Consider the following 144,179-nt stretch of genomic DNA (forward strand, 5'->3'; position numbering starts at 1 on the left):
CTGTTCCTATATGGTAGTGTTATGAAAAGAATGATGTATCCCTTATTTTGTAATGTAATGGCTTCAATTAGTCATTCAAAGTGCACTGTGACTATCTGGTTGAGGATTTTCCCCCTAGAGTAAAATCCTATTTTAAGACCATTTTGCTGTTGCAAAATTGACTCTTTGAGCAACGGGGTCTGAAATGCAGTTCTAGGATGCTTGGAACTAGGCACTGGAGAAGTTGAAGACAAGAAGCAATGGAAAGTGCATCTAATGCTGCATAGGGTTATGAAATGGCAAAAACTGTTTATGTGGCTGGTCCACTGCTAGGGGAAGTAGAGTTTGCAAGGGCACCAAGTTCAGGCGGTTAGGAGTGTGAATGCCAGCCACCCCGTAGTTTCTAAGGCTTTGTTACTTGCTTCATAACTTCAGTGTTATAATTCCCTGTCTATCCCAAAGTGAACCTCAGGACAACAAAAGAAAATACATCGAAGAGAAATAGAATATAGTATGCCCTGAAGAATCGGCTGTAAGAACTTGTTTTTCTGCCTGAGGATATGCCAGGATAACTTTTCCCTGGAAAATAAACAGTGAGAAACCTTAAAATTAGCAATGTAGTAAAAGTATAACGTCTAACTGCCTCATAAATTGCAACTAATAATATAGCCAGATAACCCAGTTGTCTGTAAAAGGGCCTTCACCTAATGGCAATGCTTATTACATTACCTAATATTAGGTTTTAATTTTTTTTCAGGCCCAATTTGTTTCTCTGGCATGCCAACCTCACACCTTTCCTTCCTTGTGCATAAGTACCTTTGATCCCTTTATGGTTCCACCTTTACCTGCCATGCCCAATTTCAAAGAGAGAACAATCAGTAAGACACTGAAGGAGGAGATGGGCCATTCCTCCTGGTGTTTTGTCAGAGGAAGAGTAGAGAAGAAAACACTCGCTTGTGTTACATGTGTATATTCTTCGGCTCATATAAAATTTTGATGCAATACTTGGAGGGACTGGTATCAATGCATTATATGCTCAATTATGGGAATTGAAAAATAAAATCTATCTCTGGGAGCAGAGCTTAAATATAGATATTGCATCTCCTTTTCCCTTCGTATTGGTCTAAGAAAGCACCACCTTCTCCCTTCAGGTCTTCCCTCTGAAGAATTGTCTTGTTTGTAGCTTGCACTGCAGCAAGTAGAAATGTTGGAAAATAAGGCCTACACTCAGGAGAAATGAAAAGGCATTCACTCAGTACGGGGGCGCGGAAAAAGATCGTAGAACGTAGAGCATAAGCTTCATCTCTGAGGTAAAACAACACTTAACAATTGACGTTAAGGAGGAAAATGATGGGGTTCTTTTGTTTCGCAGAAGATCCACACAAAAGCCAATATGGTTGCAGGCTAAAAGGACCCCAAGAGGCTGCACAGGATTGCTATATTCACATGAGGCTTTTCCTTTTGGACTTTGATGAGTCATAATGTGTTCTCTGAACTTGCTTTTCTCTTTCTAGTTTGGCATCAAGAGATGGAAGTCGCTTTTTCATGTCTGTATGGCCACCGTCACTTGTTATGTAAGTCGGCTGTGGTTAATGTTCTGTTTTGAGTGGATATTGGGTTTGAAAATTGATATCTGGTTATAACATCCTCATAAAGAAAAATTCCATGCACAACGTTAGGAAGCTTGTAATCCCACCAGGCAAACTGGGAATGCTGGCTGAAATGTTGCCTGGCTTCAAACAGGAGCAAGTCAGACACTTAGGGAATGAATACGTCTACAGTAATGGAACCTAAACTTGGACAAAGTGAATTAGCCGACATTTACTTTAGTGACGAGTTTAGAATTAGCAAGTAAATTTACTACGGAGGTAAACGCTCCTCTCTCTCCTTTTTCCCAACCAACAGTCTCAAGAGATTTTGTTTCACCAGTCATTCCTCCAAAATACCACCCCAGTTCCTTGTGATGGTATCACCCTCTAGCTTAAGAGCCTTTGTCTGTTTCCAATCCATTCTATGATAAATTTCAGTGGTAGCATGTCATCCAAGGCTGAGAATGGACAGATTCCTGCCAGCCTCCTTGACTTCCTCAAACCCCTGGGCTCCAGAAACCTGGTCTACCTGCTGGTTCCTAAGGGGCCATACTGGATATACTTCCCTCTGACCAAAATGCAGGTTCCCAGGCACATCCTCCAAGACTCAGCTATGGCCCAACATCCTTCCAGGGGCCCTCCTTGCCCTCCCCATGCAAAGGAAGCTGCTTAGCCTACTCTGCTCCCATAGCAACCAGTGTGTACCTCCATTAGAGCACTTATCACTTGGATGCGATTATTTGTTTGGTATCCTGCACTAGATGGTTAGTGCCTGGAGGGCGCAGAGCAAGTTCAATTCATCTTTGAAACCTCAGCACTTAGCCGGATGTCTAGTACATTGTATGTTGTTTAAAAACAAAACAAAAAAACAAAAACAAATAAGAAACCCCACAACTTTAGAGATTGATATTAAAATTATCTGATAGGATTTAATGGGTCTTTCCAATTAGTATTCTCATGTTAATGAACAGGATTACTCAGTGTTCAGAATCCGGTGCTTTCCCAGGCTGGAAAGGTTAATATGCTTTTGTTGTGTTTGTTTTGTTTTGTTTTGGGGAGTAAGGTGGGAGGTGAGAAACTACAGCTCTTGCAGCGCCATAAAGAGAGCACTGAGAGGAGGTTTTGTTTGGTTTTTAAATTAGGCTAGGAGTAACGTGAGTGTACACTTGGCCACCGCGTGATAGAGTGGTAATCATTATAATAGCATCTTCTGTTATTTCTCCTTTAAATCCCATGCCAGTGTTTGTGCACACACCTTTACACATGCCACGTATCCACTTGACCGTATGAGTTATGTGACATTATCCCCATTTTACAGATGAAGAAACTGAGAGTCAGCAGTAAATAATTAGCCTAAGGCAGGGGTCTCCAAAGTGGAGTGAGCAAGAACATTAGGGAAGAACATTAGAGATCCTATTTCTTTTTCCTTTAATGATTAGAAAATGTAATGACCAAAGAGAGAAGAGCTTTACTAATGTTCTTTATATTCATTGACCTAGCACCTTTACATGGTGCGGAGTAAAGAGCTCACGTGCCCAGTACTGTATCTGAGGAGTACTCACTGAAGAGCCTCAGGCTGTGGGGTGACCGTGGCGCCCGCCCCTCTGGTTCTTTCACTGATTTCAAGGTGTTAACATTGCTTGAAGCTTACACCTTCCACATAGTGTCTTGCCTGGTTTTAACCAATTAACTCTCTTATTTGGAAAACAAGTGGCTTAAAAGATTCCTTCAAAGAAATCGAAGATTGAGATAAATCCAATAATGCACTCACAGGTGAAAATCAAGATCAAATCTGCCACTTTCAGTTCTAAGAGTTTTTTTGCCAGCCATACTGAGACGTGAAAACAATGACAGTCTAATTGGATCTGACAAGAAACAGGTCAAAAACATTCACAATTATTCAAGACTACTTGCAATTTGGATTTCTATGAACTATCATTAATGATGAATTCTGATCTGAGCATATATTTTGCTGTGAGATATTAGCTATTGATAGAGTATGATATCATCATGATTAGCAAGGTATTTTCTTCTCTCATCTTCATCTCATTCTTTTATAACTTCTATTTTGTGTATGTTTTATGATGCACTTGATATATTAATACTGAATACATGTATTACAAATAAATATACATAAGTCATACTCTATCCTTCTTCTGATTTTATTCTTTTCCTTTATAACTGCAAGGGGAATGTGATCAAACAACTTGGAGAGAGCTAAGTGATGAAGTCAGAATTTTTTAACCCAGCTTGGTAAAGCTCCAGATTCAGCGTGATCTATGTGGCTCGTGTAAAAACTGTTCAATCATTTGTCATCAATACAGGGTTCTTAACCCATTACGGGACAGGGGGAAGGTGGAATATAAATGATCTTTGGCGCATTTGACAATCCCTTGAAACTGTGTTTGAAATTCCGTGATCATGTTAAGATGCACTTTCTGCAAAGGGAGTCCATATATTCAATCAGATTCTCAAGGGGATCTTCATCACAGGGGGTAAGAAGTGCTATCTGCTATCGAGGTATCAGCAGCATTAATGACCTAGGATACTTTTCGGATAAGAAATTAATCTTTCCCTTAACTTTGCACACTTTATACGTCCAATCATGTCTATCCTTAGAAAAACCATTTAGAACTTAATATTTCTCTAGATAATTCAAATGTATTCTAACTGCCCAAAGGAAGTCTTCATTTGTCTCTGGAGATGGGCTTTCTGAGGATAATTTCATTCTGAAAGATTTTCTCAGTAATACTCCATTATATATTGTTGACCAGACAAGAAAGGATTTTACAAATGTTGTCGTCAACATATCTCTGAGGCTTCGACACATCTTTGAGCAGGTGCATTTTAGGGATCGGAACAAGAATTCAGAGCCTAAATTTTTTATTGTCATCAATTGTTCAAATATTTTAACTTTCCTTTGGCAGGCCATTGTACCGACTGCCCTGTTTCCCTGAATGATAATATGCTCTGTACCAGTGGGACGCTGTAGCTCATCTCCAAGCCCCTCAACCAAATGCCACAGTGGCAGAATGTACCGTATCCCTTTCCCACACTGTTTTATTAGATTTTATGGCAGCATTTTACTTTTAGATCACCTTTGGCTGTTACTGGACTTATCTTTTCCGTTGCCATTCCCTGCATTTTATGTGTGTGCGACCCTTTTCCAGCTTGACTTCCAACACATCACCCACCAGATTCTTGCTTCAAGTTCAGCATACAAGAGCGCAATCTGCTGTTGTTTTATTCCAGCCATTTTTTTCTGCGCTTGAAATCGTTCTATGTAAATTCAAGGGAAGAGTAGAAAATAAACCAGGAACATATGAAAACAGAAATAACCATGAAAATTACCTTAGATGACTCTTTAAAGAAATTGAGATAATAATCTGCTTTGGGGACCAAAAAAAAAAAAAATCAGTCTCTCCACAGGTGGAGATAAAATACATTCCACAACAATATGGCTTTATTTTAGTCTTCAATGGTGTTACCAGAAAGTGATGACTATATTAAAAAAAAAAAAAAAAAAAAAAAAACAAGAAGAATACAAAAGTTTGAGGAAAAGGGTTGCAAGCGTCTGCATTCTGCATGGGGCAAGGTTTAATGCCAGGCAGGAAGCTTCTATCTTTTATCTCCCCTTCAGATAAACTCAGCTGAACAGTCCCTGACTTCACTGAGGGCTGGGCATAAAGGAAAAGCTCACATCTGGTCTGGAATTGTGCATATTCAATTGCTTATCTCACCAGAGACATTCTGATATCTGTTGGAATTTTACTATTTTGAAGACTATTTGGGGCCTTTTGATCATGGACTTTTCTTAAATATGGAGGAAAGCAAGGGAATTGCTGATAAGGTCAAAGAACATCATAACATGCAACATTTTTTGTTTAATAGGACTTAGGACATGGGGGGGTTATGTCTGCATCTTAAAGAGATCGACACCTCACACTTTACCTTTATTTTATTGATCTACTTAAAAAATATATCTAACTATGGGAGCATTTGTCTTTATGTGACACCTCAGTCTTACGGTGTGATTTATTTACTGACGTTAATGACTGTAACCACCGTTACCTGATACTCTGCAGGTCCCACGGCCCATATCAACGTTTATTCCCTGAGAACTTATGACCAGAATGCTGAGCTATTATTTCTAGTGCTAGCATGATAAATAAATACTTACCAATTGAGAAAAATAATTAAATAATGCAAGCATAATGGAATGATCTAGGTAAGTGACTATTCTTTTAAACAGCCTACAAATGCTAGTCTCACTGGTCTTTTACCTGTCACAGGCTACGTATCAAGGTCTTCTTTCAAATGGTTAACGCTCTAATTTCTTATAGGAGTCCCTTTAAAAAAGACATGCCAGGGGCGCCTGGGTGGCTCAGTTGGTTAAGCGTCCGCCTTCAACTCAGGTTATGATCTGGGGTCCTGGGATGGAGCCCCGCATCAGGCTCCCTGCTCAGCGGGGAGTCTGCTTCTCCCTTTCCCTCTGCGCCTTCCCGCTGGTCTTGCGCTGCTCTCTCTCTCTCTCTCAAATAAATAAGAAATCTTTAAAAAAAAAAAGCCATACCAATCTCAGAGCCTCTGGTTCCATGCACAAAGGAAGCATAATATACTAGAACACATGGTTACATGGATTGCCCATGGCCACCCACCAAGATTAGAATCTTGGTCTCCTCACTCCCAGTCGGTACACCTTCTACTGTACCACACTGTTTTCCCTTTTTAAAAGAGAGGGGGAAAAACAGTCTCCAAGTTCATGCTCTTCAGCTCAGTAATAGCCATCAACGCCAAAGTGAAGGAACGGGCCCAGCGCTCTCCACCGCATGCTGTCAAATTTATTTTCATAGACTGTGGCTTTCAAACTGTTTTAACAACTACTCTCAGTACAAAATGTATTCTCCATCATGACCCGATATACACATACTTAGGTGTATAGTGAATTGTGCCAGCCAGGGTCCAACCAGGAAAACAGAGGAATTTAATTCAGGACATTGTTTACACAGGCGAGGGAAGAGCTGAGAAGTCAGATTGGGAACTGAGAGCACCAACAGTAAGAAGTCACACTCACCCCGGAGCTGAGGGAGCCAGGGGATGAGGCAGAACTCACAGAGCCCAGAGACCGCGGTCTCCTAGAGAGACGGGAAACCATGATGGTTCTCAGAGCCTCTGCGGAGGTAGAGCTGTTGCTGGAGATGCGGCGAGAGGCAGAAAGAGAAGAGGGGAAAAACACCCTGTCTTCCCCTTCCTTCCTGTCCCCCAGATGTCCTGTCTCTTTCCGGTGCCTCCCAGGGGCTGACTGCAGCAGATACGGGCGCCTGGGAGACGCAGCCCACAAGACTCAGCCCCACTGGCCTCAGAGAGCCCAGCAGAGGAGTGAAGAATGGATGTAGGGCCAACAGACACAGTAAGGACAACAAAGTCTCCTCCAACCGCACGCACCCCTACGAACAGCAATGCTCTCTGAAGTGAGTGGTTTCTATTCTATTTCTTTTTGTCACTGCAGCTCACACCCCACTATGACTCAGAATGCACAGTGAGTTGAAAAACACTCCTTGGACCCATAGGGGATACACATTTCAGGAACCTTTTGCCTTCACCTAAATATTCTTTCAGGTCAGGTTATTAAAACACGGGTCTCATGATCAAGACTTTATGGATTGTATCATATGAAACGTAGTAAAATAAAAATTTCCCCCAGGCTCCTATACTTGGACCATCTTTTTTTTTTTTTTTTTTCTGGTGTGTGGATACCAAGTAAATAATGACGGATGACAACGAGACAAGTCAGTTCCAGGTTTAATTTTTCTACATAATCAGCAAATAGCCAGAGATAATAGAGATTTATCAAGTCCTTTTATTGTCTTTTTCTGTAGAGACTTCAGAGTATAGTAATAATAGTTATATTTTTATAATAGAATCATTCTTTGTAAATCATTTTTACAAAGATACTGGTAGTACACAAACCAGGGTTAGTATGCATGAGCATCCCCCCACAACTGTAGTAAGATATTAAATGTAAAAATTAACTAGTGTTTAAAGCCAATTAATAACATATAAATACATCTAAAACTGCAGATGCAACAGTTTTAGATTTTTGGAAATCTAGTAAAATAGATATAATATCCTAATTTGAATTAATAACAAGAAAACTGTAGTTCATGATTATATTTTCATGTGAGTATCAGGTTGCATATTATGTTAACAGCAAAATCTATAAAATTTCCCCCCTTGGTAAGAATTTAGACTGTGAAATTTGCTAGTAATACTTCCAGGGCCTAAGGTTTTAATAGATTCATGATGGATTTGTTGGTCGCTAGTCATTACGAAGGGCATAGTATCTGGCCTCTGCTGATTTGTGTATTCAGGGTCTTTTTGAAAACTGAGCAAAACTATCTAGTAACTCTCTGCATCAAAGACGCTATCTGTTAACATAAACATTGAAAGAGAAGGTCACTTAGGCATTTAATAACCTAAACACCTTGTTTTGTAGGACTGAATCACCAATGCATATAACTCGAATTAAATTTGTAATCAGCATTCTGCTAAATGATCACAATTCCTCCTCTCTTCTAAACACTATCCACACTGCCCCCGCTCCAGGTTCTCACTTTATTGATGGATTCGTTACCAGGCTTTAAAAGCTTTGCTGTATATGACATGGGATACAGTGCTGATAATGAACTAGGAAAGCTACTTGGAGCAGCCAGATAACACCAAGTACATAAGCACCAAAATTTGTACATTTAGACAATTTACGTATTGAGAGAACATGGAAAGTAAGTGTGAGGAAATCCCGCCCAAGTCCTTTCGATATCAATTGTGAAAACCCCTAACCAATTGTGGCAAGGCTCAGCAACGCTAGCGGTGGTCTGGCCACCATCGAGGGGGAGTTTGCCATAACCTCCCTCCCATGAAAGCGCCCTTCTTCAAATGAGGTTCAACGACTCTGGAGAAGTAACATGACCTTGACCTGTGAGCCATTTTCCCTTCACTTACAAAATGGAAGGATTTGTGCCATCTTGTATTTTCCGCCTCGGTTTTCCATCTGTAGAATGGGGAGAAGATAATAACGGCACCCAACACAAAGCACCGTTAGGAGAATTATAAAATCCAGTAGAGGTGGTGTACACATCATGGCGCCAACACAGAGGAAAACGCTTAGTAAATGAAATGATTTTATAAACTAACTTCTGTTAGCCTCTTTGTCCCAACAGGTCTCAACACTCCTCCTCCTTCTTGGGTTAGTTATGTTCAGTCCCATCTATGGATTTCCTTTCTTCCTTCTCTTCTGTACCTTCTCCGGCCAAGTCCAGGTTTCAGGTCTTGCTCAGCGCTTCCTGCTGTGAGCTCCCTCCAACCCCTCAGCCGTACCCCTGGCTCACAAAACTCAGTGTCAAGGGTTGATCGCTCTCCAAATTTTGAGCCTCGTGTATCTCCAGCTGTCCCAAAGCCATGGTGTTTGGACGGTTTTCCTTTATCTTGTTCTGCCTAAAGCAGTTTGTCATTTTACCTAAAATATGTGTCCCCTTCGAGCACCTCTTCTTCTGTCCCTTTTTAAAATTATTTACATGCATTTTTCACATTGATAAACTATGACCCCATAACCAAAAATTTGATTCGAGAAAAAAAAAATCCCCCGTAATTCTTCAGCCCAATCCAGTCACCGTGACAATGCAGTTGTGGTTCTTCCTGTCTTTCCCATCGTGTAGGTGTCTGGGCTGTTGTAACCACAGTCTGCAATTCTAATTGTATCTTGCTTACAGTTCTAATTATTCCATGAGGATTTTTCCATGTTGGAGAAGCTTTCATAATAGATTATTGTTTTCCTGTTATCTCTGTTTCCAGCAACTCTCTCCTTCAGTTCATTCTACACACCTGGCTAAGTTTCATCTTATTCATAGCACGGCTTTACGCATCCTTGGTGTGCTCAGCACCCTGGGTGATTCCTTACTGTTCAAACAATGAAGCCCAGGCTCCTGAGTCAAGCTCAGAGGCCCTCTTCAAACAGCAGTCCATCCTTTCCAGCCCATCTCCTATTACAGAACTTCTCCTTAGGCCAAATCACATCACTTATTATTCCAAACACAGAAATGATCATTGTCCCGGTGCTTTCCTTCAAACGCATTCTGCCTGCATATGATGCCCACTTGCTGGTTGATGCTTCCTTTAGCTCAGGTGCTACTCCCTTGCCCAGAAAGGCTTCCCCACATACTGTGGTTCCTCTCGTCTCTCTCTGGGCCACTTGTTGGGCAAACTTCTAAGACCCTATCTTCTACCTCTCCGTGTCCTCAGAGCTCAGCACAAAGGGCATGCTCAATAAATATTTATTAATGATGATGATGATACCCACTGTCAGCACAGCTGTTCCACTTTCTACGATAATGAGGAAAGCAGTGTGGGAGCATCAGGGAGAAAATTCACTATAGTCCTCCTTAAATGCTGCCAAAAGTCCGAAAAGATTTACATATATCCTACTTTCATAGCAAAGACACAATCAAAATTGGAAGGAAGGAAGGAAGGAAAGAAGGAAGGAAGGAAGGTAGGAAGGAAGGAAGGAAGGAAGGAAGGAGGAAAGAGATAATCAAGGACTATTTTGCATTTTCACATCATCTATTTCATTTGTGATAGAGCAGAGATCAATGTGAAGCATTCTTAGATTGTAACATCTCTATTATAAAATGTCTTGAGACCCAGAAAGCTTTAACAGTGGATAGTAGAAGAATCCAAATTAGAGCCCTAGGCTTTCTAAATCCAGCCAATGCAAGTTAGTCACATCAGAAGCAGGATGGTATGATGGTGAAAAGCTCGGGCTCTTAAGTCGTGCTGCCTTGCATATAGTTTTAATGCTACCAATTTTAACTACTAGTTGCATGATCATGGAAAATCTACCTAGCTTCTCTGTGTCCCAGTTTCCCCATCTGTGAAAGAAGGACAACAGCAGTGGTATTCTAGAAAACGTTTAGCAAATGGCTCTCCCCCCAAAAAGCCCCGATTTGTAACATATGTCGATTTCCATGGTATAAATAAATACTCCCACAATGACTGATTTCAAGCTACCGACAGGCTCACAAAATTCCTGAAAATTTAGCAATGGACGCTTCCACAGTTCTGTCCTTACAGGGCTGATGCGAAGATTAAGTGAGTTAATATGTGTGAAGCATTTAGAATGGGCGCTGGCACATCATATGCTTCGTTGGATAAATATTAGCTGTTTTTATTATACCATTTTAGTTTCCCTCCCGCTATGGAAATGGAGGATAGAAATAGCACGTACTATTGAGAAAAGCAGTTGCCTTGAGTTTAGTTCATTTCAACCTCTTCCTAACCACATGTTTTATGTTCACTATTGCCAAGCAACCCCCGTTGACTTACTTGAATTTCCTTTCCCTTTCCTTAATTCATCTTTTTCGGAAGCATTCTAAGAATCAGAGGACTGGCTAAAAGCCATGTACCAGGAAAGAAAAGGGGTTATAAAAAGTAAGGATAATCCCAACTGAAAATTTTTTCCTGAATAATCATTTTAAGAAAAGCCTAAGGACTCCCTCAAACGGCTAGACACGAAAGTTTATTCAGATACAATTACTTACTGCCCATTTTGCGGAGGGGATATGAATTGTACTTCATCTAGCCTCTTTTCAAAATAATTTTATTCCTTGGTGTTCTTCCTGACACAAAATAAATAGGAATTTTTATTAAAAAGAATCCCAAAATATAGGACTCTGAACAGGACTTTCTGCTTTTTGGTTTCAGTGGGTGCTACCATGATGGCCCCTTTTAAAACACCTGCTTACAAATAGACTTTGCTGGCTGTTTCATCAGAACTAACACTCAGGCAATAAATATTTGCGACCTACAGAAAACAAGGTGGTTTTCTATCTTGAAACCAGAAGTTGATCAGCCAACAATTCTGCTCATCAGCCGGAACCCCAGGCCTTGGCATTTTTCTCTAGAATGTCTTCCTCTTTCTTGATCATCTGTCTTGTCACAAATTCTGAATTTTTCATTTGCTTGTTCCGTTCGCGAAATGGTTTCTAATGGTACTTTTGCGAACCGTAGTCCCTTGTTGGTTATTTTCTCCAGGGTTCCTTTCCTCCCGTTGCTATCAATTTGGGACTTCTTTTCTCTGTGCCATGCCTAACATCATCGCCAACTGTGAGGGAGTCTTTAGGAAGAGCCTCCTTTTGCTGTTGGAGGAACACTGGAGACAGTGAAACATCCAGGCCACTGGATGTCCCATGTGAGTGCCTGCTTGCATTCTGCCTCTTTGGAGAAAATGGCCTACCGTTTCTCCACCTCCCCCAAAGCCCCCAGCCACCTGCCTTCTACTATCTGTCTCCAGGATCGTGACTACTCAGATCAGTAGAATCAGACAATATTTTGTCTTTTTGCAAGTGGCTTATTTCCCTTGACATAATGTCCTTGAGCTTTATCCACGTTGTGGCATTTAACAGGATTTCCCTCCTTTTCAAAGCTGAGTAATATGCCCTGATATGCACCTACGACGTTTTGTTTGTCCATTCACCTGCCGAAGGGCACTTGAGTTGCTTCCGCTTTTCGGTTATTGCAAGTAATTCTGCTATGAACATGGACATGCAAAATCTGTTCCAGTCCCTGTTTTCCGTTCTTTGGGGCATATACTCAGAAGTGGAATTGCTTGGATCATACAGCAACTATTTTTAATTTTTTGAGGAACCACCATACTGTCTTCCCTAACAGGAGGCTTTCCTTTGTGTACCAGTTTACACTCTCTCCAACCATGCACAAGGATTCCAATTTCTCCACATCCTTGCCAACACTTGTTCTTTTCTGATTTTTTTGTTTTTAATTTTTTTAACTGTAGTCATCCTAATGGATAGGAAGTGGTATTGCTACAATGAGATACCACTTCAGACAGACTAGGATGGCTATAATACTGATTGCTTCAAAAAATGACAACTACAGCGGTGCCTTGGGTGGCTCATCTACCTTCAGCTCGGGTCATGATCTCAGGGTCCTGGGATCGAGCTCCGCATCAGGCTCCCTGCTCAGCGGGGAGTCTGCTTGTCCCTCTCCCTCTGCCTCTCAGCCCCACTCATGCTCTCTCTCCCACTCTGCTCTCTCAAGTAAATAAAGATCTTTTTAAAAAAATGACAACTACAGAAAATAACATGTATCAGTGAAGATGTTGAGAAATGACTGGAGCCTTCACACACTGCTGGTGAGAATGTAAAATGGTGCAGCTTCCGTGGAAGACTGTTTGGTGGTTGCTCAATCAGCTAACCATACAGTTACGTGACGCAATTCCATTCTCAGGCATAGAGCGGAAGAACTGAAAGCAGGTATTCAAACAAAAGCATGTATGGAAGCTCATAGCACTATTCACAAAAACCAAAAGGTGGAAGCAACCCAAATGTCTATCAGATGAATGACTACGCAAAATGTGATGTCTCTACACAATGGAGTATTATTCAGCCATTAAAATGAAGTACTGATACATATTATCACATGGAGAAACCCTGAGAGTATTATGTTAAGTGAAAGAAGCCAAACACAAAAGGCCACATATTTATATATTCCCTTGGTACAACATGTCCCAGTATGGAAAAATCTAAAGAGGCCAAGAGCAGATAAATGGTTGCCAGGAGCTGGGTGGGGAGGGTGGGGTGGGGAATGACTACTCAACAGGTAAGGGGCTTCCTTTCAGGGTGATGAAAATATTCTGAAACCAAATAGTGATGATTGTACGACATTGTGAATGTGATAAATGCCACTGAGTTAGACACTTTAAAATGGTTAAAATTCTATGTTATGTAAATTTTACCCCAATTTAAAAAAACTTACTGATGAATGTATCGTCACCGTCTACGCGTCAGGCATAGTGGATGCAGAGTGGATTAAGATATTGCTTCTCTCTCTGGACTCAAGGTCTTTAAGGGACTGGCAAGTAAAATAATACAGAATAAAGGTCTGTGCTCCAGCGTATTCATAGGCGGCTGGAGGCCAGTCCCAGTGGGATGCTAGTGGTAATGACAGTAGGGCTTTCCAAATGAGGTAAGAGTCTTGGAGGACTGATTGGTTGGTGGATTAGAATGCTCTTGAGTATCCCTTTTGTGCCTGATACTGTGCTAGGCTAGGAATGCAATGACGGACAAAATCAGATGTCATCCCTATCTCATGAAGCTGGCTTTTGGGGCAGAGTCAGACACTGATTACAACCACCTGCAGACTGAGGTAGGCGCTATGAAGAAAAGGAATACTCTTCCATGAGAATGCAGAATAAAGAAACTTAGCCTAGACTAGCGATCAAGGAAGGCTTCCTTCTGACAGGAATTCATGAGCTGAGTCAATCTGTGAAATGGGTAGGAAAGGTGAACAAGCTCAGAGGGACCAGCATGTGCAAAAGCTCTGGCAGGAGGAGACCCGACATGGAAAGGCATTTGCAGGTGTGAAAGAAGGTCATGGTCGTTGGAACAAGCTGCATAAGGAGCATGAGGCTGGAGACACAAGCAGGGCCTGGAAGGGCCCTTCTGTATTGGCCCTAGGAAAGATGCTGTTCTTTCCCTCCAACGTGATAGGAAAAGGATAAAGAGGGCTTGTGTGATGGTTACCGCCATCTTGGCAGTCAAGAATGGACTGGAAGGGGGCAAGAGTAGATGCAGAGGGGAGACCAGTTAGGAAGCTACTGCAGTTGTTCAGGGAATAGATGATGGTGCTTGCGAGGTGGAAGGAGAGATGGACAGACATGGAGCCGGACCAATAAAGCAGAGGCGGAGTTAGGAAGGGAAGGAGAAGGCTGGCCCAGGCCGACTGACGCCGGGCACCAAGGCGGGAGGCGTTCAAGCCTGAAGCTGAAGCTGGGGGAGGCTTACCAGTGTAGGTCACTATGGCAGCATCCATGAAAAGGTGTAGCTGCAGGAGCCACGGGAAGGTGTTGAGAAGTCTGCAGAGATCAGAATCACAGTGGCGCTCACTGGCGAGTCTGGACCTTGGCAGACATGGGAAACTGTGAAGCGTTAAAGGAGGGAAATAGGACCACCAGATGCCTGTTTTAGCACGATCGTTACAGAGGTGCTAGAGAACGGATCTAGGGGGAATGAAGTGAAGATACTCAAGTATAAACAGGGAAACCGATCAGGAGGTTGGTGCAACTGCTTAACGTGAGAACTAACGCGTGTCTGGACTACACAGCATCATGAGGTTGGGGGATGGGATGGCTATAAGAATGAACTGATAGCCACAGTAGTCATGATTTGTTGAGCCCATGGCACATATACAACTGGAACAACGTCACTCAGATGGCCTCACGGATCCTTGTCAGTTAACAGATGAAAAGTCCCATTGGAGCAGAGTCTCTGACAATATTTTGCTTTCAGAATTTGCCCCCATTCTGATGTGATACGGTCACTCAGCTGAACTACAAGTCCTTTAAGGAGAGGGATCACATCTTACTTGCCATGTCATGTCCCACCCCTACAGCCATACTTGCCTCAAAGAAGGGGCTTAATCAATACTTGAATGAGTACATGAATTAAAAAGGCTTATTTCTCAGTGTCCTTGCCCTATTACTAACATTAAGGGGAAAAATACACACACCTTAAATGATTCTAGAACTCTGAAGCCCCCACCAGTGAGCTTACTAATGTATCAGCTACCTTTTAAGACAAAAGGTTGCCCTTATTCTGCTCATGGTGCGTAAAAATCTGTCATCTTTATCACCGAGGAGTATTGCTCTTGATTGGTGTTCCGTAGCATGGGGGAGTAGACTAGTATGTGATTTATTGGAGTCTGAAAAAAACTTTCTCAGGCTCAAGATACCTGTGAACAGGCTCTCACACCAGCATCCAAGTAATATGGATGCAAAAATTTCTTTGAACTTGTTCAAACTGTGTCAACTCCGTCTCAGGGATTCTGCAACAAATGGTCCTCCCAATGGACCTGGCTTGTCGGAAATGAATGCTATTTGTCAGCTCTCTCTATCTTCAAGCACATGAGCAGACCCCATTGGAAAATCTGGTTCTGAGACCCCTTACTCAGAAAACTTTAGTCTCAGAAAACTTTAGTTAAGACATAATTCCCAACAGGCAAGGCTTTGAACATATTGGGGAGAGGGAGAAAGCAATTAGACTAGTAATTCAGAGCTTAGAACTTCCATTGGCAGTATTTAAAGCTTAATAAAGGCTTTAACAAAGAACAATTAGACAAAGTCTCAGAGAGAAATCAGAGAAAAAGAAAAAAAACTTTATTTGATGTGTGAACACTAAATGGCCTCTAAATGTGTGTGTGTGTGTGCGCGCGTGCGCGCACGTGTGGGTATATTTCTATATATTTCTTAGCAGGTTTGGTTTTCTGATTATGACACAAAACTGTGGAAGCAGGGTCACACAATTTCATTTAGAATTAATTTGTGTAATTTAAGAGACAAATGCTAACCTCTTCGAATGGCAAAATCTAGTAAAGCTCTAGCATTATCATTTCCATCCATGACCCAAGTCTACTTTCTTTTTATTTTTTTAAAGATTTATTTATTTTAGAGAGAGAGAGAGAGAGAGAGAGTAGGGGGATGGGGAGAGGGAGAGAGAGAACCTCAAGCAGACTCCCCACTGAGCACAGAGCCTGATGCTGGGCTGGATCCCAGGACCCTAAGATCATGACCTGAGCGGAAATCAAGAGTTGGATGCTCACCTGACTGAGCCATCCAGGTCCCAACCCAAGGCTGTTTTCAAACTTGCTGTTCCTTCCTGATTTAGTAGATGGAAATGGGAGAAAAAGGTGTAGATAAATGGCAAGAGAGGAGTAAGAAGGAAAAACAAGGCTTGGGGAGTATTTGGGGTCGCATGGAGCATCATGGTGTTAGAATTCTCTGCTCTTCTGTGTCTTGCTCTGTGTCCTGAGGGTAGCTGAGTTCCTGAACTGGATTAGTAAGCTCCCTTGTCTTCGGTCTTCCAGCTGGTGCCAGGGAAAACTCTGAGCCATGGGCAGGAACTCTGGGGGTGGGGGATAGTGAGGTCAGGGTGCCTATTCCTCTGCTGAACTTCTGATCATCAGCAAACCTCCACTTAGGCCACAGTTCTTGTAGGTGGGGGGGGTGGGGGGTGGGGGTGGGCATCTTCCATGGCGACTTTCTTGGGTTCCGGGATCTGCTCCTTCCCCTCACCCTCTCAGGCCCATAGGTACTCAATTCTCCACTATTGCCAGTCTGGGGCCGCTTCACCATACTCTGCTGATTTCCCTGAACCCTGCCCATACTTTTGTAAATGTCCCTTCATTAACCTGCCAGCAAGTTCTATTTGAATGCACCATCAGCTTCTTGCTGGGAACCCTGATGGATACAATTGTCTTCTATGGCAAATAGAGCACTGAAGCTCTGACAAGAGGATCTTGGAAAATCCCAAGGAGATAGGGTAACAATTTTTACTGACTTTTTCCTTTGGCCTCAGTAATGAAAAAGTGAAGGGCTGTTTAGAATGTAATCTGTGGTTAATTACTGATGGGATAATGTTCCTTTCTGTAGTACTCACTCTCCTCTGGTAAGCCCAACTCCCCCATTAACTATAAACAAAATTATGAAACTACTTTATGAACTAAGTTTTAAGCATCTTAAGTTTGAAATGCCTGAGGGAGAGCCTAGTGGTAATGCTTTCTAAGTGTTCAAAGATGAAATTGTTGGCCACTGGAGACAGTGAATTCCACACTTCGGGAGGTGTTCAAGGAGAAGCTGGAAAAGCCAAGGACTGGTTCTTGAATTGCTGATTTCAAGGTCATTTCCAATGTACACTTTTAGGATTCTTCGCTTTATGCTTTAACGGTTGATTATTGTGTTTATTATGAAAATGTTGACTATCAAATTGGATATTTTGATGTAATGATACATGGACACTATGCACATAGATTTTTCGGCTCAAAAATCTTAAAGAAAATTCGTCTTCAGTATGGCGTGGCAAAACCGTGATCGCTGTTTCAATCTTAGCTCTTAGTGAAAAGCTGTGTGTTCTGTGGAAGCTACCTAACATCTCTGTACTCGGTTTTCACTTAACTTTCTCATCGACAGATGGTGGGAATTCAGTGAAGTAACGCCTAGGACAAATTTAGGTCCTCAGCCAATGTTAGTTCTCTTCTTTTGCTTCAGCATCTCCATTAAACTGTTCCTCCTGCTACATCAATTTATGGTGCGAAGGTAAATAAGAATGTATTTAAGAATTCTTTTTTTGAATTGAAAACCACAAAGTAATGTTCAACACAATCACTTCAGCATCTCACAACTTTGAGGGCACCGCGTGCCACACTTTGAAGAATACATCGTGTAGGGCGCCTGGGTGGCTCAGTTGGTTAAGCGACTGCCTTCGGCTCAGGTCATGATCCTGGAGTCCCTGGATTGAGTCCCGCATCGGGCTCCCTGCTTGGCAGGGAGTCTGCTTCGTCCTCTGACCCTATCCCCTCTCATGTGTTCTCTCTCTCTCATTCTCTCTCTCTCAAATAAATAAATAAAATCTTTTAAAAAAAAAAAAGAATACATCGTGTAAGAAAGTCCTCCCTGAAAGGGCTGATATTTTAAAATACTAGTAACAAATTCTATTCATACAGTGCTTTTCACCTTATAGCCCTTTTGCTCGGAGCCTCAAAACAACCCTTAAGCCAGGCATTATTATTTCCATTTATAAAGGGAGGAATCCAAAAAGGGCAGAAAACCTCACTCATCATCCTCAAGGAGGTCGTCTTTCCACAGACTCATTCAGACATTTTACTCAGTTGAGGAAACAAGATTTAAAAAACCAAAATAATTTTAAAAATTAATAAAGGAAACAAGACACAGCGGCTGAGATGAGCCACAAGAGTTAAAACCAAATCATCTCTAAGTACAATTAAGGATTTTCTAGAGCAAGAACACCTCCTTGAGCGACTGGGGCGATCAGAGAAACATGCAGCGCAGGGGTTTAGAACACAGGCTAAGGAAACTTGATGAATTCCTGGCTCTTTGGCAGGCAAGTTGTGTCACCTTGGACAAGCTGATAAGCATCTTGATAAGCGCCTGTTCTATGCCTCAGCTTCCTCATCTGCAAAATGGAGGTAATAACAGAACCTACCCATGGAGGTATGTGAGGTTTAAATGAGATAATCTAGTTGAAATGCCTGGCAGAACCCCTACTTTGGAGAAAGTGTTTAATGAATAGAGCTGTTAGGATTATAAGACAGAGCAACAGAGTTCCGGTGGAGAGCTAATTTGCCTAGAGCCAGAGAGCTGGTTAGTGACAAAGCAGAGATCGGAGCCTGGATCCTGTCCGGTGTCCTTTTGTTATAAATGAACCATAGCTTAATTAGGTTTTAAAACATGGGTGATAAGAACGTCAGCTAAAAGAGAGAATAAGAGCTAGCTATTCTGCTATCTGCAATATATCAATGTAGCTTTTCCAGTAAGCAGACACATCACAAGTATCTATGCAGAAAACATAAATAAATCAAGTTCCTTCAGAATGTTCTCGGCTTCCTCCTACGCATGGGACTGCCTTACAGTGGTACCCCTTCTAACATGACTCATTTGTGATTTGAGTGACCAAATCCCCTTAGACAGGTATAAGGAGTCACTGGCTTACAAAACGCTTGGTTCTCACTGTGCCTAATGCCATAGCAAGGCCCCTGCGTAGACAGTTCTGGCAGGACAGAAAAGGATGTGGAGATTAAAGAACTAAAGTAAAGCCTGCAATTATCTTTGAGACTAGCTTGTGCCTGGTTTTATATATACTCCTTAGCTATTTTGAGTCACCGGGGACTTATCACTCCCAGGCTCAATTCAGAAAGCATTCTTCTGGTCACGTGTTATAACCATGAGTGCAGAAGATCTACAACCAGTTACCATAACGTCCGTGGCTAATAAGGGCAGGCCCTATCGCAACGCATTAAAACTGAACGAACTTGGCCAATCAAGACTTAAATAAGAACGCAACTTGAAGCAAGATTGAGCTTACCACGACTCTTCAGCCTTTTCTCTGCTCAGATCACCTCTGCGAGATTACTTGCTGTTCTGTGCCTTTTAAAAGCATTTCACATCAACCCCAGTCAATTCCAGCGAGGACAAGTTGACCCAAAATCTTTAGTGGGTTCTGGAGGCACCATTTTCTCGACTTTTCTTGGAATAAAAGTAGAGCCTCCCTGGGTTTAGAAAGTGCCTTTCTGGTTAATGAGGACTGCACAGCTTTATTCCTAATTACAGTAGTCCCTTTTATGGTGTCATGCTTCTAGAAGAGATTGGAAAGTTTGTATCCTTAAATGCCAAGCCAGCAAAACAGTTGTAGCATATATTAAAATCTGAGTAGCTATAACTCTATTTAAATCCTTAAGACTAGTGGAGTGAATGCCACGCGGACTATCTACAGACTCGTGGAGTCACCCAGGAGGACATTTCAGTCCAGGGTCTCAGCTGGGACTGAGCTGACAAAGCTGGAGTTTTGAGAACACGGATATGAGAGAGTCTGCTAGATGCCTTTCTCAGTGAGAAATCTATTCATCCTTCTCCCTTTCTTAAAGAGTAAGGTGACATTTCTCTGCCTCTCTGTTGAACATGAGGAATTTAAAGCTAACCAGTTTAGAGGGCCTGGCTTCGATCGTATGTCTGGATTTTAGCCAATTTGTAGAAATTGGTGTAGAAATGGGTGTTCCCAGCAACAGCCGCTGTGCTGATTTTTGGGTCCATTTTGGGGAGGTTCTGCATATTTAACTCGTATCCTTCTAGTTGGTTCCTCTTTGTTTCGATTTCACCCCTGTGACTTCACCCTTAAAACCAGGAGGAGTTTGGTAGTCATTTTTCTCTTTTAGAAAGTATGGTGGGTCGTACATGTCACCTCATCAATGGTGACAGAAGACAGAAGGTAATGATAATTCCTTCTCCTGCCTTGGGTCACCTTCCATGCGGATTCAGGCAAGACTTCCTTTTAGGGAGAGGCCAGCATGGTAGGACAGAATCGGCCTTGCCGCTGTCCACAGGGTCACTTTGCCTCTCAGCTTCCACAACTATAGAAGAGGGTAACGGAGCCCCTCCCGCAGGTCTCTGAGAAGCACGAGGTAACGCAGACAGAGCCCGGAGCGTGGGGCACAAAGCAGTGCTTGCTCTGTCTTACAGGCTGTGCCCTTTTCCTCCAAGATGATCAGATGAAACACTTAAGAACCTGCTTCAGGAAAACAAGATTGCAGTAGAAACCTCAAGAATTAGGTTAACCAGGGAACACGATCTTCTTTGGTAAGGAAATGGGGGAAAATCGGAGAAATTTCTAAATCTGAGATTTCTATCCTGTCACTAACCTTAGACCTTTTAGACAAGAGGCAGCAAGACCAGCCTACATAAGGAATACATAATCAAGTACAAGATTAACATCTGCCGACTTACCACCAGGGGACAATATCAGGCTATAATTACTGTTCAGATGCTCCTTATAAAATACTGGGCTGGGCGATATCAGATCCAAAAAGGGGTACGCGACAGTTTCTTCCAAGAGCATCCAAAGAGGGGACAGAGTTGTGTGGAAAGAATACTGGTCTTTGACTCCAAGTCTTGTCTCGTTACCTATGAGCCCAACGAACATCTCCGAACTCGAGTTTTGTTTATTTCTTATCTGTCAGATAGGCAAGAGAATTTCTGATTTCCTCACAGGACTACTGAGAGGAGAGCTCCTCAAACTACCAAGGGCCTGAAGATCTTGTTCAATTGTGGTCTGATTCAGTAGGTTTGGGGCGGAGCCTGGGAGTCTGCATTCCTAGCAACTTCCAAGAGAGGCTGACACTGCTGGTCATGGACCACACTTTGAGAAGCCAAAATTTCAAGGACTGTATGAGATGCACAAGTCAAAGGACTTGCAAACTGCTGGGTACAAGTGAGTAACGTGAACAGCAACAGTATTCATATATTCCACTGACAAACGCTCTCTGATAAAAAATATTACTGACTTTCATGTCTTTCCATTCTACACTGTTCTTTTCAGTGCTTCTAACAATACCTATATGAAGAATTAATTTTTTTAGTGTGATTAGGATGGAGCCTGTGGGAATCCAACATGCTTGGCACAACACGGACACTGAGGAAAGAAAAGGCGAGATCAAGGGAAGGAATAAGGAAGGGAGAAAGTATAGAAATACGCTGTGTTTTAGGGGTAGTGGTGGCTGTCTCATTTTGAAGATAAGGAGATGTTCCAGAAAGAAGGGAGGCAGCCCGTTGGCATTTTGCCTCAAATATTTAAGGGCGGCAGTAAGTGAAGACAGATTAGTCAAAGGTACTTGTATTGACGATGGGGAAATTTAGGGATGCTACTGTGAATAAACATGGCTTGATAAATTTCCAGAAACTACTTGTGATGCCTCATCTATCTCTATGGCTGTATCTATCCACAGGCCCCTCAAAGAGAGAGAAAAACATGGAGACATTCTTTTTGTCAAAAAAAAAAAAAATGTTATTTTTAGAGCTGAGCTAAGACCATGGAAGAGCATTTACTGAGCACTCGCCGTGTGCAGAACAGGATTCCATGCGGTAGGCCCGTTTCCATGGAAAGTGCTCCAAACCACAGCACGGCCAAATGGGAGCCACCTGAGAGCAGAGCTGCTTTGCCTTCTCTTCATTTTAGGCAAGATGCCTCTACTTCTTAAGTTGTAAAAAGACGTCACAGGTAATTCAGAGTTACTTTCCACTAACGTTTGAACTAACAGAAAAAAAGGCAAGCATTTAGAAGTAAGGCTCCTTAAAAACTTTTTGCTCAAAGGACACCTCCCAATGCCACCCCATCTCAAATTGCACCCCCTTCTCACCCTGCCGGTTCCCTGCTCTCTCCTGCTCTGTTTCTTCACAGCACTTACCGCATCTCAGATTCTCAAGAGCTTCCAGACTTACTTTGTTATCATGTGTCTTCGTCATTAAGACACAATCTCACCGAGGGTGGGGACTTCTGTCTGCTTTGTCCGCTGCTGAATCCCCAGCAAGTTCAATGACATCAGCACGCAGCAAGTGCTCAGCAAGCATTGGTTAAGGGAAAAAAGAAATAGTGAGGATTTGTAGATAAATGCTCAGCAGTATTTTCTTGAAGAACTTTAGAGAAGAGGCTATATGCTTCTAAACTTGTGGACGGCATTTCTGGATTTCTGAAAGCCACACCTAATGTCTCATGATTTCATTTTCTCCCTTTCTGTTTCAAACTAAAGATGGTACCCAATATAACACATTGCCCAAGATTTAGTGAATGTTTATTAAACAGTGAATATGGACCGGACACCTGTTTCTCCTGCATCCTTCTAAAAGAAAAGCGCTCATAAAGCCATCCAGAGGGTTCCAGAATTACCTACCCAAAAGCTTCCCGGCCTAAAGAAATCACTTCTGAGTCCCTAAGGAAACTCTTTCTCCTTGTGTTGGTGGCTGGAGAGCTGGAGAAACAGAATTGGGGCAGATGTCTGATCTTTCTGCAGGTGGTCAATAAGAAAGCCTTCGATGGATCTCAGTCGGACTCCCACAAACCTCCAGGATCAAGTGGGGACCCACAGCATCTCTTGAGACAGGAGGGTGGTAGGAAATGCCAGTCCCTAACTTGAGGTTCCTTAGGGCTCTGGCAGTTTGAGTGCCCATCAAACCCCAGTTGAAAGAGTGCTCCCTTCCTATATAGAGCACTGATTTGGGGATGCCTTGGAGCTGGGGACCTTCAGTCTGGGAGCTACTAAGGTGACCGCACTTACTGTCTTAACCCTTTAAAGGAAACCCTGACAGTATCTAGCAGAGCAGGGGGCTGTGGTGACCTGACTTTAGAAGTGACTGAGTGAGAGCTGAGCCCCAGCCTGTGAATCCTATTTTCAGTCTTCATGCAGTTTTAAGATTTAGCCCAATTTCCAGACCATCCCCTACCCAGGCTTGAAAATGGCTTTATTTCACACTTTGCGGCAGGAGGTAAGTGGGTTTCTATGTGAAAGTGATGGTGCCAAAGACATTTACGAACATTAAAAAATGTCTGAACATGGCTTCAAGCCACTCAGCCTATTTCTCATCCCGCGCCGTGCCTTGTGAAGCGTATGCAAGTTCAGAGCTCTCTTTGAAATCAGTGGCAGTTATGAGCTTGGAGCAACTCTGTGGGGCACTGAGCAATATAATAAATGAGCCCCTTTGAAGACCAACCATTGTAGTTGGGCTCTTTTTGTACTATCCGACACAGATTTCTCAGGGACACTCTGTGGTGGTGGGAGTGGCCCACCAGCACACGCCCTCTGGTTCCCCACATCAGGCTGGAATGGGGGAGGGAGGCCAGAGGAGTCAGTCCTCTGATTTCCTTAAAGAAATGGCCCTCATCTTTTGCTATCCCTTTGATATCAACATGTGGGATAAGCCATCCCACACCCACATACCTTGATTTGAAACAAAACAAAAAAAACTGCCTTTCATCAGCATGTACTTACTGGTCTATGCAGCAAAAACCCAGCAGCAATAACAGTAAGAGAAACAAAACACAAATAAAAAGCTATTACCTGCCAGGAGGTAACCCAGATGTATTTGTGTATCAGGGGTTTTTGCAGATTATTTATTTAGTTGAAAGCAAAGAATACAATCTGGGATACCTTTCATGTTTCTCTGATGACATTACAGGCCAAGTTGATATTCGGATACTAAGACGACGTTTCTTGAATATTTTTAAAAGGGAATTAAAGCTTTTTGTTTTGACTTTTGACTAAATACTCTTAAATGGCTACTATATCTATTTCAAGTCATGAAGCTGGATAAGATACGTATGTTCAGGTTGCCTTTACAAAGGTCTAAAAGAAGCCTCAATTATTTGGTCCAGTTTTTCAAGTGCAAGTTTGTATGGCAACTTGAATGATACCTCTTGCGCTAGATGCAGATTAGCTAATTTTTGCCAAGTGCCTTCTTTACTTCTCGCAACCACACTGTGAGATCCCTGGTGTTAAGCCTACTCAGCCAACAGAAGACCCGAAGCCACAGGACTTCGGTGACAAAGGGCTACCAGTGGCAGAACCGGCAGCCAAACCCAGGCCCTCTGAGTACCAAATCCAGCCCTCATCCCACCATGAAACTGCAGCTTCTTCCCCAACGACAATAACCCATCCCTCTCCGCCATTAAATTAACATGCGGTTTATTCACCACGAGAAGTGTGTGAGTAAATATTGAGTTAGGACTAAGTCCCTGTAGGGGCCAATCAAGAAGGATCGTAAGAAAAGTAACAGGTGAAACAGACTTCAAGGAAACTTGCATTTCTAGATACAAGGGTGAGGTAAGGAAGTTCCCAGTCCTTTTCACCAACTTTGAAACTTTTCCTAAAGCAAGAGCAAAAATAGATGCGTCTTTATAGCTGTTGACTGGTGTAAGGCCTCTTTTAGTATACTTTTTTGTATTCTGCTTCATTCTAAAATGATGGTAGGTGGATAGCAGATAACAAATAAGCAAGGCACAGGAAAAGAACAGAAGGAAAAAAAAAAATATTAACTGGCGACCAGAAATGACTTAATACACGCAAATGCATGCCACAATGAGGATGGAGGCGATACATAAACACAAAACCAAAGAAGAGCAGTTGTAAGATAATATTTATAATAAGAACAATAATGGGAAATATGTATGGTGGCCTTATGATTTGCCACACAACAGGGCTAAACACTTGAACATTGACTGTGTCTTACTGCAGCCTTCCAAAGTAGGTAGGATGATTTTTGTTATTTTGCAGATGAGAAAACTGCATCCCAGAGAACTTAAGAGGCTCAAGTTCAACCAGCTACCAGGTGATGGATGCTGGATTGGAACCCAAGCATTGTGGTTTCAAGACCATGCACTCTACACCAGATGAACACATTGGGATTGCTAATGAAAAACCAATTGTTTCCTGGCACTTGGGTCTAAGGGAAAGGGCTCTGTGTGCCCTCATGAGTGGAACATGCATGGTTCAGAGGCTAGTGGCTTTCTCAACATCCTCCATGATGCTAACAATGCTGACAGGCCAATGGCTCTTTCCTGTGGAGTCTCTCGATGCAGGCCAAGGCCCTATGCCAAAATGCAATTCACTAAACGTGAGTAAAAGTAAAAGGAGCCAAAACAATATGGTTCAAGTATTTACCTTGGATGGTTTACCTTGATCTTGAGATATAATCTAAACTATCTGGAGAGATGGATGGACTTCATGTCCCTCAAGCAATCCTCCATGGAGCCTCCTTAGCCGTAAACATTCCTTGAGCACTGCTGTTCTGGACGAAAAAGAAAAATCACAACCATAGAGAATGGAGACCATAAATCTGGAGTGAAACTAATCTCAGTTGTGCCTTCACTGCTACTCGGCAGGCCTATTACATGTGCTTCCCCAATTTCCCTCAGCTGCTATTCCAAAACCTTTACCACTCTTCAAAGCTTTCAATCTTTTCTCTTTCGGATGACCTTGTTTCTAAGTTAGGGACCAGCAGCCATCAAAATGGCTTCTTTCATTTTCCCAACCATTCACCCACAAGCCCATCTGCATCTGCACCCATTCTTTCCCTGTCCTCATCTCTAGCAAAAGACGGTTTTCCTGTCAAAGGCAACTCCATCTGCTGGTGCAATGGACATTATTCCACCTTGCCTCCTTCAAAAATGTGCTTTATCAATAACATCCTTTTCTAGCTTTTGCATAGCAAAAGAAACAGTCCACAAAACCAAAAGACAACCGACAGAATGGGAGAAGATATTTGCAAATGACATATCAGATAAAGGGCTAATATCCAAAATCTATAAAGAACTTCTTAAACTCAACACCCAAAGAACAAATGATCCAATCAAGAAATGGGCAGAAGACATGAACAGACATTTTTCCAAAGAAGACATCCAAATGGCCAACAGACACATGAATAAGTGCTCAACATCGCTTGGCATCAGGGAAATACAAATCAAAACCTCAATGAGATATCACCTCACACCAGTCAGAATGGCTAAAATTAACAAGTCAGGAAATGACAGATGTTGGCGGGGATGTGGAGAAAGGGGAACCCTCCTACACTGTTGGTGGGAATGCAAGCTGGTGCAGCCACTCTGGAAAACAGTATGGAGGTTCCTCAAAAAGTTGAAAATAGAGCTACCCTATGACCCAGAAATTGCACTACTGGGTATTTACCCCAAAGATACAAATGTAGTGATCCAAAGGGGTACGTGCACCCCGATGTTTATAGCAGCAATGTCCACAATAGCCAAACTGTGGAAAGAGCCAAGATGTCCATCGACAGATGAATGGATAAAGAAGATGTGTGTATTCCATACACACAATGGAATATTATGCAGCCATCAAAAGGAATGAGATCTTGCCATTTGCAACGACGTGGATGGAACTGGAGGGTGTTATGCTGAGCGAAATAAGTCAATCAGAGAAAGACATGTATCATATGAGCTCACTGATATGAGGAATTCTTAATCTCAGGAAACAAACTGAGGGTTGCTGGAGTGGTGGGGGGTGGGAGGGATGGGGTGGCTGGGTGATAGACATTGGGGAGGGTATGTGCTATGGTGAGCGCTATGAATTGTGCAAGACTGTTGAATCACAGATCTGTACCTCTGAAACAAATAACACATTATATGTTAAAAAAAAAAAAAAGAAGAAGAAGAAGAAGATAGCAGGAGGGGAAGAATGAAGGGGGGGAAATCGGAGGGGGAGATGAACCATGAGAGATGATGGACTCTGAAAAACAAACTGAGGGTTCTAGAGGGGAGGGGGGTGGGAGGATGGGTTAGCCTGGTGAAGGGTATTAAAGAGGGCACGTTCTGCATGGAACACTGGGTGTTATACGCAAACAATGAATCATGGAACACTACATCAAAAACTAATGATGTAATGTATGGTGATTAACATAACAATAAAAAATTAAAAAAATAACATCCTTTTCTTACCTTTGATGTTCTGTTGGCTATTTCCCTCAGCAGACCAATACGTTCATCCCTCTCCTTTAAAAAAACAAACAGAAACGATTTAAATAACTAAATTTTTTTTAGCGCCTTCATGTTTCTTTGATAGCTCTTCCTTTACAAAGTGCAAGATTTACTCACTCTGACTCCACATCACCCACTGGCTCTTTGATCCATTCTAACCTTGCTCTAGGCATGTCACCACACTGAGACTGCCCTCCTTCACTTCCTGACCCAGCGGAAGAAGCATTTTTAATTCTCATCTTATATGACTTGTCCTGCTTACTCTTCTCCCCTTCTTGCAGTTCTGGCTTTGTCTTTCACGACATTTCTCTCTCTCTCCTGGTTTACGTCTGCACTGGTTACTCCTTTTCTGTGCCTTGACTGGGTTCTATTTCTCTCCCCTCTCCCTTAAATGTCAGTGTTTTCTTTCCCATCTTATTCATGTTTGGGGGATCTTGTTCCCAGTGAGGTTTTACATCTAAATCTCTATCCTGAGCCCCTATCTCCCACTGTTTTCTAAATACTTCCACCTGGGTATCCCACAGGCACTGCAAACTCAGTATGTCCAGAATTGAGCATGCTCATCTCTGATTCCCTGCCCATCCCTCTTTACTACACAAAACCGGCTCTCCCTCCTATACTCTTTTTATTAGTGAATGTTAGACCCTTCCCCCCCAGTTTCCCAAGCCAACATCCTTGGAGCCTTGGACTGCTTTCTCACATTCCAAGCAATGTACCCTATTTATTCTTCTCTCGTTTATCTCTCTTATCTAAGAGGGCTACCTTTTTACTTGATTAGGCCCATCAACTCCCTTAAGTACTGCCATATAATCCTTGACATTTCTTTCCAGGAATTTTCATTTCCAACCACTTTCATTGGAGGCCCAGAGTTCAAGTACAAAAATCTGATTACGTTACTGCCTTGCTTACAATTGATCATTAGCATCTCATGACTCATAGCTCACAATTTGAAATCTTTTGTCTGCCTGGAAACACCTATTCATATTTTTCCTTCCTCTGGGAAGTTTTCCAGGACAGACTGAAATGTGTTATCCTAATGTGTCAGTCAACTTTGTGGATCATCCAATTTTGTAAATCTCATTGTATTTATTTGTTTGCAAGTCTGAGTCTCCACTTGTCTAAATGCCCTGAGAGTAGGACCTCGCTTTCTCCACTTTGTATCCACAGCATGTGGTCTACTAGTAGGCACTCAGTAAACATTAAGTAAATGAAGGAAATGTATATGTATCCAGAAAGTATATAGTTGCAATGAGTGAAAAACTTTTGTCTGGGGAATCTCTTACCCTAACAAGAGACCAATATTCAATTACTTCTTTATAATAACTCACTCTTCCTCCTACCGGGAATACATATCCAGAAAATATTGTATATTGAGCAATCCAAAACCATTAAGGTTAACTAGCAAAGCAGAACTAAGGGATGCTTTGTAGCTCCTAGTTGTTTTGAACAAGAACCTTGGAGGCAAATAGACCCTGGCACCCATTTACCCAAACTAGGTAACCTGAGCTGAATCTCCTATCCTTCTTCTCTCATCCTTTGTGTCCTGTTTGACCCTGAGATTTGAATTCCAGGGAAAAACAACCCCTACACTAATCTGGCTCTTTAGGGTCATGTCAGCCTAATCCTTATGGAGACACAGCTCTCCTGGCTTTTGGCACTTCTGTAAATATACAATTAACACACGCCTAGAGATTTATTGGCTGATATCTTCATCTTTGCCACATTTCTTTTACATTGATTTAGTGGTGGATAAAGCTAGGCCAAGAGCATGATTTATCTGTTTGAACTTCAACCTGGCCTGGAGCCTCATTAAAATCTGTATTCTTGTGGTAGGCCTGTATTTTGATCATTAAGTTCATTTCCTCGCTGTTCTTTTTTGTTTTTTTTCCACCATTGATAGAAAATCACATTATGCCTTTTGAATCAAAAGAGAATCGAGAGAAAGAGAGTGTAAGTGAGTCATGGGACAAAGGATGCAAGTTCAGGAGCAAGGAAAAAGCAGACTGTCAATGAGTCAAAGCGAGAACTCCTTGCGGCAACCGGTGCTTATGGGTCAAGACTAAAAAACACTTTTACATTTAAAAAAGATTCTCACGTTTCTGGCTAATTAGTGCTATAAAGTATCAGCACAACCGGCAAGGCTAAATAAGGTGCGCCTTTTTTGTCTGCTGTACAAGGTAGTTATAAGAATTAAATGTGGCCAACATACAGGAAAGCAATTTGCCAACTGTAAAGCTCTGCACCCCCGGGTACAGTCACCAGAGTAGCCACTTCGTAGCTACTGTGGATTTTGGGGTCACTCATTTCCACGTGACTATGTGGGCTTTCATCGGTTGAGTTCCAGGGAGCATTTGCCCCCCAAAAGAATATCAAATACACCACCTGCAGAGTACTTTATTTGCTTTAAAGGCCACAGATCTTTTTCTTATTTAAAAAAATGCAAAAGACTTTCTGTGTTTGAAACAATAAGCGACACTCACATCTCTCGAGATTGAAAGCACTATTGTCTCATTGCAAGCACCCCCTTATTAGGAGGCGAGGATGTTGTTGGCAGGAATGAATAATTAGGTAACTCTTTGCAGGCACATTTTATTCAGGTCCCAAGGGGAGCGGTACAATTGTAACATCTCCTTGGATTATTTCACAAACATATGGCAAACGAAGCACCTGAGCCAGATGTACAAGCATATTATACTAGGTCTGTTTTAACTTAAAAACTGTGAAATACATCAGATGGTGGAGTTATTTTGGTCCTGAACATCCATCATGGAAGTATCTTTTCTTTATTGTCCATTTCACTTGGACTGGAAATAATCAAGAACAAAATAGCTTGGAAATCATCACTTGTAGTAGAAGATTCCAGGTAAAGTTCAGGACCTAATGAAGTGTCTGGTCTGGATTTCCATGGGCCCCAGACACCTCCACATAGTTTATTAATGCCTAGTACCAATATTCACTGCCGGCAGGTCTGGAATCTCAACGAAACAGTGATTATTTTCAATTCTCTTTCCCTCATTTTGTGTTTTCACTCCTCTGGAGATGTGTATAGGTAATTTAATACAGAATTTTTTAATAATGAGGGTATAGTCTCTACTGATTCAGTAGGGAGTTTCTGGGTTTGTTTTTTTTTTTTTTTTTTTAGCCTATTTTATTATTATGACATTGGTTGTTTATTTTACTAAAGACTCAGCATCTGATACTGGCTTTTTGGAATCATAGTAATCTAAGCAGAAATGTCCATCCCATTTGCTAGTGGGAACACCCCATTTCAGAATGATTGGGATAATTTTTAATCCAAGTTACTTAAATTTCAGAATTAGAAGATAGATGCCACTGAACTCCCGAGTGTATCGTGTTGTGCTTGGTCTGATAAGAAAATGGAGTACACAGGTGTGGGCAACTGCATTTTCCCTTCAACACATACATGCAAATTCCATTAGCATTAACGAGTGCCTCTGCGTGTGTACTGAAAAGGATGTGGACCTAAAGTTACGATGGAATCTATTACCTTATCCAGTTAAAAAAAAAAAGACGAGACTTGCATCACACTCCAGAGCTTTCCCTGATAAAGAGAAACACAGTGTTGAGCGTATGTAAACAATATGGCGGCAGGGCACTAGGGAGAGGTACTTACTTTTTATAGCCGCTATGGCATAGAGCAGAGATCTTGGGGTTGAATTACTATGGTTGGCAAATGTGGAAGCTGACAATAGCGGTCCACAGAGTCTTGGATATTCTGCCTTTGTGTTGCATCAAAATAAGGAAGCGAAGTATTTATGAATTTAATTCTGCTTTTCAATTTTTTCCCCCATTGAAATGGCAATTCTCTGCACAATAGTATGTATAGATGTGCAGTACGGATGTGTTCCTAGCCAATGTGATATTCCATAAATGTGGTGCACCTGTGTTTTCTTGGTCACCCTGCGGTCATTGGGGTGCCTTAAAGTGCTCTCTCCAAAATAAGTGAGTACTGGAGGGGGGGAAGGGTGGGAGTGTGACAGAAGGGGGAGGATCTCCTTTTTAAAAACATTTCTTCTCATTTGGAAAGCCTTGGAATGTAGATTTAATTTCAGGTTATGGTGTAAAGTTTATCCCAGAGATGTTGACAAATCCCCATGTGGGACTGCAGTGGCCCCGGATGCCCTCATATCCTACCGACCTCACAGGGATGTCTCTATGTTTATAATACACACTTCTAATATTGCAGACCTGCTAAGGTCAGGGCATTCTGAGCCTCGCGGTATCGGGCAGACAACCACCCCAAACGGTACATCACACAGAGGATCCCTCTGTAAAGCTGCTAACCCAACATCTCTCGGTGACCTATGGAGACACTAGCGTATGAATGACCTCCACCCCGCAAGCCCAACCCCCCGATGGGTCTGAGAAATGGACTTCGAGTGCGGGGAGAAATCACGACAAATGGAACAAAATGGCTGGCAATGAAGGCCGACAACAAAACAGAAACAGCAATTCTGTGGCCCTACCTTCATTTTCCCCCAGAAAATTTAAACTTCAGACCGTAAAAGCAATCATGTTCTGACCTTACAGGGCTGAGGCCAGGTCACCACTGGTTGTTCAAAGACTCAATTCCTCAGCAGCACTAGTACCACGGCAGCAGCCACAGAAACTGGAGTTCAGTCGTCTTGGCATCAGATTCTAGAAAGGGGAGGGTAGGGAGAGAGGGAGTCTATTGGCCTAAAAAGCTGAAACATCTGCTGGGGTTATTAACAGCTTTTTGGCTGAGTTCAGCAGCAGGGCACCTTGTGGTTGATAGATTCTTCTCTCAGCAATTCAAAACAATGCAGTTAAAGCAAATTTCTCATTTTCAGAGCACAGCTTAATGAGGCATACAGTATTTTAAAAATAGTCACACTTAAAATGGTCAATAGCAGTCCCTGCAATCAGTGGTTACCTTCGGTGCTCCATCGAGTTGTTAACTTTGTCGGGATGATTGCATAACATGGATTTTTTCAAAAGACCGCTGCAGCTCACAGTTAACTCACTTTGGAGGAATTTTATATTATTTATGAAGTTTATGCAGATTACCCTATGGTGTAAATATTGGCAAACTTGATCAAAACCACTTAGAGGCCTTGTGGCTCTCCCTTCCCAAAAGCGTGCATTAAACCATTTTAGGCCCAGAGGTCCAGTTCCGGGAAAGGTTCTAGGGGCTGGATTTCGAAGATGAAGCAAAACTGACCATGTGATGATAGCCTAGGCTGGAAAGAGCATTGGTTGGAAGTCAGCGGCTGAGGGTTCTAGTCCTTGTACTAACTGGCTGGGTGAGACCTTGGGGGTCAATCAATATTTCTGCCTCAATTTCTTTGAGGAACACGATCAGGTCTAGTAATGGGTAAGTCCCCCCATGTTTCCATCCAGCTCTGTCATCCTGGGAACTGTGGAGCTCAGATTCAATGTTAAAGTGCTCCTTTCGTGAAATCCGTGATTGTAACCAAGCTGAGACTGCTCACAAATGTCGTTTTGCATCAGCCCATGACAGTATGCGTGGTATCTGGGTGAGGGCATCAGACAAACTGTAAAATTAAATAGCTCTGTCAGTCACTTCAAGAGGGTGTACCATATGCTGTAACAGACGTGGGCAAAGTACAACCAGCCCCAGCTGGATTTCCTAGCTTGTTAGTTTATCTGCCCAGGGGCGCCTGGGTGGCTCAGTCATTAAGCGTCTGCCTTCAGCTCGGGTCGTGATCCCTGGGTCCTGGGATCGAGCCCCACATCGGGCTCCCTGCTCTGCAGGAAGCCCGCTTTTCCCTCTCCCACTCCCCCTGCTTGTGTTCCCTCTCTCGCTGTGTCTCTCTCTGTCAAATAAATAAAATCTTTGAAAAAAAAAAAAAAGTTTATCTGCACAGATGACGGAGTCCAGCTTAAGGAAGGGTCACACACAGCTTTGTGTCCTACTGATCCAGCACGCTAACTCTGGCAGAAGGAAGGGGGTGATGAGGGAGAGAGAAGGCTGACCAGGGATGCGCCAACATCTATGATGGTGGTGAAGCTCCCCCCATCCTCGCCCATGCTTTTCTCATCACTGGCCCCCATGCCCAGGGCCTGCTAGGAAAGGAGAGAGGGGTTGGCTAAGTCACTGTTTCCCCAGGTAAAACAATGATCTGACCATTAATTGCAGGGGAAAATCATGGGAGGACAGCACCCCTGCTTCCTGCATTCTGATCCAGGATTCTCTAGGGACAGAGACAGTGTTTTTATCTATTCAAAAATGATCCTGGTTGGTTCTAAGATACATGCTTGTAGGCAAGGGTCTCATGAATGTGGGGGTGCTTCTAGCCTCTATAACCAAAAAGTTTCTATCATGGAGGGAGGGTACATGATCCAAGTCACATTGATTTGGCTTGTCCCTTACCTTAGTCAGAGCTCAAGTTTCACTCAGATCTGCTGAGAGCATCATACAAGTCAAGTTAGTAAGAATAAAATTAAAGCCTTTCCATGCTGCCCAGAAGGGTTCATAGGGTATGGTCCTTTATTCCCGAAGGAACTTAAAGGAAAATCTTCACAATGCCCAGGGTCTTCTCGTCCTACAGATCAAGGACAAGAATATCCTCAAGTTCCTTGCTGCAGAACCCATTTGGGTGGTACCAGGCTTGACTCTTAGATGGAACAGTGTACCTATAAAAGGCAACCTCCTACCTCTTGCAGAGATATAGGATACTTGGGAGATGCTTGTGATGGCAGTTTGGGGCCCTTGTTACCATTGAAAACCCAGCTGATGTCGTATCTTGTTCCCCAGGAACACCAGCCAGTGTGCTGTCTGAGGTTTGCTTGTTGCCCCCAGGAGGCATGTCCACTGCTGAATGATCAACACGTGGAGCCCTGTCTACCCAATTTGAAGCAGTGTGCTGAAAGCCTCAATCTTGGGGAATAGCAATCACAGGACAGACCACCAGACAGACCACAGCCCTGGCTCTGTGGCACAGGATACCTGCTGTGTTCCTGTGTTATATGGACGCTGTCACCCTGTGCAACAATGAGGGAGCCACCAGGGGGTCTGATGTGGGGGAATGCCAGCTCAGGAGGTCCTCAGTAAGGACAGCGTCTCCCCCACGAGCTTCAATGGAAAGTTGTACCTGAACTTTTCTTCTACAGAGAGACAGATGAGATGGGGAAGGCGGATCCAGCCTTTGCTGAAAAGATAGTGACCAAAGTTCCTGGGTAAATGGGATGCCCAGCTCCTGAATGCAGTGCTAATGAACTCAGGGCTGCAGACTCGTAGAAGGCCCACGTAACACATGCTACTCATTCAGCCGGGGACTCAGGCTGGAGACTATCTGTGGCTCCCACCCCATGGGCCACTGAATGGGTAGCCACAGACCACCACAGTATGGCCTGAAGCTGGACAGACTCTTAAAGAGAACCCTAAAATAAGGCTGATGGGAAATAAATATCGATGTATGGCTCTGCTCCCCAACATATCAACAAATCTATGTCAGAAGCAAGTATAGACATGCCCTCCCATCCCATGTCACCCAGAGCATGGATGCTGATTTGCTGGAAATATGCGTGTGTGAGTTTTAAACACAACATCACCTGTCAAGTCAGGGCATGCATAAGACCCAGTAGCAAATATTTTTTGTATTACTGAATAAAAAGTGATAATATCCTACTTGAACTTTGCCATACTTAAACATAATTCTAATTCAGACCCAAAGGGCATGTGTAGTATTTAGTATAATCACGTAGAAAATAGGAAACCTATGGGCCATCTTTACTTTGGCCAATAGGCTATTAGTTAATTTTGAGGAAATCCAACATGTATATAATAATCTGTCTTTTCTCCAAAGTAAAGTAAGACTAGGCATTGTTATCATTTACTGTTAAATAATATAAGACCATCATACTTTTTCAGAGTGAGTATGAAGATCTGGGGTTTAGTAATAACTGAGTGACAACCTAATATCTTAACAATTGATAGAACTGTTCTTCTATAACCTGAAATCAATCTTGTAATGGTTTGTTACTTAGATGAAGGATATTTCTTAGGGCTGCTACATAGATGAAAGATGGAGGAGATAATGCAATCTCGGTATTCCACAGCAAAGTAACTATACTCTCCACAGCAATCCAAGGGACAATAGGGGTCATCTGGTCTAATCTCACTGACAAATGGGGAGATAGGCTTAGAGAGGTTAAGCCCCTTGTCCATAGCTACAACAGAGAAGTTTCTTTACAACATATTCCATTTCTCATCATCGTTTTAATGACAAAGCCAGACTCGCTTACAAGATATGTTATCAAAGATAGAGTAAATAATCTAAGATAGGACTCTAATCACATTATCTGTCTGCAGGTCTCTCTTTCATATACTCTTCCAAATACCTTTCTTTTAGAGAGGAATGCCTACTCTTTGATCCAAAAGGAGTAGGAAATTTTGCTCTTAACATCTTTCAGTGGAAAGTCAGTATTGATAGGCAACACTGATCTTTATCAGTTCACAAATGAATAAATAAATATTTTGATGTACTGAAATACTTAAGCATACAAAGTAGCACCAACTGTAAGTGAGGTGCTGTGGGGAAGGAATACCAATATTGTTGAGTATTCTTTATGTTCCAGATACCTGTTAAGAGCTTTTAAAAGTATGTGACTTGTTTTAATTATAATAAACCTCTGAGGTAGGTACTTTTTTACAGATAAAGACACTGGGACCCAGGGAGGGGAAGAAAATTGCCTAATGTTATACCATTACTATGTGGTAGAGAGATGTTTTAGTATCAGGCCACCCTGTCTTGACTTCTTTGTTTACCTTTATGTACAACACATATGCAGAAGGATATACGTTCAAAAGACCATGCATAGTAAGTGACGGGCATTATAGATAGTAAGTGATAGGAGAATTCAGAGGAGAAATCACTGGATATTCCTGGAATGAATCAGTGATGAATCCTGCTAGGTTAGAGTGCTTGGCTACCATGTTTCATAGAGAAAGTGGATGAGCCAAGTCTTGAGGAATGGGTAGGTTTCGATAAGCAAATATGATAGGGAAAAACATTTTTACCTTGGGGACATCGATCCTAGCAGAGAAAGCATAGTAAAGAAACACGAGCAGATCGTCTTAGCTAGAAAGGAAGGTTCCCTTTGGGAAGTCATGAAACAAGGCTAGAAAGGAAGCTGAGGTCTGGACTCTAAAAAATTCAGTGTCAGGGTAAAGGGTTTGAGTGTAATACTACGGATAAGAGCGGACTATAAAAAGTTCCTTGTAGCTAGATTAGGGAACCAGAGAAAGGAGAGTAGTTCCGATTTTCCTATGACAGTCCAGCCATGAGGTAGTGATGGTAGCGATACGGTGAAAACAGACTTAAAGGAATTTACGGGGTGAAATAAGCACCGTTCTAAGGAGATGTGGGATTGATTGCAAATCAATCCAGATATTATTCCCTGGAGGGACCTGGTATAATAAAGGTTGTCGAAACTGTTTTCCTTAGATTCATCTGTTGCCTACTCAGTCGTTGAATGCCTACTATGTTGACTGCCGACTACTTGATGCTACAGTGCCAGTTTGTGCTGCTAGGGAACTGACATGCTCATGGATGCTCTGGGGACTGAGGCTTAGGCTGATAGGAACGGGTGGACTCATGAGGGAGGACTGCTTTTGTTAGAAGACAGTGAGTGGGAGGTGAGATTATGGCAGCCCAAGTTAAAATGTAGAGCAACAGTAGAGAATAGTATCTTAGTAGGGAGACTGGCATTAGAAGGAGAAATTAACAAGCCCTATAGAAGTAACCAGGTATCAAATCATTTCCAAATTACAACCTACTGTCTTTGCATTCCCCATGTACACACCCTCTCAGTCCGTTTTTATCATTCGATCTATACCATGCCCTGAACCCACATCTCTTTAGTGCTCTTTTGGTGTCACTAAATTTTTGCCTATCAAGGAAACAAGATTTGAATAATTCTATTCGCTTGCAGCGCAGGAAGATATCCGACTATGTCTGATTGCTTCAGGAGCGCTATGAAATATTTTTATTCCATGAAATTCTTTAGGGCAGTGCTTCTCAAAATTTAATGTGCACACAAATCACCTGAGAATCATGTTAAAATGCGGCTTCTGATTTTGTATATCTGGGATGAAGCCAGCAATTCTGCATTTCTAAGCTCTCAGGTACTGCTGCTACTGGTGGTCCTCAGAGCTAACTTTGAAGTCTTGGCACCATGATGTTATTATATCTCACACTGCCCTCTGTCCATGATGATACTGAAAACAACTTTTTTTATCTTGGAGGTGTGAAACTATTAAGACAAAGATGATAAAAGGAGGAAATTAAACTGTGGGGGGAAAAGGCATGTACAAATTTTGTTATGTAACCAAGAATATGGATCAATGACCAAAGAGAAGGGCATATTATGGGGAAAGACTTCCAGATTGGGTGGTCCAAGGAAGTTTCAGAGAAAGGGAAGCTTTTGAGTGGGTCAGGATCATAGTAGGCAAAGAAAGAGAGAAAGAAAAATTGGGGTTACAAAATGACATCAGTGACATATTATTTTGATTATTGTAGAGTTGTAACACATTTTGACATCTTAATGCAAAGGTCCTCTCATTAATCTCTCAAATTTTTTTGTTTTGATTTCATGGAACTGTTTTTTTGTTTTGATTTCATGGATCGTCATTATGTTTCAAGAAAAATATATTGAGATTGTTTGGATTTCATCAAGTTTACGGATTATTTGACAAGGCATTGATTTTCTTTAATGTTGTCTTCCTGTTGCTATGTTTCTCCATTTATTCCAGTCATTATGCTCCTCAAAAAATTTTAGTCTTCTGGGAATAGTATCTTTTTTAAGGTAGATTTTTTTCTTAGGTATTATATGTATGTTTTGGTTACTCTTATTAATGATATTTTAGTAACCTTTACTTTGGAAAATATTCTCTTTAGTTAAGAACTATCTCTTCTTCAACTTCTATCCCAACACATCAAAATCACAGTTTATTTCCCTATTATATTTTCAAATCAGTTATTGCAGATACATAGGAAAAACTCCTGAAGTTTGTATACATAACATGCACATTCTTTTCACATATAATAAGCTTACTAACTTTATTATGTTCAAATGAGTCTTTTGAATTTTTCACGTAAATAACATCTCAAGATCATGATAATAATTGTTCTCGTTTGTACTCCATTTATTTTTCTTACCTTACTGCATAGGCCAGGACTTCAAAAATGCTTAATTATAATGTTTAATTATAGGAATACCTTTGTTTTCTGTTTTGTTTTGTCTTTTGTGATTTTGTATCCATATCATTATTACTGAATCATTATTTTATTTATCTTCTTTTATCAAAACTAATTTGATATTTGTGTTTAATTTTGATTAAAAATAATAATCCCAGATGACCATTAGTCCTTGATGACTCAACCTTTCAAGTCATGAGTTCTAGTTTTGTTTCTTCTCTTGAATTTTTCAAAACAAACATCTGGGTGGCATTTTAATTTTAGTCCTCAGATTGCTGAGATTTTTACACACATATAAAAAATGGTTTAGGTTAAAACTACTGGGTTACAATTTCTTCTTATAAAAAAATCTTACAGTTTGCTCTTTACAGCAGTTTTAGGTTAAGGCTGAGTTTGTTTTGTGTAAGATAATCATTTTCTTCCCTGACTGAATGTCAGAGATTCATTGCCAGTTCTCTCTGGTCTCAAACCAAAAGATGTCCAGAAAGGGACACATTAGCTCAGCTCTGGTTATCTCCTCAGGCCTTGGGCACGTCTATGGAGCTGGGGGTGGTGATACATTGCATTATTCAGGCAGCTCTTGCTTTTCCAGTGCATGCTTGAATGGAGGCATGTTTATAGAAACAGATGGGGAGCTAACAGTCTGCCTGGTGGCGGGCAAGATAAAGGGAAAAGACACAATCTGAGCTGTGCCTTGAGATATGATGAGTTTGCCAGGCCATGCAATGGTAGATGGGAACAATTCAATCAAAGAACCAGCATGCATCCATAGTACAGAGATAGAAAAGCAGGCAATTTTACATAGGAAAACCACAGGGTGCATGAAGGGAATAGCTGTAGCTGAAGCTAGCAGGTAGGACGGGGCCAGTTGGAACAACACCCAAAGAAAAATGGGTGTTATTCTGAAGGCAATCACCATTCAAACCAATGAGGAATCACCTAAAGTAAAAAAAAGTTCAGGCTTACTATGCTGACTCATGTTCAGACTTACTATGCTGGTGGTCAGCATGGAATTTGAGGGTGGGCCACTTGGGAGCCTAGGAGAGAGATGAAGATCTGGAACTGGAAATGGAAATGGATCAGGGACAAATGAAAGACATGTTTTAGGGTCTGGACTGACAAGAGATGTAAGGGAGGGAAAGGCAGAGAGAGACAGAGGGGCCAAGATGACTGCTGTTTTCCCAGAATGTACAGAAGCTATTCAGGAAAGAGCTGTAAACAGGGGTCTGGAGGCTGGGAGAACGCTCTGAGCTGGTGAAATAGAATTGGGCATGCATAAGTGGGAGGAAGTGTGGTTATTCAGAGAGGGATGATGAAATGTGGAGCAAGAGCTGAAAGTTGAGGCCAAACACCATGAAGAAATTGGATGGGTCAAGGACTGAAATATGCTATAGGATTTGCAAGTACAGAAGTGAGTCACGGCTGCTTGAGGAGTTCCCATTCAGTTGTGGAACAGAAACCAAGTAAATAGAAACAGTGATTTTGAGAGAAATTAGGAAGGAGGCCGTGTGATCTTCTAGAAGCTAGAGGTAACGGGAAAAGAAAAGTATATAGGTAGTTGATGTAGAGGCTAAGATTTTTGTTTAATTGATGTTTAAGGATGGAACTGAGGAAGCAAGTCCCCAAGTTAAGTTTGGCTTATCCTGGGTCTCCAAGTTATTTTTGGTTTCAGTTCCTTGACTGAACCACAGGATCTGCCTACATTTATGCTAATTTATCTTTTCTTCCTTTATCTTCCAAATATTTGGGTTTTTTTTTTTTCCCTCCAGAAGACTGTTCAGTTGTATTTTAATACCTTCCATCTTAATGATCCTATTTGATAGAGAAAACCATAATTTCACTGAAATCAGCAACTAGAAGTGGAAGGCATCTTGGATCATTTTGTCTAACCTACTCTCCCCAAATTGTAATCCCCTTTTACCATCCTTGACATATTTCTAGTGATAATAAATTGCTACTTCAGAAGGGAGCCAATCACTTAGTTTGGACATACCATACTTAACAGCATATCCATGTTCGTTCAGTGGGGATGTGTTTAGCTGCAAGTATTAGATGACTCCAATTCAAAACTGTTTACACAAAGATGAAAATAGAGTATTTCGCCTAATTAGAAGCATTGCAGTAGGTAAGTTTCACAGTTTGCAAAGTCAGTGTTTCAACACAATGTCAAAGACCCAGGATTTTTCTATCTTTTCACTGGGCTATACTCAGTGTATCAGCCTAGTGCTCCTCATTGTCACAAGATGGCTGCCATTCTCCGGGGCATCACATGCAATCATCAGACATCCGGCAGAAGGAATAGGGCATATCCTGCTTGACTCTTTTTTATTAGTGAGGAGACCCTTTCCAAAAGCCTTCAGGAGACTTCCACCTTAGTGCTGCACACTGGCAATGAGTGTGGGCAACAAGCTACACTACCTGGGTTTATATTCTAGTTCTACTTACACACTCCCTTGGACAAGTATTTTTAGTCTCCCTAGCTCTGAATTTCCTCAGCTGCAAAACTTAGATAGTCCTACAACCTACCTCACAGGGTTGATGTAAGGATCAGCATAAATATATATAAGGTATTGGGGAAAGTGCCTGGCATAGAATAAGTGCTCCGTAAGTGTCCATTATCATGCATTCAACAAATCTAATTGAGCAATGTGTCCAGCTCTTAATCAGTCACTTGCAAAGGGAAGGGGGTTACCTTGAGTGGCTTTGAAAACTCAGTATTTGTCCTTGAAATGGGGGCTAAAATTGTGGATTTATATATGGATTATGAATAAAACCTAGACTCTGTTAACAGGAAAGGGAGAAAGGATAGATTGCTCTTGGGGAGGCAACGAGCAGCAATGACCACACAATGCACGACTTGCCAATTACTTTCACTCTATTCATTATCAGTTTGCTGACAGAGGTGATTTTGGGAGAAGAAGCTGGAGGCAAAGACAATATTATGCTTCACATAAACAGCTGACACTCAAACAAGGTGGGGGCTAGGGGCACTAACACCTGCCCCTCACCCCCAGTCAAAAATCCACCCGTAACTTCTGACTCCCCAAAAAACTACTAATAGCCTTCTGTCATCCAGAAGCCTTAACGATAACATAAAGAGTCAATTAACACATATTTTGTGCATTATATGTATTATATAATGTATTCTAGCAATAGAGGAAGCTAGAGAAAAGAAAATGTTATTAAGAAAATCATAAGGAAGAAACATCCATGGATAGTGCTGTATTTATATATATATAAATATATATATATATAAAAATAAATCTGTGTATCGGCAGATCCCCGGAATTCAAACCCAAGTTGTTCAAGAGTCAATTGTACTGGCAATAAGTTGCTAATACTCATATTCTAACCAGATTCCTGCTTGAATCCTAAGTGAAACCTGAAAATATAGTTAAAATACCGAACAATTCATTACAAAATCATCTCAAACATCAGTTTAAAAGAACTTCTATTTCTACATCAATTTGCAAACATTTTTCTGCCTACTTTCCTTCCTTAATTCTCACAACCACCAGGTGATAGATGAAGGGTAAGTATTATTACCATTTGCAGATGCTACCGGTGTTCTTAGATCTCTAGTAGTAACTTTGGATATAGAGTTAAGAAGTAGCAGATTTCCAACTCCAATTCAGATCACCCGTTTCTGAGTAAGAAGTTTTTCTTCTCAATCCCAGTGGCTTGCCTGTAAAATAAAGACATTCTGAAATGTTTTCTTAGGCCATCATTAGCAGTGGCTCACTGCAATCTCACGGCCAAGAATCAAATACAATGTGCCAAGTACATGCCAGAATTTGTGAGCACAAAACCGACCATGACATTCTTAGCACCATTCATTCCCAGAGAAGCGAACACACATATTTACGTGTCACTATTCTATGGAAGGGTTATCTGGAGTCTTTTATTATTATGAACATTCTTTCTTCAAGTGCCCAGTGTTAATTGCTAAGTCCTATTTATTTATTTATTAAAACCAAAATTGGTAATGGGCCATTTGGAAATGTGATTTCCGAGAATATCATAATATGAGAAACCTCTTCACAAAAAGAATTGTTCATTTAAAAAAAAGTCTCATCCCAGAGAGGCAAAATTTGGGTAAATCTCCATTAAAAACCATGTGAAATGGCCAGTTATATATGTTTCTTCTTTTTCAAATAAATTGTCATATTCAGTGGAATGGGATAGTTAGTGACCTTTAAAAAAACTTTAATTACCATTTTAATAGAAAGTGTTTGACATGTTTCATAAGAGTGCTATAATCATTGTTATTTACATCATGGTATGCTCAAAGTTTCTGTCAGAGACTCCAGCTGGGGCCCTTGCCCTCTGGACATCTGGTTAACTCCCTCTGTGCCTTATTTCTATGGCTTGTGAGGGTGCAAGCCATAGAATTTCTAGGTGTGATTTCTAGGTGTTTCTAGGACTGTGATTTCTAGGTGTTTCTAGGACTTACTCTTTTAGGTTTTTCTTTGCATCTGCACTCCAAGATCCTGGTAGGAGATGGAGGATCTGCTGTAAATGAGACAGGTATGAGGCCCCAATCTCTTCACTGGTTTTTAAAACAGACAAACAACTTGCTCAAATCATTTCATGAGTTAAACAGCCCTGGTAGGGAAATGGAGGTTCATGGGGTATGGCTACATTGAGAATCATTTAGACTCTTCCTGTCATTTCAATTCCTATCTGGAATAAATGGAATATTACTCTTTTTCTCTCAACTACACCAGCTCTCCTCTCCCCAAGGTCCTATGTTCTCCATTGCCAGGATATTTTCTCTTACTATTCTCTTTTTAGGAGGAAATCGGTGTCAACTCATAGTATCAAACAGTATTTTCCTACTTCTCTGCATTTCTAGTTCACCTGTCCAGTGTCTAAACCACTGTTAAGTCTAAATAAAAGACATTATTACAAGTTTACTTGTCCAGACTTTTCTCCCTGTTCTCTTCACAGGTGAAATCATAAATTGGATCAGAGATTGGCAACTGAGGCATGATGGCCAAGTCTGGCTACACCTGTTTGTTACTAATTTTTGTCTAAGGTTGGTTTCACACTCACACTCCACAATAGTGGAGCTGAGCATTTGGGACAGAGACCATGTGGTCCCCTAAGCTGAAAAGATTAACAAACTGGCCCCTTAGAGAGAAACTTTGCCCTGATTTAGGCAACATTCTTGAAAATACTTTACTTGTACCTAGGGCTTTACTGCTGACAATATTTTATTTTTTATTTTTTTTAAGGTTTTTATTTATTTGACAGAGAGATAGAGAGCACAAGTAGGCTGAGCAGCAGGCAGAGGGAGAGGGAGAAGCAGGCTCCCCGCTGAGCAGGGAGCCCGATGGGGGGCTCGATCCCAGGACCCTGAGATCACGACCTGAGCTGAAGGCAGCCGCTTAACCGATTGAGCCACCCAGGCGCCCCCCGCTGACAACATTTTTACATATCTTCTTTATCTTGGTCCTCTAGCGCCTCTGAAATGCCTATTCTCCCCATTTCACAGGGAAAAAAATTACAGAAAGACAAAGACCATATGATTCCACTAATATGTGGAAACTAAAAATCAAAATGAATGAACAAACAAAAACAGAAAGACTCGCAAATACAGAAAACAAACTGGTGGTTGCCAGAGGGGAGGGGCCTGGGGGATGAGCAAAATGGGTGAAGGGGATTAAGAGGTACAAACTCCCAGTTACAGAATAAATAACTCATGGGGATGAAAAGTAGGGCATAGAGAATATAGTCAATAATATTGTAATAACATATGGTGACAACACTTATTGTGGTGAGCATGATGTATAAAATGGTTAGGTCGCTACGCTGTACACCTGAATCGAATATGATATTGAATGTCAATGATACTTCAGTTAAAAAATAAAATAAAATAGGATAAGATAAAATAAGATAAAATAAAAAATCCAAAGTGTACAGGGACAGAGTTAAAGATGGGATGAAGTCAAGATGGTAATAATGGAATATATTGATATGTAGTTTCTCCCCTAATCTCTTAATTCAGATAATCAAAGCTCAATAGGAATTTCCTGTTGAAAAAAAAAACAACAGGAGAACTAGAAAGTGACTAACCCCAGATCACAGAGGTAGGACCTGACGGCTCTGGGACTGATGAGTATAAACTGATGTGTTGGCGTACTCTACAGGATGCTCCATTCTGTTTACTCTGAATTCTTGAGGTAAATCTGCCTGTTCAGTTCCCCTCCCTGAATGTGTCAGGAGGTAAGAGATGTTCAAATGGAGAAGAAACAACTGCAGACTAGTTCTTCTGAATTCTGCACTCCCTGGAATAGGCTTAGAAGGCATGGAGATGCCCCAGAGACCAAGAGCCACCATGGATGCATAGGTACCTCAGGGCCCAACTGCTGCTTTGGATACACTCTGCCTCTGGTTGGGACTGTTGGCTTGGCCTTCTCACTCTGAATTCAGCGCTCTTTCCACTATATTAAGCAGACTGTTGAATAAAGCCAGCACAAATGAATGATCATGATTTCATTAGGAAAACACAAAAGAAGAGATGAAACTTTGTGTTGGATTCCAAATGTGGCCATCATTAATTCCTCACCTCTTTGTAGGTACGTATTGCTCCTCACCTCCAGTGGGTGGGAGAGTCTAATTCCTTTTCCCTTGAATCTGGGTGATCCTGGGGGCAGGTTTGAGGTGGGACTTCTGACATTAGGTTCTAAGAATTTGTCAACCTCTACCTGGGTCTCTTGGAAGGCTCACCCTGAGAAGCTCCTTCTCAGAAACACACTGCCATGCTGCGAGAAATGAAAGTCACACAGAGAGGTCAGACAGGTGTTCTAGTCAAAGGCTGCAGCTCATCTCAACCAACAGCCATGTGAGAGTGCACCTTGGACAGCCAGCCCAATGGAGCCTTCAAGGCGACTGCATGAGAAATCCTAAGCAAGAAGCAAGCACCCAGACAACCCATAAGTTTGTGAAAGTTAATACACTATTGCTTCCAGCCACCACATTTTAGCATAGTTTTATGTAGCTACAGATAACCAAATAAAAGTTCCAGAATGAAAAGGCAATTTAATTATACACAAGATGAACATATTTTGTGAAACAGGTCAAATTAAAAAGAAGACCATTGCCCAATTATAACCAGAATAAAGTAATCCCCTAAAGTTAGTGTGACAAAACAAGGTTTCAGATTTCTTTTGACTTTTACTCCTTTTGAAGAAGAGGTAGGGGTGAGATGTGTGCAGGTGGGAAGAGGTTTCTACAGCATAATCATGCCTCAAAGTTGTTCACTGTTAGCAACAGAAGGTTTCCCCTGTAGATGATTCAGGCATAAGAATCTAACTCCTGGTGAAAATTAAGGAGGTACAGAATAGAAATTCCTCAGTACCTTCCCAGGATAAATCCAGGAATGAGGATTGCCAAAGCTTTGACCTAGAGAAGGAGGGCCCTGGTTGGAGGAAGGACAAACAAGTAGAAGAGAGAAGAGGAATGCTGGAGACACTCCAGGAACACCTGGGTTTCCATCTGAGGCTGACTTTGTATCCCTGTAAGGTAATCCTATGGGAAAAGAGAAGACATGCTTTGCTCTATCTGCTGCTCCTCATGGGTACTCTCAGCTGGCTAATAAAATAAACTGTCTACGCACCTCACAGTGAGTTCTTTTCATGCTTTAAGATCTCATTAGTGTATGGATTTCAATGAGCTTATTTTCCTCACAGAGAGAAGGGTGATCATCTTGTGGAATAAGGGGTGCCTGAAAATGTCTCCCTTCAACTTTAAAACAAGGAAGTCCCAACATTGTGTTTCTCTAGTTTTGAAAGGTGTGTGTGTGTGTGTGTGTGTGTATGTGTGTGTGTGCGTGTGTATTCAACAAGGTCAATGCTCTGAAACAGTAAGTTTTAGTCCTTCCTTCTCCAACATCTCCCAACCGCTCCCCCAAGCTTGTTGCTTCTACTTTCTCTTTCTCCCTCCCTCTAGTGCTGGGTATGCTACTCACCCCTCCAAATCTGCTCTGCACTCATTTCTCCCCGGCTCTGCACAGGAAAGCTGACTTACAACAACTTCACCGATGAACCCCGCCCCCCCCACCAACTTGCCCTCCAGTTCTGGTTGAGTTCAGCCAATGGGGAGTCCCGCAGAAAAGAGTGAAGGGAGGGATAAAAGTGAGATCACCATATTTATTCCTCTGGCTTCCTCTCAGTCACCTTGGACCAGTGGGGTCCCTTGTCTGAAGGTCTGAGCTCCTCTCATGACGCCCCTCTCTGCAGGACTCTCTCATTTTGGGTTTGGTAACCACTCCCTCCCCTCCTCTCTTGGGCCTAGAAATGGTAACAGCTGTGCCTTTATTAGCTCAGGGTGCTGCAGTAACCCTTATGGTTCCCTACAACTCTGTAAATAGTCTTTTATTAAATTTATTAAATTCGCATGGAATGATCCTAATTTGAATATGCCACCTCTTTCCTGCTAGAACCTGATGGATATACTCTTCTACACTATTGGCCATTACATCTTAATATTAATTTAGTTCAAGGTTGTTTTTTTTTTCTTTCCTTAGTTATTTGTGATTTTAAGTCCAACTATGGCACTAAAAGATTTTTGGTTCCCAGGAATTTAATGGAGAAACAATCAGGTGGAGTTTGCATTGGTGCCGGAGGAAAGGGTAAGAAGATTAAAATCTGCCCCTCACGAATCACACCCGAAGGAGTCTTCCACTTATTCTGATGTTAATTTTATATAATACCCTGCCCCTCACCTCCATGAAAGTGTTAGTTAAGTCAACTAAGGGCTAGGTGAGGGTGGAGAGCTAGTTTTCTTCTTCCTGGCGGGGCTGGGATGGAAGATGAATACATGGGGATGCAGGGGCAAGGGGGGACCGGTGGTACAGCGGGTGGGGGGACACACCAAGACAAACCTCTTCTACACTGCGATTGTGCTAAGAAGAACCATGACTAAGCACATAGCTTCTTGAAGTAGAAAATACAGGTTTTCAATGTAATTCCCAGCTTTTCTGTTGTGATTTTGTTAGTTTTAAAACCACCGTGTTCTCACAAAATTTAGGTGATACTGAGGATGCTGTTAAAGGTCTCCTGAATAATCTCTGAGTTTCTAAACTGAAGACCTCCTCAGCAGTAAATATGAAAGAGAGATACTTGATCACAACTGTCATTGTCCCTGCAAAGCCCCCAGTGGCCCTCCATTGCTTAGGACGCAACACCCAAACCTTAAGGCTGATGTTCCAAGTCCTATAATCTGGATCAAGGCTTTCTTCTCAGCCTCACTCCAATTCCTAGCCCCTATCCTACCTCTCCTCTCTTTATTTCTCCATGCAGATTAATCTTCAGCCAAATCAACTTCTTCATTTCTAAGCATGCTATACAAGAGCCCCCCCTTAGGTAGCCCCCCCTCAGGGCCTTCACTCTGCTTCTCTGCCAGCTGGGAGTCCTTTCCTTAAAACACCCAGCCTCCCACTGGGCAGTGAGCTATGGGAGGAAAGGGTGCTTGATTTCCCATTTTGTACATCTCTTCTGCATAGCACAGTACCTTGTACATTCTAAGTATCATCAAAAGAATTTGTGGAGTAAATTAAAGTAGCTGATCCAAATGGCAATTTTTCAGGAACTGTTTCTAATTTTCTTTGCTTGAGAAAAACAGGCAAAGTTGAGGTTCAGAAATGAGAGAGGTAGACAGCAAGAGTTCTGTACTACAGGATAATCCTTAACTCTTCCTCTTCAAAGAAACATCTATTTGTCTATCTATCAACAGATCCATGTTGAGCTACTAGACCACATTCACGCACAACTATAAGGACAGGGATGAAAAAGAAATTAAAAGAAATCTTCAGTATCATCATTTGCCAGTAGTAAGTTCCCCATAAATACAAACTCCACTGGAATGTGTAAGTTTTTCAAGGTGCTGTGGAGGAGGGGACAATTTCTTTCATGGTTCCTCCGTATTTATCCAGGTAAAGAAGTAAGACAATGGAATCCAGAAGAAAGTCAGGAATTGAAAAGACAGAGTTGAGCGTCTTAACAATTTTTCTTTCTGATTGGAAAAATGTCCTATTCTGCTGTTTGATGTTGCAAAAAGTTTCCTTCAGCAAGGAGTTAAGGTTAGATGTGGCCCAGTGCCTAGTGAAGTCCTGTGGGAAGGCCAAAGGAAGGCAATGGACAAAGCAGTATGGAAAATGTTACTTCCAAATCGTTTTATTCCCTGAAGATGGGCCCCAGCTCTAACATTTACCCTGTACCTTATAATAGCACTTGGGGAATCGTTAAAAGCATTTGGTGTCACTATTTTAATTAAGAGTGAAAGTTCTACAAGGGCCAGACACGCCGAGGCTCTGTCGGTAGTAGTCATAGGGGAGAAGTGGAATGTCAAATAAACGCAGGCTCTTGGCTTCCACCACAGAGTCCTAGAACCCCGCATTTGAAGCACGTTTGGAAAGCATACTTCCTGCAGCAAGGGAAGTGCAGTTGGTACAAGTAAAGTGCAAAGCTAGGCGTTCTCTCTAGATCTCTATCCAGATCTATACCTGTAACATGTATGTCCGCTGAAATATGGAATCCAGAGTCAGCTAATGAGAGCTTACATTTTTTTTTTTTAAAGATTTTATGTATTTATTTGACAGAGAGAGACACAGCGAGAGAGGGAACACAAGCAGGGGGAGTGGGAGAGGGAGAAGCAGGCTCCCGGCAGAGCAGGGAGCCCGATGCGGGGCTCGATCCCAGGACCCTGGGATCATGACCTGAGCCGAAGGCAGACGCTTAATGACTGAGCCACCCAGGCACCCCGAGAGTTTACATTTTTTGCTAAAGATTGCAAAAGTGTTGTAAAATTGGATGTGCGGAACGCTAAACTTAAATCTTGAAATATAACTTATGACAGCATCTGCCACATGTGGAGCCTTCCTTTTTCAGCTTTATCCTTGGACACCTAGCTTGCATGACATATGTGACTTGACAAGCAGTGAGGTAATATAATGTGCATAGTTTTACACCTCCTTTCAAGATTGCACAACACATCATTTTATTGACCAACAGTACTCTGAAAGTGTACTTTCTCCAGGTTAGTCCACCTCTCCGCACCTTTTCTGATACACAAAGAACCCTTTTTTTCAAATTCCTAATTTATCATGATACAATGGCTGAATGAGCAGATTCTGTAATCTAACTACATTCTTTTGGCTTTGGAGGGGATCCAGGGATATTTACTTTAAGTACAGTGCAGTCTTACTATAATAAAATACTGTTTCTGAAACATTTCCCAATACCTGCTTACATTAGGATGTTATGCCATTAGCGATTACTACTCTGCCCAGGGTACACTATATCAGAGAAAACACTAAGCTTTAACTATTTCCTCCTTTGGGAATCTGAGAGATCACTTTGTGCAGATTAATGTGTCATGTATTCAATGCTCTGTAAAAATGGCCCTTGAATGCAGATTTGAGTACGCTTGCCCTTTGCAGAGGGCTCTGTCCACGAAGACAGGGATCCACAAACACAAACATGTGATGATTCTACATATATTTAGAGAAAACTTCAGCATGCAAAAAAAAAAAAAAAAAGTAATTTACGTACAACTTTGCCTGGCCCAGCAGTACCCCGTTCAGGAAATACCTCCAGAGCTGCAGACACTAGTGTGTTAATGTCTTTGATTACTTTCATATGGTACACTTGGAATTGTTAAAACACAGCTGCCACACATCAGAAGGTACTAGAAACAATCTGTTGGACAATACAGCAAAATGGCAGTAAATGAATTTCAGAAATATCCCATGCTAGTTACTAGGGGATGATTTACATGAAAAAAGAAAAACAAAAATTTTAAAAGTGCCAAACACATCAGGAAATATCCCCCAAAGTCACTGGTTTTTTTTTTGGTCTTAAACATCCCTCCAATACTCTGCTGTATTCCTAATGGGGGGGGTGGGGGTGGGGAAGGAATATACATATAAATATAAAATATATACAAATGTAAAATATATATTATATATAAGCATATATTATATAAATATAAAATATATATAATATGTAAATATAAAAATATATATACTTCCCCAATATTGATTAATAACGTTTTTTCCCCTTCAAGATAATTTTGTTTGCTAAGAGCAAAACTTGCCAGTTTTAGAGGACTAATTATTATCCAAAGGTAGAAAAATCACCTTGCTAGAGCCAATCTCAAGGGATGAATTGGTTTCTCTCCCTAGCTTCTCAGGGCTGTGACATCTCATCTAGTATGGGCAGTTACCTATTCTATTCTTTTTTTTTTTTTTTTTAAAGATTTTATTTATTTATTTGACAGAGAGAGACACAGTGAGAGCAGGATCACAAGCAGGGGGAGAGGGAGAGGGAGAAACAGGCTTCCCGCGGAGCAGGGAGCCCGATGCGGGGCTCGATCCCAGGACCCCGGGATCATGACCTGAGCCGAAGGCAGACGCTTAACCACTGAGCCACCCAGGCGCCCATACCTATTCTATTCTTAAAACTTTCCAATGAAGATGATTCAGCAGTGTGTCTTAGAAGCTCATTTGGTGTCAAACCAGTCACCTAAAAGGACTTGGAAAACATCAGACATGATCCCAGTGGGTATGCAAAACTACTAAAACACAAGGGAGGGACCTGAATCCTGTTTCAAACAGAGTCTTTGGCTACCAATATTTTTAAAGCAGGCTCAGTTTTGAGGATGGGAATCACCACAAAGTCTGCAGATGGTTTGAGTGTTGTTAATGGAATAAAAACCTGTCCTATACATTGCTGATAGATCACAACTTTCAATTAGCGATGTGTTGTTTCAACAGCACTGGGTTAGAAGATGCGCGGTCAGAACAGTAGAGATAGCTGATGTTCCAGCAAAATGAATGTTAAAGTACTGGTATGTGCAAAGGGCGAGTGTACGAAGGTGTCAGAGACATGATCTAGAAAGTGATCTGTCAGCAAATACGAACAAATCACGATTCCATGCTAATTTTGAGGCAGGAGTCCTCATTCTCATTTACCTAGAAAATGAATAAGACAAAGGGTCTAGAGACACCCTTTCCTATGCTGACCTATGGTGAGTATTTTCCCCAACTGCAGAGAAACTGAAAATGAATGTTTAAGATTAATTGATTCAACTAATTCTTTTTTTTTTTTTTTTAAAGATTTTTTTATTTATTTATTTGAGAGAGAGAGAGTGAGAGAGAGCATGAGAGGGGAGAGGGTCAGAGGGAGAAGCAGACTCCCCACTGAGCAGGGAGCCCGATGTGGGACTCGATCCTGGGACTCCAGGATCACGACCTGAGCTGAAGGCAGTTGCTTAACCAACTGAGCCACCCAGGCGCCCTGATTCAACTAATTCTTAAAGAGCACTTACTCTGTGCCAGGCAGTAATGTGCTGGGGAATACAGCCGGGAATAAGATAGACAAATGCCCTGGCTTTTTTAGTACTTACATTTTGTTGCAGATAGACAGGTGATAGATAAGTAACCAAAAAAAAAAAAAAAAAAAAAAAATTCAAACAAGATAATTTCAGCTAATGATAAGTGTCATTAAAACCATAAAACTACATAATGTGCGGGAGGGACTGTGGGTGGAAAGATGGGCTAAGAAATTGTATAGTCAGAGAAAGCCTCTCAGGAAATGGCATTTAGGCTGAGATCTGAATGACAAGAAAGAGCCCACTTTGCAAAGCTTGGAGGGAGAATATTCCAGAGAGAGGGAAGAGCAAATGCAAAGACCCTCGGGTGAGACTGAGCTTTGCAAGTTCCAGGGACAGATAAGGCCGGTGAGGAGTGAAGACTGAGCCTAACAGGCAAGGAGCAACGCACTTCTGTGCAGCAGCCTGAATATCTTCACAGTTTACAGTTGAGTTCAGAAAGGCAAGAAGCACTTTTAGGATACCAAAAATCATTTTTGATTATGGATATCATCTTAGTTTTCACCTGTGTTTCCAGCTGTCAGAACACCTGTGTGCCCTCAGAAGGGAGACTCTGTGAGCACTTGGGCTCTGCTGGCTCTTACCGTGTTTCTGAATGCGCACCCCAGGCCTCTACAGAGTCCCTACGCTTTCCTCGGGTCATCTTTAGGTCCCAACGGGCAGGTCATATATGCTCATGCGTAGATCCGTCCCTCACCATGTGACTCTGGAATCATTCTTCTTCAGTCGCGCTGTTTCTCTGGGTACCTCCCATCTGCTGGCCCTGCTGGGCCCCCGCGCCTAGGGTCACCTCGGCCGGGTACGGCTCCTTTCACTGCCTGGGGACAGCACCAGCACCTCGGAAAGGACCAAAGCCCTGCACCCCCACAAGCCCCCGAGGTGCTCACACCGCAAGGGATTTCTACAAAGTAGGGGAGAATGCCCTCTTTTGTGACACTGCCCTCTACACTGGGGCTTAAAAACGTGACTACTTGTGACCACTGCCTTACAATTTGGTGACAGTCCTTGCAGGTTCGACTGACAGTGCCACCAGCTTGTCTTCTCCTAACCCTCCACCCTGCCCCTCCCCACCTTTGGACGCACACACAGGTGCACGGAGTTCTAACCAGGAGACAAAACGCAAGGGGAAGCACTATTCTCTTCTCAAAAGTACTCCTTTCCTCTAACCAAGCAGCTTGCTTGGTGTCCAGCTCTCTGTTCCCCTAAATATATCTTGGTCTTTGGAGTCACGCAAACAGAAGTCTAATAAGCCCCTTCTTTTTCATTTCCCCACCTGCCCAGATACGGCTGAGCCCCGGTAGTGGACGTAATTTTCTCTCCATTTGCTACCCCCTGCGTGTCTGTGTCCTCTCTGTCGGTGTCCATCTCCTTGGGGATGCACCTGCCAGGGACACCGCTGCAGGGGAGCCCAGCAATGCACGAGGCTGCCCTCACTGAGGCGCCCGGAGTGCTTCCGGCAGCCAGGACACCAGTGGATTTCTTAAGCCTCTCCCGTGAGAAGAGGACCTCCATCAGTTCCAGGATCTGTTCCAGGCCTGCAATGATTTTTTTTTCCAGGTATGGATCGGGCACTTTCTGGTTTTTAGAATGTTATTTTCCTGGCCTTTTGTGTCCTTTACGACAGGCAGCTGCTTGGGGCTGCGCAGCAGAGCCCCGCATGTACTGTCTGGCCAGATGGAAATGCTAATTCCCCAGGCGGCGACTCTAGCCACACACTCTTCCTGTTTCAGGTCAAGCAAAGCCTCTGGCTCGTATCTCCAAGAGCACAGCCTTCCAGGTTTACTCCTGGTTCTTAACATGGGGTGCCTCCAATGGACTCCCCCTCTCCTAGCCCATTGCGTTGGGTGGGCTGCCATGGAGAAATGCACTGAGATCCTGGGGGCCAGTTCCCTGTTTGCCAAGCTGTGCCCCCATCAGGGGTTGTCAGCCTGAAAAAGGTGTGTCTCCTTGCGACTTGGCCACCCAGAGAGGCTGCTTTTTTGTAATCTGCACAAAGACGCTGTCTGTGCTGTCCTGACAGGTGTTGGTAGGAGTGGTTCATTTCTCCGTCCTAATGACATCCTCTGGGAGCCAGCCTAGATTTCTCGTTGTCTCTGCCCTTCCAACAGTCTTTCCACTTCACAGAGAGAACACAGACCAGCCCTAGGTCTCCTCACAGAGCTTCTCAGGAAGGAACTCAGGTGGCTCCTACTTCAAGGACTCAAGGTGCTCTCCAAATGCCCCAGTGAAAGGAACCTCAGGCGGGGACCTCAAAGCAGGAAGTGGGCATTCTTAGGGGACTGCAAGTAGCATGGTGAGCATTTCCACGTGCCTCCGAAAACTCCCCTGCAGTTTTAGCAAAATGGCTTTCCTCTTGTTTGGGGAAGCCACCCAATGACCAGCACAACGTCTGACCACACGCAGGCACCTCTAAGTCATCAGTTGACTAGCATTGGCAGTCGGGGTGAGAAAGTGCTCTTGGTTCTTTGTGAGTCAGATCTGTCCTGGGAATCTTCCAACAGGAAAAGAGTCAACTCTTTTTTTAAAAGTTCTTGTCACCACCCACTAATGCAAAACTGTAGGTCTCTGCAAGTTCTTCCCTTCCCCCAGATTTCCCAGAAATCCTTTGGTAGTACATCCAGGGAATCCAAAGAAAAAGTCAAGTTAGTTACGATGCATCGTCTTTGTTTTTGGTCTTCTGATACCGCTCCCTGTGTCCTGTGCTTGGCGTGGGGCCCACGTCTACCTCTACCACTAGATACTGATGCATTTGTCCATCCCGATCACCTTACCAGGGGGACTGTGGCCTCCGATGGGCCCAGCTGCTGCTTTGGCAGGCCACTGTCCCCCCAGCTCCTCAGCCACCAATGGCCAAGTACCCATGAGATACCACAGCTGTTCAGAATCCTGTTGTGAAACAGGGGGCACACTCTTCTTCTCTTTAGCCTTCTGTTAACACTAGAGGGTTCCCAAAGCAATAATGTGCTCTAAAATCTCAGAATGGATCTCCTGAGCAGCTCTATCGTTTTTACTTATATTATCCCAGCTTGCCTCAGGACTCAGACATAGGGTGGAGGACTGGGCCAGGAGCTCATCCAAGTGACAGATGCTCTGATGTATTCATAATCACCTCTCCCTGGCTTTGTTCCTGACCGAGCTTGTGCTTGGTTCTCTTTTCCATTCTGATGAGACCTGCCTGGGAGGCTCCTTAGCTCATCATACAAATCGACTTATGGCAGGCCCACCTTGCCTGTTTGCCAGACTCACAAGGCTCCTTAGTCCCTCACCCCTACATATATTTTCCAAGTGAAATTAGGTCATATATTTTTCTATTTGCCATCACTCTTGTCCATGTGTTTTATAAGAACATTTGAAACACTCAACCAATTTGACAATATCTTAAGTGACAAAATACATTAACCAGAGATTCAATCAGTCATCTTCTTCCACATTCTACTAATGGAGTCATGTTTCAAAAGGTTATAATGAGGATGAATTTGTTTGGCAGCTAATGAGGTCATCATGAATCAAAAATGTGGAGTAAAAAGTATACTTTTTCATTGGTATTCAAGAATATGTGTAGCGGTAGAGACAGAAAAACACCTGAATTTAAATGTAAGTTGCAATTGTTTCAAGCAGCTTAAATCCCATCATTAGGTGAAAAAAAAAAAAATTCCATCATTAGGTGACTGTACCACTATTCTCGGTTGGGCATTTTGTACAGGTGCATGTGTATGGGTTTCTGTGTATGAGCTTCAGAGACCCTTAACCACCTCCTCCTCCCACAAATAATGCATTCTGAGATTTTTTTTTTTTTTTTACGGGTAGGACTTTCCAGGGCAAGAGGCGATGTATAAAGATGCGGGTGCTGTTGGCGAATAAATTTCATGGATAGGTAACTCAAGGTTAGATCCATGGTTCCCTTTCAAAAGTACTTTTTATCCAACCCCCCAAACTGTTGCAAATTTGAAAGTTTTACTTTCGATTAGTGAAACAGATGCTCAGTGGGGTGCTGATAAATGTTTAACAACTGGCTCTCCAGGGAGGGGTCGTCAGCAGGGAAGGGCTGATTTATAGTGCGGGCATCTCCCTCCACGATGTAAATACTTCCATCATCTGGGATTTCAAGATGTCAACATGATGTCACTGAACATGAACTTGGGAAGAGATGCACCAGGAGCACACGGTTCTAGAGTATTTCAACCACGTAAACACAATGCATGTCAGCAACCTCAGAAGCAGAGATAAGGGTAAATTGTCGTAAACTAAAAAGATAGTGATGGGTTTTGAATGTTTATTACCTTTGTTTTTAATGTAAGTTATTTAGTTACGAGTTGGCTTACCTTAACTTTAATAATGACTGTGTTTAACAAGCCACATTAACAAAATGTGTGAAAGTTTAACAATCAACCCTTGAGAACCTATAGGAGCTGACCCCAGTGCATTAGCACATACATCCTCTTAATCAGAACTTGTAAGATCCCACTTTGGAAACCGGACATGAACGTTCTGTACCATGAACACTGACAAAGACAGGTTCTCCATCATTTGTGGATGATATCGCAGTGGGCTTTGTCAGAATAAAACCCCAATGCGTTAGAACCCTTAAGAAAACCTCTCAGTTGCCTAGATTTTAATTTTTAGTTTTTAATTTTTTTATTATTATTATTTTTTGATTTAGTGTTGGCTCCAAAATGTTTCTAAGTCAATATATTTACTCATTTCTTTAAAAAAAAAATCTCTATTCTGGAAAAGCCTGACAGGTTGATATCATCAACTTCCTATGTTCCATAAAAAGACAAACAACCAAACAAAAATACAAGGAAAGGTAAAAGAGTGCACCTCGGGCCGGTAAGTTGCCTGGACTGCATATTCTGTGTCTGTGGCTCCGCCCCAGCCTGGCCTGGCTGGCCCAGGTCCCCTGCTCCAGGTGGCCCATATCCAGTTTGCCCGCAGACACGACGGGCCTGGCAGGACAGGCTCTGCCCAAACAGATGTGCAAGTGCTCGGCGAGGCAATCACAGCCCTTCCCTCTGGAATTTGGACTGCAGGACAAGAAAGAATTGGTCCAGTCCGTGATAGGAGTTGAAGCTGAAACAAGGTCACGAGGCAGCCCCTGGGCCAGGTCGTGAGTTCTAAGTAGAAATTCTGAGCCAGCAGAGGTTGGAGCACGGTGCCAAGGGAAGGAGGAGACATTCTGCGAGAGGGAAAAGGGAGGAGCTTGTCTCCAATCAATTTAAATCCCTGTCAGCTGGCCCGTTCCGGACCACGTGTAATCTTTTTAATAAACCAAGGGGAAAAGAAAGGGGGAGGGAGAGAATGGGTGGTACAGCGCTCACTGCGACATAGGTAGAATCGTAATTTTACAGAAAACGGAACTGAATTTAGTCCTAGTGCTGGTTTTTGTTTTTGTTTTGCCAGTATTCGCTGTGTGGCTCCTGAAAATGCTGAACGGAAGAACGGACAGATGTTTTCCGTGCGAATTTTATAAATGACTGCGAACATGCTTCACTTGGTCATTTCTTAGATTCATCCTTAACTGCAAAAGCCTCGAATTATTAAATGATTCAGAGAAGACATTTTTCTGGGAGCTAAGTATTCATGCTTCAATTATGTAGCTTTTCGAGAATTTAACCTGAAATAAAAGTCAGATAATCTTTGAGTAGCCTTCAAATATCAGGTATCGAAGGCAGCCGTGTGACAAAACTGAAGTCAAGTTTCCCGTTTGTCACCTCGTCTGTAGCCCCAGCTAGCATCCCATGTAATTTTTGTTGGTTTTCTGGTGATATCACTTACACAAGGTACTAACTATCTTCAAAGAAAACTTCGAGAAAGTAACATTGCCATGAATTTCTGTAATAAGCAAGGTTCTTCGTTTATGGTCTCCCATTGGAACCTCTTCATGCTAGAAGATGGTGGGCATTATCATCCCCATGTTTCACATGGGAACACTGAGGCTTGGAGAGTTCATGCCCTACCTCGCAGAATATGGGAGGTGGGGGGGCGCCCAGGGGCGCCCTGGTGGCTCAGTTGGTTAAGTGTCTGCCTTCAGTTCAGGACATGATCCCAGGGTCCTAGGATCGAGCCCCACATGGGGCTTCCCGCTCAGTGGGGAGCCTGCTTCTCCCTCTCCCTCTCCCCCTCCCCCTGCTTCTGCTCTCTTGTTCTTGCTCTCTCAAATAAATAAATCTAAAAGAAAAAGAACAAGAATATGGGAGCTGGGACTTCAACTTCAGTAATGATGAGAACAATAGCTAAGATTTACTGAGCTGTAGCCATGTGCCAGGTACTCTCATAAGCATGTTTCTCACCATTGGATGGATGAGAAAACTGAGAACTCTCCTCACCCAAGTCACTACCAATAATAAGAGGTAAAGGTTTAAAATGCTGATTTTTAAGTTTATGGGCTTTCTTTGGAGCTGTGAGCCAGTTAGGAGTTGACAGTGGGGGGAGGTTTGGAGAGTACAGGAAGCTCGTTGCATGGGGCCTGTGGGCAGAGACCAAGGGGAGTTAGCTGAAGCAGGGATGGAAGGTTCTAGAGATACATTACCGACTGGAGTCAGGCCAGTTAGGACTGGAGACTGGGAAAATAATTGAGAAAAGGCATAATGGCTAAAGAGATAGGGTAGACACCATGGAGGACAGAGATTCAGTAAGCTGGATTTTAGGAAGCGATGTGGATGGTATCTATCCTCAACAATGGAGAGTCTATCTTGGTTTTCCAAAATGCAGAGGCTCTCCCCTAGGGCCTCCGAGATATCGGGAGAACTGGACTTTTGGCCAAATAGAGGACAATGAGGAAGAGCTAATTACTGTATTACTGAGACATACTGGAGGTCAATGAGTATTTGTCTTTGCTATAAAATTATCCACCTGTTTTCAGCCCGTACCTTCAAGACTTGCTTACACTACATGATTTTAGCCTCAGGCCCTAAGTGACTATGTGTTGCATCAAATTCCCTTGTATCATGGCGGCCTTGAATTCTGCTTCTGATGGGTATGTCTCCTGTTCTAGGGATATGCGAACTAGCTTCATCATACCCTGAGTATAAAACACAATAAGATTACTTTCTAAAGCATCTGGGGTCTAGCAAGCATTTATTATAATTACAGATGTCCTGAAGCTCCCCAAATGGAGAATTTGGAATCACCTCTGTAACATTTCCAAAAACCCACCCATATCCTTTCACCCCACTGCTATGATCTTGTAGATTGCCAGACTGGCATAATCTTTTGCCTGAATTTCTACCAAAGCTGTTACACACCCTCTTCTTATCCATTATCTCTGGTGGATCTCCTCCCTCCCCAGGGCTTCAGTGACTCGAAGGACGCCAACATCCCCATGTGCATCCCTCACCTGATCTGACTTCCCATCTGTTCACTGGCCTGGTCACTTGCATATCCCACTGGCACCTCAAACTCAATGTGCCTAAACCAGAACCAACAGCTTCCTACTGCCCCTGCCCAAACTGACCGCTCAAATGTCCGAGATTTGTGCCAAGACCTTCCTACTTGCACAAGCCAGAAGTGTTGGGTGTTAGCTTCCCTTCTTCCCCCTCCCTCACTGGTATAATAAGTTGACATAACTGGACGTGATATAGCCATGCCAGCCCTCTTCAGACTAGTGCACTCTCTAAATGGCAATGAGAACGAGCTTTCGAAAATGCAGATGTGATCACATCATTCCTCCAGTGTAAAAACCTCTTAATTGCTTTCCGTGCTCTCAGGATAAAATGGCAGCTCCTTGGAGTGACTCAAGAGGTCCTTGCCCATGTAGCGCTTCTCCCTCCCTCCCTCCCAGTCCAGCTTCCTGTCACCTCCACACTTGCAATTCCTTCAGCGGACGCTGCTCCTTTCTGCTTCTGAGCCTTCACTCGTGCTGCTTCCTTGCCAACATCTATCGCTTATCACCTTCCACTCCTTTAATTCAGATTACTTTTCAAATCCCAGTTTAGATGTTGCCTCCTCCAGGAAGCCTTCCGTGATTCTAGAGACTGGGTTAGGCATTCCTTCTATGAGCATCTACTACATTAGTCCTTGCTATAGTCTGCTGAAATTGAAGTTTTTTCCTCCTTCACTGGCTTTATCACCTTAAGGGCACAAACCTGTTCATTTTCAATTGCAAAACAGTGCTTAGTACACTATCTGACATAGGGCTGATACTCAGATTGTTTATGCTATGTACACTGTATCCAAAATACCTACCTGTCGATTGAATAATAATGGTATCAGTGGAAATTCAGTGGGCAATGAATCCTTATTTGAGGTCCCCAATGCATTATACTAATATGAAGGCAGCTGAGAATTGTTGCATATCTTCTTGTAATCTTTTGTCCCAGAGGCATTTTAATGGAAATTTGAGTCATTCTTTTCAAATTCACTTGCATTTACTTTACAAAATGACTTCAGCACCTGTCTCAGTCTCTCTCTCTCTGTACCATTTCTGGGGGCTTTAACATTCCTCTTAATAACTTCGCTTCCACTTGGCCTCAACCACACCGGCTGGCCAGACCAGAGACAATGCAGTTACACAGAACTGCTGCATGTTCGCATCCGAGACTGACCTTCGCCTGGGAAACTCCACTTCCCATCCTCCTGTTCTCTCGCCATCAGGGTCAGCATGTCAAACGCCTTCTGGCTTCTTGAAGCTTCCCAGTGTGGGGGTCCAGATCACATGCTGTGTCACTTCGCCTCTCTGGTAGGGACCTCAAGGCCGGCCGTTCTGATGATGTGTCTGCCATCATATCCAGATCCCTCGATGTCTTCACATTTAACCACTCGTCGGGGATGAATGACTTCCAAGAGGGCTTTCTCTTCTTACATTCTCAAACCGCTGAAAGCTGCTGAAAAAAATAATGAAAAATGTGCTGGATTGGGTTAGTTAAGGTTTTGTGCAACCTCATCAGCTGAACCCTAGCGAAACCGAGTACAATAAAAAATAGTATCTTTTATTCACCTTGTTGTTGATGCCCTATCAAGCCCTCCACGCCGGTGTCCGAACCTTCTCTCCTTAAGCCCCCAGGGGAGAACTCCCTTTAGTGAGTTAGAGAAGACTTCCCACATCAAATAGAGACATGGGAATCATTGGGCTGCCTTCTCACTTACCACCCTTCCTGTTCCAAAATCCTACTAGTGGAAGAAGCAGAGCCCTTGGGGAGAGAGATCCCGGGGAACAGATGGAAGCTGGACTCGACAAAGAATGAGAATGCTCCTTTCTTGAAAGTGAGGGCGAAGGGTGGAGATAAAGAGGGAAAACAGGGGAAATGTCAAGGGTAGAAAAAAGCGGGGTTGAGAGCGTAGACATCAAGTGCTCTCACCGTCTCCAGAGAGATTTATTGAATAGACAGATACCCGGATTAGGCATCAAAAGATCTGCCACTCCATTTCCTCCTGCTTTAATTCCCTCCTCACTCAAAAGAGGGAGTCGAACCCTAAGACGTCTCTAGTAACAATGTCTTAAGATTCAAGCAGAGCTTCTGAATGTGAGAAAGGTTCTTAATTAGTGGGGTACTGGGTGAGTGGGACAGAAGAAATTGGGAACCGATGTGAGGGCATTTTGTGGTTGATAACAATGACAGGGGGGCTTCCTTGGCATTTAGTGGATGGGAATTGACAAGAAAGCAGTGTCCTCCCCTTGCAAAGGGGGATGGTCCCTCCTCCATACCGTATGGCTGCAAACACGTTGTGCGGGTCCCCAAGACAAGTAGCATTTGTCGTTTTCCGAGATCCCTTGACCGTGACTCTTCAGGACCAGCTGGGTTTGTAGTAGGTGTTCAATAAAGGCTTGTGAAAAGAAGTTCCATGTCCCTACAAAATTGTATGTGATGCAAATTTTTGTGGCTTTACCAGTGACTTCCCATTGACATACATTTTAATTTCAGAGGCGCTTTCTCTCGACTTCTGATTGACTCTTAATAGGCAGTAGCTCCTAGCACTGAGAACGCTCAGTTATTAAAATGGAACCCTGCAGGGAATCCATTTGTAAAGACATAAATCCTTTTATCGTGTGGATAATCACCCATTAATTGATCTGGTTTGTAAATCTGAATTTTCATATGCTGCATTTTTTTCCCCCCATAAGTGTGGACACAGCTACATACCATCTCCTTAGTATAAACTCAGAGTTCAAGAAGGGTCGAACATGGACGACAGTTTTTCTGTTTCACAACTGAGTCCTTTCTAGTAACTTCCAGGCTTTCCCTTCTATTAACTTCTTTTATAGGACATCTGGAACAAGTCTATTTAAATAATGACTTGCCTGTGAAACTATTGGTCCATTCCCATCGTCTTAAAAAACAATCGAGAAACTATTTGTCGCTGGGGGTCTCTGGGCTGCTCAACGCAGATTTTAAAATGCTATTCATTCCTAAAGAGTTTTCTTTCATAGAGAAAGGCTGTCTCCCAACCTTTATCACCGATGAAACAGAGTCCCAGAATGGCCCACAGAACATTACCACGTAAGTGTCTGTGCCGGAGATGTCAAGAGGATTCAGATCATCTCATCTCTCATTAAAGAGTTGCCTCTTGACTAAAGGACATTTTCTTAGTTCTGTGGAAGTGTATTCAGGACGGCTTCCCGTGACTGACGTGATGCTGTCCTGAGCAACGGTCACCGAGCGAGTCACCTGCAAGAGTGGCACAGGTGTCTGTCTGCACAAATTCCATCCTTAGCCTGATTTCTAGAAATGAACTCTGTTGCACCAGGCTTTCCGTGGGTAAACCCATGCTTGATAATATTTTGCCCTGTTGCTTTGGGTATTATAACAATTCATGCAGAAAGTACTGGATTAGCCTCATCATAGATGATGATGGGGGATATAAATGTGCGCGGAATATTATTACCAATAATTACAGAGGGAACATTTAGCCTGGTGTTCAATCCGTGATGGCCGTAGTGTAGGTTATAACAAAAAGAATCTTAAATGGTCTGAAGATACTTGTTTCTCAAGTAATAGTACCATAGGGGTCTTGGGTAACATTAATTAATATTTAGCATAACTACAGCAGGGTTTTTACTTAAGGTTGCTATGGCACGCTTTTTTTTTTTTCATTCCCATTTCAGCTTTTTTCCCCCCGCCCCTTTCAGATTGACATGGGCATCATTCTCTATATTTTCCTTCTATTATTCTGTTCTTGGACTTATTAATCCATCATTTTATTTGGCCCCGCTTTTCAAATGTTAGATACGAGGGTGATATTTGTCTTGGCTAGCAAAATACATGGGATGTGAGGATTCACTCCAAATGCGTCTTTCTTAGGTTCTTTTATGTCTCCACGAGAAACCCGGGAGACAGGCCTCCTTCTGACTTCCTTCCCTTCAGCCTAACCCCCTCCCAATCCACAACAGAGCCTGGTCCTGAAAGCTGGTTAATTATTTCCCCATCCGGGAGGGTGGGAGAAGCAGGGAAGGGACGTACAGGTTTATCAGAAAAACCTAAGTGGCGCTGCCTCAGCACAGGGGCTTCTCCACCCAAAGAGAGTGGGTTACAAGCTAGAGACAATAACATTAAAAGCAATATTTCTGTCATGAGGCCTTCTCAGAGCTGTGAAACTAACCTGCTTGTATTTTTTTTTCTACAGCCCCATAAAAGGGCTCACAGTCAGAAAGTACAAATCCCATAGGCTGCTATTATGCTGATGACAGTGAAGAAAGGGGGAAAATTGTTTCGTTGCTGAATTGCAGATATAATTATGACATTTTATATATTTTGCAGCCTGTACCAAAGAGTTGTATTAATATCTACCATGCCCTATAGCGGGAGAGAAGTTAGCACCTTAATGCAGGGCACTTGGGTTCTGATTTTGCTCAGATTGAATCCCCCCGGGCTATTTACTAATATGAATTTTGTGGTTAAAGGGAAATTCACAAGCAGGTGATAATGGCTGATTCATACAAATCACTCGTCCTGGCGCAGGGAGTGAACCTAATTGCACTTGGACAATGTGTCTTTCACTGCCAAGATCCGCAGCCGAAGAAGTCTGCTTACTTCAGCCAAAGATGGATACAATGGGGCGTTGAGAAAAATTTAAACACGTAGCCGGAGCTCACAGGAGAAACGTTTGGGGGTCAATTTGTGGGGCTTGCCAATCAATGCAATTATGATGGAAGAAGCCAAAACTTCTGTGAGTAAGGTCACCTCGCAGCCAAGTGTGTGTGTGTTGAAAAAGGGTGTAAAAAGGAAAACCAGAACCCGAACCAAAACATCCATCATTACTTTCCAGTGTGGCTCAGACCGCGAGGCTGGGGTTGGTGATCCAGTCCATACCTTATATTAAGAATTAAGTATTCCTGGTGAACAGTGAGCCAATAAATAAACAAACAACATTTTGGGAGATGCAGAATAGACAGGGAAATAAAATGTATAGTAATGAAATATTCATAACCTTGCATTTTATGGACCTCAAACACTGGTTCCATGATTTACACTATTTCTGTATGTAGTAGTATGGGATCTGCCGAACAATAATAAAGATAACATTAGGATGCTACCGCCTCAGTGTCATGGAAAAGGGAGGATTAATCAGCATCGTACGATCGCTGTAAACTCGAGGAAATAGAAGCACATCTAAGTGGTTGCTTCCCTGCACACTTTATGCTTGGCCCATGGAAATGGAGGAGATGAGAAATACAGTAATTATGAAAATGATGCGTGTCAGCACCCAGCTCCATACAAATACCCACATTATTCTCCCAGCTTGGGGTTGCTCGGGGCACTAGTACAGACCATCTGCTCCCAAGAAAAATGCGGTGGTTATGACTTCGCACGGAGAATTACCTTTCCAGAAAAATCTTGGCCCACCTGACCCCTCCACCCACAATGCTGTGTTCCGAGCTTGGTGGCCTCCCTGCGCAGGACAGAGGGGCCCGGGGTCGCTCTGGCTCTTGCCCCGGCTGACTGTGGTCGAGCTCTCGCTGGGAGGGATGCAGAGCTGCAGAGTGAAACCTGGGAGAAGCAGATACACGGCCACGCCATCCTGTTTCAGAGAGGATCTCAAACATTCCTGCTCTCGATCTGTGCCTCCATTTGAGAACCAGCCTCAACTCTCGTTCATCTTGTCCCAGATTTCACAGGCACAGCTGGCCAGCCACACATCAGAGCTTCTGCTAAGTCCTCCTGGCCAGGCTGAGTCCCTCCCACTTTCACTGAGGGCTGAGATCACACGTGCGCTGGCGCTCAGAGCGCCCTTGGCCCAGATGAAACTATAGTAATGGGCAATGCTCCATGAAAACCACCAAGTCATTTTGGCATTTCCCCCACGTCTTCCACACTCGCCAGCGCCCCATCCGTCACTGGGACCCAGTTCCCCACACACCCCCACTTTTGAAATGAACAAAATCAATTAGCCGTCAACTTGCCCCTAAAATATGAACCCCATAATCAGAATACACCCACTAATCTTCCTACAGGGTGAGTGTGAATGACTCTTATTAAAATTTTAGCATTTGTCTTTTATTATTTACCTGTCATGGTACGTCACCATCCCTGCCATGTTACTTTTTTTTTTTTTTAAGATTTTATTTATTTATTTGACAGAGAGAGAGAGAGTGCACAAGCAGAGGGAGGAGCAGAGGGAGAGGGAGAAGCAGGCTTCCTGGTGAGCAGGGAGCCCGATGCGGGGCTCCATCCCAGGACCCCAGGATCATGACCTGAGCCGAAGGCAGACACTTAACGACTGAGCCACCCAGGCGCCCCCTGCCATGTTTCTTAACGAGACAACACAGTAAGCCACATTTTCTTCAGTTATATATTAGGCTTTTGATGAAAATGATTCCACCTGCTTTTAGTTCTTATTAGACTTATGGGACATACTTGTTTCCCACACAATGACAAAACTTTTTGAGTGAATAAATCCATTACAGAGAGTCAGACCGTATACCCATACTGGTGACAAAATGCACAACCAACAGAGTAAGTATAAATTGATTTTTAAAATATAAATTGTTTTTACTCTTTGCTCAATCCTCTATTTCAATGGCTCACAACTGGGAGTGTAGTGATGCACAAAGGATAATAATAGTACGTTCTCAGTAAGTGTTGAAGAAGTGAGTCAATGACTTTCAAGGTCCTAGTGAATTTTTCTTGCTTCTACATGGGACGACGACGTCAGCTGTCATGCTGTTCAAAGAACTTAAATCAAGTCAAGAGCGGCTTAGAAGGAATACTGAACTTAATTAAAACACAATGTCTTTTTTTAAAAAGATTTTATTTATTTATTTGAGAGACAGCGAGAGAGAGAGCACACAAGCAGGGGGAGCAGAGGGAGAGGGAGAAACAGACTCTCCGCTGAGCAGGGAGCCCGATGCAGGACTCGATCCCAGGACCCTGGGATCATGACCTCACCAAAGGCAGACGCTTAACCGACTGAGCCACCCAGATGCCCTAAAACACAGTGTCCTATTGGGTCTCCTGGAAGTATACTTTCTTCTAGGACATCCCTCTTTTTTTTTTTTTTTAAACATTCTGTGCCTTCCTTCTCTAAATGCTGGGAGATTCTTTTACTTGGCATCTTCAAGCATATTTTTCTCTATCATTTACTCACAAACGCAGGTAGAACTGGGGAAGTCTTTGCTCAGTTGCAATGATATTTTTCAGAATTTTTTTAATGTATGTGTGTATTATATATATTTTATATATCCATACATATACATATATCTCAGATATAATACAAAAGAATAAACAAGGTAATAAATTGAAGTTCTATGAAGCTGTTGCCTGATTCAGAGCCTTTTTTTAAGGTTTTATTTATTTTAGAGAGAAGAGAGACATTGCAAGCAGGGGGAGGAGCAGAGGGAGAGGGACAAGCAGACTCCGCACTGAGCACAGAGCCTGACATGGGGCTCGATCCCATGACCCCGAGATCAGGACCTGAGCTGAAATCAAGAGTCAGATGTCCAACCTACCGAGCCACCCAGGCACCCCCCAGAGCCTTTTAAGAGGAGAAAATCTTAGAATATTTTGGGCCAGATAATTCCAAAGTGTTTTATAGCTATTGACAACATTCGAAGATTTAAAAATGATGAAGGGTAAATAAATCACTGAAGGCAATTATAGGAACCACCACCTACCTTGGGAAATGAATGACATGAGTTATCTCGTTATTTATGAAAAGCAACCATTGCTGAATCATGAGTATCACCTAAAACACAGACTCTCCAATGGGGCTGCAGAATTGGTTCTACACCCATCACGTTAGATGGATGCTTCCAGCCACCGGAAGGGTCTCAACGTTCCCTGAACATATTCCCTAAAACAGTCCTCACATGGGATGTACTTTATTCATTCAGGGTTCATTCAGGGTCTCAGCGTTCCCTGAACATATTCCCTGAAACGGTCCTCACATGGGATGTACTTTATTCCAGAAAGGTAATATAAGTAGATCTTGGAATGAAGTTTTAAGGATAATAAGTTGCAAACTCTACCTTGTCCTTTGGTTTCCCCTCCTGCTGGCATCCTTATAAATGTCTCACTCTATAACATTTTGGTCTGAGTTGGATAAAACATACCTTCCCAGGGTTCTCTATTTGCTAATAGAAAAAGCACTGAATTGTTGCCACTGGACTTGCTGTGAAGTGCTTTGACTTCAGGTGAGCTCACAATCAGCTTATCACTGCAGCGCTGTGATGTGGGTCATAATTAAAAGATTTTACTACAGAAAAGAACTGTGCTGTTTGTACATTCCTTTCATGTCCTTGAGGAAGAACACCATCAATCACTTATTTGCCTTTTATATGAGTTTTTAAAGGCAGCCTAGTGAAAGAGAGAAAGCTAACACTATAAAAGAGAGGCCTTCGTTTCAAATCCTGGCTCTGGCAATTAGGAACTTTGTGAACTTGGGCAAATTACTTAGCGCTGTTGAGTCTTGGTTTCTTCAGCTGTGCAACGGGCCATAACGTCAGCCTTGCAGGGATCCTGTGGATTAAATTAAATGATACATGGAAAGCATTGGATTTGTAGGCGTGTATTTCATGCTGTAGATCATTATTTTCTCTTCTTTCCTTCTACATTTCTATGTTCTTCAATATTATATATCCCTCTCTGAAGGGATGGGATTCTTCCAGGCCCTAAGTTAGGTGATAAGAAGTTACGAGAATCACGACATCGGTGAGCTCACTTTCTTTTTACTGAGACAATGGTGCAAGGAGGCCCCATTCATGAAGCATTTTCCATTTCTCCATGAAAATCCCTCCTCCCATAACCCATTCTAGTGCTTTGCTTCTTTCTCTATTTGAGTCATATTTTAAGTAAATACTGTGTTACAGTCTGCAGATTGGATGGCACTCTCCAGGGGATCTGAAGCTTCCCGAGGGAGGCCCAGTTTTGTCTCTCCCATACACAATACCACCATGTTTGGGGTCCCCCAAATATTTATTGGCTTGGATAGAGAATGCAATAAGGTGCTCTCGTGGACTTGGAAGAGTAAATTCATCCTCCTGCACCCTCCAGTTCATTATTCTGTTGGAGAATCAATCCTAAGATACAATCTTCATTATGCAACTTGAAGAAAAAATGGCCCGCATCCTTCTGCTCACATCAGGAGGCACCTTAAGGAAATTCCCTGGGTTTCTCTACTTATCCACCTCCTTGAGGATGCCAGAGGGGATGTGCTTCCCGATTCCTTCCTTCCCACTCTAAGCACTACCTTTAGTACAACCAGAAAAAAGATGAAGCCACGGTTCTCCGTCTAATTGTAGATTTTATAAGATTCATATGTAGCCTTTGAAGGGCTGGTAATGAAAAGCAGGTGCCATCACAAACTATGGTGAAGATATGACACGATCAGGTTGTGTTCTTTCAAAGACCTTTGTAAAGCGACTATGAAGATATAACGGTGCAGCCGTGCTCTCTTCGTAGAGGACAAGAATGACTGCAGTTTTCGCTTTTGGTGAAACTGGGAAATCAGGCTGTCTGACTATGGAGGCTGCCCAGCCACCCTCCTTTCAGGAATAGGATCAAACTAAATAAACTTTGAACACCATGAGAGCTTTGGGTGGCTTATTCCCTCCTTCAAACACACCTTTAACCAACAAATAAGGGTCACTGTCGCAGAGGTGCCAAGACAAAGGGCTCTGGAGCTTGGGCCTGGTCTGAGTTTTGCCTCTGCCATTTGCGAACTGGGTGACCTGGGGGAAAGCTGTTTCGAAGTTGTTTTATGGTTTCCTCATTTATAGAGTAGGGAAAATGACAGAACCCACCTCATAGGGTCATTGCGAGGATTGAACGTGTTATTACAGGCAAAACATTGCGATACATGTCCTGGCACACAGTAGACCCTTGATATATTTAGCTAAAAAGCAGCAACAAACCTCCCCAAACCTCAGTTTATTTGATACATGCCTTTGGGTGGCAGGTGTTAAAATGAATGAGAGTTTGCTGGTCTTGGAACCCTCATTCCAATAGGAAGAAAGATATGTAAGCAGACAATTATGGTGGAGTAGGGTCTGTATTTACAAAGGAATATGGGGCAACTTTACAGAGAGGGTAAGCTGGGCTTTCAGAGAGCAGTGGGAGTCTTCTCGGCAGAAAAGGGGGCACAGGACAAGAGTGGTTCCATAAAGAAGGAATGGCGTGAGGGAAGCCTGGGTGGATGAGGGGACATTGGATTCTGCAGTGGCAGCCGCCTGGACATGGCTTGAGAAGAGGCAGGTTGTTTAGGGCAGTGATGAAAGATGGAGCCAGAAAGTTTAGGCTGAGGACAGGTGGCAAAGCTTGCACAGGTCATGCTCAAGATCATCACTGATGGGCTTCCAGAAGAGGCATCCAAGCCAAGGGATGTCACGATCATGTAATGAAGCACTAATTTCTTATTGCATTCATGTTTAACACTCAGGGAGAAATCATAATAACTAAGAATTATAACTAACACAGACATGGTTAATTTGCAGTCAAATTCCCCTTGTATTACTGATAATTATCCTGTTGCCTTGAGCCAATTGCTTCACGTCTCTGAAGCTCATTTTCATCAGGGTTGTTGGGAGGTTTGAATGAGATAGTATATGTTAGTACTTTGTGGGATTTAAAGCAACAGGGAACCATGCCATATTAAATGATAAGTCCATTTTAAATCCTTTTGGAACGAAGAAGGCATAAATTCAGTTGAGTGTCACGGCCCCTCCTACCAGCCCGCCAAACAAAGTGCTGCATCCTCTAGGGGATGAGGAGGGCCAAGGCTTAGTACCCTTCAGTGGAAAGGAAATGGGGCCAGGACAGGGAAAAAGCTGAAGGACTATAAAACTTAACGATCTTGCCTTCTGGGGAGGTGAGATTTTCTCTAACTTCGATTCTTTCATCTTTATTTAGAGATGACACCCACCATGTAGGTGCTGTTAGGTGGGGAGACAATTTACATCCCAAGCAGCATTGGACAACTGCCAAGAGGGCAGTCTTTAGGGTCAGATGTGTCGTTTTGACCCCTAGCTCATTTTTTTTTAATATCCTTCACAATTTAGCTAATCTAAATTGCCGATCCATAAAGTGGAGTAAATAATAATAATATTCATTTCGTGAGATTGTTTTCAAGATTAAATGTGGTAACACAGTAAAGTGCTCAGCATAGTGCCTTGTTCATAATGAGCATCTAGTAAATCTGTCGTCGTCTGTAAATTTGTAAAAATTTAAAAAAACTGAAATTCAAATTGCTAGTGAATTATGTACCCCTGATCCCTAACTAGTAAAAGGCACACTTGGATTTTAAGCTTAAAATATATGCAGCTCCAAGGCTCCTATTTTTTCACCTGTATCATGCTCCCTCTCCTGATATGTCATAGACCCCAACACAAAAGCGCAGCACTGGTATAAAAATGAGGAATTGAAAGTGAGTAGAGATGATCTTTCTAGATTGCCAAGTTTAGCAAAACGTGTAAAAGCAAGCAGGCAGTACCAAGACCTGAAGATGGGCTGCATATTTAAAATTCTTCCTTTTTAATAATCTAAGCTGTTATTATCAGTGGATAAGAAAACACTAATTTAAAAAAAAAAAAAAACTGTATACGATTTTTTTTTACCCTGATGCATTTTTACCTCTAATGCAATGTACATAGTATAAATAAGTAATGTAATCAAGTTTATCTTTGGAAGAAAAAGTTAATAATCTTACTGGAGAGTTGGAAATAAATGGTGCTCCTATTGCATTTATTACAAATCACACAAATCAAACCAGCTCAACCTGAAATGATGTAATCATTTGCATATTTTGAATCCCCGTGCGACTGTTCTCAGCCTCCTCTGGACCTAAGGGCAGTGCATGGTGCAGAGAAGCTGCATGGCATGGGGTTAAGAGCAAGTAGGAACCTCCGGCTCTGCTCTGCGACTTCCAAGGGCACCGGCATCCTTGTACTTGCAGTGTGGGAGCTGGAGACCCCAGGGGGCTGGGCTCGGCATTCAGGGCTCCAGAATGAATTGTATCCATCAGGTCAGTGGGGACAAATGGCTGACCCACACAACTGGATGACAGAAGGAAACCCACTGGGCCTGTGAGACTACAAGCAGTGACCTGTGTGTAAGAGAGGAGACAGGAGACAGGCATGGAGCAGAGAGTGGACAGACAGACATCATAGGGAAGAGTAGAGAGGACAAGGAGGCAATGTGGGTCCCTGAGGGACCTCTGCTGGATCCTGCAACTGGGGGAGTTTATGCAGGTCATGACCAGCTACCTGCACAATGTGGCTCGGGAGCTCTGGTGAGACACCCACAGCCTTCATTCCCTGGACTCTGTGCCTCCTTTTCCACACTGGGAATCCAGAGTTGCTAAACTGCTGGAATCTGGAGGGCCCCTTTTAGTCCTGTGCCCAAGAGCCTTGTCTACACTGCTTATTCTGAATGTGGGCTAAGCTCCTCCCATGAGCTCTGAGTTCCTTCTCCTGCTTTCTCTTTTCACCCATTATCCTCCCTCTCCCCAGTACTTTCAATGCCTCTATCTGCACTACCCCCCAAACCCAACTACCTCCTCAAACCGAAAACACCCTCCTTCAAGTCTACCCTGACACCCCCACATGGCCGCCAGCCCTCGTTGGGGAGCCTCTGAGACACCCATTCCCTGTCCTCCTGAGACTCTCCCCCCGCCGCCCGCCCCTCTCCTTCCCTCCCTGTGTTCCCTCCGCACTCTGCATCTGCCTATCACGGCATTTCCACGGGGTATCGTCCCAGCCTGCCCTCCCTCCTCTCTCTTGGTGGCAGTCCATGAGTCACTTCTGGAATAGGGATGCAATTTTCCTCTTTGCATTCCTGTGCCTGTTGCTGTGCCTGGGACTTGGATGTGCTCAAGGTGCTACGAGTTTTGTTGCATACTTGTTGCATTAGGATTCTGCACAAGATGCAGTTGTGGAGACCGAGTAGTCCTGAGGTTACAGTGAGCAAGCTGGAGAGTCAGGAGAGGCTGATGGTATAGTTCTAGTCCAAGACCAGCGGCCTGAGAACCAGGACAGCTGATGGTGTAGGTTCCAGACCAAGTCTGAGTCCAGAGGCAGGAGAAGATCAGTGTCGGCTCAGTCGTTGGGCATCTGCCTCCGGCTCGGGTCACGATCCCAGGGTCCTGGGATCGAGCCCTGCATCGGGCTCCCTGCGCGGCGGGAAGCCTGCTTCTCCCTCTCCTGCTCTCCCTGCTTGTGTTCCCTCTCTCGTTGTGTCTCTCTCAAATAAATAAAATCTTTAAAAAAAAAAAATGTCCCAGCTTGGAAACAGTCAAGCAGAGAGAGAGAAAGAGTTTTCTCCTACTCAGCCTTTTCGCTCTGTTCAGGCCTTCAGAGGACTGGATGGGGCCCACTCACATGGGGGAGGGCACTCTGCTTTACTCAGGCTGTGATTCAACCACCGAATCAGTAGAAAAACTCTCAGAGACACACCTAGAAGGTTTAGCAAATACCTGGGCATCCTGGGGTCCAGTCAAGCTGACACATAAAATGAACTATCACATGTGTCCACCATATTCAACTCCCACGGTAGGTTCTATCTCCTTCAGGAAAACATTAGCATCACAGCTCTTAGAAAACCCTCCCTTCTGTTTCCTCCAACACTTACTCTCTGCACTATGTGATAGAAGAACCTGATTCTGGCTCTCATCTATTGTTCCCTGTCTCATGCATTCTTTATTAGAATTCTTTACTAACATTGCAAGCTCCTTGAGGGTAACTAATTACTACATGACACCCTTTTCCCACACTCTTCAACGTGCTTGCCTTTGAGTTGTTGGAGTTGGAACAGAGGAGGTACTCCAAAAATAATTATTCAATTGGATTAGATTAAAGTATAATATATATGATGAATGAGTTATCAGACATTAATGATATTTATCAGATTGCTGGTTATGGATCCCAAACCCATTGTCCTCTTTAATGAGAAAGAGGACTCCTAAAATGTGTGGCTGTGGCAATGTGTTCTGGCCGCATATTGGGGCCTGGGAAAGGGACGGTGAACGTGGTGTGGTCATCACTCCACAGAGTTTAAAATTCTAGTACAGAACTCTGCTTGCTCATGGGACCAGGACAACAGAGGAAAGCTATCGTTTGGTCTTTGATCATGTCGTGCAGACAAGAGACACTGGAGGGAACTGGGCAAGGGAGGGACCTCTGTATGCTCTGGTGCTAATGTTTTTCCAGCTTCCTTTGCAGCTAGGGGTGATCCCGTGAATATGTGCTGGCCACTGAAATGCAGACAGACCATCGTGTGGCATTTCCAGGGACGCCTTTTAAAGGGAGGTGACTCAGCTGGGTGCTGTATGGGTTTTACTTTCCCCTTCCCTCTTCTGATTGCCAGGATCCCAGATGGAATGCCAGAGCCCCAGCAGCCAGCTTGAGGACGGAAGCTACGTGCTAGGAATGGTAAAGCAGAAAGATAGAAGGGGTCTTGCGTCTTTGTACTGCTGCCCTACCAGCCCTGGACAGCTCATTTCTGGGTGTCTTTCACATGAAAGAATAGAACTTTGTGGTTTTAAACCTCTTTTATTTTGGTTTTCTATTTTATGCAGTGGAATACAACCCTCGCTGAAACAGAGACAAATTAACACTTGCAAAAGAATTGGAGGGAAGTACCATCTGAAATAAAGGCAAATATTCTTTCAGTTTTTAAAAACAGGGAATTTTTACTCATATCCAAGAAACAAGTGAACTATTATCATCAGATGTATTTGGTATTACTAATATAAAATATATCCCTTTTATTCATTTTTCCCCCATCATGACGAATCCCTCAGTGATGTGGGGCTTTAGCTTGTCTTTCCACACAAGGACGATTTTCCCGTAAATTAGAGCAAAAGGAAAAAAGCCTTGTAAATCATCTCTCTCACTTAACTTGCCCATTGTCCTCTCTCTGCAGGAAACCCAGAGGTTGCAGAGGAAAATGGCTGGTAGAGATGCAGCAGGAATAACTTGGTTTAGAAATGAGGTGAGAATAAGTGAAATTAATGTAACAGCAGACCTTCCTTTTTTTTCCCCCTTCTTCACAAACTTAAAATTGGGGAAATCATTGAGAGGAGTCTTTGTTTTAAATGAGTGCAGGACAAGGACATATCTTTCTGAGGATCACACTAAATGAAGTGGAAAGAGAAGAGGACTCAGAGGATGGATAAAAAAATCCCACCCGCTTCTGTCTCCCCCAACACAAGGGATCTTTTTGCAGTCCTAGGCTGTGGGACTTTTAGAGAAATGCCCAACTCTTTCAGTCTTTGATAATTTCAAAAAGGTGTTCAGAATATGCACATCAAAGTATCATCTTGCGTTTCTCAAATTCTGCTATTTTCCCTCAAGAAGGGCCACAAGGAATGAACTGAATCGAATCTTGTGCGGAGACCAATTCTAAAGCTCAAACCGGTATGATTTAGGAAGCCAATAGGCCTGTTTTATAATAAAACAAAATGGCGCAGACCAAAGGCAGACCTTAGCATGAGCAGCCAGGACGCAGACACAACGGTATGTTAACATCAGGAAGAAATGATGGCGACAAAATCTGGAGGACTCACTTTCTGGATGCTCCCCTCACATGGCTGGCTAATCAGGGCTGGCCTTTGTCTAGAAGCTCAACTGGACTGGGGGCTGGAAGCTTTAGTTTCTCTCCACAAGGGACTCTCCACGGCTGCTTCAGAACATAGAGACTGGCTATCAGGAGCTGGTGTTCCAATGGGGAGAAGCAGAAATGCATGGCATTTTGATGCCCTAGCCTCAGAAGTCATGTAGCTCTCCACTTACCATACTCTCTATTTAACACATTCACAGAGATCCACCCTGACTCAAGAGAAGGTGGCCCAGACCCCACTAATTCTGTGAGAGAAACGGCAAGGCCACACTGTAAGAAGAACAAGTGGGGTATCTGGAGAGACTGTGGTCTCCATCTTGGGAAAATGCAGACTGAGGCAAGAGGAAAAGCAGGTTCACAGTAGGGAAAGTGGGAGTTCTTCCATCACCCAGTCAGCTTGAAAGCTGATTTACCCCGGAACAGCTCTTACAACATCTGGGAAGAGCCCGGAAGGAGATGAGATTCCACCCCCATGGCCTGTTAGCACCATGAGCTGTCCAGGAGTCACTGGGTGCACGAAACTACGAAATTCACAGAGTCACAAATGAATTTCCAGGCACCGCCACTTTCACGAAACACCCCACAGTCATTGTACTTTCACTAAGAATGAGGTGGTTTGGGGGGAAACTGTGCTCTTCTGGACTCTGCCCACCGAGAGGAAGGATAATTGCAAACCCGAGTTTCCAGGGCAGTGGGCCTCCATCTCAGGGCCTCCCTGTCATGGCGACCCGAGGGCCTAGGGAGGCAGGCAGTGCTCACTGGGGTGGCCACGGTCTCTCCTCCTGCCAGGGACACGAGTGCTATTTCTGCGGTAAGTAACAGTGACCCAAGTTCTCCAGCCTGTGGATGCAAATGAGGCCACAGTCCCAGTCACGAATCACATTTCACTGGTTAATACCCTCTCCCGGTATCTCATCTCAGGGAGCATTTGGGGGGTAACGCAGGGCTTATCTCTTGTGTCGGCTGCCTTTTCAGCTTTTGCTCCAGGCCCTTCTGGTGCATGTTTCCTGCCTGTGAAGTCATTCAAAGGCAGGCATCTCCTCACTGTTGCTGCTGCCAGGGCTAGAGCAGAACCGGGGCCTCAGCAGTCATCACGGAGCTAAGACAGGCTGTGTTTAGGGCAGAGAGAGAGAGAGGTTTCCTGCCCCAGCCCCCCGCTCGGAGCCTCACTCTGGAGTCCTTGCGTCTCACCGAGCCCCTCATGACAACAGTCTCCTCAACGTCCGCAGACAACCTCTCTCCACAGGGCTCAGATGAGAATCCAGGGAAACCAACTTCTCAAAAATAGATGCCAGTAGGCTGCCTGCCCACCCCCTCCCCCAAGTCAGTGGACATTTCCAGACATGCCTGATTCCCAGCTGAGAACACAAATTAGGCTCAAACTTGAATCCCTCCTACGTCACTTGACGTGCATAGCACACCACAGTGCTTTCTCTTGAACTGACTCTGTGAGGTACGGAGGGTAGATATTATTATGGTTTTCATTTTTCTTTTCTTTTTTTTTAAGATTTTATTTTTATTTATTTTACGGAGAGAGCACGCATGCATGCACGAGTTTGGGGAGGGGCAGAGGGAGAGGGAGAATCTCAAGCAGACTCCCTGCTGAGCGCAGAGCCTGAGCTGGGGCTCGATCCCACAACCCATGAGATCATGACCTGAGCCGAAACCAGGAGCCCGACACTTAATCGACGGAGCCACCCATGTGCTCCTGGCTTCCATTTTTCATATGAAGAGATTACTTCTTAGTGGGAATAAGCAAGGAGCCTGAAGTGAAATAATAATAAAGATTCAGGTTGAACATTTGTGGGGGGGCGGGGCGCCTGTGTGGTTCAGTTGGTTAAGCATTGTTCTCTTGATCTCAGCTCAGGTCTTGATGTCAGAGTCTAGAGTTCAGGCCCTGCTTTGGGCTCCATGCTGGGTGTGGAGCCTACTTTAAAAAAAAAAAAAAAAGATTCAGATTGAACATTTCAATGGAGGTCTTTGAATAGCCGATCTGGAACTCTCCTTGGAGTCACTTCTTAATGACAGGTCACCAAGCTTGGCCTGGATGCTCCAGGCAGTTAGACACATTTTCCTATCTGTGCTCACAGCATGCTGGTCTGTTGTCACATTTACTGCATCTTACGGCACCACTTTACATGTCATTCTTCCCCACTAAATGCCTCTTGTGTCAGCAGCGTGCCTGGCATGGAGAGGGCATTGATGAACATTTCTTGGTGGAATGAGTATGAGTCTCTTAATGTTTCTCAAGTGGAGGTGCATCCTCCCAGCCCAGAGCGCATTCGGAAGCGTGGGAGCATTTGCGGTTGTCACAACACTGGGTAGTGATGCTCCTCGCCTATAGTGACCAGGGCCAGGAATACGGAATGTCTCACAATCTGTCAGGCGGCAGTCCTGCACAGAGGAGGATTCTGCCCCAAATGCTAAGCGCTCCTTTGATGAGAGCAACTGCAAGGTAGCCGAAACGCAAGGCCTCTCAAGGCTTCGGGCTTAGCCTGGGAACACCTTAGTTACCTTCTACCCTGCTACTGGAGCTTTGGAGTTCAAATGGGGGCTATGCTATCTACCCAACCCACGTTATGGATTACTGAGATCACATATGCAAAGTGCCCAGTTGAGTACTGGGCTGGTAGCAGGCGGACAAGTGGTCTGGCTCCTTTCCAGCTGTCTTTGGGTAATGAGAACGCTTGCTTGTCAGTGGATCAGTCTGGCCTACGGTATGACTCAACAGAAAGGGATTTTGCAGGCAGGCCTTGTGTCCCAGAATCTGCCCTTGTAAAATGTAGAAAGTATTACGGTAGGCACACTGCCGGATTGTTAGGAGGATTCAACGACATGAATATGTAAAGTTTCAAAGGACTGGCGCCTGGCACATTGTGCTCTCTTGATAAACAAGTTGACATGACGAGTGGACAGCAGAGATCCAAGAAAAGCAGCGCTCTCGCTGAGACATGAAGGCAGCTGATCAAATCACAGTCTCTTTTCTTAACAAAATCAAGTGAGATTTCTTCAGCAAATCTCCCCTCATCCTCTATTTCCTGCAAATTAAACAGATTTCCAGCAGAGGACACGCTTCTTGACTTCCCTTTCCATTCCCACCACGGCAGGATAAGGGATGCTCGGGGCAAAAACATATATGATTCGCCTGCTTTGCTCAATCCCTTTGCACCCTTCCAATTCCCACTGGTGAGTGTATTTACTTTCCACCTGTTTCTTATTAGAGAACATATGTCATAGCAACATTAAAAAATGTTGATAAAAATAGAAAAACCATAATCCTAACCCATCACAACTCTTTAAAAATTGCCTTCCGAAGCTTTTCTGTAAGAATGCTTTTATGGAGTTGCTATCATAATGCACATAGTATTTTGATTTCTACTATATCCAATTTGTATTGTATATATTCGACATTTATATGTAGGGTGCGTAATTATTTTGTCTGATGGCAGCAAAATTTTTCACTGCCTTAATACGCCATTCCATCTCACTGGGTACGGAGGCTGTTCTCAATGGTAGTGCTGCAATAAACACTTACAAAGAGTTTTTTAGTACTGCTAAAATATTTCACAGAATTAATTCCTAGTACTTTAGATACAGAGTCAACACAGTGTGAACATTATGATTCTTGCTCTGTATTTTCTTATTACTTTCCGAAAAGGCTGTACCAATTTACAATGCCTTTAGAAGTATACAAGGATCTAGTTTCACTGTAACCTTGGACTGGTTGTTTTTTGTTTTGTTTTTTTTAAATTTAACAGGTGTAAAATGATACAAATGAAAGTTGATTTGCATTTATTTGATTATTATCAAGCATGATTATTTTCCATATGTTTTATTTTCTCTATTTTCTTTTTTGTGAATATTCACATAATCAACCTTCTCCCCAAGCACAGCCAAGTGTAGTGGAAAAAATGAGTACAAGGTTAGATGCAGGACTGCTAACAGCATGGTATTCTAGCTTAACTTCTTTCTCTCCAGCACACCTCTTTCTCTGAAGGGGGTGAGCGTCTTCTAACTCTCAATTTAAATGGTTCTAAGTACTCTACATGAAACAGATGAAACTCAACCATGTGTCGTATCACACAGTATTATATCTATAGTTAGCTCAGGTAAACGTCTGGAATTTAACATGGGAGTATCTAGAAATCCCAGTGGATTCTAGGGATGTCCATGATTTCTAAGCAGCAGGTGAAGGTAAATAGGGAAATTCTTCATTCATTCATTTACTCATTTATTCGACAGATATTTCGAGAGGGCCTAGAATACACTGGACTCTGTAATAGATGACTGGCCTATAAAAATGAAGACATTGTCCTAGGGGAGCTTTGGTCAAGTGGAGGAGATGGTTGACAGATTAATTATAATGGACCGTGACAAAGGCTACAGTGGGCAGAATGGGGAGTGCTCATTTTTTTGTTTGTTTGTTTGTTTAAAGTAAGCTCTAGGCCCAACGTGGAGCTTAAACTCATGACCTTGAGATTAAGAGTCATATGCTCTACCAACGGAGCCAGCCAGGTGCCCCAGGGAGTGCTCATTTTGGAAGGCTTCACAGAAAAGGAGACATTTGAGCCCAGACTTGAAAGATGAGTAAGACTTTGCCGAAAGGAAGGTGGAGGAGTAGACGTAGAGAGGGAATTCTGGATGTAACCAAAGAGCATGTAACAGGCACAAAACTCAGGAACGACAAGAGAATCACAGTGAGAAGTTAAGCTTCTGGAGTATATGGTGTGTTGGGCAGAAACAGAGCCGGACAGATAAACTGGTATTAGATTTTATGCCAAGCCAAGGAGTCTGTTCTTTATCTTCTGGGAAGCATGGGTTAAAAAAGGGAGTCAGGGGAGGTTTATAAGAGGGACATGACCAGGCTTATTCTTTAAAAAGAAATTTTTTTTAAAGATTGTTTCTAGAAAATTCCCAACTACTGTTATTTATCTCAAAGCTAGAGCTGACTGTGTGAACTTGGGAACTCTGTGTTTTGAGGCCTTCACCATTTTGCCTTTACCCCATTGTTGAGCTCTTCCTCTATTTGCCTCTGGTATCCAAAAAGTTGGGAAATCTAGAATCTACTTATTTTTAAACAGTATGATTCAAATGATGTTTTCCTTCCAAATCCAACATCTCTTCAGGTGAAGTACCTCTGTATGTAAAACAATGTGAATTTCAATTGCATTTCAATTGGTTCAATTGTGAATTTGAAACAAAGTCTAATAAATAAAGTGTCCTGGCTTGGGTGATAAATGATACGGTCTCATGATCTCAGCTGAGATATCACAGATCTTGTGGCAGAGGAAGAGAAAACATGGTGGCACCAAGGACGGCCCCTTTGCTTCTGCTCAGACACAGCACACATCTCTTCCGCTCGTGTCCCATCAGTCAAAGCAAGTCGTGCACTTGCATTCTGAGTTCAGTATGCTTCCTGCTGAGGGAAGGTGCTGGAAGTCACATGGGCAAGCAGCCTACACAGAGAGACTGTATGCTTATGCAATATATACACCGGTATCCATATCTAGATACATATCACAAGTATTAAGATAGGTCTTTTTTTTTTTTTTTTTAAAGATTTATTTATTTATTTGAGAGAGCGAGACCGAGAGAGAGTACATGAGAGGGGGGAGGGTCAGAGGGAGAAGCAGGCTCCTCGCTGAGCAGGGAGCCCGATGCGGGACTCGATCCCGGGACTCCAGGGTCATGACCTGAGCCGAAGGCAGTCGCTTAACCAACTGAGCCACCCAGGCGCCCCTTAAGATAGGTCTTAACTAGTTTTTGAGCACTGAAATCAGGGGCTAGTCATTTTCCACTTCCTCTTGGCTACATTCCCTCAACTTGCCAGCCCTGCTCTGATCAAGGTTCTGATCCTTGCAAAATAGGCTTCGCAGGCTTCCTTGATTTTGTTTAGGTTTGCTCAAGGGTAGGGTCTGGCAGGAGACTGGAGGATGCGAGGAGGGGAGAAGCCAGGGTATTTCTCCCCTTCGCTCTCTGAGCTTCTGGTAGCATCTATGGGCATGACTGTGCCCACTTTGTGACTCCAGCAACCTCCAGGCCACCCTCCCTGTTGGTCCCCACAGCCTGCGAGCAGCTTCCACCCGCAGGCTCCTCTCTTTGTCCATCCAGCCCCAGGGATGAGAGTGGTTTCTTACAGTCCCCGATTTCCAGTCGCCTCACTGTTTGCTCCTTTGCCTCTTTAAATGCCTTTGTAAACAGTTCCTCATATTAAATCCCCTCCACTGAATGACCTGGTGTGGATTCTGTTTGCCTGATTGAACCCTGCATAATTCAGACTCCATTCTGTTCTACAAATTAGTTACCCTTCTCAAACCTGTCTAGTGGCTAGAAGCTTCCGTCATCTTCACTCCAAAGGTAAATTTAATAGAGTCGGCTGTGGATGCTTCAGAAAATGGGGCTAAGCTCCTCTAAACCTCATATCCCAAGATATCCCAAGATGAGGCCCCTAGCTTTTTGTTCGAGGCCCAACAGATAGGACAGTGTGGGTACAAATGAATATTTTAAGTATTTACAAAATAAATATTTAAAAATATTTACAAGTTCTCATCTCCTTAAAAAACATAGCAGAGCAGAACAAGGTGGGTGCAATTTATGTGACAGCAAACCAGCAAGTGATCGGCCCAGGTTCCCTCCCTCAAAAAACAGGATAAACTTTGTGTGTGTGTGACTAACATATGTATCTTCATGCAGGTATATACATGCAGGTACATATACATTTATACATACATTTAGCATTTATAAATTTATACATACACATGTACATGTATATATGGTACAACCATTTCTAAAGGACTATGGTTATGCATGGTCTTCAAGGAGTTTATTTAAAGACATTTAGAAGGTAATGATCAAAGCCAAAGGAGGATTCATTTAAAAGCTCTTACGTTTAGTATCAAATTTCTATTGATGTCTTTGATACCATAATGGAAGCAAATTTTAAATTTGGAAGGGAGGAGACAGAGACACTGCAGAAAAAAAGATCTGATGGCATCCAGACAGAAGGATATTTTTTTTTGCCAATATGTAGTGAGTGAATGGGCAAATGACAGCCACGGAGATGGTGGCATCACATGACGCTTCCCCTGAATTAACGAGGGGATTTGGCTTCAAGATCTACAAGGGAGAGGAGCAGGAAGAGTTGGTTTCTAGGGAACAGTTTGCTCATCCTGCCTCGGTCTGCTACTGGTCTAAAACACCAGCAGGCACGGCTGCCGCTGGGGAGGCCTGGCGGTGGGAGCGTTGCCCAGGGTTTCGCAATGGTCCCGGGGTGGGGGGCCCTGAGGACCTCCTCCCTGGGGACTAGTCATCTCTGGGCAGGCCAGGACGGCACACAGGAGCTGGGCGGTCATTAGGTCTTTCTGAGTCCAGATGATAGCAGGGTCCTGTGAGGGATATTTGCTGAGGAGAATGGAGTGGCACTGAGTCCCTGACGTGCCTTTGTGCGAACTTCAGAGACAGACTGACCTGGATTCAAATCCCCGCTCAGCCACTTACTAGCTGCGTGAGCTTGGGCCTGTTATGCAATGTTTTGAACCACTATCTCTGCCCTCATAAAAATGGGCAGGAACACACATATGGTTCATAGAAAGCGCTCAGTGATGCACCATTTTTATTGCTGATATTAATAGCCGTTATTCACATGGTCATATTTGTAAAATGCTCACAGCCACTTTGTAATACGATCATACGCCCCTGGTTTTCTCTAAGGCTACAGGGACGCGTGGATCAGGTTTTCTCACCATACAGACTGAGATCCTGAAGCCCAAAGGGGACGGCCCAACTAGACAGCTCGTGAGGAGGACACCCAGAACCGTGAGCCTGCCCTGTGATCCCCATGACACGGCCCTTTCAGCTTAAGCAGGAAGGTCCACAGACGACACACGCGCCCCGCCCACCCCCTTTACGGCCCCGTGCCCAACAACAGGGCCGAACGAAGCAAGACAAATCTTTCTCCTTTCTTTCATTGACTCCCTGCCTCTTTCCATCTCCTGTTTTCATACCAGAGGCTTAATTCTTTCCTGTCTTGAATCTTATTCTCCGCTCATCTTCCTTCAAGTGCTCTGACATTCTGTGCCTTTTGGTTACTTTTTTTTTTTTTTAAAGATTTTATTTATTTATTTGACAGAGAGATGGAGAGAGAGCATAAGTAGGCAGAGCGGCAGGTAAAGGGAGAGGGAGAAGCAGGCTCCCCGCTGAGCAGGGAGCCGGACGTGGGGCTCGATCCCAGGACCTGGGGATCATGACCCGAGCCGAAGGCAGCCGCTTAACCGACTGAGTCATCCAGGTGCCCCTTGGTTACTTTATTTTTTAACTCACTCAATAAACATTTATCGGGCATTTCGGAGGTGTCAGACTCTGGAGAACAAATGCTTACGATAAACCCGAGGGGCTCACAACCTCTGGAGGGGATGAATCTGCAAACAGGAATTACAGTGCCCGTGCTCAAGAGGGGGACAGAAGCCCACGGGACCGCACGCATCTCCCACCCACAGCGAGCAATATTGCTCACTGGCTCTGGCGTCCCCGGCCGGGGATGTGAATCTGCACTCCTTCCATTCGTGCCCTTGGGGGAACTGTACAGATTCAAAGGCGAATTGTATATTCCTCCTTTGTAAAGGAGGGATCCTGATAGCACCTGCCTCAGAGGGAAGGTGGGACTTCACTGAGAAAACTTTTAAAAATTAAATATTTAACAATGTTTACAAGTTGTCATCTCCCTTTAAATACAGAGCTGATTAGAACAAGGGCTGGAATCCACGTGGGAGCACACAACATTCAGTCAAAGCGATTTCTTATTTCCTTAAGAGGGAGAGTAAACAGATTACTCATTACTGAATAGCCGGGGTTGAGATCATTGATGAAAAAGGATCAGGATCTTTCCTCTTCCTGCAGCCAAAGCAAAAACCTCGTGGTGCTGCTCCAAACCCGAACGGTTACCGCGATCAGGAGAGGCAGCAGAACAGGCCCTGGGGGTGGCTGATGATCGACTGTGTCTGGAGGGCGGCGTGGGGATGAGCGAAGCCTGCGCAAATCCTGCATCTTACAACCTGTGTGGTCCAGCTGCGGGCTGAACAAAGAGCGGCGAATGTGCTGGGAGAGCTTTGAATGGAGCCGGGAATGCCAGCTTCCGTGTGCGGGAAAACAGTCTGCTCAGTGAACACTCGATTCCTTTCCAGCATCCATTCCTCCTAAGGAGCACAGAGGTCTGAAACCATGAGCACATGACAGTCTGGGGTGAGCTTATGTGCGGGCTCTGTTTCTTGGGCAAGATGAGCTTATCACTTTCCATTCAGCTCCCAGCTAATAGAGAAGTTCCTGAAGCAAAAGCAAACACACACTGGGAAGGAAGAAAAAAGGAAGGAAGGAAGGAAGGAAGGAAGGAAGGAAGGAAGGAAGGAAGGAAAGGAGGAAAAACATGGTAGTCAGAACAAAACACAAATGTTCTCTGCCCTGCTCTAGGGTTTGGAAAAACGAACTATCTGCAAAAGGGATGCTGAATTAATTCTTCAACAGGCAGCACACTTGTGGGTTTTAGCCAGGGGGAATCTAAACTATGTTAATCTGTGTGACTCTTACAATCCTTTGTGTGTATATGTGCGTGTGCACGCACGCTTATGTGTGTTCACGAGCACTTGTGTGTGCACGCGCGTGCGTGCGTCTCTGTGTGTGTTCGTGGGGGTGCTTTAAAGGGGACTGCTGTAGCTCAAACAGGGTGGGAACTCGTTTTCATTTGGAATCAAATGCATTCAGAGCTAGATAAAATGAAAAACTTTATTCAGCATTTTCTGAAAGAAGCCATCCGAGGTCTCCTTCCTCAGAATCTAGGACCACAAATACCACTGAAGTCATACAGCCTGTGTAGACACACACACACACATGTAATTTTTAATGTCCCCCACATGACCAGAATGGATTTGTTCCATTCAGTGGGAAGCCACAACATTTATTACATCTCTTTCTCAAATAAACCTCAAAGCGAGCATTTCGTCTTTCCTCATGTAACCATCATAAGGTAGGAAATGAAATTCCCCAAACCTAAAAGCATGTTGCTAAGAGCTCCAGGGCACCGCATGTCACTTCTTACTTTGATGTGTTCATGGAGGGGGGTGGCGGAATGACAAAAAGAGAGGAGGGGGGGAAGAAAAGAGAAAGAAGATGCACTGCATCTTCCTTGAGCTTTTCAGAAAGCCTTCTTTTTTCTTTTTTTTTTTAACTCTTTATGTAGTGACAAGATGGAGCTGATTAAAACAAGACAAGGAAAGCCTTGGTGCCAGACCACTTCAGAAATGAAGCATTCCAGAAAGGCATGTAGGAACTCCTGTCAGAGACAGGAATGATTTCACGGCCCCTCTTGCATATTAATGAACTACACGTAACCTCCGTTTAGTGGGGCAGATGCAACATTTCAGGAGCCGTGCCAGAACTCAGCGATAAATGCCAGCTTCGGGGGAAATACATTTCATGATAGAATTAGGAGATCAGCCATCTGAGACGTCCGCAGAAATCACCCCCACCCCTCTGAGATGCAAGGGGGTTTCTGGGGAGCGGGGCACTGGTGGCGTGGGGAATGTGGGGTGTACGAGGTCCTTCATCCGCATTGGCTTCCCGCACATTCGCTGAACCTCCAACTCTTCTGACACCGCGTATCTCCTCAAGCAACAAATCCACACGCCCAAAGGTCGAGCACAGGTGCATTGATTATTTTTGCTGCCTATTTTCCCTGGCGTGATTTTTTAAAAACTGTTTAAACATATACTCCTCCTTGCTTTAGAAGCAGAACATCTCTTTCTGCCTCTTCTCTTCACCTCTGTGACTGCCTGCCAGGTGTTTTTGCTTCTCAACTTCTTGCAGCCTGTGGCTGCATTTTCAGACAGAAGACAAGCGCTCAGCAATCCTCTTCTCTTCCAGGGCTCCTCCAGAATGTGCTTGCTTCTCGCCCCTTGCTCACTCGTTCCCCTTTGCCCCATACGCATCGTACAACCGTCACTGTCGTCTGTGCTCACCATCTGTTTCTAAAATTCCTATGATACAGAAATCACATGACAGTTTGAGGTGCAGCCATTTCAATATTGCGAGGTTTCGCTTGGCAGGATTTGGAAGGGAGGGCTGTGCGGTTCTGCCTGAGGAAGCTGACCAGCGAACACGGTGCGAGAGCTAGCTAGCCCTCTAGAAAGACCTTCAAAAGTGGCTGCCGACTCTCACCGATGCTTTTTTGAGATTGAAAATGGGGAATAAAGCCGCCGCCTTCACTTTCAGCTGAGACCCAGGCCAGACTGCAGCCAAGAGGAAGAGGAGAGATGGACAGAGCAATGCGCTAGCTGTCATGTAAGAAGACAGCATACGGCAGACTTGGGCCAGGGCCAGGGCCAGGGCCACAGTAATGTTACATATGAAAGCACTCACGGGCCCAGGTCTACTCCACGTGTCTGTCGTCCTCTTGGGTCAGTGGACTGACCACCTGGTTGATGTATGCATGGTGATGGCAGGAGTGCAAGAGGACAGATCCAGCTGGGCTTCTGTCCCATATGCTGACATTCCATGGCCAACGCAGGTCATGTGACCACACTCAAGGTCCAGGAAGGGGAAGAATAAGTCACATGCTTACGCCCAGGTTCAACAGAGATCAGAAAGTATACTTCTCCCATGGAGACACGAAAGGGGTGAAAATAATGAAGCAATATCATAAAATCTATACTTGCTGTGGTGGACATATGGCTGTCCTCCCAAGTTCCCACCCATTCCTTCTTTCAGTAAATCTGATTTTTGTCAGGTAGCAGGTACCTAATTCCTCAGCAATTAGACCTTTTGGAGAAACTGATGCCCCACCAGGTTCTAGAGAGACTGGGTATACAGATCAGCCTTATGTTACCAGCCTAATCCTGTCTGCTGGCCACAGGTACTGGTTTACAAATAGACATGTGATCCAATTTGGACCACTGAGAATGAAAGAGAAATTTGGTGGGAACTCCTAGAAAAGGAGATTTCTTTTTATGCTGTGAGAACTCCTAGGATATATGCTCGAAGTTGCATGTGTGGAGCTGTGCCTTTTGCAACTGCTGAGACGTGATGGGGAAGCTGGCACCCAGAGAACATAGGTGAGAGCACTGTAGGAAAAGCAGTCTACCCCCTGATCAATCCTAACCTGAAGCTCACCCTATTTAAGAAATTTCTAATTAAGTCAGCTATTAAATGACCTTATTATTTATTGAGCTTTCAAATTGCTCACAATCAACACTATTTTAGTGAATTCACTCCCTGTGTGACTTTGGGATATTGGTGTGTATCTGTGTCTGTGTAGTGTGAGGTTTAATTCCTTTAGGCCTGGGATTCCCAATCCACAATATGGAAATAAGTATTGTATTGCAGTAATGTGATAATGCCAAGGTCCTAGCTCACAGCAGGTAGAACCATCCTGCACTGTCTGCAGGTTGCTCCTCAGAGGAGGGAGGGAGTAGGGACTGAAGGTAGAGTTCATTCACCAAGCCCTATGCTGAGAGAGCTGTCTCCAGGGAGGCAGGATGTCTGCTTCTCATTTTCTCCACGCCCATGGGCTAGCACAGGCCCTGACTGAAGACACTGAACAAACATCAGTCCCTTCTTCTTCCCTTCAGTAGGGAGTGCTGATGGTTAAAAGAGAACAGCAATTCTTTTTGCTCAGCCATAGGATTCAACAATATCGTTAATTTTCACTCTTTTGTGAAAAGCAGTCAATTTCCCCATTTTGTGGTCACTTCTTTCCCCCATTCCTTTCCTGAAGTTCATTCCCTTCCCTCTCTATTCTCTGTTTTCTCGTTCTCAGGCTTCTCCTCTAGCCTCCCCCTTGTGCCCCCTTTCCTTTCTTGGCTCTCCTGGGCCTCTCGCTCTAGGAAAGGACTCCTGAGGACTCTGCCTTTTCAGTCTCTGGGTCTCTCCATGTAAGGGCTGATCCGCAGTCTCTAAGAGCAGTTTCTGGAGTGAGATGTATGTGAACCCTGATCCTGGTTCTCTGACTTTGGACAGCCTGAGCTCTCTGGGCCTCGCTCCTCCGCTCTGGACAACTGGTCTGACTCACTCACCTGCAGGCCCCCTAGTGGAGGGCTAAGCAAAATAACGTGTGTCAGGTGTCTGAGACCTGTAGCCTCCTCTCCCCTCTAGCTTCACGGAATAAGGTCAGAGCGGTAAATGCCTAGCAGAGAGTAGCCCTCAGACATTTAGCTTGCTTCATTTGCCACGGATTTAAATAGAATGCTTCCTGATGTCAGCATTTTCCTGTCTTCACTTTCTTTCCCGTAAACAAGTCTCTACCTAATTGTGTGAGTAGCTGAAACATCTCTTATCTAAGCATGGACGGAACGTAGAGGTGAACTCTTTAGTTCATGGCTACTGAGAGAATTCTGGGAACGCTTCCTGCATGCCCTCAGGCAGATGGCTGGCCCACATATATTTCATATTTCAACAACACAAATTAATGTAAAACATATTCATGTATGTATTAATTAATGCTAATGTATTCACAAGAGATTCAGATAATGGGCAGTCCATTCTGACACCTCCCTCCTAATTCATTCACCCTAAAGAGACTGAATTTGCTTAATTTTAGGCTCAAACAAATAGGTCTATTGTGACTTGGGGGCTCCCTTTCCTCTGCACTCCCTATGGCCACCTGCTGGCTATCTAAGATTTCCTCCCACTAGTGGGGAAGGCTTCCATATTGTAATGAGACGAGGGGAGAGATGGTGTCTGTGCAGATACAAGGCTGTGATAGTACTTGAGTATGAATGAATCTCGGTCGCAGAGACTCAGACAGAAGTAGGTAGAAGAGTAAAGTGGTAGTACTTGAAGAGGAGGCTGAAAATGAAGGAGGAGTCATTTGGGGTAGGAGGAGGACCCAGAAAGGGAAGCCAGGGTGAAACAGGCCATCACGAAGAGGCTGGAAAATTGCCCAGAGTCAGATGTCTGTATCTTGAAACAGGAGCTATTTTCTGAGGAAATATTTTTTTTTTCTTTTTTTGTGGAGTAGCATGACACAATTTAGGCAAGGTTGAATTTTAAGGTTGTTTTGTCACTGCTATTTTTGTTGTTGTTGTTGTTGTTTTTAAACCATCTATCCTTCAATAGATGAGCATTTTCCCTAGGGAATTGTTTCATGGTGGAGTTTGAATCCAGAGTTACGAAATGAAGAAGGTCTCTGCCTTCGAGGAGCTTATAATCAAATTTAGATAAATGTGCAATGAGATAAGACAAGAATCGAATACTGTCCCCTCCCCACATAACACACCCATTCTGTTGCCCTCCCCTCTGCTGGATGGGCAGGTCTTTGGGGACCGGGTTATCAGAACTTCTGTTACCGGGATGTACACAATTACATAGAGAGCCCTTCCTGAATCTGGAGGAACTGGCACTCTGTTTTCTTACTGGTGTTACTTCTCTGTTCAAACAGGACTTTCACTTAAAAAAAACCAAAAAAAACAAAAAACATAACTCATGCATGAGACACAAATCATTAATTCAAGGGAGGAAGAAGAATGCAGACTAGATCTGGAGTGAACACCAAAGGACCAGGTCCATGAGAAAAGCAAAGTAAGCTCCCACATTTACTCGTGCTGGGTAGTTTCTAAAACCCTTTCAGATACACCATCACAACCATCCTATGAGGGCCCTGAGGTAAGTAGTAGAATCCAGGTTTATATTCAGTGGGGTTTCTGCTTCTGAAAATAAGGAGTTTGGAAGAAATGGCTATTTTGGTAGCACCTCCAAGATGGCCTCCAATGTTCATGACCTTGGCGGTATTCATCCTCCCCTCCTTGATGGTGTGCTGGATCTAGTGACTCCTAGTAACTGGAATACGGCAGAAGTGATGGGATGTCACTTCTGAGATCAGGTTATAAAAAGACTGGGGCTTCTGTCTTAGGGACTCTCTATTGTTCTCTCTCCTTCTTGGATGTTCTCATTCTAGAGAAAGTAAGTTGCTCTTTTGGTGAAGAACTGATGTCTCTGGTCAACAGGCCAGTGAGGATCCGAATCTGGCCAACAGCCATATGCCAGAGTTTTAAAGCAGATCTTCCTCCAGTTGGGCCAGAGACTGACTGCAACCCTGTAGACACATTGACCCCATCTTTTGGGAGACTCCTAGCCAGAGGTGCGCAGCTAAGCTTCCCCAGGACTCCTAACACACAGAAACTGTGAGACAATAAACATTTGTGGTTTTCAGCTGCTGAGGTTGGAGTAATTTTTCATGTAGCAATAAAGAACTAATACAAATGCCTTTTTTTTGTCTTTACAAAGTATGCTGTATTTTTTTGCTTGTAAAACTGAAATACAAACAAAAAACACTCCAAAACTTGTAACCAAGAGGTTACCAATATTCTCCACATAAGAAGCCATTTAAAATGTGAAGCATAGCAAATGATCCCCTCTTCCAAACCATTCAATGGCATCCCCTTATGTTTGGAATATAATCCAAAGTTCCTATTGTGGCCTCCAATTCCGACTGATCTCCTGCTGTCCCTCTGACTGCATCCTCTCTGCTTTTCCCCTCCCTCATTGAGCTCCAGCAAGCGTGGCCTCTTCCTGATTGTTCAGTCTATCCCATTTGCTCTTTTTTTTTTTTGACAAATAGAAAGTGTATATATTTAAGGTATACCACATGATATTTTGACGTATGTGTGCACTGTGAAATGCACAGTCAACACATCCATCACTTCCCATGGTTACCATTATCTTGTTCGGGTGTCGTGAGAAAACTTGAGCTCTACTCTCATGTGTTACAGTATTATTAACTTTAGTCACGATGCTGTGTATTAGGTCTCCAGAACTTACTTATCTTACAATGAAAGTTTGTGCCCTTTGATCAGCATCTCCCCTTTTCCTCACACCTAGCCTCCAGTAACCACAATTCTATTCTCTATTACTATGAGTTTGATTTTTTTTTTTAAGAGTTTGTTTCTTTTAAGATTCCACACTCCTATGAGATCATGCGATATCTTTCTGTATCTGGCTCATTTCATTTAGCACAATGTCCTTCAAATCCATCCAGGTTGTGGCAAATATCTGATAAGGGGTTGCTATCCCAGATATATAAGGAATTTGTGCAACTCACTAGCAAAAACATGAATAACAAGATTAAAAAATGGGCAAAGGACTCAAATAGACATTTTTCCAAAGATGACCTATAAGTGACCAACAGATATATATACGAAAAGATGCTCAATATCACTCATCATCAGGGAAATGGAAATCAAAACCCAATGAAATATCACCTCACACCTGTTAGGATGAATATTATCAAAAAGTCAAGAGATACAAAGCATGGCAAGGATGGGGAAAAATGGGAACCCTACTGGTGGGGATGTAAATTGGCACAGCCATCATGCAAAACAATATGGAGGCCCCTCAAAAAACGAAAAATAGAAATTTCATATGATCCAGCAATCCGACTGCTGAGTATTTACCCAAAGGAAATAAAATCGCTATCTTGAAGATATACTTGCACTCCACATTCACTGCAGCATTATTGACAGTAACCAAGATATGGAAACAACCTGTGTCCATCAACAGATATCTACATATGTGTGTGTGTGTATATATATATTATATATTAAATATGTATATATAATATATATATATTCATTCATCTATTGATATGCACACATATATACTTATATTTGCATATACATGTGTGTACATCAACAGATGATTATATATGTATATATAAAAAATATGTAATTGTATATGTGTGTACATTAACAGACGAATATGTGTATTGTATATATTTGCATATATGTACTAGAACATTATTCAGCCTTCAGAAAAGAAGGAAATGCTGCCATTTGTGACAACATGATCTACACACTCGCCTCACTGTCATGTCCTTGCTGTTTCATGGCCCGCTCCCTCACCATATTCATCTCTCAAATGGGACCTCCTTGGGTCTCTGTCCAAATGTTACTCCACAGAGGCACCTTCTCTGAATAGCCTCATCTAAAATAGCCCTTCACTACTATCCTCACGCTTCACTCCAGAGCTGAGCCCACAGCAGAGGCCTCAGGAACACATTTTATATGGTGTTCTCCTTCTTCCCTCCCTCACTCTGCTTATTCCTCCATTCTTGCCTCCTAGGATCACCTTGCACATGAACTCCCAGCATGTAGGTTCTTAATGGCTTCTCCTTTTGGGGAAACACAAACCTTAGACAGCCATTGATATTTCAGGGTTTATCAATTACAACTAACAGAGTTCCTTAAATAGAATATATAATATCGTTTAGTGGGATGTTGAGTTATAAATAACAGTGAAACATGGGGCATGGATGCAGAGGTCAGGGGAGGGAAACAGATATTGGAGACTGAAGAAAAGACATTATAGAGTGAAAAAACACATGGTAGAACTGTTTTCCACAGGGGCCTAGAAGACAGACTACATGTTACTGACACTGTGGCTTGAGGGGAAGTAGTTGCCCAAAGTCCAAGTAATGGAATATGTTGGCTTTTATTTTCTACTTTTAGCGAATTACTGCAAAAAAGAAAATCTTGGATGAATGGCTAAGCAAAATGTGGTCTATACATACAATGGAATATTCTTCATCCTTAAAAAGGAAAGAACTTTTTTTTTTAAAAAGATTTTATTTATTTATTTGACAGAGAGATAGTGAGAGCAGGAACACAAGCAGGGGGAGTGGGAGAGGGAGAAGCGGGCTTCCCGCTGAGCAGGGAGCCTGATGTGGGACTCCATCCCAGGACCCTGGGATCATGACCTGAGCTGAAGGCAGATGCTTAATGACTGAGCCACCCAGGCACCCAGGAAAGAACTTTTGACAGGTGCCATAACATGAATCTTAAAGACATTATGCTACATGACAAGAGCCAGATGCTGAAGGACAGATACTGTAGGATTCCACGTGTATCAGGTACCTGGAGCCATTAAACTATTACAAAGAAAGTAAACCGTGGTTGCTAAGGGCTGGGAGGGGGGCACTGGGGCGTGAGTGTTGAATGGGACGGAGCTTCAGCTGGGGTCGATGAAAAGGATTATGTGGGTGGTGGTGGTTGCTTGCCCAAGAACCACAGGTACTTAATGCTACTGAATGGTCCATTTAAAAATAAGATGGTAAATTTTACGTTATGAACATTTGACTATAGCAACAAAAAAGGAGATAACCTCAGGATGGAATTGACCAGTTTGCAAGCAGGATCAAATGGATTAGAGAGTCCAGAAATTTGGAACACCCAAGACTGGAAAAGCTGTTTGCTTCTAGGCCCCAAATAATAAGAGATAAGCATGGAACAGGATTTGTGCAACAAAGGCCCAGTCAAACTCAGCCCTGCAGCACACGTCAGTAGAGGGCATGGCCTTGCCAGGTGCATCAGAATTCTAGAGAGCTTCAAGAAAGTCATCAGTAAGGTGAGAGAGGCATGGCTGGGGGCTTGGGGAGAGGGGAACAAAGCAAAACACTAAATTAGGTCTGACAGTAATGCTTAGGAAAGAACTTTGGGTGTAGTTAGTGATACACGGAACTAGATGAAGGCAAATACACCAGAAGCTACTATGTCTTTTAAGGCATGGCGATTGCCAACAAAACCGTGAGCCTGGAATGAAAATCCCTCTAACTATCTGAAGCTTAAAACAAGTTTCAGGCCCCCACATTTGTACCAGCTTGAAGTGTGCTGTGAAAACTGTAGAGCCCCCAGGGAGGCCTTTTTTCCTCACTAGTAACTTTGAAAATGGACAACAAGGAATTTCTCAAGAGGCATAACCAGGGGCCGGGAACCGTGGTTGAGGGAGTTGCTCCCAGAGAGCAGAACAGTGTTTAAACAAAACCAGTCCTCTCGGCTAGGGCAGACAACCTCCGAATGCCAGCCTGGCAGGATCACATTATTGCCAGATCCCAGAGTCTGTGGCGTGTGGCCCTATCCCTCCACTGTCTGCTTGGGAATATTTATTGCTTTTATCTTCTCCCTGTTCCAGCATTGAGTGAATGGATGTGTTGGGATGAGATGCATGGGAAGATGATTTGCTTTTTAATTTAAAGTCTGCTGGACCACAAGGAGCCACCTCTGGGCAGATGGTACGGACTGTGCACACTCTGGAAATGCAGGGCTATGAAGCTGGTGCTGGGGCTAGCTGGGGCTTCTGAATGGTCTCTCCAAGTTGTCTCTGGGGAAGGGCAAATGTGTTCTGTAGTAAATGGCTATTTATTAACCAGAAGAGCAGATTGTGGCCAAGACTTTGATGTGTTCACCAGCACTCACTTTTCTGCACACTGGGAGCACAGCTAGACTACATGTCCCAGCTTCCCTTGCAACTAAGTGTGGCCAAGTGACCAAGATTTGGCCAACAGGGATGTGGGAAAAAGTGATGTAGGTGAATTCCAGGCACCACCGTACAATCCTCCCAGGGGGACATCTTTTCTCTTTTTGGAATGCAATAATGGGCACAACTCCCAGGAAAAAACTTAGGGGTCACATGTTGAAAATGGAAGAACCAAAAATTAAAGAGGGTCGGGGCCCCTGGAGATGAATGTAGCTAATAAAAATATTTCATCTTCCTGGGAAAAGAGCAGAAACAGAAATAAAGAACAACTGAATACAGGGCCACACCCTTGCCCAGTCTGGCGGATCCATCTGATAACGCATGAATATGATCCAAATGGATTCTTGAGTTTACAGGCTAAACAGGAAGGGGTGACCTTCAAGCCTTTTTATAACCTGAATTCTCCATTCTAGAATTCCTAATATGACTTCATTTCTCCACTAAGTGAAGTGCATACTCAAGTAATTTTTTTTAAAGGAAAGTCCTTGTAAATCCGCAGACTTTTCTTCTTCAAAGACAGAGCTCATTTGGGAAAAAATGTATAGGTCACAACCTTTTCATGCTCCCATGAATTCCTACATATGTTTCAGAAAAATGTGAGGTCAACTTGATATCTTTCCCCTTTGATGATTCCTATTCTTTATTTTCCTTATAGTTAAAGGATTTTTTTCTTTGTATATGAAATTGAGATATTTTGTCAGAGTTTGTGTAAATGTGGGTTTGTCAGTTCTCATAAAATGTGACATGGTGGGCTCTTTCAGTTGGCACATTTGTCTTTTTCTCTTCAGGTAGGTTCCTTAAGTTATCTTAATCACAGATTAGTCATGTGTGGCTTCCTTACTCCAGTGGCCTCTTAAAAACAGAGACTATGTCTTAGCAATGTTTGTATCTTCAGCCCTTGGAACATAGTAGACAGGCAGCGATGGATTATTCAAGTGATGAAGATTAGAGTTTTCTGGAAAAATCTCTAGTAAAGAACATATCCATCTGTTGATAGGATGATGCTTTATGCATTGGACTTCCACGTGATTTCTTAGGTCTACATAGACCACAATTACTGTGTTTTTCTTTAACCAATGAGACTTTGGCCAGGTGATCTGCTTTAGGTGATAAGACCGTAGTCAATATGATGCCAGCAGAAACTGGAAGAGCACTTGCACATTGGGTCATGCTCTCTTTAGATGCCTAGAGAGCCCCAAGACTGCTATGTGAAGGAGGGAAGCTAGCCTACTAGAAGATGAGATGTCATGTGGAACAATGATAAGCTGCTTCAATTTAGGCACCATGCCCGCAACCTCCACACCAATGAGTCTACCAACTGCCAGACCTCTGAGTGAAACCATCTTCGAATATTCAGCTTCAAATAAACTCAGCCAGGCCAGAAGTACTTCCCACTGACCCATAAAAGTACAAAGGAAATCCAAATATTTGCTGTTTGAGGCCACTGAGTTTTGGGGTGACTTGTTATGCAGAAAAATTTAACAGGAAGATAAAGGAAGCCATTGAATCGTTCTAATTAGAAGGATGACATTAGCTGACTTCCATTTTTAAAAGATAACTCCGGCTGTTCCGTGGGTAAGACAGTTCTGGGAGGTGGAGCCAAGAGTGGAAACACAGCAGTTGGGGAGGCCATGTTGCAATAACCCAGTTGAAAGACTCAGTGGGTCTGTTCTAGGGTGATGGCAGATCTCTCTAGGGTGAGAGAAGGGAATACACTTAGGATAGAGTTTGAGGAAGAATGGATTTTAAGGGCTAGTTTTTTTTTTTTTTCCCCCCCCAAAGAGAAAGGCAGTTAAAAACTCTAGAATGAAAACCAGACTTGTAATGGACTTCTCAAGAGGTATAAAGGCTTCTAGAAGATAACAGAGCCAGGCCTTCCAATTTTAAGTGAAAACGATTTCAAACCATGAATTCTGTACTTAACCAAACTATCTCTAAAATGTGAGGACAAAATCCAAACATTTTCAACATGCAAAGATTCAGAAAGTTTACCATTCCAGTCATATCTTCTGAAGAATTAGTGGATGGATTAAAGGTTTTAAACAAACAAGCAAACAAAAAAGTAGAAAATATCAGCCGTAAAAATGGCAGGGCTAATCCAAGTCTGTTCAAGACAGTGTCTGTTGGCACTCAGCTCCATAATGGTCTTCCGGATTCTCCTCTCTCCTTCTAGTTCGGCAAGCCTGAAAACTACCTTTTTGAGACTCCATTGCCAACTGGGTTCTGCTTTATTTCACTTTATTTTTTTGGCCAATGGTGGAATTGTGAATGAAATTAAAAGGCAGGAGGGAGGTGAAAAAACCTCTGATTGAGGAAGTGGCTTCAGTACCTGTAACACAGCTGCACGAGTCTCACTGGTAGGACTTCCAACAACACCCACGGAGTATGTGTTCCTAGAGCACCAAGGGATTGGAGGCTGTGGTCTCAGGAGCTCCTGCAAGGGTGGTAGAGGCTCACCGGAGTCACCATTCCTGTGTAACAGCATCTTTTCTCTTTTTCTCTTCCAGTCTTTCCCACACTTTAGTAATGGATTCCCTCAAGGTCTAATTCATCTCTCCCGCGTTAATTATCTAGAGTGGTTTCTGTTTTTTTGGCCTGGGTACTGAATGATACAGAGTCCAATGAAATGAAATCATGGGCTGAGACATTTCATTACACTTTGAAAGCAACTGATCTATTTTATATAGGAAGTCAACAAACTCCAGGGATGTCTTCAAGAAGAAGAATGGAATGATTTCTAAGCATTAGAAAGGAAAGTCTGGGGTTCCTGGGTGGCTCAGTCCACTAAGCATCAGACTCTTGGTTTTGGCTTATGGTCTCCCATGATTGGTCTCACACTGGGCTCCTGGCTCACAGGGATTCTGCTTGGGATTCTTTTCCCCTCCCTCTACCCTCCCCTGCTCCTCTCCCACTCATGCACATGTGCATGCACTCTCTCTCTCAAATAAATAAATAAAATCTTAAAAAAAAGTAAGGAAAGTCTGAGGAAAATGATGAAATCATGCACTTCTCTGAAAAAGAAAATATGATAACCCCAGGAGAAGCAAAATCCTAATAGGAAAGTCATGGTCAAAATATGAAGCAAACTAAAATGTAACATGATTTTGAGACTCCGATGAAGTAGAAGAGATTCTATTTGACCTAGATTCTAGGATCATCCTTCTTCATGTAGTACAGTGGTCATCTCCTTAGACTCACAGAGAAAGGCAATGTAATCCTAGAACATACTTGGCTTTATGTGGGCAAGTAATAATCAACACTGTTCATTTCAGCTCTAAAAATCAATCCATCAAAAAACAGAAAGACCTATATATAATTATGGTTATATAGACCATAATGCAAATTTAAGGATCTAAGGACAGGAATGGGGTTTGGAAGGACAGAGATTTGGGTGGGGACATCTTCATCTTATATGTAGAGAATCAAGAAGAACTGCAGAAAATTGATGAAATATGACATAAGATGTCCTAACACACCATTTAATGCTACAAAGTACTACTAGAAGTAGTAGTAACAATACTGTAAAATTCTGCTGTGCAAAAAGGGTAGTTGAAGTGAGCTAAATCCTTGCCTTAATGAAGAAGTTAATGAATAATTTCTAAAATCAAGGAATCAAGGAATCCAGTTATTTACTACTATTTAGAGTTATGTATTTAGGGAAATGATCTTCTCAGTAACAGAACTGGGACGGACAAGGGTGGAATGGGTATTCTATTGTCTTTTATTAATATTTATTAAATTTTATTCTATACTATTTCAATGTCCAAATATTACTTTGAAAAAATACTTTTTTTTAAAGAACACTGCATCAGCGAAGGATGATATTCCTATTTATATATCTTCTAACTGAGCTTGTCTTCATCTGTAGGATGAAGGAGTTAGGTCAGATCATTTGCAGTGTCTCCAACTGTAAAATACTGAGTATCTTTGAAGAATGGAATGCACCCCTCCTCCTGGAATGAGTTTGGAAAGTTCCTTTACATTCCTACATCTTTTATCCTATCTGAGGACCACACTTAGAGATAGCCATTCAAAATACTGAGTTTTAATCATGGGCAGGCAGGAAGAGTATAGTTAATGCAACAGATATTTATGATAGGCCTCTGAGAATACTAGGCTCCAGAACTGTCATTTGCTAGATCAGAAAAAATCCAAATAAGCATCATAATGATTCATAACATATAATTAGAGATAGGCAAAGCCCAAGTATGCACTTTAAAAAGAGCAAGTCTATACTGACACGGTCATATTAAAACAAAAAAAAGTACCTTGAGTGGACTTTTGCTTCTTGAAGTTTGGAGTGACAGAAGGAAACATTTTTTTTCCCCCTCAAATGCCTTTGTAGGGAAGCACCGATGAGGTCTAATTGTGTATTTTGTTAAAAAGTGACGCATATATAAAATACTAAAAAGGGCTGATGTCCACAACCCAATCGCATTTTTTCAAGCTTACTAGACATAAAATTCTCCCCCAAAATTAAAATCTGTACTCTATTATTTTTTCCATGCCCTCTTAGAGATTATTCTGGTAAAGGCCTGCCAACTTATCTGGAGTCATTCGGCTCACTGGCACGGCAGCTGTGTCCATTCATTGAATCCTGCAGGCCAAGAACCTATTCCCGTTTCTTCCATCTGCCACATCCACTTTGAATCTGGTGGGTAGTAACCATCCCTTCCAAAATGAAAGCCACCCCCCTTCAATCTGTAGGTCGTCATTATGCCCTTTTCCATAATATTACGCTCTCGCCATCAGGGCGTTTAACGGATACAACATGGAACAGCCGCAAAGCCTATGAAAGGATTTCCTATCAACTTAGGTGCAGTCAGCTTGGGCCAGAAGGCATCCACTGACCAGATGGCCCACTGAAGGCTTGCTTGCACTATCTCAGAGAACTCCAAACTCCACTCATCTTAAAATCATTTTTGACTTAAAATGTGGGAGGTGGTGGTACTTATTATCTGATCCTTACAAGAATCTGTGTTTCTGCAAGGGACTCTCACCATAGTGTTGTTTACTCTACATGCTGAGAAATTATTTCTTTCCATGCTGGGAAAATTGCTTTTTCTTAAAGTATGTGTTATCCTCCGTATATATACGCACATATGTTTGTGCATCTACACATGTGATTGTTATTCTGCAAATGCAGGGCAGCATTTGTCTGGGTCAAGTGCACTGTACCTTGGGGTTGTGCATGTCTCATGCAAGGCCTCCTTTTCAACACCCTCTTTTAGTTTCTGAGTGCTGAGAAGAAAATGAATTTCTAATGTATGGCTTTGCTGGAAGATGAACTGATCCCTGGACTTGGCTTAATTTTTCATTTGCTCACGTAGAGCGAGATAAGTTAGTAACTGGTTGGTAATTCTCAGTCTACAAAGCTTCTTAGGTGTCACATTTGCAGTTTGGGGTTGGTGTGTTTCTTACAACAAGACTGCTACAGAAAATGTTGCTATTAACTTTGCAGGTGAACCCTGCAGGGGCAACTCCGGGAGTAGGTACTTAACTCCATAGGTTCTGTCAGTGAGGCATTTCTGCTCAAGACCCCTGTTGAGGCTTCGTGGTCCATCCTAACCTCCCACATTCTACCTATGTCTCAGTTTTCTTTCCCTTTCCCGGCATCTCTGCTACTGCTTCAGGTCCTCACCAGCTGCCATCAGCATCCCCAGATCCACACTGTTCAGTGATCATGCAGGCACCTGAAGTCTCCACATCCTCAGTGGGTGACCAGCATAAATAGCAACATCCAAGAATGACAAGCCTGCAGACACCTTCAGCTAGAGGTGAGACTCCTTCAGCTTAAGGGAAGTATCAAGATGACATGATCTGCAGTTCCCAAATAATACAAATTAGTCATCACTTCCCTTACCTACTGATTTTGCAATGCGAACACAAACCCAACTCTGGCATGGAAGGATGGCTGGGATATGAATTAGGGGGGGGCCTGGTTCAATGAGATCCTCAGCCACCTCAAGACTCACGTGCAAACTTTCTGGGGCCTTTGAAGAATTATGTAGCAGAAAAGGCCAAAGCCAAGTGCTCTTTCTAGGAGAATTTTCCTCCCCTTCCTCCTGGCCTCACAGAATGTTAGCCCTGGAAGGGACTTTAGATCTCACATAGGTCAGCGCTCTGCTTTGACACAGGGGAGTAAGGTGAAGAGAGGGGACAGAAGTCATGCCCTTCAGGAGCCACTGAGTCAAAACTCAAACTCAGGCCTCAGGGCTCCCACAGCAGAGCTGTCTCTACACCACCATGCCTCTCTCTCACTGTTCTTTCCTAGCCCTCAGCGTGTGGAGCAATAAATGACCCATTCCCAAAGGAGGACAAGTCCTTCTCTCTTTTCACAATGAACAGTGGAATGGGTAGCTTCCCTAAAGGAATCTCTATTTAAAAAATTAGCTAATTTTTGTACTTTTATAGAAAGCTTCTCATTTGGCTACTTCAAACTGAAATGCAAAAATGGCACCTGCCTTCAGGGGATCCTTGACTGACATCCTTCTTTTCTGTGGGTATTTGACAAAAACAAGTTGATGGTTTACCCGAAGGCAAGAAGACGAACTAGATGTTTGTGTAAGCTCTAGCCTAATCATAGTGTTTGCTACTGGGTCATTCTGATAGGAGAGTAAGCCTTTAGTGAAGATGGGAATGTTGGCCTCCCGTAAGACTTGAGCAGGAAATATAAGAGCTCGAGGATCCAGCTCTATGACCTTGGTTCCCCCTGGTCCCTATCTGTTGAATATAGACTGAAGACACCTGGCAAGGGTTGGGCCTCGCCACATGAGGATGCCATTCGTGGGGACGCTACCATGCTGAGTTTGTCAGTCTTCAGTCTCATAGGGCTACAAAACTGGGCTTCTATCCACTGAAAGTGGGTACATTGTTCAGGGGCAGACTCACCCTAGCCAAGCTAGCAGATATTGATATTTAAAACCAGAAAATTGTGATCTTTATTTATTAATTTATATTTGGAAATTTTTCTGTGTTGTGGGCTCTAATATTTATATCAGCCCATTTCTCCCCTGTTTGAAGATATCCATGGGCAGCCATATAATCAAGAAATTGGCTGTTGGGGATAGAACCAAGAAAAGGGAGGGGAGGTGATTTTTAACAGAAATGGCATAGGGTACATTAGCTTGATGTCTCTACCTCTATATAGGAATATACCAGCACAATCCTCATATTTAAGCCCCACTGGATAAGACTCCTCCCCTGGTCAAATCTGGCTAGGCAATGCAACACTTGCCGTTGTTACTCTTTTGGTCTATGCTTTCATTTCAGACCATCTCCTCTCTTGACTGACATCATTTTTCAGGATTTGTTAGTATCTTTATTCTCCTAATAGTTTAGTTTTATCGGCGTGGAACCATTTCCTTTTTAAGGTGCCTTTTCCTCTACTGACTCTAATCCACAGTACAGACTTTGTACTCTGGGATACAATGTCATCACTTCCAAGGTTTTGAGGCATAACACTGCCAACTCCACTCCCAAAGTAGGTACCAACAACAGTGTCCACATGCAGAAATTTGTTCTTTGTGATATGGTGAATGGTTGCAGTTTAGCAAACCATTGTTTCATTAGAAACAATATCCCAGAGCAGTAATCCAAACCTTAATGTCTGCATTATCAAGAGCTATTAATGATTTCCATCACTTTTGTTGTGGCAATTTAGTAGCATAAAGTTTTCTCCAGCACTTTGGGGACCAAGTTAAGAGACAATAGAATGTAGCTTTGTTGAGGCCACTCAATGGGAACTTAATTAGAAAAATGTACAGCTACGGTCTACACCAAGAGAGAGGGATGATGCTTTCTTCCCCCTCCTAACAAAGCCAAGCACTCCAGATGTATCCTTTTAGTGATTAGATCATTTTTTTTACCAAGTGCCATTTCTTGGTAATCTTTTTCCGCTGATGATTTTCCATGAATACACTTTCCAGAATAGTGTGAGTTTACTCGTGGAGTGAAGGGTATTTGTTAATAGAAAAGAAAAAAAGTAAAGCACAGAACGGGGGGGCAGAGCTCATGCACAGCATCTAACGATGACCAAAAGTCAGAATTCTCTCCAAACACCCTAGAAGGACTTAATTGAAACATCTGTTTCACAGGGTTCTCGCCCAGGAATGTCAGTGTTGCCTCATGACTGGAAAGAGTAATGAAAGTGATATACAGCTTTGGTTGTGCCAGATGCCTTTGGCTAGTGGGAGACAAACTGAGATAAAACTAAGTCCGGTGAACAGAAAGCTAAGCTGGGAATAAGACGATCAAAGTTATAGAGCTGGGAATTGGGAGAAGTCTGTATTTACCACTCTCAGCCTCTGTTTCAATCTTAAAAATGTGGGCACATGTTAGTCCTGTACCCATAGCTCCTTCTTTACAGATATGGAGCAAGTCACTTTCCTTCCCTGAGCCTCAGTTTACCCATCTTTAAGCAGTTGCAATGTCAGACTTTATACTTAGCGATCTGAATATTCAGATCTCTTCTCCTCTATGAGCAGAGTTCCAAAATATAATTCTCAGACCCTTTAGTGCCCACCCGCTTCAGCAGGAAATCCAGTCCACCTGTGTACTCATCACTAATGATTTTGGCTGCAAGTAACAGAAGCTCTACGAGTGACTTAAAGACCTAAGTGTCTATTTTCTTGCAGAATTTGAAATCTAGGGGTAGGCAGCTGCCGGCTTTCGTTCAGCAGCTCAGCTCTGTCAGGACTGCTGCCTTGGCAGTTTTCCCATCTTTTTGCCTTTGTTGGTGAGTTGGCCGTCACAGCCATGGCAGCAAATCCTCTTTTAAGGCGGCAAGAAAGGCAGGGGATGGGGAGAGGGCGGGAGAGGGCATAAGTGGCAGCAGCCACATCTGTCCCTTTTTCAGAAGAACAAAAGCTTTCTCTCAACCTCCCTGGCAGATCCACGCTTAGGTCTGATTGGTCAGAACTGTGTCACATACCAATCTCAGGCTCAAGAGATGCTGGGGAAGTGAGTGTAGTAGAACTCAGCCATGATATGATTAGAGAGGGCCAAAATGTAATTGCATAAAATTCAGGACTGCACTGCTTTGAGGTTAACAAAATAATAACTTTTTAGTCTAGCTGTACTATTACACAACAACAGTGAAACATTTACCATACTTAACTGACCATCCAATGACCTGAGAAAATCTCGGTCACTTCCCAGCCCCATCCCTTTCTCCTGTCACTTCCCAGCTCCATCCCTTTCTCCTGTCACTTCCCAGCCCCATCCCTTTCTCCTGTCACTTCCCAGCCCCATCCCTTTCTCCTGTCACTTCCCAGCTCCATCCCTTTCTCCTGTCACTTCCCAGCCCCATCCCTTTCTCCTGTCACTTCCCAGCCCCATCCCTTTCTCCTGTCACTTCCCAGCTCCATCCCTTTCTCCTGTCACTTCCCAGCCCCATCCCTTTCTCCTGTCACTTCCCAGCCCCATCCCTTTCTCCTGTCACTTCCCAGCCCCCTCCCTTTCTCCTGAAGAAGAAAAGAACTTTGATCCACGGAGGGAAGCTGGGCAGAACATGGCAGCCAGTTCCCAGCTGTGACTGTGTCACTGTGGGCTGTGTCTTGGTACCATAGGATTTTACTCTACAGAGTTTAGCTTCACTGTGGAGGCAAGCTACGGGAGAAGGGAAGGGATATTAAGATCATTAAAACTGAGATTATTAAGATATTAAGATTAAGGCTACCTTATTCACAGTATCTGTCATAATGTCTCATTAAGTTTCCCTGTGTGTGTGTGTGTATTTATGTATGTATATATAATAAAAATAATAATAAAGAAGTAATACAGAGGAAAACCACCACTAATACTAATAAAGGCAGGCAATGGTACGTTATGATAAATGCAAAGTTCAGGACGTGTTAATTCAAAGGGAACCCTGGCAGGAGGGTGGAATGGGGAACGGCATGTTGGTAAAAAGAAGTTACTGATCCTGTTGGCTTGCCGGGGCTACCATAACGTAAGACCACAAACCAGGGGCCTTAAACAACAGCAGTTCACTGTCCCACAGATCTGGAGGCTGGAAGTCCAACATGAAGGCTGGTTCCTGTGCAGGCTGTGGGGAAACTCTGCCCCTGGCTTGCACATTGTCATTTTTTTCCTGTCCCTTCACATCCTCTACCCTCTATGTGTGTCGGCCTCTGGGTGCAGTTCTCGCCTTTTTATAAGGACACCAGTCATACAGGATTAGAGCCCACCCGAATGACCTCATCTTCACTTACTCATTCCATCTGGAATGGTCTGATTTCCAAACAAGGTCATGTTCTGAGGTAGTGGGGGTGAGGACTTCAAGACGTGAATATAGGAGGACACAATTCAACCTGTGACACTGATATTACGTTATAATTCCTGTTTGAGGTGAAGGATGATGAGTATTCACTATATTTTAAAAATAATTAGAAGAGGATGATTGGAATGACAGTTGTCATGAACCAAGGATCATGATGAATCCAACTCTGTGGACTTGAGTTCCGTAAGAAAAAACAAGAAAGAAAACCAACTCAAACAGATCAGACTCATTCTTAACGACACGTCCTGGGCACAAGGCATGACTGGATCCAGAGTTTCAAACTCTGTTAAAAGCTAGTCTCCTGCCATCTCTGATCGGTGCTCTGCCCTAATTCTCAGGCACCATGTGGCTGGGCCCCAGCAGTGCTTCTCCACAGGAGACAATCTTCCTCCCCAAGGTTACATTTACTCAAGAGGACTAGTCAGTGTTCTCAACACTCTGCTCATTGATTCACATTGTTTTCCCAGGGTAAGAGCTTATCCCCTGGAGGGCAGAGAACAGGTAATGTGCAGGACTGCCAGCCCCCAGGCACAGAGCCTCAGTCCCCACACAGCTTCTCACCAGCCTTGTACCAGTGCTCACCGTCACACACTGCAACTCTGCAGCGTCGCTGTCCTGCCTGCCTGTGGGCCTTTGTCAGAATCACTTGGTCTATCTAGGCAGGTTTCCTTCACTTTTGGGAAGAAGGGTTATGGTTTTGATATCTCTTCTCCAGATTTCCTTTGGAATTTCTAGGCAATATGGATATCACCCTCCTTGAGCTCTGCACAGCAAGAGATAGTAGGATAGGAGGTCTCTGAGGAAACACATACAAAATACACATTTTTTCCTGGGGCTGTGGTTACCTACCTGCCTTACATTTATGAAACAAGGTGGGCCTTGCAGCAATCTTTTTCTGTAATCAAGTAAATCTTTCTTACAGTAGTATTCTGTCTAGTGGCTGGTGTATTTCTTTTTTGTAACGTTTGCCTCATCAGGTACCCTGAAATACAGGTCAAATTATAAGACTAGGAAAATAATCTCAAAGTTCTTCTCCACTTGACAGGTTATTCTATTTTCTCTCATGAAACTATAGGTAATTTGTGCCTATTATGCAACCTTCATGTTTGGTACCAAAATTTAAAAAAACATATATTCTTAGCATTTTTCTGAGGTTTTAGGCTCCATGGGATTTTTATTTTTTTAAAATCTTTTTTTAAAAGATTTTATTTATTTATTTGACACACAGAGAGAGAGAGAGACAGCGAGAGAGGGAACACAAGCAGGGGGAGTGGGAGAGGGAGAAGCAGGCTTCCCGCCGAGCAGGAAGCCCGATGTGGGGCTTGATCCCAGGACCCTGGGATCATGACCTGAGCCGAAGGCAGACACTTAATGACTGAGCCACCTAGGCACCCCTCCATGGGATTTTTAAATTGCTAAAGCCTCCATTGATGAATCCCTATGATTCCTGCCTCCTAGTATTCACATCATTGTGTTGTTGTCTCCCACCATACTGTATTAGGGTTGGTGAGTGTGAACAATAACCTATAGCAAAATGATGGTAGTTCCAAGGCTAGATCACGGAAAACCTTACGAATTTCACTTTGCTCTTTCTTGATCACTCACTCTGGGGGAAGCTAGCTGCCATGACATGAGGATACTCAAGCAGCTCTGTGGAGAATCCACATAGCAAGAAATGGAGACCTCCTGCCAAAAACCATAAAGGAAATGAGACTTCCCACCAATGGTCATGTGAGCGAGCCCTCTTGGAAGTGGGTTTTCCAGTCCCAGTTGATCCTTCAGATGATGCAGCCCTAGCTGCAGAGAGCCTTGAACTATCAGCTAAGCAGCTCCCATCTACCTGACCCCCAGAAACTGTGAGATAATAAATGTTTGTTGTTTTAAACTGTTAAGTTTTAGGGTAATTTGTTTTTTTTTTAAGATTTTTTTATTTATTCATTTGAGACACAGATACAGAGAGAGAGAGAGAGAGAGGGAGAGAGCATGAGCAGGGAGAGAGGCAGAGGGAGAGGGAGAAGCAGGCTCCCCGCTGAGCAGGAAGCCCGATGCGGGGCTCGATCCCAGGACGCTGGGATCATGACCTGAGCCGAAGGCAGACGCTTAACCATCTGAGCCACCCAGGTGCCCCTCGGGTAATTTGTTATGCAGCAATGGATAACTAGTACAAATCCTGAAACTGAACAAAAGAACTCTGCAGAAGTAAGGTCCACATGCTTGAGTTACATTCTGGACCAGGAAGTGTTAAAGTCAGCTTAGTCTTTGCTCTGGTTCAGTGGGAGAATAACTGTCTAACTTCAGCAAATGCTTGTTCTCTGACTGTGACTCTCCCTGGTAAAATATCTGTGCTTTACTCCTCCCTCCATTGCTAGCTACATCACAGCACATGACCTGAAAGAAGGACGTGACAAATTCTGGTGGAATGACTCACTGAAGGAAGAATGAATGCTTCTGATTCCTCCCTTAAAAGAAGATGAGGGCTCGCTGCTATTCCATATCCTTCTTCAAGATTTGGTCCAATTACGTTAGAAGATATAAGACAGGAGTGGCTGGAGCATTTTGACCTATTAGACAAGAATGCTCAGAGACACCATCATCTTCACGAAGACACCCAGTGGTAGACTATCAGAGCTGCTATACTTCAATAATAGGGAACCTGGTTAATACACTTTGGTAAAATTACATAAGGGAATATCAAGAAGCCATTTGAAACAGCGCTGTAGAACTATATTTCGTAACTTGGAAAAGATGTTTTATGATATTTTGATTAGAATAGAGCCTGACACGTGTTTGATGAATAAAATGGGTGAATGAAGATTCAGAAAAGTATATTCTATTTTAAAAATAAAATATTAGTATATCCAGATATGTAGTGAGATGGAGAAAACCATATTTGAGATAATATTTCTCATAAATACTCTGTGTTTCAGGAATGGGTTGGGGTGGAGGTTAGTATAAGAGTAGAAGTTGAGACCCCGAATGCTATGCTGGACTAAAAATTTATGATGGGTAAGTTACTATCTAAGGAGCCTGGTTAACTGGATGCTTTTTTGTTTGGCTGAGCAATAAAATAATGGGTATATATATGCAAACTCTGAGGCAGAGCTGAATTGCTCTATAAAATAGAACTGGTCTTATATGACAAAGAAGGAGAGAGGTCATATATGATTATTTTTAATGTTCCCTGCCATGAGGGATTTCATATAAGAAAAATCTCTGGACCAGGAGTTATAGTCACCTTATAGACTATCCATGCTCATTAATTAATAGAGCTTTAGCTAAGATTCACCTTCTCTCTGGGCCTTAGTTACCTCATTTGTAGAATAGCGGGGAGCATGTAATTTTAAAGATCCTCAAATATACTGTTTGAAGTGCATTCTAATTTTTGTGGAAAAGACCAAGGGAATGATTGATGAACATAAGATACACTGGATATAATTTTGTAAAGTTGGTATCATATTCCATTTCACATTTTAGAGTGTCTGGGGGAGGAGTCATCGTGATTATCTGTGTTAAAAATTTTTCTTTGCCAAGATAATAAACTGTCATCTGGAGTCTCCAATTCAAGTGACTCTCCATTTTAGAAGAAGACTATATAGTTGCTTGTATACTTTCTGAGTAAGAAGAAGAAATGTCTTGTATTTCTATCCTCATTCTTAAGTTAGGAGAATGTCAGCATTGTTAGGATTGTCATAGCTTCCTGATATGTCATAGAGGAGGGAAGATTACAGAGAAAGCTACTTAGCACTTACCTTGCTGTCACTTCCAAAGTAATGCTTCTCACATTAAAAGGAGGTGAGTCTCAGAAAATATAGTAAATTCTACTTTTTAAAACGCACATACTCCAATAATTTTGGCATTTTCTAGAAGAGCCTACTCTCAGATCCTACAAGGAAGTTAGTCTTGTGTTTTTATACTGACATCTCTGTTTTGACCAATAACTTTATTACTCAGGCTGACTTCCCACTGTTTCTTGATCTGAATGTTTTTGCTCCTGGTAATTCCAAAAAGTCAAATGGATCCATAAAAGGAAAGATTTGAGATGATTAGGTCTTAAAAGAATTCAATGCAATCCTTAAGGCAATTTTAAAAGTTTGACAAACGTTTCTTCAAATGATATCATCCGTGAACAGAGACGTCACCTACTCCGTGAGTCTAGACTGGGAACCCAACCAGTGTGTGGAAATGAATGACTGGATGAAGGAAGGAATGAGAACTTTGATAGAGACAACGTTCATTTAGATTCAGGGTATAATACATATATATAAAATATATAACAAATATACTGTTTATGTATTATATATTTGTTATAGATTTGTATCTATTTTCACATATATTATTTATTTATACATTATATTAGTTATATATTATTTATATATATATATTGCATTGTGTATTTAATTTCTATAAAATGTTTGCATGTATTTAAGGAAGCTATCCTAGTATGTTTGTAAAAAACTCATTCGTAGTTCTTTTTAGTGCACCCCCACTCATCACCATATAGTGCACCTGTTCAGTACCCTTTAGATGTTCTCTCTTGGCCTCATCTGTTAGAGGTTCCAGATGTCTCTGAGGTGACCAGTTTCATAGGTTCCAACCAGCTGCACACAGGTGCTATCTGAGAGCCTCTTGGCTCCAGCCCCAGGGCTTCCTGGTCGACATCCAGGTGGGGACCCCTGAAGTACTGTGCTTGGCACCCAGTATATAGGGGGAATTGTGGGGGAGGAGTTACACCCCCAAGGGGCCAGTTTTGATCTGTGAGAGATGAGAAGTGGTGAATACATTTATCCTGCTCTCCCGCATAAGATGGAAGGTGCCGAGATACAGTGTATTCAGCTTCAAAGGGGATGGTCCAGTGAAAGTGGGCAATCGGCCACATTTAGAGGTATCTGGCTCTGCAGCAGCTTGTACTGGCCCTCCTGCTTCTCTGCTCTACTTCCCTGTCCCTCACTCTAGGTTCCTGGGAGCACCCTTCCTCCTATTCGCTGCACAAGCCTCTGCCTCAGGCTCTGCTTTCTGGAACACCCAGGCTAAGGTAATTCCTATGGTTTGATTCAGGAAACAGATTCTATGTCCATTTCCACCCCCTTCCATATGTCCAGAACTCAACCATCCATTCTATTCTTTCCTTAAAATAATCAGGTGTTCCAGAAATAATAAAATAATAAATAATAAAATAATAAAATAAAATAATAATAAAAATAATAATAAAATAATAAATAATAAAATAAACCTGAGGCAGGGCACTATTCTGAGATGTTAATTCGTGTTCTACTTCCCCCACTCCCAACCCAAATCTGCATACAGAATTTTCTACCAAGAGAAGAAGATACTTGCAGGACTTTTTTCCTTTTCTGTCATTTATTTGCAAAAGTCAAAATACTTTGGAGAGGTGCTAAATGCTCTGAGGACAGTTGGAGGAGAGAGCCATTGTTTGAGGATAATAGGAAGGAGAGAGACATCTAAAAAGAGAGGTCAGACTGAGTCAGAAGCACCAGGAGGAATAATTTGAGAGGAGACCAGGACTCATGCTCTTTGTGGCCAAGCTCAGAGCAGGCTACAAGGCAGTGATGTGCACTAGAGGGCTGGTCCTCTGGCACTGGGGTGGCGGCCATTGGCAAAGCCTCTGATGCCTCCTGTATGTATGGCAGCTGAGACCAAAGGCTTCAAGGGCATGCAAACTGGGACAGTGGGCATCCTGGGGGTACCCGGCATGGACCCATACCAGGAAAAATCTTCCTGCTATCTTGGCCTTATGCAAGACCTTAATACTTTAGAGCAATCCTCAGGCACATTCCAAGAGTGACTGCACTACATTTCTTGCCACAACATGTGGATTTAAGAAAGTAAAGAAATGGACATTAATCACACATCTGGCTTCTATGGACTGACATTCATACCTGCAACAAATTCTTTTTCTATAGTTGGTTCAGTTTTCCATGGACTAGCTGCCCCAGGTTTATACAAAGGCCTTGGTCAAACTCTCCCTCTAGCTTTATCGGAGAAGGTGGGGGCATCTCATGAAGTGTTACCCAGCTCATCACCACAGCCTCAGAAAAAGCTACTTGAGCTATTGAACTGTTTGCATTCTGATTGCAAGGATTAAAGGTCAGCTTCAGAAAGTAAAGGTACGAAAAAGATTAGCCAAAGCTAGTGACAGCCCAGAGAGGCAATGAACATTGCTAGAGTTAATGTTCTGTTGCTGCCACTGACGACTGCAGGTGAGTTTTCGGAGGCTATCCCGTTGAAGGTCATTCTGGGCAGAAGAACCGGCATTTGGTTGATTTTGTTTGCAATGAATTATTTCTCAGAGAATGGCTTTATGCCACCACTTGCTATTATTTTGATGAACAAAAGCCTGGGCTGATGAAGGGCAGTGTGTATGGTGTAGTGTGTGCACGTGTGCATGCATTCCAGCTCGTCATAAACAAAAGCCAGTTATTTCTCAAGGGACACAGGGTATCCTAAGTGCACTGCTGAAATAGGCTTATATTTCTAAAGATAGTGGGTCCCGTGAAGAAACAATGGAACTAGATTTGCCGGCGTTTCTGGCTCTGTTTGTTTATCAGCAAACCTAAGGCATTACATTGCTGTAGCATGTGTTAAAATTCTAAATGATGTAGCCAATTGCCAAATCAACTTGGATACCTGCCCCTTCTCTTTGGCTAGGGTGACCCTGTTTTTGACAAAAATCTTATGACTCTTGGAACCTATACTAGTGTAGAAAGTCACTGTTGACCATCACTCTAAAGGGAAGAATCCGAGGACACTAACTTTTAACATGCACCCATATTATGCCAGGCACTATGCCAGGATTTGTGCATACAGTATTTTACCTAATCTTCATTAACACTCAGAGAGAGGGAGCATATTCAATCCTCTTTGGGCAGATGAATAAACTACAGCTATAAAGCTACAAAGCAAATACGTCAATATCGTATCAGTCATGACCAGGAAGTACAAAATCAAAATGGCATACCACAATAAGCATCTTTCTTATTTGTCTGTGAGGGAGTTAGGGGGGCTTTGTTCCATGCACCTCATTCTGAATCCCAGGCTGGAGGTGATGCTACCCAAGGCATTACTTCTCACACTCATGGCAGAAGTGTAAGCGAGCACCAGTCACACAAGCATATTTCGAGCCTGTTTACATCCTGACCACTAAAACTCATTGGAAAAGGCAAGTCACATGGCCAAGCCCAAGGGGATGAAGAAGTACACTCCTCTCATCACAGGGCCACTAATACAGGTGAGTGAAGAATTAGAACCAATAATCCAATGACCATACTGAATATCAGAGACCATATTCCAATATAGTGTCTCTCCTTCTCAAGCCTAAGCTCTTTTGGTCATGCTGGGTACGATAAGGCATGCACTTCTGTCTAATGCAAGTTCTCCTGGTACAGGATGGGAATGATGTAGGAGGCTGTGGGCAGCACTGAAAGGCCATGTGTGCAATGTCTCAGGGCTGTCTTTAGAACTGCCCTGTCCTCTCCATACTCATTCTTTGGGTGATCTCATCTAGACCCAAGTCTTTAAATGCCATCTGTGTGCTGATGGCTGTCATTATTTTTATCTAGAGCCTGGACTTCTCTTTGCACTTCACATATATTTGCCATCTCCACTTGGATGTCCAATAGGCCTTTCTAACTTAACATGGCCAAACCTGAGCTCCTGATCTCTTCCCTCAGAGCAGCTCCCCTCATCAAGGTTCTCTTCCTCATCTGTGTAAATGGAAGCCCTATCCTTTCCACTGCTCAGACTGAACTCCTTGGTTCCTTGCTTCCTCTCATAACCTATATCCCATCTACAAGCAAATCTTGTTAGCCCTACCTGAAAAACATTTCTAGAATCGACCACTTCACATTCTATTGCTATTGCCTTGGCCCAAGTCCCCATCATTTGGTGCCTGGCACATGTTTATAGTCTCTTAACTGGCTTCCTGCCCCTATCCTTTCCCTGTATACCCATTTCCGATAGCCATCAGACGATCCTTTAAAAAGTGAGTCCAAACTTGTTACCTCAGGGATCACTAAGAGTACAGGACAAAGTCATTATAATGTCCTATAATCCACCCCTCCCTTTCGCTTCTCTCAACTCATTTCCTACTAGACTCTCCCTCTCTCACTCCTTTCTAAGCACACTGGCTTCCTGGTTATTTCCCAACATCTAGGTTTGCACTTACCCCAGGGCCCTTGCACATGTTATTCTCTCTGCCTAGAAAGCTCTTCCCCAAATATCTAAATGACTTTGCTCAGATATCACTAAGAGTGAGGCTTTCCTTGACTACTCTATTTACTATTACTATTACAACCACAACCCCCCCACCCCAAATCTTAGCACTTCCTATTTTCCTTTATTTTTTTTTTCCATAGGGTTTATCACCCTCTGATCCATTTTTTACTTTTCTAACTGTTTGGCTCTCTTCAGGAATGAAAGCTAAAAGAATACAGGATCTTTGGTCTGTTTTATGCACTGCTAAATTCTCCAGACTTAGAATAATGCCCAACACATAGTAGGTGCTCTACAAATACTGAATGGACAGGTGAATGTGAGGGTGGTGGCACTGCTGCTAATTCCACCAGTAGTTGAGCTGTGGAGGATGTTATTAGATGGATTTCAAGGCAGCGGGACACTTCAGAGTTCAGCGAATTGAGGCACACATGCCTTGTGCTGTTGGTCAAAGAGAAATGTAGCAGACACCATAGTGTATTGTATAAATTCTCTTTCAAGACCAAGTCCATCATTCCTCCAGCTGCTGTGAGGGTTTGATGCTGAGGACTCATAGCTGAATTCTTTTCCAGGAATAACTTCTGTCCAAAGGGAGATGAATCACCCAAGTTGGTAACTCCTCCTTAGAGGCAGCTAGAATTTGCTGACTAGTCAATCCAGGAGTACAAAGACCTGGCCCATCTGCTTCTATAAGGGACAACTCTGAAGGCTGTCTCAGCTTCAGAGCTTATAGGAACCACATCACAGTTGAACTTTCTCCTCTGTGTAGTCCTACTTCAATTACTCCCTGGTCAAACTCCTGCCTGAAAATTTCCATCTCAGAGTATGTTTCCAGGGAACCCAACTAAACAGAAGTAGTGATTCCCTTATGCTTTTAGCTATTCATTCATGCAGTGTTCATTAAGTATTTATCAGATAGGCTCTGAGGGGTACAATGGTGACTCTGATAGGCCGAGCCCATGCCTGTGTGGGGCTTACCGTCTAGGAGGTGAATTATCTGGGAAGAGGCAATCACAGTGCAAGGTGGTAAGGACACAAATGGAGTAAGCTCACAGGTTACCTATTACTGCAAATGATTAAGTAGGATTGAAGCAGAGAATATGCAGGCCATGATGAGGGGTATGGTATGTGGCTAGAGAGATAGGAGGGAATCTACTCGAAGATGAACTCGTGCCTCATATTAAGGCATTTGGACATAATCAGGGTACAAGAGGGAGTCTCAAAAGTGATGAGACATTTTCAATGAGACATGATCAGAGTGTTTCTTAGAAATTATCTTGATGATAGTCACTGTGAGATTAGGTCAGCAAGATCTACCGATAACAGAAAATTCTTGAGGGTTTCTGGTTATCCTCACAAGGCTATTGGTCAGATTGTTATTTCTTTTACAAACACTCATTTTTCTCTTTAAGTACATTCTTCTCCTTCAAGTCTGGGCTTATGTCCATTTTGATCTAATTTCATGTTCCTTTAAGGTAACATCACTGGAGAAATATATTTGTAATATATGAAAAGAAGCAAGAGGATTGCATGTGTGTCTTGTGGATGGAAGGAGGAGTAGGCAGGAAGTATACTGTGGGATTTGTTTCAGTTGATTCTCCAGAGCATCCTGAATCTTAATCCACACCTAATGGACGACTCGCTTAATACATTTTATTGCAGTAATTTGGGTGTGTGTCTTATCATCTTTATTTAATTCTGGGTTCCTTGAGAGCACGGTTGGTGTCTTACAGGTCTCTCATTTCACTATGCACTGTACAGGATCAACACTTTCCTAGGTGGTCAGCTGATAGAATGTATGTATCTATTTGGTGGCAGTGGCAGGGAGATACTTGGAAAGCAGTTGGTACGGGGAGTAAAGCCCCATGATCAACAATAGCCAAACCAGTGCAGGTCTGCTCTCTGTTCACAATTCATCCAGAGAGTCTGAGATGGGACAAAATAGAAAATGGTGCATATTATTTATAGCTTTCCTCCTTCTGCCTTCTGTCATGGTGGGGATCTTTTGAGATTTTGGGGAGGAAGAGAGAAGAAATATTTAGGAGGGGTAAGCAGCAACAGTAATGAATGGGACTTAGGGGAGAAGGGTAAAGAGAATCATTAGGATCTTTCTGTGCCATAAATGTAATATGCTTCTCTGGTGCCCCTGAGAGATTCGAGTAAATATTTAAATTACTTTTCAATGCTTATTTGAATGTCAGTTTTTGTTTTTTGTAGGACAGTAGGCTGAGATGGGCATTAGGAAGGCTCAATTTAAGTCATGTGTTATACCAGGAAGCAGAGGGTTCTTGTGAAGCTCTCTAGAAAGGCCTCTCTCATAAAAAGAATGAGACAGTCCTTATTTCTTGGGCTTATCTTCCACATACACAAACTTTCTGGGCCTTGTGGATAAACTGATGACAGTGGATGGCTCCAAAGCTCATCTCCCAAATCCCTTGGGAGATATGTCTGGTCTGATTACCATCACTTTCAATGAACCAGAACTGGATTCTTCCAGAACATTTCTCTCTTTCTGATAGGGGCTCCTTTGCCCCCTTCTGCTTCTCCCATCCTTTTGTATAGTTAGCTCCATGCTAGGTTCTAGGGGCTATCACTGTCAGAATATAAGGGGCTTCTGCTCAATATGTTAGAGCATGGAGTCATTCTGGCTGTTTATTTGCCTCAGACCTTTTATCTTAATTCTTACAATAAGGTTTCTGGTTTGTCCTGAGATTCGTCCTATGCCCTGTTCTGAACTCAGGAACACTACCTTGCCCTTAAGGTCTGAGATCCCCTCTTAGTAGTCCATCAGGGGACCCTCCTTGTTTTTGCCTGGCCCTCATATAGCCCTGGAGTTTTGTCTTGACCCTACACTAGTGCCCTGATCACCAGGTACCACCTGACCAATATCCCTAATGCAAGTATCTAGTTCTAAAAAGCTGCTGCTGGATTAACCATCCCTGAAGCATAACCTACAAGGGCTTTGGAGAAAAGGAGTCTTGCATTCAAATCCAGGATCTACCATTCACTAGCTGAGACCATGGACATGAGTCTTCACTTCTTACAGCAACAATTCCTTTATCAGGAAATTGGGACTATCCATGCCACCTTGAAGAGTTGTGACAATAAATAACATGTAAAGTCCTCATGAACTCGATACCAATTATGTTGCTGCTGATCATACTCTCCTGCCTGCCCCTTTGAACATAGCTGGATGCCCAATACTACTCATAATCACCTGGAGTGTCCTTTCTAGGTCTTGGCCCTTCCCAGGCCATCCTGGCCTATGCGGTTCACCAGCTCATGCCAAGAATACACTGAAATACAACAGCTGGAGATTTAAGTTCCTGACAAATCTGAGGATGTGTGCTTAGACACTGGGTACTGTGTTACAGGGAGCGAGAGGGTCAACAACTCCATCACCCCCTTCTTTGGTGGCCTTAGTCCCTTTGGTCTGTATTTGCTCTAGGTTCTTACCAGAGGGCTTGCCTCTATGCTACATTCACAGCCTGTCTATTATTTACTGCACAACGACCAAGCCAGGCACCAAGGGGGTTACCAGGGTTAATAAGAAAAGAACTAACACTTACTCAGCATCTGCTGTGCAACAGCTATAGTCTCATTTACATCCTTTATTTAATTTAATCATCAGAAAGCCTAGCAAGACAGGTATTATCCCCATTTTATAGATGAGTAATCATGGGTTTCATCGGAAAGAGAATAGGGGACTTTAGTACACGTGAGTTAGATGACACATCGAACCAAAAAAGTCTAACAGTAACTAAATTTTGCCCCACTAATTATTTGGATCAGTTCTTATTTTGTCAACATTAGCAGAAGAAAATGTCTGAGTGGGATCTCTGAGATAGTGTTTTCTATAATTTCTTCAAGCCAAGGATGTAGATGCCATGCCCAGAGAGGTTTCTGCAACTAGTTCACTGAGAGCAACAGAGCAGGAAGGTTGAAACCCAGGCCTCCTGTTTTTGGATCAGTGATTAAAAAAAAAAAAGAAGAAGAAGAAGAAGAGGAAAAAGCCTATACTATTCAAAGACCAAATTAAAGTAAAATCCTTTTCTAGTGTTACATATTCCTATTTTTCCAATTCTGTCCCTGGATCTACTTTTCTTGGCTTACATTTCTATTTTTGTTCATGACAAAGTGCTCTCGGGCCTATCACACTGTGCAAAGGGCGAGGCCGAATAAGGGAAATCCATATGGCCTGTTAAGAGCAGAGGTTGCTGCTTTTGGCCCTTTGAAAATGGTCCTGGGAGATTTGGGGGCTTTCTTCCATTGCTGCTTTGTTTTAAATGCTTGCAAGCAAGCCTCTCTCACTCTGGAGTTTCTGTTTTCAAATCTCACAATTAATCTGCCTCTGGGGAGGCACGGGGGCCCTGAAGCAATGCAGAGAGTATAGAAGGGAGCATGTCCGTGTGCCCGTGGGGGCCCTGCTGTATGGCGGGCTCACTCAGTTGACCACAAGCCTTTCTGCCTGGCCACGAGTGGGCACGCACAGAATATCCACTGGGCCTGCAGAGCTGGCCAGGTTCACCCTCAGCTTCCTGCCCTCTCCTTATCAAAAGAGGGATGGACTCTGAGGAGTTGCCAGGACGTTTTCCTTACCCACAAGGCTTGCTTTCTCAGGTTTACATCTTTTAAGACTTTCATTCCTGTTGTGGAAAGGGAGATTTTGTTGATGGTGCATGAGGCTCTGGTCATTAGCGGGTGGCACCGACAACTTTATTGAGGAATCTCAGAAGAGAAGGTCTGGGAATTGTTAGACCTGGAGGAAAGACTGCCTTCCTGATTTTTGTATATTTATAAGAGAGCATGCTCTTCCTCACAGTTTATCTCCTGTTATGGCTGAACTGTGTTCCCCTTAAAATTCATATGCTGATGTCCTAACCCAAAGTACCTCAGATTATAAGTGTTTGGTGATAAGGTCTCTAAAGTGATGATTTAGTTAAAGTGAGGTTTCTAGAGTAGGCTCTAAATCAATCTGAGATTTAGACACAGAAAAAGACACCGGAAGCATGCACTCACAGAAGAAAGACCATGTGAGGACCCAGAAAGATGGCGGCCATATGCAAGCCAGTGGAAGAGGCCTCTGAAGAAACCAAACTTGCTGACACCTTGATCTTGGACTTCTAGCCCCCAGAATTATAGAAAATAAATTTCTGTTGTTTAAGCCACCTAGTCTGTGGTCTTTTGTTGTGATAGTCTAACCAAAATAATACACTTTTCTTTCTGCTGCCAGAGTCTCAGAAGCCAAAGACATTGGGTCTATCTTCATGTACTGTCTGAAAATTGGAATCTTCTGGAAAACCAAGAGAGAAGACAGTACATGAATGGCCTAAACTTTTTGTGGTTTCTTTTGGTCCTTCTAGCACTCAAGACATCAGATGAAAGAGCCAAGAGCAGGTATTATCTGAAAGGCCCCTCAGTGGTGGCAGGAACACCAAATTATCTCAGGGGATAATATACTGGATCCTGATATTTTAAAGTGTCAACATTGTTATGTGGGTGCGTGACAGAGAAGGGTACATGGTATAGAAGGACAGAGGACCCGGATGCTAATTACAGAATAACAAAGTGAGAAGAGAGAAAAAGCAAAAACTTGGGTTGGCTGTGTATAAGAAATACTAATTACAGTCATTTATGTGAACTGCTTACCATTGATAGCTAATTATCATGCAGCACAATAACAATTATGTATATCATTAAATATGTATCAGATTAGTCTTATTTGATTAAAATAATAAACTCCAGAAACACAGAACATCAGGCCTAGGAGGGACCTTAGAGATGAACATCTAGATCTAAGCCCTCATTTTACGGATGAGGACACTGAGGCTAGTCTGAGGCAGCTGTTGATGGCAATGCTGGGACTGGAACATGTTTGTGACTTCCCAATTATGCTCACCATAAGAAACCTGCCTGAGGTCAGAACCAGAAATCCACAAAGGCCACATCCTTCCTGACTGTTGTATTTAAGTAGCACCCAGTCCAGGCACTACCACATTGCTCTGCTGTGTTTCCTTCACATCACCCAACAGTGGCTGAGCTTATCTTGTGTATTTATTTGTGTGTCTTTTCACAGCTGCAGCCCTAGTGCAGAGTAGGTGCTTAATAAATATTTCCCAAATGGGATTAATGAACGAACGATGCACCAGGAGAAAGACTCTAGCAGAAGCATCACACTGGAAACATGGTGGCCGGGACAGGTCCACACCTGAAAGCTGGTGCTGAGGTTTCCTGAGACCAGGTTTCCTGTCTTTCTGCTTTCCATGCTGGGTCTCAAGGACCTTTGGAGACACCTGTTAAAAATACAGATTCCCAGGCCCTCCCCCCAGAAATTCAGATCTGGCAGGTCTGGATAGAGTTCTAGGAACCTGTATTTTTTTTTTTTTTTTTAACAAGTACTCCAGGAATTTGTTATGCTTAGGATATCTGGAAAGCACTGATTAATTATAGTTGTCTCAACTCAAGACCATAGCTATCAACACACAATCTAAAAGAAATAGAGAAAACCTTAATTTTTTGTAGTTCTGTGGAGAAAATTCCATGTTAACAGACCACCAGGTTGTTTATAAACAATCCACTGGTGGTGATACAACAGGTAGCAGTTCAAAAAAAAGAGCACTGTACATTCCTTTAGCAAATTATGCCATGCCAGGCCCAATGCTAGGTGTTAGGGGTCGGTGACATGGGACAGGGAAATCCTGCATGCAGAGAACACACTGTCTAATGGAAGGACTGATGAGAGACTAGGCAATTCTTTCCAGTATTTTCTAAGGTATAACTTACACAGAGTGAAAGTTACCTTTTAAGTGTACAGTTCTGGGATATTTATAAAACACAGTCCCATCCCCCTAAAAATTGTCCTTGTGTCCCTTCGTCCAGTTCCAGGGGGACCAGCTGTCCCAATGTGCCTGGGACTGAGGTGTTTCCAGGGATAGAGACATTGTAGGTTCAAACCGGGCTGGTCTTGAGCAAACCAGGGCTGTTGTTCAAACCTTTCAGTGAACTTCTCCCTCTGCCCCCAATTTCTGGGAACTGTTGCCTTTTACGTCTGACTTCTCTCATGTCAAAGAATGAATTAGAGATTCACTCATAGTGTTGTGTGTATCAGCACTTTATTTCTTTTGATTGCCGAGTAGCATTCCACCGTGTGGATGTACCATAGATGTATACCCATTCTCCAGGCAATTTTAATATATTGTGAAACTGTTGTTAGGGGCTGAGTGACTGCCAAAGGGATGTCCTGCCCCTGTTATTCCCCTCTGTCTTCTAAGGTGACACTCTCTGGTCCTGTGGGAGTAATGAAGCTTGTCCACAAGAACTTTCACTGCTGTGTCTCAACCTGCCATCTTGATGTACAAGTGTCCCATAAAGGAGCAGGAGGGTGGGCTGGGGGACATGGGAGGTGACTCAGCTGTTGGCAGTGGTTTCTCTGAAGGACCCAAAAGCACGGCATACACTGAGCACAGATTCATTTTAGCCTGGATGCACAGCCCCCAAATAGCGCATGGGTGTCAGAAAGAGGAAGTCAGCGGGCACCTTGCAGGAGCACAGCAAGTGAAAAGAGGGGAAGAAGAAAATTTTGCTCCAAGGCATCAGAGAAACGCCTACTCTTATTAAAAAGTGCCTAGGTTAAGAAGATCAGATCTAGATTTTATAAAAGATTCCGGGAAAGAACCACTCGCCATCAACGATATAAAACTCATTTCACCTCCTTGAGAAGGTGGGAGCCGGAGTCCCTTGCAGTTAATGAAAAACTTATGGTGGGCAAAGTAAAAGGGTCTCACCTCGACTCAGGAGGCTATCTTTAAACAGTGACAGCAAATCCAAAGTCTTTCCCCCTTTCTTTGCCTTTTCCAAGAATAGACTGAAAATCCCAACCTTGTTTCAAAAGAACATGCATCTACAGCTCTCCCTGTCGTCTCCCAAGCTCCTGACATTTTATCCAGGTCAGAGACACTGCATACAAACACCTGTCTATCTATTCATGTTCTGCCACTCAGGCAGTGAGGGAAAAAATCTGGACTCAATCCTTGCCTTGGGATAATTGCTTAGCAAACAGGATGCACATAATCCATTTTCATTATTAATACTCCAGTTGGGAGCCAGGATCTGTGTTTGGTTTCTCATAATGAGAGGTGCTTTACAATGGAGGTGATGAAATCTGCCATTCAGCTCACAGCATTGAGAGAAGGCAAAGAAACCCCTCCTGGGGCAGATTTAGATTCCAGGCATTTCTGCTCCCCATAAAGCAGTGAGCTAGATGGGCCTTCTATTGAAGAGCAGGACGTGCTGATTTTCCTGCCTGGCTGATTTTGGGGAAATGTCGTGCCTGCTCATTTGCTTATTGTATATTATGCGTTCTTAATCTGGGTGCGATAGCTCCTTCTAAGGCATCTGCCCCATACGATTGCACACCCAGGGAGCAGAACTGTTGGCGTGAAGGAGAACAGAGTTTGAAAGCGATTGTCAAGCGGGGCTAATTCAGATGTAACCAGCACAACCCTCATGGCTGGCTCAACCATGCAGCGGAAACCTGGTTAGTTTTTAAAGGTTATTTTTTTGCAAAATGCTTGAACTAGAGGTGTCTCCTGAAGAGAGTTAAAGGACTTCTTGGTGCAATCTGTTCTCATTCTCCTGCAACTTTCATTCCGTCTCAGTGGAAGGTGGTTTGCTATTAAAAGAAAAGATAATCCATTATCACTGTGAGTCTTGAACTGCCAGGGGGAAGCCTGCAGCTGACTGGAAGGGAAGGCTGATAACTTGCATTTAAAGAAAAAAAATATATCAGTTGCCAGTTGGTGTCTTGCCATCAGTCAGAAATACACCATAAATTTGTCCACAGGCAGAGGGATGGGGTCCCTTGGAGGATTTGCAATGGGATTTGAAGGCTTCCTATTTCCCTCGAGGTGATTAGTCTGAGCCCAGTTTGGATCTGCAGTGACTGAGTTGGTTGTTTTTGTCAAGCTCTTTGGTGACAGGTGACCGTGTTACAAGAAACAAATTGGCACTAATTGGGCACTCCTGTTCACATCTTGGCAGGAGGGAGCAACAATGGCTTGATCGGGAAGCTGCACATTAACAGGAAGGGGACATAGGTGCTGGACACACCCAATCTGTCTTGTTGTTGTTTGATGGTTTTTTGTTTGTTTGTTTCAGGAATTTGAGACATGGCAATGGTGAGTGTGGTGATTTCACCCGCATTCTCTCTCTCACCTATCCCTGGCATGTACACACGTGTGTGTGCACACACACACCCACGTACCCACACAAAACCATGAGAGACTTTCTCAAAAACCAGTATGCTGATGACAGGCCTAGCACTCTGTGATCATCCAAGATCCTCAATGACAGACGTGGGCCAGTGACCCCACTATGATCAAAACGCTAACCACCAGTGGGCCGGGACGTTGCATTTTTTGTTCTCCTGTGTGCCTGGCATCCGGTCTGGCACATAGTAGATGCTGAATAAATATTTGCTAAATGAATACATATTTGTTGATCAAACAACTGCTCTCTCTCTCAGGACTGTTAATGCATGGAGATCCTTTCAAGTAGAATCCTAGACATTGAGAGTGGGACCTTCACAACCTTCTGAAGAAACTGCTCTCATTGTTCAGACGAGAGACACGAGGGGCTTGGCGAGTTGAGTGACTGACTGAGAGCAGAATGTCTGTCTTCTGAGCTCCGGTGGGCTGTTGCCCAGGTCTAGCGCTCCTTCTGGGAAGACCCTTTTCAGAACCCAGGCACTGATGCTAGGGAACAGCACAACGGACCATGAGCAGAGAAGCCTGATTTCTATATTGGGATTCTCTCCTGATTATGGGGCCCCAAGACAATCACTCAGCATTACTGGGTTTCTACTGCTTACAGTCTATCTGGGGAGATGGACAAGTAACCAGGCAATTACAATATAGAACACCATGTTGGAATAGTAGGGGAATGACCTGTAACACAGGCAAAAACTACTAACACCATTTGGGGGTAAATTATTTTTCAGCTCTCAATAATTGGTACATTGAATTAGGACATAGAAGACTCTTAAGAGGTGACCCCTGATTTAATAAGTCCTAGGGGCCCATGTAGCAATTCAGTGACTGGCCCAGTATACAGTAATGATCCACTGGGGGTGGGGGTGGAGGTCAAGTTGTTCTGTACCACAGGAGGTAGAGTGATTTGTGTTTTGTAATTAAGAGGAGGTAGGACAGAGCGGGCCAGACTCAGGTCGATGCAAATGTGAGGTGTCCTAGTCTGACTTACAGTATCCTCCCTATCGGTGGCATTGACACAGAATGATCCCGACTAGGGTTCTCATTAGGAACCTGAAAAAACTTTTTGCAACCTTATGCTTCTGGTAATTTTCTAGAAATACAAGTCTAGACAGAAAGGAGGAGGTGGGGTAGCTTGTTAGTTGTAGATAAATTAAATATTCAGTCATCTATAGTAAGGGACACAGGAATAGATGAAGCTCTTCAGCTATCTAGAAACTCTCCCATGCAGACTTTTGCTACAGCAAGTAGCCAAAATGAAGTTGATTGCACTTCTCTTTTTTCTAATGCAGAGGCTCACTAACTTCCATAGGATGGACAGAATGAAAACAGGAGAGGTGATGTGGTCTAATCAGAAAGTGTATGATAATGATCTGACAGCATCTCTCTGAGAAGCTTCTGGTTCGGGCTCTGGTTCGGGCCACCTGGAACCACGGAAGAGACAGCTATGTTCAAAGACGGAAAGTTCGGGCTATGGCGAGTTATTCTAGACCTGAGTTGGCAAGTATCTACCTTCCAATTTAAGGGTATTAGCAAAGGCCAGACAAGATTCTGTTTACCTGGCTAAATTCATGTATGTTAAAGAAGGAGATGGGACCCTAGCAGTTCACTCCAGCCTCAGTACTGATCTTGCCATTAGAAAGGCCTTCTTGTTACTGTGCACGTACTGATTCTCACTGCAGATGGTGGCTACTGGGTAGTTGTGGCCTTACAGTGTGGCTCTGAAACAGAAGGGTCGCTTCATGACGCTAAGCTGAAAAGAAAGATAATTACCTGTGTGTAAACTCTGTCTTATGATAGTAACACCGAACATTCACGTAGTGTTTTTATGTGCCAGTCATTGTCTCTATATTAACTCATTAAATCCTCACAATGCTGTGGATAGGACTCTTGTTATCTCTGTTTGACAGATAAAGAAACTGAGGCACAAAGCAATTAAGCAACTTTCCAAGGTCATACAACACGCCAAGAGCCAGGATTCAAACTGAGGGGTCCAGCTCTGGAGGTGCTCCTGAACACCCTGTTATAAAACATTGTAGGGAAAATATGCACAAGTTATTCTCAGACAAGAAAACCAGCCAAGGAAGAGGCTCCTGTGGTCCTTTTGACCTTGACAATGGAGATGACAAGAAGCTGGCAGACAATTCCTGTGTGGCAGGAGGTAGGGCGTTTTGACCAAGGGGGACAGATACTGGTGCTTCAGGGCAGGGAAGCAGGGTGGCAAGGCTCTGTAAAAATGGGCCATCCCTGAAGACAGTGTGCAGTTACTAGAGATCAGCAACCTGTATTTTGAGACCTGATCTGGTGTGCTTCTTTATATTATCTGTTTTTATTTCCTTTCTTTCTAATTACATCTTAGTATATCAAAGGATTATGTTTTCAAATAACAGCCTTTTTGAGGGGGTGGCTCATGGAAAGAAAGAAAAGGGCCCTCCCCCCAACCCCGGCTCTCGGGCTCCCGGAGCTGTCCAGTGGGCACCATGGATGCTCCATCCCATATCTACCAGACCCCGTGGGTGCACCTGCTGCTAGAACAGACGGAGCCTGGCATGCTGACAGCTGCCCATCACAGCTTCCTGCTCCTCTCTTCCTCTCTGCTGAGGCCTTTCTCTGACATCAACAGGGCTTGCTCCACTCCACTAAGTACAACCTGGATGACCAAAAGATTTACATTTTCCAGGGGTAGCTTGGAGCAATGGGGGAGGAGAGTCAGTGGATGAATCCCCCAGCCTCCCCAGCCTCTGGTGGGTGAACTCAGAGGTGCGGTTCAGTTTTCCAGAGGGTATCTAGTAGGTCTGAACCCAAGGTATCCTCAGCAGCAGCTCACTCATTAACATACCCTTGCTTGGCTTTTCTCACTTCCCTATCTCACTTCCCAATCCCTCCCACAAGCTCTTGGGGGTCACCTCCCAAACGAACTAACCACACCCAGGTCCTTACTCCAGGCTGGAACACAGAACCCCAACTTTGAAAAAGGCGGCCCCTGTACCTCTGGTGTTGACTGTGGTGGTAGCAGGGAGGCCCAGAAGCAGGGAAAATCAGATGACAATCCTCCCCCTCCCTCCAGGACTCTCCCTCTAGAGCTTGGGCATTTTAGAAGTCAAGGTGTTTTCCTTCATCAAAGGGAGGCAGCCATTCCTTTCCTTTGGCCCCACACATTTTATTTTGGCCTTATTAAAGGAATCCATTCTAAGGCTGAGAGATCCCACAAAATGTATTTTAATCAGGTGGGTAACGGAAAAGAGCAGCTCTCCTGAATACAGATGTCTGCCCTTGGTACAGTGAGTCCAAGAAACAGAACGAGGAGATTGATAACCCACAGGTAAAAAACATCCTCAAAGCTCTAGTCCTCCATGGTTTAAAAACTAAATGAAACTCCTTCATCCAACCACCTGGAATCTGAAGGACTCTAGCCCAGCCCCTAAAGCATAGAGGTGATGGATGTGTCATGGTCTGCTCGTTCCCTTGTGTAGTTTTCATTAGCGGGTGATCCTATTCTCGGCTCTCCTGTGTGCATGTCTCTACAGCAGGGAACCTGAAGCCCTGTTGATGCCTCGCTTTCATGATTGAAAGGGGGCCTATTTGAAAGTGATGGGGCAGAGAGGAAGTTGGTGGTGACTCACTAGGTTTCCAAAGGAGCAATATTCTTTGGGAGACTCTGCTCAAGTAAAATATGATGTGTGCCTAAAATACTCAGACTCTGTGACTCACATATTTAGTTACCAAGTTTTAGTGCCTGGAACAGGGAACTTTCTATTTGGTCACACTTGGTTATTTTGTTCAGTTCGGAGAATCCCACTTTGATAGGACTTGTACAAACTGGAGTATGTTCTAAAGGCTAGAAACTGTGACATATGCGGTAATAAAGTAATATGCTGGGGGGCTTTCCTCTGGGTGATAACCACATCCCTTCTCCATTTAAATTTGGAAGCAAGTGAGAAATACTGAGGAGCTCAGACTATCATCTTTACTGTTGGCAAAACTGCATTCACGGGTATGATTTGGACCTGTACCAACTAGACTTTAGGAGCTATGCTCTCAAGGACTGAGCTAATGGAAGAGACACTGACCCAGCCCATGTCAAGGAGCATCTGTGGACAGCCTCATACTCATTAAACACAGAGAACAAGGATGAAAAAGATCCTCTAGCCATGCCTCTAGAAGGCAGTACTGGGCTTTGATCCAGGTCTTCATACCATATCGAAGTAAGAGCAAGGGTGAAATCCCTAGCAGGTTTGCCAAAAAGATGGCCAATCAGAGGCTTGGCCTCACTTCTAGACTCATATCAATCTCCCCAGTCAGACAAGGTTCTCCTCAGCTCTTGGAGGAAAAAATGAAAGGGACAGGGAACAAGTCAAAAAGTCTTGGTAAATACTTCTGGAGGGTGGAAATTACTATTTTAAGGGCCAGGACAGAATCATGGAGGATAGAGAAAGTGGTTTTCTCAATAGAAGATGTTTATCTTGGGGAAGAGAAGACTTGGAAGAAGACAGGATATTTATCTGTAAGTATCTGAAGGTCAATCACGGGAAAAAGGCCTGAGCAGGTCCAGTCTAATGCACAAAAGCAAAAAAAAAAAAAGGAAACATTTTGCTGAGTCTCATTACTAGAGTAATTCCCCCCCCCCCAACAAAAGTCTACTTCAGTCACTGAAAGTGTTCAAGCAAATATTAGGGGTATCTACAGAAGGTATGTAGCTATTTATATGGAATCTGGGAGAATTTCCTATGATCCTTTTAAACTCTGAGATTCTTTGATTCTCTGAAGGATGATGCAGGTCAATATGAATCTGTCTTTTGTGTAGAATGGGTAAAGATTGTTCTAAGCACAGACAACTCTTGAACATATGTATGATGGAAACACAGAAAAAGAATAACAAGAGAAGAGCTTAGGTAATAGAAAATGGCCTCTTCTACCTTCCTATCAAATTTTTATTTATATACATATGCCATCCAGTTAAATGATGGGAACTTCAAACCCCATCATGTTGTTCTCTTAATACAAATGCTCTCAGGCAAGAAAAGGCCAGCAAAGAATCCTGGGTGATTCACATTCTGACAATCAGCCTAAAAGTAGGCATAAAATAAATGTAAACAGAGACACCATTCTTATTTCACTCATCCACCCTCTCCAGAAAAATACCTAAATGGTTTACTATATTTAAAAAAAAAAATTACCCCATTTCTTGATTGGATTATTTGTTCTTTGGGTGTTGAGGTTGGTAAGTTCTTTATAGATTTTGGATACCAGCCCTTTATCTGATATGTCATTTGCAAATATCTTCTCCCATTCTGTCAGTTGTCTTTTGGTTTTGTTGACTGTTTCCTTTGCTGTGCAAAAGCTTTTTATCTTGATGAAGTCTCAATAGTTCATTTTTGCCTTTGTTTCCCTTGCCTTTGGAGATGTGTCTAGCAAGAAGTTGCTGTGGCTGAGGTCGAAGTGGTTGCTGCCCATGTTCTCCTCAAGGATTTTGATGGATTCCTGTCTCACATTTAGATCTTTCATCCATTTTGAGTCTATTTTTGTGTGTGGTGTACGGAAATTGTCCAGTTTCATTCTTCTGCATGTGTCTGTCCAATTTTTCCAACACCATTTGCTGAAGAGACTTTTTTCCATTGGATATTCTTTCCTGCTTTGTCGAAGACTAGTTGATCATAGAGTTGAGGGTCCATTTCTGGGTTCTCTATTCTGTTCCATTTATCTACGTGTCTGTTTTTGTGCAAGTATCATACTGTCTTGATGATGACAGCTTTGTAATAGAGCTTGAAGTCCAGACTTGTGATGCCATCAGCTTTGGTTTTCTTTTTCAACATTCCTTTGGCTACTCGGGATCTTCTCTGTTTCTGTACAAATTTTAGGATTATTTGTACCAGTTCTGTGAAAAAAGTTGATGGGATCTTGATAGGGATTGCTTTGAATGTGTAGATTGCTCTAGGTAGCACAGACATTTTAACAATATTTGTCCTTCAATCCATTAGTATGGAACGTTTTTTTTTTCATTTCTTTGTGTCTTCCTCAACTTCTTTCATGAGGATTCTATAGTTTTCTGAGTACAGATCCTTTGCCTCTTTGGTTAGGTTTATTCTTGGGTATCTTATGGTTTTGGGTGCAATTGTAAATGGGATCAACTCCTTAATTTCTCTTTTTCTGTTTCATTGTTGGTGTATAGAAATGTAACTGATTTCTGTGCATTGATTTTATATCCTGCCACTTTACTGAATTCCTGTATGAGTTCTAGCAATTTTGGGGTAGAGTCTTTTGGGTTTTCCACATAGAGTATCATGTCATCTGCAAAGAGTGAGAGTTTGATTTCTTATTTGCCAGTTCAGTTGTCTTTTATTTCTTTTTGGGGTCTGATTGCTGAGGCTAGGACTTCTAGTACTATATTGAACAATAGTGGTGATAGTGGACATCCCTGCTGTGTTACTGACCTTAGGGGAAAAGCTCTCAGTTTTTCCCCACTGAGAATGATATTCGTTGTGGGTTTTTCATAGATGGCTTTTATGATATTGAGGTATGTACCCTGTAGCCCTACACTGTGAAGAGTTTTGGCAGAAGACATGAACAGACATTTTTCCAAAGAAGACATCCAAATGGCCAAAAGACACATGAAAAAGTGCTCAACATCACTCGGTATCAGGGAAATACAAATTAAAACCACAATGAGATACCACCTCACACCAGTCAGAATAGCTAAAATTAACAAGTCAGGAAATGACAGATGTTGGCGAGGATGCGGAGAAAGGGGAACCCTCCTACACTGTTGGTGGGAATGCAAGCTGGTGCAGCCACTCTGGAAAACAGTATGGAGGTTCCTCAAAAAGTTGAAAATAGAGCTACCTACGACCCAGCAATTGCACTACTGGGCATTTACCCCAAAGATACAAACGTAATGATCTGAAGGGGCATGTGCACCCCAATGTTTATAGCAGCAATGTCCACAATAGCCAAACTATGGAAAGAGCCAGATGTCCATCAACAGATGAATGGATAAAGAAGAAGTGGTATATATATACAATGGAATATTATGCAGCCATCAAAAGGAATGAGATCTTGCCATTTGCAACGACGTGGATGGAACTGGAGGGTGTTATGCTGAGCAAAATAAGTCAATCAGAGAAAGAAAATTATCATATGATCTCACTGATACGTGGAATTTAAGAAACAAAGCAGAGGATCATAGGGGAAGAGAGGAAAAAACGAAACAAGGTGAGACCAGAGAGGGAGACAGACCATAAGAGACTCTTAATCATAGGAAACAAACCGAGGGTTGCTAGAGAGGGGTCCCACCCACCCCTCTGGGTGAGGGTATGTGTTATAATGAGCAACGGGTATTAGATAAGACTGATGAAGCACAGGGGCGCCTAACTGGGTGAGGGTATGTGTTATAATGAGCAACGGGTATTAGATAAGACTGATGAAGCACAGGGGCGCCTGGGTGGCTCAGTCAGTTAAGCGTCTGCCTTCAGCTCAGGTCATGATCCTGGGGTCCTGGGATCGAGCCCCACATCAGGCTCCCTGATCAGCAGAGAGCCTGCTTTTCCCTCTCCCTCTGCCTGCCACTCTGCCTACTTGTGCTCTCTCTCTGTGTCAAATAAATAAATAAAATCTTTTAAAAAACACTGATGAATCACAGACCTGTACCCCTGAAACAAATAATACATTATGTTGATTAATTGAATTTAAATTTTTAAAAAACTAAAAAACATTTAAAAGAACACAGATGTTTATATCATGACATACATAAAATTCAGTTACAGAATTAAATAGTTAAGATGTGAAATTACAAGACAACCAGAATAAAAATATAGGTAAATACTAAAACAAAATTAATTCCAGTGTATCTGACATGCAGTGTTGTATTAGTGTTAGTTACACAACGTAGCCATTCAACAATTGCAGTGCTCACTGGGGTACGTGTGCTTACTCTTTTTTTTTTTTAAAGATTTTATTTATTTATTTGACACAGAGAGACACAATGAGAGAGGGAACACAAGCAGGGGGAGTGGGAGAGAGAGAAGCAGGCTTCCCGCCGAGCAGGGAGCCCGACGCGGGGCTCGATCCCAGGACCCTGGGATCATGACCTGAGCCGAAGGCAGACGCTTAACGACTGAGCCACTCAGGTGCCCCCGTGTGCTTACTCTTAATCCTCTATGTCACCCGTCCTCCCGCCCACCTGCCCCGTAACCATCTGTCTGTTCTCTATAGTTAAGAGTCTGTTTTTTGGTCTTTTTCCCTTTGCTCATTTGTTTTGTTTCTTAAATTCCACATATGAGTGAAATCCTATGGTATTTGTCTTTCTCTGACTGAGTTATTTCGCTGAGCATTATAGCCTCTTGGTCCATCCATGTTGCAGCAAGTGCCAATATTTCATTCTTCTTTATGGCTGAGTAATATTCTATTGTATATATATATACACTACATCTTCTTTATCCATTCATCTCTCGGTGGACACTTGGGCTGCTTCCGTAATTTGGCTATTGTTGATAATGCTGTTATAAACATTGGGGTGAATGTATCCTTCAAATTAGTGTTTCTGTATTATTTGAGTAAATACCCAGTTGGCTTTCTGTATTCTCTAGCATATCTGCTTTCTTAGGATAAAGAGCATTAGGAATAAATGGGCTACACATAGAAATAAATAAAGGGATACCAGGGAAGTCCCCAGATTGAAAGTAGCTCATCTTTCCCATTGCCTACCAATTCCTTCATGAGAATTTATTCCCATCAAATGGAAAATATCACTGGAAGAAAAAAAAAATTAGAACCCTAAGGGAGCTCTCTATTCCTAGGGCTTAACTGTAAATGACCCTTTGAAAAGGGACTCATAAGGGAATCAATGATATCTATATTATTATTATGCTAAAATTAAGCTCTAATAACGAATTAGGCCATAAGAGCTGAAATCCAGAAGCATCAGCCCAGGGACAAAACGTGTTTCTCTGTTATTGTCTATGCTCACATTCTCCGTGTGGCATCCAGTTTCTTTATCTCCTGGCATGTCTAAGCAATACCCACCCAATAAATGTGTAAGTATCACTTACACATTTATTTCTTTTCTCCATTTTTTCCCACAATGTATAGGTTTCTGGCTGTGAACTCATTGAAGGAAGGATCAAATCTTACATTTCTACGCTTCTAAGAAGCTGAGGAGCCAAGCATAAAGATCATGAACTTCCAAGTTGGACTGAACTTGCTTTGAGTCCCACTTAGCCACTTTAAAGCTCAGTTTCTTCCTGTGTGGGGGCTTCTGTGAAACCACTGTATTGAGATAGCTGACTCAGTGGTTAGCACAGGGCCAGGAGTCTACTAGATCCTCCATAAGAGCATGTGGAATGATGGTCAACTTAATGGACAGTAACCAAGGAATGGTCTGAGGCATTGGGAGAGGAACAAGAAGAAAGTAAAAAGCAGTGGGTGGTAAAGGACGAGATGTCCCCTGCATTTGCTTGTTTGCTAACTTACTTAAAATGGCCTCATTTCCATAGGGGGATGGAAATTTTGTTTCTTATTTCCTACACTGAGCCATCCAGGTAAAACAACTACAATGTACTTATAGATGGGAAGGAACCTTTCCTGCCCTTCTCCAACAAGCTTCTATTTTGTAGGGTTAACAGATCCAGATGTTTTTCTGTCTGTACAATAAATGGTTGGTTGGCATCAATATTTGAGTTAAATGAGACATTCACCCCAGAAAACACTTCTGTCCATACCTGGCTTAATTAAAATGTACACTTCTTGATGGCAAGCAACTTACTTTGTCCTATGTCTAGCTCAGTATCTTCTACCTCAAGTAACAGGAAAAAAAAAAAATGGCTTAAACAATGAGGAAAACTTGTTGTCCCACATAATAAGCGTCCTATGAGTAAGGGCAGTGGGGTACTTGGGGGGAGTAATGCGGTGGCAGTGGTCAGCCCCCTGCAAAGGGTATTTTATCACTGGCATTGTCAAGCATTGTCAATGCACAGTGATAATGAAAAACAGGCTTATTTTTAGCCAGTGTTATTACTGTTCTAAAATTCTCCATACACAAGGCACCCCCTATTTGCCTGCTCCTCTGGTACATGCTGCTCCTACCGCCCGTCTCTTGGGTACGGTGCTGGAAAAGCCCTGTGCCTCCAGCCTCCCTACTTGCTGACCAGGGGAGTAGGGTACAGAGGAGTGGTAGGAGCACAGGAAAGGTCTTACATCTATTCATCTGCCTGGTTATATATCTAATTTTTTAACGTACTTACTTTTGTTGTCTAACACTGACTTCCCTGCAACACTTTTATGGGTTCACAGGACATCCCCATCAATGGGGTCATTCTGTAATTTTCTTGGGTGGCTGCATCTCTTTTACGAATGGTCACAAACCCTTCCTTAGCCCCCAGGAGACTAAGGTTCACCTCCAGGGTGTTGCTGTTGGGGTCCCATTACCCGTAAAGGAGGTGCTGTGGGGATGTCCTACTTAACGCCTCTCCTCTGCGTGGCCCACAGCTAGTACTTGGCAATGATCTATCTTTTGCTGTGGCCAACAGTGTGAGTGAAGGACAACCTCTAAGGGCTGGCTCGCTCCTGGCTGTTAGCCCTTCTCATGACCTCTAGAGGCAAGAGGCAAACCTGACTCCATGGCTTCCCCCAAACACAGGGATGGTGGAAGAAGCAGAGCCTCTCTAGCCTAAGGTGAAGCAGTTGATTCTCCACCCGAATTCCCCTAGAGGGACAGGAAACCACAGTGTGGTAACAACTCTCTCTAAAAAAAAGTTGTCTCAAAAAAAACAAAAAACAAAAAACAAAAACTTCAAAATCCTCCTTTTCCTTCACATTCTTACCTCTAGAGTTATAAAGCTGGTTTTCCACAAGGATGTTTGGAAGTGCCACATTAGGGGTCTTCAGGTGCTATTTATCCTACTGGTATCTCAGTCACAAATGAGGCAGGAACAGACTTCTCTTAACCTCCAGTGACATAAACATGACAACATCCAACAGAAGAACAAGAGACACCCCTCCTGTGTGTCTGGGAACCCCTTTCCGTTATTCCCAGAAGACTTCCTCTCACATCTCATTGCTCAGGGCAGAGTCCCAGGTCTTCCCCCAAACAGCTGTCCAGGAGAATGGTAATCATAAGAGTGGTTCAGACTAGTCAATGTTTATTCTTGAGCCAAAGACACAGTCCCTCCCAGAACACATGGTCATAGTGGAGAAAGGTGATGCATGACCAAATTGAGGGGACAGGTACCCAACAGCATCTGCTAACTGGGCATTCAGTATCTGTCAAATGATAATGACTCTGGGAAGGTCAGAGTCAAGGATGCCTGCCAACAAATTCAATCTTCCCTAAAAATCATTAGGCTTTTGGAGGTGAATGACAGGGTTAGAGAAAGTAGGGATGGGGCTGCACAGATGGCTCCAATCAGAATGGAGATGGGCTGGCGATGAAAAGATCTTTGGGGCTGTCAGAATGCTCATGGTTTCCTGCCTGCAAACAGACAGCAGGTGAAGGTCCTCTCTCCGCGGGCTTTTCCTCCCTGGGGGATTCTCCCCCTGCTCGAGTTTGGTCAAGCTGAAAGCCCTCACTTTGATCTGCTGGAGTGTACTTTTCCCTTGGTGCTCTGTGGACAACCTAAGGCATCTCAGACGAGCTTGCTGGACTCTCTCAGCTGTGGGCAGAACTCAGTCGAGTGCAGGCTGCTACCCAGCATGCTCTGGGGTCCCTGGGCCAAACCCCTTTACTGTCTTGACCTGGGAGATCCTGCAGTCGGCTTCTCACTGTCAATCAGGCCAAATTGTGTCAAATTAGGCAGGGCTACACTCAGCCACGAGAGCTGGATTGAGACCTACAAAATCATTTTCACATGCAATTTAGGCCAAGATCTTTTTCTCAAGCCTGCCATGGTGCTGAAAAGAAATAGGATGCTAAAGGCCAAACCCCTGGATTGGGAGGTTAAAACTGTGCCCTTTTCTCAAAACCTATAGTACCTGTGCACTGCACTGCCCTGTCTAGCCCCGATTTCCTTGGCTCTCAGGATAACAGCTGTAACATCCCCCAACACCCATTCTCAGGATTTGAAAAATAAAGCTTTATTGGTGGGTTTCTATTTGTTTGTATTCTCTTGAACATGGTGTACATTACCTCAACATTTTTTTAAAGATTTTTTATTATTTATTTTTTTAGAATTTTTTGTTTCAGATTTTATTTATTTATTTGAGAGAGACAGGTGCTCCAGAAAGAGAGCAAGCACAAGTGGGGGGAGAGGAGGACGGGCAAAGGGAGAGGGAGAAGCAGGCTCCTCACTGAGCAGGGAACATGACATGGGGCCTGATCCCAGGACCCCAGGATCACAACCTAAAGGCAGATACTTAACCCACTGAGCCACCCAGGCACCCCTGGATTTACTTATTTATTTGAGAGAGAGAGAGAGCACGAGCAGGAGGGGCAGAGAGGGAGAGAGAATCTGAAGCAGACTCCACGCTGAGTGTGGAGCCCAACGCAGGACAAAGCCCAACGCAGGGCTCGATCCCACGACCCTAAGATCAGGACCTGAGCTGAAACCAAGAGTCAGACGCTTAACCAACTGCGCCACCCAGGCGCCCCCTATCTCAACATCTTTCTAGGGCTTGATTTAAGATCTAGGTTAGTAGTAATTCTAGACTATGTTAAATTCTCTGCAGGATTATAGTGTTTAAAAACACCATTTGGGAAGGCAAGAGGCACAGTCTGGACAAATAACGGAGGTGTTAAGAAACACACCCAACAAAGTACCTGTGTATGTACACGTGTGGTTATATACTCTTATATATATAAATAGAATATATACGGAGAAATGTAAATTTTTAAAATCTATTTAAAGATGTGCTTATCTAACTCAGAATGAGAGGCAATGGTAAGAAGGTGATGCTCAGGTGCTGTAAGCTTCCACAGCTCCATTTCTTGGGCCTCTTTACTATAAGCGGAGTTTGATTTTTTAGGTTTTCTTTCTTTTTCTTTTTTTTTTTTTTTTGAAGAGGCTAGGGTGGGCTTGAGGCAGAGGGACGTAAAAAGTAAATTTGATGACTAAGGTAGCTCACTGCATGCTGATTTATCCCCTAGAATCTTAAGTTCTTAAAATTGTGGTCCTTCTTTTTGGTTGTCCCCCCAACAAATTCCAGATTCTATTCTTTCTTGGAAATCAAGGAAAATACCATCCCATCTTTGCGGCACCCCAAAGTGGATTCTTTTGAAGAAATGAAATAAGATGCTGATGAGCACGTGTTCTTAGTCCTAATTTCCTACATGGTCAGAGGCTCCCTCTCCCTACAAAGTTCTCAGAGTCTTGGGATTTTGAGATTTGCACTAAGTTGTATGTTAGTTTACATATTCCTGAAGCCAATATTAATGAGAGCTAATATTTACCTAGTGCTTCATAAATGCTTCTATACTGTCCTTAAGGATTTCTATCTGTTAATTCACAAAGTATATACAATAATTATGTCCATTTTACAGATGTGTAAACAGAGGCACAGAAGGTTAAGTAACTATTCAAAGTCCCACCACTGGTAAGAAGTAGACCCAGAATTTGATAGTCTGGTTTGGGGTGCAAGCTCATAACCATTCTGCCATGATGTTCTCATTTTGTGTCTAGGGGCAAGGTGCCCCCTAGAGACTGACAGTAGGTGCTCCTATGAATGGCAAGTCATGGCACTAGAAAAAAAAGGCAGCATTTGAGTGTTCAGCTCACTTTCCTTCTGCTTTGTATCATACTAGTGTGTCAGCTGCAACTGAGGCAGGGAGTCTAAACTTGGCATTCTGATATACAGACATCACAGCATCTAACAGAAGAACCAGACACACTGCCTCTGTCACCCAGAGGTGCACCATGAGTCATGCCTAGAGTAGTTCTCCTCAATTGGCATCACGCGGCTTGCACTGCTCAGTCTTTGGAGATGGTTCTTGTCATTAAGGACAGATCAAACCAAAGGATGACTCTACAGTAGCCACTGTTGGGGTGTATATGGGGAGCAAGTGGGAAGGGAGGAGAGTGGGGCCAAGAACTAGTGAGAGGCATCATAAGAGAATAAGATGAGATTTTACCCTCCAGGAGCCAGGTGGGCCCTTCCAAGCTTATCCCTTACTCTGTTCCCAAACACAGCCTTCCTGTGAGTCAGCCCAACCCACTTTCAACGTCCCCTGAGTGTGTACCACCTTGCTTCTGAGTGCTCACTTACCACCTGCCCCCCAAACTGAGGCCCTCTTTTCTAGCCTCTGTTTCTGAGGGAATCTTCTGCAGTCTTTAGGTCCTACTTAGAATTCCACCTCATCTGCAGAGTCTTGCCTGAGTCCTCCACCCCCTCTTGGTTTTTGGGGGGGGAAGAGAGCACATGAAGAGAGTAAGGGGAAAGGGAGAGGCAGGAGGAGAGAGAGAGAATCTCAAGCAGGCCCCACACCCAGCACATGAGCCAGACATGGGGCCCAATACCACAACAATGAGATCATGACCTGAGCCGAAATCAAGAGTGGACACTTAACCAACTGAGCCACCCAGGCGCCCCTGAGTACTCACCCTTCTAAGACTGTTCACAAATGTCTGGAATTTGGCAGAACAGGGTCAAGGCCCACATCTGGGGATGTGTGATTAGCCATAAAGGCTTATCTGTGGTCCCAGAGGCGGTGTCTGGGTCAGACCATGGGTTTAGTCACTGCGGTTTGTGAAAAGGCTCTGGGAGTTGTTCCAGAGCTGAGTGTGCATTCTGGGAAAGTCCAGGGATGCTCATGATAGAGCCAGAGGGTCAAACAGTCAGGTGTGGTCAAGAAGAGCAGTTATCAGAAGCAATCTGCTTAAGCCTACTTGTACCCACATGATCAGTCTCATCCCGGGCTCACAAGATACGGGATCTCTCTCTCCTCCAAATTTCACCAGCATACTTCCTCTGTCATTTACGTGGTATTTGATCATTTATACCCTCATAATACTATTACATGTTTCCTATATGTTGAATCTCTAATCTTCGTGAGAACAAAAGATATAGATATATATAAATATTATATGTATATGAAATACATATTTTAGATCTCTTTAGTGCACAGGATTGTGCTCTGCATATCTGATTTGGCCATGCCACAAATATCTATTGCGTGAATGAATCTCAGCAATGCTATCTGTTATGGGTTGAATTGCATTCCTCAAAAAAAGATATATTAGCCACCATTTTGCACCAAAAAAAAAAAAAAAAAAAATATATATATATATATATATATATATATATATATATATATATATATGTTAGAGTCCTAACCCCCAGTACCTCAGACTGTGACCTTATTTGGAGATATGATCTTTACAGAGGAAACCAAGTTAAAGTAATTAGGGCGGCCCTAATCCAATATGACTGATGTTCTGGGAAGTCTAGACACAGACACAGTCACACATAGAGGGGGGACAGTGTGAAGGGACATGGGGAAAGACAGCCATCTATAAGCCAAGGGGAGAAGCCTGGAACAGATGGCTCCCTCACAGCCCTCAGAAGGAACCATCCCTGCGAACATCTTGATCTCAGACTTCTGGCCTCCAGAGCTGTGAGACAATAAATTTCTCTTGTTTGAGCCACCTGGTTTGTGGTTCTTTGTTAAGGGAGCCCTAGCAAACAAATGCACTCTTACTTACTGAGCACGTATTCTGTGTAAAGCTCTGTTCTAATCATTTGACAAGCATTAAGTCCCTCAGCCTAAGAAAATCTCCGTGAGATAGGCACGGTACTATTGTTATACCAGAAGAAACTAATACCCAGAGAAGTGAAGTCAGTTGCCCAGATGCCTCAGACGGTAAGTAAGTGACAGGCCTACGGTTTGAACCCAGGCAGTCTGGTTTCAGAATACATGCTCTTACTCAGTACCTCACACTGCTTCAGTGGGCGCTTTGGATCTGACAGAGTGCAAACAGGTGGGCTTCGGACCATATTCACTTCACAGGAGTTTGGTGTGACCTTGAGGCAGAAGGCATTTTCCAAAGATGCATAAAACTGCATTTCTTGTCCCACATGCTCTCATGTGGCATGAACCCGCCACCTCCCATCAAGAGATGGAGTCCATTTCTCTGCCTCTGCTTCCATGAGATTAGGTAAGCACTGTGACTGCTTTAAAAAACAGGACAGGATGAGAGTGATGCTGTCAAATTTCTGAGTGTGGTTCTTACGTGGCCTGGAAGCTTCTATCGTCTGCCTCTTGGAAGCTGGTTGCTACGTACTTGTACAGCTTCTTGAGACCGCCATTCCGTGAGCACATGCAGAGGCCCTGGAGGGTGAGAGACTGTTCAGAGAGAGAGAGAGAGACACGGAGACAGAGAGAGACCGAGAGAAGCAAGAGGCAGAGAGGCAGAGGTGCTAGATACGTGGGGGAAGAATTTATTGTGTTGGAAGTGGATCCACCAGCCCCAGATGCCTCAGCAGATACCACGCAGATCAGACGTAAATCGCTCGGGGGAGCCTTCTCAAATTCCCAAACAAGGAAGTCACAAGGAGAGTAAAAAGGCAGCTATCAGCCACTAGTTTTGAGGTTGTTACTCAGCATAAATAACTGATACAAATCTTGACAACGTTCTAAAATAATTTAATCTGTTAAATTGCATTTGTTATATTTGCTAAATTTAAATTTGCTGCCAATAGTTAATACAGTTGAGAAAGGGCTCACACCCACACCAACCTCTCCCCACCCAAGGATTTTCAGCTTTTCTTGAAGAGTGAGAAGCATTAGCTCTTCCTGCTTAGCAACAGTTGCATAAGGTGCAGGAGAGCTCCCCTTTAGAGGAGGCGCATGCACTCTGTGGTGTTCCCCGGAGTTCCTATCAGACTCACTCTCCTCCTCTAGGCTATCTGTCTGTCCCCTCCAGCCTCTTGAAATGTGCGGTGTAGCTTCAGCTGTTTCCTGAAAGCCTCCAACCACACTGCCTGGCTCCTGCAGGTAGTCGTGGAGCCTCACCAGACGCAGGAGCATCTAAGTCACCGGCCCCATTCCCCCTTCATCCGGTCTCCTCCGTGTCCCATCTCTACCCTCAGGAGGGTTGGGGCGTGCAGCCAGGCTGCCGTGCCTTCTGAGGCTTTTCTTGTTTGCTTGTTCGCTACCACAGGAGGGGTGCTTCTCCAAAATTGAAACTTCATACTGTGCCATTCCTTCATCTCATTTCCAGGCCCCCTGCTGCGTGACCGTGTGACACATAGTCATTCTGTGAGAATTGAGAAGGATATTGGCAGTTTGGGAGCTGTTGTTCCTGCTTATGTATGCAAAGAACATAATTGCTAAGTGCATCATCTGCTGTAATTTACACATCCACATATAGCACCGAGCAGGGCACTCTCTTCTTCCGCGGCACCCGGGGTTGAAGTCGCGTACGCACTCCAGCCGAGAGAGAAGCTGGCTGTTTTCTAAGGCCCGAGGCAGCCCAATGGAAGACTCGAGCAGCATGGTTTCTAAGACCTCCAAAATGGAACTGGAAGAATTTCTTCTTAGATTATTTAGAATTTTTGCAGGGGAGAGGCAAGAGATAAATCGGCAGCATCTCACCTCTTATGGCACTTGATCAAATGAGTCTCAGTTTCCTCCTAAGAGTTAGTTGTAATGATGGCTCCAGGATTCACAGCTCTGTGCAAGTGATGGCATTAAGTGAGGGCTGATCCCTGCACTCAAGACACACACCTTGGAGCAGATCAGCCACACATTTCTGGAGAGCTTTTCACTAGGGAGAGAGCATGTCCTGGTAGCAGATTTGTTCAGACACGTCGTTTGACCAAATCTTAAAGGGGAGCTGGTGTTTGACTTGCACTTATTTCTAAGGACTATAGGATGTTTCTTTGCTGGACTGGGAAGTGGGAAGGGGTCTTTTCCCAGGATGCTCAGGGAGACCCCAGCATTCAGCCTAATTCATTTTAACAGTACGGCTGGGATGCACCGGGTTGCACATCAGAGCTCAGTTTCTTCCGGAAGCTATGATATGACCAGTATCACCTGATGTTGTGAAGGGTACATAGTAGAGAGGTTTCAGTGCTGCTCTCCACAGGTTGTATTTTAAGCTCACATTTTAAAACAGGAGACAAAATCAATACATATGAAACAGTTATTTTGGAGGGCTGGAAAAGGAGAATGTCAGGAAACTCCAATCCAGGCATTATGATAACCGGACGCTGGTATCAGACTTCCTGGGGGTGAATCCCGGCCCTCTGACTCAGTAATGTGACCTGCGGTGGTTTACATAAGCCCTCTGCCTCAGTTTCCTCATGTGTAAGATGGGTAGGGAGCACCTCTGTCAGTGTCACTGTGGAAGGTAAAGGATTTCAGACACGGGAAGGGCTGAGCACACTGCCTGAAGCTTGGTAAGGACTCCAAGGATGCTAGCACTTAGCATTTTGTTCATCACTCTGTATCACCAAACGTTCTTTCTAGACTTGTGATTTCCTTTATAGGTTCCTCATCAGATGTCAGAACAGCACCCCTAGTCACCAAGGCCCCTGCTAGCACTCTTTCCCACCTCCAACGGGCACTGAAGCAGAGCTGGCCTTTGGATCGGCCAGGGCTTTGCTACCATTTGTCAGCTGTTTTACCTTGGGCCACAGGGTGAAAACTGTTCCATACCTCAAAGTTTTTCATCTGGAATGGGGACGAACAGTTCCTCTCTGAAAGGACTGTTACGAGCTGAATAGTATACCCCCAAAAGATGTATTGAAATCCTAATCCCTAGTACCTGATGTGACCTTATTTAGAAAAAGGGTCGGTGTAGATATAATCAGTTAAGAGAAGGTCATTAGAGTGGGCCTTAATCCAATACATCTGGTGTCCTTATGAGAAGAGGGACATTGGGACACAGATACAGAGAGGAAAACACCACGTGAGGACAAAGACACGGAGGGAAGACAGCTATGGGAAGACAGAGGCGGAGACTGGCATTACGCTCCATGAGTCAAGAAATGCCTGGGGCCAAGAGAAGCTGGAAGAGGCAAGGGAGGATCCTCCCCTACAGCCTTCAGAGAGAGCATGGCCTTGCCAACACCTTGATTTTGGATTTCTAGGCTCCAGAACTGTAAGAGAATAAATTTCTGTTGTTTTTAAGTTATTCAGTTTGTGGTACTCTGTTATGCAACCCTAAGAAACTAATACAGAGATTGTATATACGCAATGGACTCATAACAGCGTGTGGGATAGGGTGGGTGCTCTAAAGTGGGTATTCTGAAGGCTACGGAGCAGTGAATACTGTGCCCTGCATTTGCTATTGAGGAGATTGCTTAATTGGCCAAAGGAGCAAAGGGGAAGGCTAAGTTCCTTAATATGCACATGGGATGCTTTAGATGCACATTTTCAAAGGGTAGCTCTTCTATTTATTCAGGGACCTTGGTGTTTCACACAAGAGAAAATGGAACAGCCCATGTGGGCCTTCAACCACTAGAGGGCATTTGAAGGACATCACATCAATAGGAGCTGACCTCCTGTGGTCAACCGAAGGCCACACATACTATATGACGCACTGTGCGAAAGTAGGAAATAAATGACTAAAACAATGAATTTATTGATTGATTTCTTTTGGCCAGTAGCTAGTCAAGTGGTTGAGTTAGGAATTCTGAACAAGTAGAATGTAAACATCTCAGCGTGTGTCCTGTCTGACTTGTAGTGGTAGTTATTTCCCTACCTGTGTATAAACAGGCAGGACAAAAAACTTTAGTAGGACAAAAAAGTCATTTTTCAACAACCAGAGAGAATAACAAATGACAGATTTAAGTCCAGTTATACGCTCAATTAATAAAGACAAGCAAGGCTATTAAAATAGGAAATCCTGAGATTGGATACTTACCACACGTATTGTGCAAAGGTACAAAGTAGAGTCTTAGACTAGAATCCCATTTAATGGAGCTCCCTCTAATTCAAAATCTGGCAAGTGACTAGGGGATGAATGGGAAAGGCAAAGCCCACAGAGGCAAGGGGGGAGGGGAGATTAAAGACTTAATTCTGTCTCATTCTCAGTGATTGACACCAGGCCGACCCTGGACAATTCACTTAACCTGTCTGGGTCATTGTTTCCCAATGTATAAAACAAGATAATAGCAGTCATCAGATCAATTTTCTAGAGTTCATTCAGGTTCCCTAATGAAAGGCGCATTATAAACACAAATTGTAATTATACCTGAGAGTGCTTTTTCCTTGGAGGGAACTAGAGGGCTTTTCTGTCTTTGAAACTTCAATTATGAAAGTTAGAATCTTATGCATTAGTCAGCGGTGGATAAAAATTTATTCATAATATGAATCATATAAGAGCAGGTTAATGATGCTCAGAGTCTAAAAGTGGGGCATTATGGATGTGAACAAATTACCTGGAACCTGGAGACTTAGAGTCTGGTCCTCATTTTTTCACTAATTAACCCTGGGGCCTTGGGCAAGTCATTTCACTTCCCTGTGCCTTAGACATAAAATGATGTGGCTGGATTAGCAAAGTGTTTTCCAAACTCAGTTGCTCTCTTCATGACTTCTGACATATCCAAGGACCATCTGTATTATTATTAACTTAACATTTCTTTAATTTTTTTTCATTATTTCTTTAAAGCCATTCATCTTTTATCTTTTTAAAGGTTTTATTTTTAAGTAATATCTATGCCCAATGTGGGGCTCGAACTTACAACCCCAATACCAAGAGTCGCACGCTCTACTGGACTGAGCTAGCCAGGCACCCCTATTAATCTTTTAAACTCAAATGAGATCTGCCCACTATAGCCCTGACCTAAACAATAATATTCATAATGTTTCAGGTTTAGTGCGCTAGATATACAGGTGTGGTTAGAAATACACGGATACAGATCTACAGATATATAGGCACATGTGTGTATATAGTTTTTGATTACTCATTAAAGGAAAATATAATTCTTAGAAAACTATCGACTACTAGAAAACATATTTAAAACAAATACGAATATTAGAAAATGTAATTACTAGGAAAAAGTACTCTTTGCTTATATACCACCTAAAAGTCCTCTTACTTATCATATTAGCATCTGTACCAATTTGGAAAAAAAAAAATTGGCCTGGATTATCTTGAAGGATTCTTCTAAAGCTATGAGCCTCTGAAAGAAATTAAAGTAAATATCAAACAAGTAGAAGAGTAGCTGACGGTTTTGATAAAATTTGGATCTGTCTATAGCAGAGAGGCTATCAATTTTTTACAGTAACAGTGTTTTCTCTACCAGATAGATGTATTAAAGCCTGATACTCTTAAGTCAGAAAAAAGATTGGTCAAGGTAGCATCAGATGGATATTGACAGGAGAAAGTTGAGAGAAAACGTCCTTAAAAAAAATATTAACTGAAAAGACAGATCCTCAAAGTAGGAGAGGAACTCATCCCACAAAGCCAGGATTTGTGTTGACTGTGGCTCAGAATGTTGTGGAAAATAGAGGTAAACTTAGAAACAAAGTGTTGATGTCAAATACTTCACTACTTCTCTCTCGTTAGTAGATGGGTAGCTACCCATCTACTACAGCTCTGCATTTGTTGGTTTGTTCAACTAGCAGTGTTGTTTGGGAGTGCCGACAACATTCCAGGCCCTGTTCTTGGCATTGTCAACACACCCGTGGATCAGGCCCTCTTCCTCAAAGAGCCTGCCCTGCGGGAGGCTGTGGTTCCCCGGGGCGACCTCGGACACCACCATGCTGCAGCGGGACGGCCTCTGGACCTGGAGGTAAAGGCTCTGTGCTCAAGGAACACCTCTGTGTATTCACAGCTGTTAGATCTACACCCAGTCCTTTTCCTTTTCTGACTTTTCACTTCCTCACCTTTAAGCGGGTGAAGAGTATTTCCCAGAAAAGGCTGAATTGATGGAAAATCCGTGAATTGACCTGGCATGGTGCAAACAGCAAGTGCTACTTGAATGTTGGCTGAATTTGAATCTGAGAATCACAGCATTAGAAAGGAATTTAGAGATAATCTAGCCTGTTCTTTCCCAGAAATAGAGCTGGAAGCCACACAAAATTTAAGCTGAGGGACACAATATGGAGGTTTGGCCTGCCGCCCTGTTGCTCCAGGGCGAGATTTTTATTGTTTGGCTGCGTGATCTCATTTCAAATAAAGTGATTCCACACTCGGAGCT

The 144,179-nt window shown here is 43.2% G+C and overlaps 1 long non-coding RNA gene across 1 annotated transcript; it reads left to right on the top strand.

Annotated features, from left to right (window-relative positions):
- Positions 1-1,135: 1,135 nt before the first annotated feature.
- LOC144380017 (uncharacterized) lies at positions 1,136-57,698 on the top strand. The gene is made up of 4 exons (XR_013443685.1): positions 1,136-1,553; positions 6,835-7,039; positions 53,341-53,616; positions 57,460-57,698. It is a non-coding gene; the product is annotated as an uncharacterized LOC144380017 (long non-coding RNA).
- The last annotated feature ends 86,481 nt before the right edge of the window (positions 57,699-144,179 follow it).

This window comes from Halichoerus grypus, chromosome 14 (genome assembly GCF_964656455.1).
Source record: "Halichoerus grypus chromosome 14, mHalGry1.hap1.1, whole genome shotgun sequence".
NCBI lineage: Eukaryota > Metazoa > Chordata > Mammalia > Carnivora > Phocidae > Halichoerus > Halichoerus grypus.